The sequence below is a fragment of the Vitis riparia genome, chromosome 18, assembly GCF_004353265.1.
Source record: "Vitis riparia cultivar Riparia Gloire de Montpellier isolate 1030 chromosome 18, EGFV_Vit.rip_1.0, whole genome shotgun sequence".
In the NCBI taxonomy this organism is placed as follows: Eukaryota; Viridiplantae; Streptophyta; class Magnoliopsida; order Vitales; family Vitaceae; genus Vitis; species Vitis riparia.
Window position 1 is genome coordinate 151630 of NC_048448.1, and position 144179 is coordinate 295808.

Consider the following 144179-nt stretch of genomic DNA (forward strand, 5'->3'; position numbering starts at 1 on the left):
ATATTTTCCAAATTAAGCGTTAGAGTTGCAAGAATGGAGGGGCTTCTATGTAACCTACTTAGCTTAGCCATTAATCGCACTTGCCTTGCTTGGTCACCTAGTCTAGGCTTTTAGCTAGGAAACTTGATTTTGGGCCCAAAGTAACATATATTAACAAATAAATTTTTATAAGTTTTACATGTTAGGACTAGGAGGCAAACAAGTGTTGGCTAGTCTCAAATTCCTAATTGGGATATACTTTTTCTTGTAAAAGGAATATTGTATAGCATATTCTTAAGTTTATATGTGATTGTAATTAGATTCCTTATAAAATAAGGAAAACTATTGGAATATCTTTATAACTAGGTTATAATGGAAAAAAATTGTGGGAAAGAAAATGAGTTTGTGAGGACCATACATGGTGGATAGAGATACGAGGAAGAGTGAAAGATACTCGGTGAAGTAAAAATGGCTCACCAAGGTATAAATATAAGGAAGAGTGAAAGACACCCGGTGGAGTAAAAGGGCTCACTAAGGTATAAATATGAGGAAAAGTGAGAGACATTTGATGGAGCAAAATGGTTTATAGTTCATGGTGGAGATACAAAGAGTAGGGAAAGTTCTGATATTTTAAGATGCAATAGTTGAGTATAGTTATGTCCTTTGTAATATTCTCTATCTTATAATGAAATATTTTCTTTTATCCGTAGAGGTATGCATGATTGGTCGAGCTACGTTAAAACCTTATATACCTTTTTGTGTGATTGCTTTATTTTGTGTTTTTCTATTAATATGTTTAAATTGACATTTCCTCTAGCACAAGTGGTATCAAAGTCTTGGTTGAAGGTGTTTGGAAAAGTCTTGGTTGAAGATGTCTGAAGAGTTTTAGAAGAGCAAAGAAGAATCAAGCACAAAAGAGAACTATAAAAACTGATTTTTTTTTTTAGTTAAGATGGAGTCAATTTTTCTCTCATAAGTGATATAACAAGCAAGGGGATCATGGTGTATGACAAGACGGTGGTTCACAAAAGGGGACAATGATGCGCACAAGGAAATTGTAGATCATACAAAGACAAAATATTGACTTCATGGAATTTGATTCAAAGTGGAGATGTTCTGTGTCTCAAGTTCCTAAGTGGAATATGGTCCTTTTTGTAGATGGAATATTATACAACATATTCCTTAGTTTATATGTGATTATAATTAGATTCCTTATAGAATAAAAAAAAAAAAACTAGTAAAAATATCTTTATAAATATTCTACGTCATGAGAGGAAAAAGTCATGGGAGAGAGATAGGTTTGTGAGGGTCACACGTAGTGGATAGAAATGTGAGAAATGACAAAAGACACCTAATGGAGGAAAATGGTTCACCAGGTGTGGATGTGAGGAAGAGTAAGAAACACTTAGTGGATCAAAATGACTATCCAGGATGGAGATACAAATAATTGGGAAAAACGGAATGTTTTGGAACCTAATAGTTGTATCTATAATGAAATATATTCTTTCATTTATGAAAGTAGGTATAATTGGTTTAACTTTATATAATTGGTTTAACTTTATTAAAATTTTGTGTATCCTTTTATGTAATTGATATTTTTATGTTTTTTCATTAATATGTTTAAATTGACGCAACAATAAGATAATACCATATCTCTTTTGTATTTTTTGTAGTAAGATATCTAATAGGAATAATGTTTTTAATGAAAAATAAATGAAAATATTAATCAAATAATATTTTTAGGTTTTAAAAATATGGAGAAAACATCAGTTTTTTCGATTGTAGAAAAAGTTTATTAAGAAAGATATTTTTAAAAAGTTAGTTTAATAAAGACGACACTTTTAAACTTTTTTTTAAAAACATAATATTTTTAATTGAAAATAGAAAGAATTATCTTCATTAGTTTTTATACTGAGTTGCACCAGTTAAGTAAGCCTCTTATTTCCCACATGCCCACAAAAAAGAAAGAAAGAAAAAAAAAAGGTAGTTTTGAGTAAAAATAATATATTTTAAAAAAAAATCCATGTAATACATCTTCAACAAAAATAATTTTCAAATTAGTACATAATATGGACATCCGCATAACATAAGATGTTATTTTTTTTAATACTTTTTTTTTTTACCACAAAATCATTATTAAATAACTATAATTTTTAAATTATAGTTATTAACTATAATTTTATGACATAATATAATAAGTGGTTTGAGAATTATTTTGGAAAAAGATTTACTTAGTAGAATATTTTTTAACTAAATTCTCTGGCTAACACAAGGTACGCTTTAGCCGCCCTAACATGTGTCAAAAGCCTACAAGCTCCTGTGGCTTAAGTTAATAATAAATTTTTATTTAAATTTAATAACAATTAAAATTAATTTTTTAACATGTGAATCAAAATTTTCATTAGGTACATATATTGAATACTTAATTATGCACATAATATTTTAGAATACTTTGATTTAATATGCAATTTCATTAATTAAATCTATCTTTTAAATTTTAAATTATTTTTAAAAATCATTAAACTCATTAATAATTTAAATATAAAGTGTCACATGGTTTGAAGCTCATTTATTTAGTGAGAAAATTTATAAAAATATAATTATGCAATCAAAAGTAATAATAAAATGGTTATGGACAAATTTTTATCCATAAATTTTTTGTATAAATTGCTAAACTTGTAAATGAATTAAATGTATTAAGTTTTATTTAATTTAAAATTTATTTGTATGGTGAAAAAAATGGTTCTACATAGGAGAGATATAATAAAGTCATTTTAAATTTATGGTATTAATTGGATTACTATTTTAATTTTAAATTATTTTTAAAAATTATTAAACTCTTTAATGAATCAAATGCATCAAGTATTACTTGATTTGGAATTTATCTAAATATTAAAAAATTTATAAAAATATAATTATACTTAAAGAAAAAAACTAAGTCATCCAAAATGAATTTTAATCTATAATTTTCTAATATAATCGAATTTCATGGTATTTTTATTATTAATTAAATTAGTTTTGAAGTTTCAATTATTTTTGTAAATTAATAAATTATATATAAAGTATAATTTGATTTAAAATTTATTTATTTAATAATTTTTTTATATAAAAATTAAAGGTAATTCAAGAAAATATATGTAAAGAAGAAAAACCTATTTAAAAATTTTTATGAAAATAAAAAGAGGGATAATATCATATTAATTATATTTGCTTTTATATTTTCTTTTTATTCATAACAACCTATTAAAACATTGGTGAAAACAATTCTCCTTGATGCTGGTCTTCAAATTCATTCGAACAATAATAAGAATTTGGAAGGAAAAAAAAAGGAAAGAAAGAAAGAAAGAAAGAAAGAGAGTGAAATACGACTTGTTCATGTTGGTAGAATCCAAGGAGCATTGACGTCTGGCAAAGGAGAAGTATCCACAGGCGGCGTCCGGTGAATGATATTCCTTTGGCGGTGGTAGGCTGTCCGCTGTAAGTGTGAGATGGCGTTGGAGGCTGATGAAATGGATTCTCTGTTTGAGGGGATGATCCTGTTTAACCCTTCACAAACCCTTGCAGACCAAGACGGCGTCGATGGTAACTGTGATCCAATCCCTCCAACTGATGCGTCTGCATCATTATCATCGTCCTCATCTCAGCCCCTTGACGAAAACCTCTTCTCAGATCTCACGCTTATCACTCCCAATCAATTCCGAAATCCACTCTTGGATCCCTCTCCAACTCCTATCTCAACGTCAACAACCAGGGAAGAAACCCCCTCGGTCTCCCGACAGATTTCCAGAAAGAAAAAGAGAGCCAGTTTAAGGATCGGATACGGTAGAGACAGCCTCAACCAGCTCTCCCTTGTTGACGATGCAGAAGTACAATACTCTCCATCCGATGATTCTCATTCCCAAACCAAATCCTTTTCTTTGCTTCCCGATGAGACGCTGGATTCTCATCCATCACCACCAACAACATCTCAAGCTATCTTAGTTCGTGAGGATCATGATTTGGTCTTAGATGATGTGCAATTCAAGCCTTTCCCACAACAGAACGAACAGGAACAAATACAACTAGAGGAAGAAAAGACTACCTGTTCCACTTCCACTGAAGCCAACTTTGATCGAGTCAGGGCCATCATTTCTGAAAAGCTCCACCATGCTCGGCAATTGGCTGCTTCAATTTCTGCATCAAGGAAGGATTCCATAAGGAGGAGACGAAAAGCCGCTCAGAATCTAAATCTAGCATCCACAAAGTCCATGGAACTTGAGAAGGAGCTTGAGGAAGCATGCGAGGCTGAAGATTTTGAGATGGCAGAGAGGCTGAGCCAGAGCCTTGCTGGAGCAGAGAAGGACAAACAAGCTTTTATTGCCGCCCTGAGGGATGCAGAAGCCGAGTGTGATGCTATAGATTCAAAGATGCAGGAGGTTCTAGAGCGACAGATTACAGCTGAGGAAGAATGCGTTTCTTTGCTGGAACAATTCGCAACGGTGAGCGTGATGATTCATCCTTGTTTTGGTTGTATATGACTCGTCATTTAATTTAGCTAAATGCGGAACATCATTCTCAAATCTGAAAATTCCAAACTTTATACTGAACTTTGTCAAAAGAATCTCTATTAAAAAGCAGAAAAATAAAAGTTGCACTACTGAGAATTTTGATTGGAAAAAAAAAAAAAAAAAAAAGATAGGGAAAGAATAGGGATTGCAATTGGAAAGTTGGATGGTTTAATCCTAATCTGGATAAATTCATACCAATAAAAAATGGACTCTTTGAAATATGATGAACTTGGATTATTTTAGAACAGACAGTCAATTAGGTCCATAATTTGAAGGTAACTTATTTCAAAATGTGACCCAATAGTGTATTAACAACTAAGATGATAGCCGGCTCAGGAATAATGGATTTTTTTCAGATGCTTTCTTGCTTGTAAGATAGTTTCATATACAGTTGCGAGTCTCATTTAAGATGTTGATTTAATCAGAAGCAAATTTCCTGACATTCGAATTCCCTCTTCCCAGGATGCTGCTAACAATGCAAATGAAATCTCCAAGAGGGCACAATTCCTGTCTTCAAAAGAAATGGACCAATGGTTTTCATCAACTGAAGCCTTGGAAGTCAGGAAGTTGGAATTAGAAATTGAATCGCATTTAATAAGTGACACACGCTTGTTATTGAATGATTCCATTGAGCATGCAGCTGAAGATGAAAGGAGAGAGAGAGAATTTCTTTGCAAGAGAAAAGATACGCTGATGGATGAGCTGGAGAAATTGCTTGCTTTGGTGAGAGAGAAGGAAGATGAGATTGCAGAAAATGATGCTAACATCAAAGCTGTTGATAAAAGAATTGCTGATGTTGTCTCTGGCTTTCAAGAGATGCATTCAAGCATCAGTATGAAATATGATAATTTGCAATCAAGCCTATCTCAGACGGAATTGGAGAGTGAAGCTTTATCAATGAAGAAAAAGGAAATTGATGACTTGCTTTCTGAGGAAGAAGAAAGGGGAGCAAAACTTAGGGAACTTGCTAGGATTTCTGCAGATGAAGCAAAAGCATATGAAGAAGTTGTTGGTCTAAGAAAGAGTTTTGCATTGTCCATTGTGAAGTCCAGGGAAGATAAACTGAGGCTTGCGAAGACTGAAGAAAAACTCTCTGAGGAAGTGCAAATTCTCAGACAGGAGGTTTCTGCCGCTAGAGCTTCTCTTCAGGTTAGTATCTCTTCTCGATCCTGTTGTGTGGTTTCTTCCATTTGTTCCAACCACTTAGCTTTCAAAAATGTCTACTTGTTGCACAAGACTGGATATTGTTTAACCTATAAGAAACTTGTTTTCTTTTCTTGAAACCAAAAAAAGAGGGGGGGGGGGGGGGGGTTTGTTTGGGTGGGAGAGAGGGGGAGAGGGAAGTAGTTTTTTAATAGAAAAACCTTCAGAGTTTGGCCTTCTAGGTGTTTCCATTAAAAGATAAAATAATGTAGTTACCCATAGATGATGCAAAGACACAAAAATTATCATCATTTATTATATTATTTTTGTTTTATAATAATTAACCTTGTTCATTGGCTTTAGAGAATCTTAAATATCCAACAAGACCTTGCATTGATCTATTAGGATTCTTAAGTTCTTTCCTAAGAACTCCTAAACCTGTCAAAAAAAAAAAACAAAACAAAAAACAGAAAGAAAAAACTCCTAAACCTTTCAAATTGTAGAAGTGAAGTATAAATAAGACAATTTTCCACTAACAAGACTTGCCAAATTCTAAATAAGAATTTTAAAATTATAAATAAGATTAAAGTGTGTTATATCAACCAAATTTTAAATTAGACTTAATTAACCAACAACTACAAACCATGAATCAACTTAGGATTTGTTTTTTGGTTTTTTCATTTTCGTGACTAAACCTGAAGAGTCGCATCCTCATCAACTCATTCCAACTTGTCAAAAACTTGACCTCAAATTGAGACAACTTTCCAAGGTCTAGTGAAATTCTAAGTCATTTTTTTTTTTAAATTCATTACCCCATAAAAATGAATTTGTCATACTTAATATAGAACTCTTCATTAATTTTGTCTTGGAACAAACCTTTAAAAGAAAACGACATATTGCTTGCATGTAGCCTCAAGTTGTCTGGGAATGGCACTAGAGTCAACGACTCATGTGATACTTGGTTCTCTAGAGGTGAGAAAACCATGCTCTGGATCTCTAGAAAGAAGGAAGCAAATGGGCCAAACTTTAAAAGCAATGAAGGCTAGCCCAAAGTGCAAATTTGGCCCACTAAGAAATTTAGGCACCTATCTTTTAATGTCTTCCTTTTGCTGAGGAAATTTCAATCTGCTTCCCCATGGTGTTTTTGCCCATCTCATGACTTGAGCTTCCTTTAAGTAATTGGGCTTGCTTCCCACTTATCAAAAAAAAAAAAAATTGGGCTTGCTTCCCTCTTATTAAAATCTTCTTACCAACCCAACCCATTTGATTAAAAAGTTGTCTAACTTGCAAAGGACTCAATCCTTTTTACAAGTATTAACAAATCTGAAATTTGAAATTTGACTTGAGTGGCGTGGAGTGCAATTGTCCTCCACCTTCTCCCAACGTCACCCATGTGGCCTTAAGTATGGCAACCTTCCAGCCCTTCAATTTTCCCCAAGCCCCTCATCATTGACACAACCATCAGAGATGAGAATCCCACCTTGATTCATCTCATCGTTACCTGTTTAAGCATTGACAACTCCTCTAACAATCATTATCAATGCTGAAAAGGTCTCATCTCCATCTGAAACTAGGATGGGTCTACCATGGCAGGTGGTGACGTGAACACTGAAGAAAGGTTTTACAATGGAGGTTGGAAGGCCCATAAATAAGGGTTTGATCGGTCCTTTAGCTAAAGCAAGCCTAAAAAAGGATCAAGTTTCAATTGCCTTCAGGCAAAGGGTTTGCTTTCCCAACTCAGAAACAACTCAGGATAGCACTAGAGGGGTTGAGGAAGGAGGAAGGCTTTCTCTCTGTAGTTCTCCAATCCGTGTTTTTCTTCTATCCCTTGCTTGGCTAAATGATCTACTATGTGATTAGCAAAGTGTGAAGCCCAAGAAAAAGAATATCTTAAGTCACTAGTGACATCAATAACTCGGTGGATACACTTATTATACTTCCATGAGCCTCTTTCCTTTTGGATACCCGCAAAATGACAATGGATTTGGGTTAATAGCTACACCTTTGCTAGTAGGTTATGAAAAAGCTCTTAGCATGGTTCATGATGATTCCTAAACAATCTAATATTAAGTTGTTCTAGATTAAATTTATTGAGCCAATTGGAAGTGGAATCCACTTATGCTAAGTTTCCCGCCTAAATTATAATTCCAATCTAGCAGTGACAAGCTAATGGAGTACCAATAGAGATGTTGGTCATCAAGGCCCTTAAAAAAGAATAGAAATGAACCAAATCCCACAACCTCCATATAATTCATCTAGCTCCAAAGATCATTTCCTTCCTCTCTCATTAAAAAATCCAAATTAAAAACAAGGCTAGCCTCAAGCTAGAGGCCCCACCCTCAAGAGACATCCAAATCCCCTGAAGAAAATAATCATCTTTTTCTCACTTTTGGGTGGCGACCACTCAATTTCAATAAGTTAAGCAACCTATGGAAGAGTCCCAAAGTTAAATGTGCAATGCAAAAAAGATGGTTAGGTGTTTCAATATTTCCCAAGCACATAACACAATGTTCTGGACAGAGGGCTTTGGAGGCCTCTCCTTTTGAAGCATATAATTGGTTTTTACTTTCTTATTAACTACTAGCCATGTGGATTTACTTGGCATGAGCTTTTGATTTCCAATATAAAATTGGTTGGAAGGAATATATCATATTAGCAAAAGCATAAGAGTTCTAAAAATTGAACTAACTGAGAATGAACTTTGAGGAAATTAAAGAAAAAGTAGGTAAAAAATAAACATGAAGTAGAAAAGATGTGAGAGATGTGAATTCTGCAAATCATGGATCAGAAAAGTAACAGTGGAAATAGAAATATCTTTGTTAAGAGTATTTGATTGTGTTTTTATTTTTTCTTTTCTTTTCAAAGATGTTGGTTGATCATCTGCCTCTTGGATGTGGTGGAACTTGCTTAATTGGATGGAGAATTTTCATATGCCTCTTGTGCATAAGAGTTAGTATTTTTGTAACCATCATGTTAGACTTCTCAATAAAAAAAGTCACGGATATCCATGAATATGGCTAACTTTTATTGGCAAACTGCCAGTCTTGGGGTGGTTCCTCCATCTCTTGGGCTTAAGGGAGGTTCTAGTGGGAAGCTGCAGACGGAGGAGGGAAGTAAGACTATTCTCCCTGTGGATGAGTCTTATGCAGAAAAAACTCGGAAGGTTTTAAAGGAAGTGGGGGAGGCTATATGGGTACAGTTAGACAAAAAGGTGGTGCTCTCAAGGATCACGTCTTTAAAATGCTGTTTGGTAGGCAGATGGGGAGAACTTGGGGGGCCAAGTCCTGGATTTGATAGCACTAAAAAATTGGGCTGTCATGAGCTGGCAGTTGAGAGGAGTGTCTTTGTCTTCGCTTGGGGGTTGGTTCTCTTAGACTTTGAAGATCCCTCAGAGGCAGTTTCTGTGTTCAATAGAGGGTTGAGAAGATTTGGGAAAAAGTTGTTGTTTTTAAATTGGTGGGACCCGCATTTAGGATTCTTTAGAAGTGGGTTTCATGCCAAAGAAGTGTGGGTGAGATTGCTAGGACATCTATTGCATTTGTGGAGCTTGGAGCTGTTCAAAATGTTAGGAGATCGGTGCAGAGGTGGATGAAGATATTGCTCGGAATCACAATAGACCCAGGCCAGAGTTCTTGTAAAACCTGATGGAAGCAAGACTCCTAGCTCCCTGCAAGTGCTTGTGGGGTCTGAATGCTACACAGTGCAACTTTGGTGGGAAGTTCCACCATGGAAAACTTTATTCGTTTCAAAAGGAGGTGTACAGGAGGTTAGGGAAGAGGGTAGTGGTAGTCCACGAGCCATAAAGGTGGTGGAAAATCGTTCTCTTGATTGGAAGGACATGGCAGGAGTGAGGGAGAGGAAAGCGTATTCTCATGGCGTGCTTGAGGGTTATTAGATTTGAACAGGAAAGTTGAGGATGCTGGGTTTTTAAATTGCCCTCTCTTTTTTGGGTTGGGCCGGGAGAGTGTTAGTTTAGCACAAAAGAAGTAGAACAGGCCTTTAAAGGGGGGTTGGGGTGTTTATGGGTCTAAAAAGGACTTTATTGGGCCTCCAGTTCTTTGCTTAGCCCAACAATTGTGTTAGAGGCCCTGGTTTTGGGCTAGAGAATTTCCTCGGTCAAGGCATACCCTTTGAAAAGGAGCCCTTAGGCTTGTTTGGTAATTGTTTTCAAAAATAGTTCTAAAAAATAGTTTTTGAGAACAATTTTTGAAAACTGTTGTCTGATTTTTGTAAAATAAAAGTTTGTTTGGAAACCTAAAATTTTTTTAACCCATTTTTAATATTTTTATATATGTTTTAAAAATAATTTTTATATCTAATGTTTTATTTTTAATTATTCTACATGTTTGCATAATTATTTTTTAAAACAACTCTTAGAAAACAACTAAAAGGTGTTTTCTAAAAACATCCTATTTTTTGTTTTTAAGAATAGAAAATAGAAAATTGTTCTCAAAAATAGTTCTCAAATAGGCCCTTAAGTACTCTTTTGGTCTCTTGCGACCCTTGAAGCAAGAGATGAGGGACACCTAGAGAGTGCTAACTGGTATCCGTGGGTACCATCCAAAGTCAGCTTTTTTGCATGGGAAGCTAATTGGGGAAGAGTGCCAACTTTAGATAATCTCTAGAAGAGAGGGTGAATAGATGAGTTGAAGAATAGGGTTTCACGGGAATAAATTTTCTTTCATTGGGATTATTCTTTTATAGAGTTTACAGCATATACAAATCCTTCAAATTAGGAAACTAAATCACTGATTAAAAGGAAAGAATAACTCCTAATAATTACTTTCCTAAAAATACAAAGATTGACAACTAATAAATAATTTACAATTTTACAAAGTTATTTCTTTTCATATCAGTTTCGGTTTTCCAACACTCCCCCTCAAGCTGGCTTAAAGATATCTTCCATAGCTAGCTTGCCAACTAGAAAATCGAATTGCCTCCCTTTGGTGAAGACATCAGTCATTTGTTCCTCAGTAGGGATATAGGTCATACAGACCAATCCGTTGTCTATCTTCTCTTTAATGAAATGTTTGTCCACTTCCACATGTTTGGTGCGGTCATGGAGAACCGGATTGTGAGCTACTGAAATTGCTGCCTTGTTGTCACAATACAACTTCATAGGAGATGAACCTGTCATCTTTAACTCTTCTAGTAATCTTCTTATCCACATAATCTCACAAATCCCATGAGCTACAACTCTAAACTCAGCCTCAGCACTACTTCTAGCAACCATGTTCTGTTTTTTACGCCACGTAACCAAGTTGCCACCTACAAATGAACAGTACCCATAGGTGGACCTTCAATCCACTATGCTTCCAGCCCAGTCTGCATCGGTGTAGGTTTCAATTTGTAGGTGTCCTCGTGACTAAAACAGAAGACCTCTGCCTGGTGTTCCCTTTAGATACCTTAGAATCCTGTAAACAGCTTCAAAATGCTCTAGTCCAAGCCCATGCATAAACTAACTAACCATACTCACTGAGAATGCTATGTCAGGGCATGTATGGGATAGGTAAATCAATCTCCCAACAAGTCTCTGATAAAGATCCCAGTCCTTCACATTCTTGGCTTTTGTAGGCTGCAGTTTTACATTCGGCTCTATAGGTATTCAGCAGGCTTACATCCTAAGATACCTGTCTCATCAAGAAGATCAAGAATATACTTCCGTTGATTTACAAAGATACCTTCTTTGAACCTAGCAAACTCCATCCCAAGAAAGTATTTTAATGCCCCCAGGCCCTTAATCTCAAATTCCTCAGCAAGTTTCCCCTTCAGCTTCTCTAGTTCATTGCAATCATCCCCAGTTAACACAATATCGTCAACATACACAATTAAGATGGCTACTTTACCTTCATTTGAATGTTTGTAAAACATCGTGTGATCAGCTTGGCTTTGAGTATATCCATAATGCTTTATTACTTTGCCAAAGCGCTCAAACCAAGCTCTAGGCGACTGCTTAAGTCCGTATAAGGACTTCTTCAATTTGCACACTTTCCCAACTCCAAAACTTTCTTCAAAACCTGGTGGAGGACTCATGAACACTTCTTCCTCTAGGTCTCCATTAAGAAAGGCATTTTTAACATCCAATTGGTGTAAGGGCCAATTGGAATTTACTGCAAGGGACAACAAAACTCTAATCAAGTTTATTTTAGCTACGGGGGCGAAAGTCTCTTGGTAGTCTATCCCATAGGTTTGAGTAAAACCCTTTGCCACAAGTCTGACTTTGTATCTCTCAACACTTCCATCTGCTTTACTCTTTATTGTAAACACCCATTTGCACCCTACAACTTTTTTTTCCCTTGGTAAATCTACAACCTCCCAAGTGCCATTCTTTTTTAAGGCATTCATCTCCTCAAACACTGCCAATTTCCAACTCGATTCATCTAGTGCTTCTTGAATATTTCTAGGTACCACAAGTTTTGAAATATTTGTAGTGAATGCTTTATAGTTGTCAGAAAGGTTACTATAGGAGATATATTTGGTAATGGGATGTTTAGTGCAAGCTCGGGTTCCCTTTCTAAGAGCAATAGGGAGATCAAGGTCAAGGTCCTGTGCAGGAACAATTGGGGCTAATCCTTAACCGAGTTCGGGTGCAGATATTTCTGGACTTGGACCAAAGTGTGATGGTAAACTTAGATCAGTAACAGAAGAAAAAGAAGCATGTATATGAGTAGGAATAGAAGGAGGGTTACCTAAGACATTTAGAGAGTCATTGCCCAGGGCTTTTGGTTGACCATGTGCTGGGATGATCGGCTGGTCTTTACTTCTTCCAAGGACTTTTTTCCTTGAATAAACCACAGGCTCAAGATTGTTTCTATTTTTTTTCATTCGTAGTATTTCTTCTTCTGACAGACCAATTTCAGATTCGGATTCAGTAGGCTTAGTTTCCTTATTTTCTTTTTCAAGAGAGATATCAAGAATTACACTAGGCAAAGGTTCAACAATTTCCCAAAAATTTGGTTCCACTAATTTCTCCCCTTGAAGTAAATTTTTGGTAAAATATGGGACATTTTCTATAAAGGAAACATCCATAGTTGTGTAAAAACGTTTTGTAAGGGGATTAAAACATTTGTAACCCTTTTTATTAGGAGTATATCCTACAAAAACACATTTTTCTGCTCTTGGGTCTAACTTAGATCTTAATCTTTTTGGAATGTGTACATATGCAGTGCAACCAAATATTTTCAAGGGTAATTCAGAATTAATTCGAGATTCTGGAAATACATTTTTCAAGCACTCCAAAGGAGTGGTATACTGTAAAATTTTTGTAGGCATCCTGTTGATTAGATATGAAGCAATTAGTATGGCATCACCCCATAAGTATTTTGGAATATTCATGTAAAACATCATAACCCGTGTTACTTCTAACAGGTGTTTGTTTTTACGTTCAGCTATTCCATTCTGTTCAGGGGTATCAGAACACGAGGATTGATGTAAAATTCCTTTCTCGTTTGAAAAGGTTTCAAAACTTTATTAAAGTACTCAGTCCCATTATCAGATCTCAAAATACTAATTTTTGTTTGAAATTGGTTTTCAATCATTCCGTAAAATTCTTTAAAAATCCTTTCGACTTCAGATTTTTCCCTCATTAAATATACCCAACAAAGACGTGTATGGTCGTCTATAAAGGTCACAAACCTTTTTTTTCCTGAAATTGTGGTTACTTTTGAAAGTCCCCAAACATCACTGTGAAAAAGATAAAATGGTTTTGATGCATAGTAGGGTTTTGGAATGTAAGTTTTTCGTTGGCTCTTTGCCAATAAACAACTTTCACATTGAAATGATAAAGGATCAACCTTTTGAAATAACACTGGAAATAAATGTTTTAAATAAGAGAAACTAGGATGGCCTAATCTGGAATTGATCGGGAACAAAAAGAGAACTAATACTACTTAGTCCTTGAGCAATTTTATTACTAGGTAAATTATCCTCGAAATAATAGAGACCATCGATCATCCTAGCACTGCCAATCGTCTTCCCCGAGCTCTGGTCCAGAAAAATACAATGGGATTCATAGAAGATAACACAACAATTAGAATCTCTAGATAATTTGCTAACAGACAAGAGATTACAAGTAAGTTTAGGAGCATGGAGAACAGATTTAAGATCTATTCCCTCAGAGATTTTTATTAGACCTTTTCCTACAATAGGTGAGAAATTACCATCAGCTATCCGAACCTTTTTATTTCCAGGACACGGTGAATAGGATTCAAACATGTTTGAGGAATTGGTCATGTGGTCGGATGCTCCAGAATCGATTATCCATGGAGTAGATTTAAAACGACAAGATAGAGCATATAATTCATTACCTGTGTGTGCCAAAGAAACACTAGAAGTATCGGATGTCAAGTTGGATTTCAGCAGTGCAAGAAGATGTTCCATTTGCTCAATGGTGAAGGGGCTAGTCTCAGCCTCATTAGTCTGTGATTGATTCCCTAAATCAGAATACATTTGATTTACATTCTCCCAAAACTCTTATGTTGTTGGATAGCACATGTAATTAGAGCTAATGTCTTCTTCCATAGAATTCACAAGCCATGTCATCACCATGGAATTCTCAGCATCCCATATGGCATAGTTCGGATCATCCACTGCAGGAGCCTTCTTTTCACCTGTCAGGTAGCCCATCTTTCCACGTCCTCTGATGTACATCCGAACTGATTGAGACCATCTCAGAAAGTTGTCACCATTGAAGTGAATCGTGGTGATTTGGACAGAGTGAGATTCTGAGGTGGTAGGACTGATTTTTGAAGAATCGGTGATGATGGGATTGTTCAGAGAAGGTTGAGGAACAGTAGTGGACTAGTTTGAAATATCCAACATGGTTTCAGAGAACAGGGATTGAAAGAGAGGAAGAAGGAGGATTTCGGCAAGCAAATTGCTAGCTCTGATACCAAGTTGAAGAATAGGGATTCACGGGAATAAATTTTCTTTCATTGAGATTATTCTTTTATAGAGTTTACAGCATATACAAATCCTTCAAATTAGAAAACTAAATCACTGATTAAAAGGAAAGAATAACTCGTAATAATTACTTTACTAAAAATACAAAGATTGACAACTAATAAATAATTTACAACTTTACAAAGTTATTTCTTTCCATAGCAGTTTCGGTTTTCCAACAAGATGTTATATGTGTAGGCAAGAGGGGGAGTCTATTGATCATTTACTTCTTCATTGCTCTAAAGCAAGGCTTCTTTGGCACCTATTGTTTTCCTTATTTAAGGTGTCTTGGGTGATCCCTTCTTCAGTGAGGGTTTTGCTCTTAAGTTGGCAAGGCTCCTTTGTTGAGAATAAAAGAAAAAAGGTGTGGAACACTACTTCTCTTTGCATTTTTTGGATAATTTAAAGGGAACGAAATCAAAGAGCTTTTGAAGATAAGGAACAAAATGACCAATGGTTAAAAATTTTGTTTCTTTGTAATCTCTCTTCTTGGGTTAGCATATACATAAGGGAAGACTCAATGCCCTTGTTTGATTTCGTAGAGTGAGTGGGGTCTTGTTGAGGGCTTGAGTGTTTTTTGTGCTCTTTTTGGAGAGCTTGTTTTAGGTGCTCCTTGTATATGTCTTGTGCACATTGGTGTACTTGGCTTCCTTTTCTAATTTTAATATACATTCCTTTACCTATCAAAAAAAAAAGAGAGAGACTTACTAAAACATTTACCTATGTTCCTGAAAAAGGGGTTGGATGCTTCTCCATTTAGATTAGGCTTCTCAACAAACCTCTAACAGAGCTATATTCAAACTGTTGCCTCAATCAATAACCATAATGCATCATCCTTCTTGGCAGAAAGAAAAAAAACACAAGTTTGGAAGTTGGTACTATGTCAGCAATTCTCTTGATTTGCTTATGACATAGCTACTAGCAACAACGTTAAAAAATTATAGCCGTTAGTCATGGTTGCATAAATTGTTCCACTCCTAACGTACATTTTCAAGTCTAAAACTTTTTCTCTAAAAACAAAAAGTCAAGAATTTCTGATCTGATATCAAAATTGATTTAGGGTCATTCTAAGGTAACTACTGCAATCAAATTGCAATGGATTATGGTGATCCCATTTAAATTTGAAATCAAATATCATCATACAAGTACTATTCTAACTTTAGGTTGTATTGAGTATATTTTTTATATTAGAAACTAAATCACGTTAATGGATTTAATTATAAGGAGATTAAAACTTTTTATTATAAGTAATGTAAAATAAAAAAATAGGAAAAGAATATGAAAAAGAATAAGAGACAACCATTTTCCATCCAAGTAAAACCTCGATGCTATACAAGATTTTATGATATTCATTATTTAAAAACAGTTTTTACTTTTCTCACTCACATTTTCTAGAAAAGAAAAAATAAGAAACAAAAATTATTTTCAGAAAATAAAAATATAAAATGAAAACTAGAAAGCATTTTCCAAACTGAGCAAAACCTGATATTCTCTTTAATTTCTCTACATCTGCCTCAAGTTGTGGGACCATAATGATGCAAGCAAGAAAGGAGAAGGTGAAATAAGGAGCGGTAATAAACCCTCCTAATACTAATATCCATGAAAGACGAAGAAAGATAAGCAAAGGCTTCAAAAACAACATGGATCAAATAAAGATAAAACCTTCAATTTCCTCTACAGTGATTCTTCAAGTTATAGAGGAGAACACTAATCTAATCTAGGGGCAGAAGTGATACTACTGGTGCCCTCCACAAAATATGTAATGGCTGATCACATTGGCACCCCTTGTAGTGAAACTTTAAATCCTTGTGATTCCACTTGCCAAGTTAATTTAAATTATTTATAACTATTCTTACTCAATTTTGTTGAACTGTCAAATCAGTAGTGGCATTGTATTATAAATACCTGTACATTTTGTTAATAGTATGTTTATTGCTTCTCTCTCTTTTCCCCTTTTTTATGGGCTTATGCTTTGTTTTTTCCTTTTTCCTCTTCAAGAGGATATTGGTTCTTGCCAGGGAACTTGGCCATGAGGTTTTCTATTGCATATTTGTTGTCTATATATGTTTTCATTTGTCTCGTGTGACTACTACTACTGCACAAGGAACTGTACTTCTCATTTTCACTTGAAACAGCAAATTGATGAACCTAGGACGTCTAACTGCCACTTTTTTCCCTTCAAAAACTTTGCTATTATATGCAACCTATGGATTGAATCTTCCACTTATCTGTTGTCAGGAATTATCATCAACTAAGTCTAGCATTCAACAAGAAATAGCATCCTCCAAGCAAAGAATTTTCTTCATAGACAAAATAGTCCCTGAGCTGGAAGCAGAAAAGAAAGTTGCTGCAGCTGCAAGAAATTTCAAAGAAGCAGCAAGAGTAGCTGCTGAAGCAAAGAAATTAAGTGTTGAAAAAGAAGGTGAAGAGGTTAAAATGGATGGAGCCATGTTAGAGCTTGGGAAGCTTGAGGAAGAAATTAAAGACACTGTTAATTGGCTGGTGGAGGCTGATGAATTGATTTTGTTCAAGGAAAAAGAGGTGGCAATGGCTAGATTCCAGAGGTTGCTTTTAGTGGCTGGTGCTGCTAAAGCAGAAAGGTTGGCTGCTGTAGAGTTGGGGGACCTTGAAGAAGCTAATCTTCTACTTGCAGAGGCTGAAGCAGCAGAGGTCGAAGCAAAAAACCTTGAACAAAGTTACAATTTCAAGGAGGAAGAATTTGAAAATCTTCCTAAACACTTCATGTCCATGGAACTAGTATCAAACCTTGGTGGGAAACAGTTAGCGGAACTGGCAGCTTCAGTCCATCTTCCTGCACTGTAGTGATTTACCACCAGATTGAAGTCAACTTTGGAACTTTTGATGGAAGATTTATGAAGAAACAAGAACCTGTCTGCTTTTCGAGGGAGAAGCAGAAAAACTCTTATGGGAAATATTGAACATTCGTGAAACTACTCGAGAATTGCATCCCCTATCTAAGGCTCTTCCAGCCGTTAGGTTTCATTCTGCCCAGGGTTCTGTATACTTTTCTGGGTGCTTTCTGATTTGGCCTCGTTGCTGGAGCAGGAAAAAGGAGTGGTATCCCCAAAATAATTTGTCTTCGAATTATTCTGAGCTGTCCATATTTTCCGGAGTTATTTTATAGCACTGTGTTCTATTGGCAATGATGAGGTCTGGACTCTTTTTGCCCTTTTTCTCCTCGGCCGTATGCTTGTGGTATAGCTCCTGCCTATGTGGAAGGGTTTAGTCTAATCCACCTTCATGAATTTCCCGTCTGAGGTCCTAAAGGTGCTTGTTTTCAGTCTAGTGGCAGCATCCGATAGGCTTATTTTGGGTGATGTCCCAAAAGATTTGTACCCGTTATGAATCTTATGATTATTTTAAAGATTATTTTTATTCAAGTAAACCTGAAGCGGATAGGTTTTATTTGAATGGACAAAGGACATTTTTAAAAACTTTAATTTTCCTTTTTTAACTCTCTTACCATAAATGATCAAATAAAGAAAAGTTCATAAATCCTCTTTTTGCTTTTTCTCGTTTTATATGTTTTATTTTCTTTTCCTCAGACTCTTTGGAATAAAAAAATAGCAATAATGTTTAATATTTAGAGTTGCGTATCAAAATAATAATATTTTTTATAAAAAAAAAAAAAAACCTAGATAAACTTTTAATCTAGTTGGTTTGGTCCATGTAGACATCCATCGTCCAACTGGATAAATTTTGTTCTTTTGGGTGAAAATCCTGCAGCTTTAGCGATGTGTTTTTATTTGGAAGCTGACCATGATTACATTTTTCTAGCACGTTATTTATTTATTTTTTGAGTGTTTATATTTGCATTCACTAGATATCTCTATACATTCACTTAGATTATTATTTTTTAAAGATAAATATGATCCTTGAAATAAATAAAATACCCTTAAGATTAGTGAGCTTTGACCCAAAATACCACGTTTAAAAAAAAAAATCCATAAAGTATCCCCCTTTCTAAAATAATGTCCAATCTAATGTGTCTACGCCACATAGATTGCCACGTCATAAAACCGTAGTTGGTAACTACGGTTTTATTTTTTAAAAATAGTCACCAACTATGGTTTTAACTACGGCTTTAACTTTCCTTTACCTTTTCCCCCTTTCCCGATTAGTTTTATTCATTTAAACTAATTGGTTTTAGGTTTAAATTTAAACTAATTATATTTATAACTAATTAGTTACAACAACACTATATTGATATAGAAAAAAATAATATATTAAAAAAATTACAATCTAAACCTCCAATCAAAATAATTTTTCAAAAATTGAACATTCACATGATTTAAAATTTGAACTTAAAAAATTGGTTTTAGGTTTAAATTTAAAGTTATAATCACCAACTACTATTTTGACTATTTAAAATAAAAAATAAAAAATCATGATTACTAATTATAGTTTTGTAATGTGAATACTCACATAAATAAGACACACATCACATTAAAAATTATTTTGAAAATAAAATTATTTTATGAATTTTCTGTTTTAAAGAAATCATTTTTGCTCAAAACTCCCATTAGTACCCAATAAAAAACATTTTTCTTATTATCAATGAATTTACAAAAATATTTCAAAAGCATTTTCATCTATTTACTAAAACAATTAAACTAAATAATGAATTGATTGGAAAAACAAAGGTATTTTCTTTCTACAATTCTATATTTTAAGAAGTGGAAAAACAAATTCTTTTAGGTTAGCATTTTAAGTTTAACATTTTAAGCCTTTCCATTCCATTTTGATCCCATTTTGAAAGGAGAAAAATGGAAAAAAAAAATTATTTTTGTTGTATTTAAGTAATTTTCCAATTATTTACCCACTTGAAGTCATATTATATTTTGAACAAGTGTATAATTGCCTTTAATTTTTGCACAAAGTTACAAAATAATATAATATTCTTCATTATGAGGGTATAAAATAGTATATTTATAACTAATTATATTTATATTGAGTGTAATGCCAAATATTTTCATAAAATTATCAAAATATATTTTTATATCAAATTAAAGACATCAATTATTTAATTTTATATATTACTATTCTTTAAATAATGAGATTAATTAAAATTAAATATTTTTATTACACCACTTACATATTTTTAATCAATATAAAATCAAAATAATATAATATTTTATTTTAAAAAATTAAAGTTAAATATATATATATATATATATATATATATATATATATATATATATATATAAAATTAAAGCCGTAGTTGGTGACTACGATTTTGACTATTTTTAAAAAATAAAACCGTAGTTACCAACTACGGTTTTATGACGTGGCAATTTACGTGGCGCAGACACATTAAATTGGACATTATTTTAGATAGGGGGGTACTTTATGGATTTTTTTTTTAAAACTTAGTATTTTGGGTCAAAGCTCAAGATTAGCAGTGTTCAGAATTATACTTTTGGATATCTTTAAGGCATTTAGAACTATGCTTTTGGATACATTTAAGGGCGCCTAGAATTATACTTCTAGACATGCTTAAGAGCATCCAAAATGACACTTCCGAATATACTTTTGAAGCGTTTAGAACTATACTTCTAGACATGTTTAAGAGCGCCCAAAACTATACTTCTGAATTACTTTCAATGTCCGGCCTTATAGGTTCGAACACCATGAAATAGATTTTTTATTTTTATTTTTTCTCTTTCATCTTGAAATCTGAAACATTCATTAAAAAAAAAAAAAAAAGGTTCTTTTCGGCATTCTTGGACTTTTGTTGAAAGGAATGCGTAAAATTTGATCAATTGCAAAGATATTTGGAAACATTTTTTTTTTTATTTCACTTCCACTTTTTTCAAAATTTCTCACTTCTAAATTATTTTTAAAATAGATTCATGTAGTACAAATCTAATATCCACACATGGATTAAAAAAATGCATTAAAAAATTTTAAATTAGCTTTTGAACTTATCTAAAATGGTTTTGTACTAACAAACAAGTTTCGAAGAAAGGATTTTATGTGAAGATTTTGTTGTTTAGAAGAAAAAAAATTGAAATTAGAAGATAGGTGTCAAAGAAAATAATGATAATTGTATTTCAAGTATATTGAAAATAAAGAAACATTTTCTTTTTCCAATGAAGGGTGGGTTGAGAGAGGAACATAAGATAAAGAGAGATAGGTCATATAGGAGGTATTTTATTGGATAAAGTCATTAACAGTAAAACATAATATAACAAAATTAAACTTAAGTTTCTATTTTTCTATCTTTTAAATTCATTAAAAAAAAATTGAGCATTCTAATTTGTATTACTTACATTGTATATGACTTGAGTGTATTAGGAAATGCAATAAAAATCCAAGTCATAAGTTTCTTACAAGTTGATGAGTAGTTTACAACCGATTTAAGAACTTAGGCAATCCATTTGAGACTATAGTGTACTACCTCTTGATTAGAAGAATGATTTGTCTTAATCATTAATATGAGTTTCCTAAAGTGAATGTACTAGTGTGTATGATTACACATTGGATATGACTTATGATGAATCATGACATTGATTATCAAGTAATCATGATTTCACCAAGTTACTATGCTTTATGGGCTCTCAACCTTGAGAGAATATTAAGTCAATACTGAAATTTTTAATAGTTTCGACCTATAAGTAAAAAAACCCTAATGTGATTATATATTCCCTGTGGATTAAGTCACACTTGATTAAGATAGGTAACAGTAGGTATTTTTAAGAAAGATATCATGATATCTAATGAGTTTGAGATAGTACTACATCCACTTAGGTGATCTTTAGGACTTGTGATCATAAAATTTGTAGGTGTTAAGATAGAGCCCTTAAAAGTATGACATGATGTAACAAATTTGGAATTTGTTATTTATTTAATGATATTCTAGTTTCATTTTTATTTATCTTTATTTCATATATTATATTTTATGAGCATTGTCACCTAACATCTTTTGTATTGTATATGATTCGAGTGCATTAGAAGTTGTACGGAAGATCCAAGTCATAGGTTCCTTGCAATTAAATGACTTGTTCACATTTGGTTCATGGGTCTAGGCAACCCGTTAAAAGTTATAGTGCACTATCTCTTAATTGGAAGGATGATTGGTCTTAGCTATCGGAATGAGTTTCCCATGGTAAGTGCATTAGTACGTATGGTTACACATTTGTATTAACTTATAGCGATTGATGACTTAAGGCTATCAAGTAGTCATAATCTCATTAAGCTGCTTCATTTGTTCTCTCTCAACCTTGAGAGAATATTGAATTTGTGCTAAAGTTACTAGTGGTTTTGACTTATGGGTGAGATAATAAGTTTATCATATATTCCATATGGATTAGATCATTGTTGATGAAAATCAATAACAATAGGTATTCTCAATAAAGGTACCATGATATCTCATAGGATTAATACAGAGGTCCCCTTATGTGATCCTAAGGAGATGTGTTCATCGAAATTATAGTTATAGTAGTTCTTCAAGTGGAACTTAATATAAGCTCTTTGAGAGTTAAAAAATGTTAGTTCAACACACAATAGGAAGATCTGTAACTTAAAGATAATAAAAATAGTCATAAAAGACTGATAGTTTTCACTTTGTTAGACTATGAATACTAGTTCATGGGGAGACTAAATGCAATTGATAGCAAATCAAGGACTCAAGTATATAGCGTCTTGTTGTTATTTATATAAGATACTGGAGTTCAGTCGATTCTCTATAATGGGATGTTGAATCAACTTTAGAATTGGATTTTAAGAAAGTCAGTACTCCTATAAGTCCTAGTAGTCCCTGTTATTTATATAAGATAATGGAGTTCAGTTGATTATCTATAATAGGATGTTGAATCAACTTTAGAATTGGATTCTAAGAAAGCCAGTACTCCTATGGGTCCTAGTAGTCCCCGTTCTGAGCTCATATACCTTGTTGACAAGAGTTATAAGCGTCGAATTAGCTATGGTTCACTTTTGTGTATAAGGACGTTTTGGTAATTACGCAAGATTGCACAAAAGTAAGTAAATAAGGTCTTTAAATTAGGTTAATTGATTAATTAGTAGGTTATGTTGAGTTAATTAATAAATTAGGATCTAATTTGAGCTAGATTAAGTGACTCAAACTTATATGGCTCAAATCACTTAAGCCTAACTAGAAACCCTATAAATACCCCTTAAAGGTTAGGGTTTTCATCATTTTTTGTTTTCCATCATCCAAAGAGAAAGAGAGTCATAGTCTTCATCCTTCTTTCCTTCTCATCGAAAGTGTGCCAAGATTAAGGAGAGTCATCGAGTGAAAGATCATGGGTCTATGATACTTCCGACGACATTAATTTAATTCTTCAACACTTTGATTCAAGGTTAGTACTTAACCCTAAAAGATCAATTTTTGAAAATTTTGTTATTGCTTCTTTTGCTTAGATATAAGATGCCAATAATAGAACCGTAGTAATTCATTTAGTAGATTTTGACATATGCTCTTAATGAGTTAAAATATGTTAATTGATCATATAATAAGAGAATTTAAGACTGAAAGATTATGGAAGTAGTCTTAAAAGGTTGATGTAATCTACTTCATTAGATTATGAATATCGGTTCCAAAAGAGTCTACATGAAGTGAATAGTAGGTCAGAAACCAAAAGAATTGACTAAATGGGATTTAATTCATTCTAATTTCAATGTAATGACATAGAATATTGAGTGCAATTAATTCACTTTATTGGAATGGTAAGTCAACTTCAGAATTGAATTATGAAGGAGCTGATATTTTCTTATAGGTCCTAATGGTCTCTACTTGAACTCGCAATCTTTGTTATCATAAAGGTTTCAAGGAAATTAAAGATTTTCCTATATGACCCTATGAGTTTTAGGTTTAGATTATAAACTTCTAGACCATTAGTCTTCCAAATACCTAAGCTCCTTCTTTCTTTCCTTTCAAGGTGTGGCACCACTCTACATAAGTAGAGTGGAGTGATAGGTGAAAAATTATCAAGTTTGGAGATATCTCATGGTTAGGATTTGGGTTTGGGAGAAATCAAACCCCATGTATGATTTTTAATACTCCCTTCGGGGCAAAGTTTTAATTTTTATTGCTTCCATTATACCTAAGATACTATATGCATGTACCCTAAAGGGCAAACGGATATTAGATCACTTAACGATCTTATTGTAGATAAATATAGCTTTGCTTAACCAAGATGCAAGCAAAGGTGAGTTCCCCTCGGAAGTGGGTAGCCTAGCGGGTATGTAAGAAAAGGTTTCAACCTTTCCTGTTCATGGCAATCCCCAGGTGCATGAAAAGAATACTCACTTATAGGTAGATGCATTAATAGGATTAACGTTTTAAAGTAAATGCATAGATAAGGTGAATGCATCGAGTGATTTGGTGTATGCAAATATTGATAGAGATATACTATTAACCATGCATAAGCGTGAATTTAATAGTATGTTATTATGATGTCATTCTATAAACAATTATTTCTTTGTATTTAATTGGAGATTTGCATTAGATAAATTAATCTTTCGGCATAATTTAATAATAATTGTGTTAGTATATTTTATATATAACTAACTGGACCAAGTAGAGAATGGATGTTTTGTACTGACTGTTAAAACATATTCTCTAGGACATTAGAAATAAGATTTAAGTTTTTAATCATGATTTAATTAATATGAGCAAATATAAAATGTCTTGTGTTTTGATTCATTAAAGAGTAAGTTTCATTTATTGGAGCAATAAGACTCGATGAGTTGGACAAAGACGCTTTATGTTTGCGATGTATTAAATAATGATTGAATCCACGTCTCGATATAGAGATTGATGATGCACTTTAAGTAAGCTTATAAGGTTTCATAGTGTAAACCCTACAGGTGGATTTTTATCCGACACATGAATTAAGTTAAGCGACAATCTTGAAGATCTATTGTTACTCAAATAAATTGTCAGTAATTTGTTTGATGTAAATAGCATCTGTAATCTTAACGTGGGAAACATAAATTATTATGAAATGGAATTGTAAGATTAATAAGGAGTTCAATCATGAATTTTTAGTGGTATAATTTGTGATTAATTATAATGAGAATATACTGGTCTTGTATGAATTCTTATTATAATTAGTAGCCTTGTTAATTTTATTCCTGCGGTCCCTGCTGTGCCTTAATTGTTTGGACTATACATGAATTATGTGTTTTAAATAAATGATAGATTAGTTTTTAATTAAACTTTATTTAATTAAAAATAGATAATCTAATTTATTTAAAATGAGCATTTTAAGGGAAGGAGAGTCACGCTTATATCTGTTTCTTGAAGCAAATTATACGCTTAAGAGTTTCTAAGAAAACGGTCTTCTTCCCATCGAAGAGAGATATATTAGAAACAGAAAAGAGAGTGACACAACCCTATCTATTGTTTTTCTGCCCACTCAGAAATCATAGTCCGGAAATTGATAAGGTAAACAGCAGAAGATTGTAAGAGATTGTGGGCGTTTTCAGCAGAGAAAAAGGTCAGTCTTTTACATATGGTTTTGGCTTGCCTCCATACTTGTTTCATCATGATTTGTTTCCGCTGCGTAAATCATGGTTTCTATCAAATATAGCTTCTCATATGTGTTTTTTTTTTTTTTTTCTTAAGATTGAAGAGTTGTGGTTTTTTTTCTCAATACATTATAAGTGACATAAATGTTTAGATTTGATCCGGGCCGCTAATAAAAACAGTATAAGAACTGAGTGTTCTAACGAGTGTGATTTGATCACGTGAACATTTATGCTGAATGAAGCTATACTTTAAGCGGACCGGATTAAAAAACGATGTTGTAAGCTGCTCAAACCGGCCAGAGCCATCATCGGTGCACACCGCCCCAGCGCACAATGGAGCCAGCGGCCGCCAAATCACGTTTCAGGAAAAGTAAGAAAAGGCCCGACCAGGCTCGGAAGTGGGCTGAGAGGAGGGTGGTATAAGATTGAAGCTTGACATTTTGATATGATCGCAAAAAGAAGTAATCCAACCCACGGAATCGACTTTGTGAAGACCCAGGCAACTCAACAAAAGGAAATTTTGACATGTACTCTTTTTATAGATTGCGAGATGTCCTGGCATAGACATTCCCATTCTACTCGGTAGGCTTAATCTGAAAATTCTCCAAGAAAATCACAATCCCAAACACCAAGTGAAAAAGTTTCTTTATCCTGTCCGTTACAAAATGAAATGATGTAGATGTAGGTAGGTGCGTCTGGCAGCAATAGTAACATAAAGTGCAAACAAGAAGTCCCAAACAAATTTCTAATGTCACAGAATTTTGCCTTCGTAGATACATGTAACACGTAGCGGGACAAGGCAAAGCCCACTCTTTATTGTGAACAAAATAGAGAGAGAGACGAGTTGTAACAATAATTCACTGTGATACTGTGGTTCACCCTACCTCCTCTTCCCCGTATATATCAAACCAATAAAAAAATGAGCAGCAGCTTCTAACCATCACCCACTGCCACCGCCACCGCAACCGCCGCCAGCCAGCTCAAATCTTGAACCCCTTAGCATTTCCTCCAACCCCAACACATATTAAAAATCTACAGATGGTGGACCCCATCACACCAAAGATTTCTTTTGTATAATTTAAGATATCTGTCAAAAACCCCACTAACAAATTGCCCAACAGAATATGCACTACTAATTACAGTCCAATCCACATTCCTCCAGAACTGGGCCATCTGACTTGGCCAGAAAAGGATCAATCCGAACCCACAAAAGAGAGAAGATGGAGGCAAGCAAAATTGACCACACGATAATGATCGTGGGGGTTCTGTTCTGCCGACCCAGCAAACCCTTCAGGAAAGGATAGAGATGAACTATCACCCAGAATGCAAAGAAGAGTTTACCAAACAGAGGTCCCCATGACTCATACCCATTATTTATTGCATTTGAGATGCCAGCAACAACTCCAATCAGGTTTATTATCAGCAGTGTGGTGGGTGGGATGAGCAATGTGGTCCACTTGAAAGCATACAGCTCTGAGAACTCCACGTCATCCCCAGCTTTTGATGTCACAGTGAAGTTTGTGTCAACACCAGCTAACACCTTCAAAAGTCCCTGGAACACCGCGAACAGATGTGCTGAAACACCTCCAATAACCCAAAACTGTTCATTTCTCCACCATTCATCAATTCCAACTCCACTCCATCTCATTTCCAGGATACCAGTTGCAAAAATACAAATGAAAAGTGACAGAAACCACAAGCTAGCAACGTTGCTAAGCTCTGGAGTAATACATTACAAACAAAATAAATGATTTTAATCAAATATGCATCTAAAGGATACTTTCAGAAAAATTATAATAAGAAGCAACGCTGTTTCATACCTCTGGAGTAATAAATTTCCCAGTGAGCAAGCAGACAGCAGGTAAGGTACAATATGCTAGCAGGGGAATTGAAGTCCATGGATATACAGTAGCATTTATGTACGACAGACGCTCTAACCATTTCAGACCACCTCCATACCCATACCACAGGGGACAATGCCGGCTCAAGAAAATTTCAATTGAACCAAGAGCCCACCGAAGGACCTGGTGAAGACGATCAGAAAGATTGATGGGTGCAGACCCTTTAAATGCAGGTCTTGAAGGTATACAATATATGGATCGCCATCCATGGCAATGCATTTTAAAGCCCGTCAAGATATCCTCCGTAACCGAGCCATATATCCAGCCAACCTGGATGGGAAGAACAAGTTAGTCCCATCAAATTTGAAGAGAACTTTGCAACAATCATGTTAAGCTAAGGATTTGAACGGAAGGAACCAAACATTATATATACCTCCTTTCCCCACTCTGTTTTATCTTCATAGCCACAGCTAATCACATGAATGGCTTCCTTAAGCAAGGAAGCCGGGCTGGCACTTTTTAGTGTGCCACCATTCTCTAGCAGCGTAGAGGCAACAAATACAGGAGACTGTCCAAACTTCTTTTCCAGCTTCTGCTCAGACATGAGAGCCACATTTTCACTTTCAATACCTGCATGTTACTAAGTTAAATGGCAGAAGAAGAGACTGATGGGCAGTATTCAGTGTGATTGAATTATAAAGAAAACAGTTATCAGAAAGAAGCCTCCAAAAATAGTAAAATTGACAATGACTAGAAAATTTTCCTTTGGTTGCTTAACTAGAATTAGCATTTCCAGCAGAAGAATGAGAATTATTTCCTAAATTTATCAGCAAAGACTAGCCAACTTGGATAAATTTGGTGTGAGCTGGAGATGAGTAATATGTTTAAACTAAACCAACTAGCAAATGTCAGTGCTGCGTATGTTAGTGCTAAAACTACCAGCTGGATGGCTAAATTGTTGAACACCTCCCTTTTAGAAGCAAAATATTTACCTTCAATTCCCTCTTCAATACCCTCTAAAGCACACACAGGAACATGTCCTCCAGCATCTGCCTTCCTAGAATTTCTCTTCTTTAGTTCAGACTTAGGCTTGTTAGTCTTCTTCTTCTTCTTCCTTCCACCACAGCAGCACCATTTTGGCCAGCAGTTGCATGTCCTTGTCGGTGGCTTCTTTGTCTTTGGAGCATCATAACCATATAGCGCTTGCCTTCTGAACACACATCCAGTCCCAACATATATGGGTCCTTGAATGCCATCTAAACCTTTCATGTTAATCTGGAAAGTAGAGTTTGCAAATTAGTCTTGGCATACAAGATAATTGATGTTATGAGAACAGAGAAAAGAACAGCAGAAGAAATGAGGCAATATGAAAGAAGTGCATGCTCACATCAAAGAAAACAGTGTTTCGGTTGGCATATCGATCATTTTTGTCAATACCATCAAACCTCTGGGGGAACTGAACATAGCAGACTCTCTTTCCAAGCAATGGATCCATCATGAAACACATAGACTCCCTAAGAGCCTTACTGTTATTGATGTAGTGATCACAATCCAAGTTCAACAGATATGGTGCATTTGTGAGCACAGCAGAGACTCGGACCTATTTGATGGGCAAGCCAATGAAGATAAAGGTAAAAATTATAAGATTTTTGTAGACTGCATAAGAACATACGGAATTCAGTTGTCGCTTTACTAATATTTACCAAAGCATTCATTGCACCAGCCTTTTTGTGGTGATTAAACCCAGGTCGCTTTTCTCTAGAGACATATACCAATCGTGGCAATTCATTACCATCTGTGTCATGACCCCCGCTTTGACCAAGAAAAACCTATAGAAATCCAAGAACACATGTTAAGGCCCAACTGCAATGGGTCTCAACAAAAACTAAATATACTGAATTTCAAATTGTGTACCTGAATCATTCCAGGATGATCTCGGATGTTATTCCCAGGCCATGGAGTCCCATCCTGCATTGTCCACCCTTCTTCTGGGACCTTTTGTGCCTTGGCAACCAAAGCATTGATCCGAACTTTGAATTCCTCATATTCTCTCTGTAATCTCAATAAATAACAGAGTAAACACAAAATCCTCAAGACAAGCCAATGAAGGATGGAGATGAAGGACAGTAGAATCAACTCAACTCAGTGATTAACAACCCATTACCTTCATTGCTCTTCGTTCCTTCACAAATGAAGGTAGCACCTTGTCTTTGAGGTAATCTATCTTCTGAGCAAAATAAAACTCGGGTGCCCGTGGCTCAATGTTGAACTTCTTGCAGAAAGGGACCCACTTCCTTGCAAACTCTGATGTTTCTGACAAGGCTTCGAATGTCAGCATAGCAGCACCATCATCAGAAACATAACAAGAGACCTTGTCAACAGGGTAATCCACAGCAAGAATGGATAAAACCGTATTCGCAGTCACCAGAGGAGGCTCTTTTAGTGGATCAACTGTACTCACAAATATATCCACCGGAGATAGTTGAGAAGGTTGACCTTCCTTCTCATACCTCAAGGACAAAGAAACAGACAAACAAGAATAAGAAAGGATTCTAAATCAATCCAACAGCCTGACTATGAACTAGCATGAACATGTGAAGTTGGCAGAATACTCACCTCAAGGACAACCTGTCTAGATAAGTTTCCCTGTCAATTGGGAGCCACTTCGGGAACTGATCAAGAATCCATGAAAGAGCAAACCAGACCTCACAGATGACAGAGACTAGCCACAATGCATAAGCATCATTCACAGGATGCATTACTCGATAATGGAAGAAGAAACCAAGGACAACCAATCGTATTATGATGATCATTCGGTATGGGTTGATTTGGCTAGACGAAATAGGCAACTTTCTTGACAATGGCTGTCTTGCTTCATCCATCCTGATTGAAGAGCAGCGATTATAATTTGCATAATGGCAGTAAAATCTAAGATAGCAGATCCAAACAATTGAATTATAGAAAAAAAGAAATATCAAAAGATACAACTTAAAAGAAATCTTTTTGCCCTTGAAGTAGCGTGTGGAAAAGAGAATTGGTCGAGTGGAAGATGTTGTGGGTGATAATCATTCTTAGCAACTTCATTGTGAGAAGAGATTTTCTTACAGTGGCAGCTCTGGCCCATCTCCATCATTGTCCCAATCTTTGCCGCCATTTTCATTCTTCATCATCTGTAATTTTTCTTGTTTCTGTTTCCAATTCTCCATCCTTTCCTTCCAAGCTACACTTCCGTATCCATATGCAGCCAAGTCCCTGGAGGGATCCATGGATCTGGGTTGCACTGCAAAACAAAAGGGAAAAAAAAGAGGGAGAGAGAATGAAATGATCCAGATCTCGGCAAGTAATGGGCAAACAGGTGAAAGGAGGGAAGAGTAGGGAAGTAGAGAACTAATCCAGAAGAATTACCTGGAAGGTTAGGATCTGAGAAAGGAAGGGGGTGGATTCTTTTGCCTCCACCACCCATGAAAGAAGGGACCAAAGCATGTTGCTCAGGAGGAATATCATCAACCTGCAACAAGCAAGATGTCAGAGATAAAATTAACAAGAGGAAAAGAAAAAAAGGAAGAAAATTGAAGAGGAGAAGGATGTACCATTTGACCGTTGGTAAGGAGAGGAACTTGGGGCATGGTATGAAAGACATGAGGAAGGTCAGAATCATAGGCGCGGCCATAGGTCATGTGGCCCTGAAGCATTGCTTCAGCAAGAGCACCCTGCATATCCACTTTACCCCTCCCTTCAAAATTGAACTCGTTGTCCACATCGTCAATGTCGTCTTCTTCTTCATCACCCTCAACTCTAGCACAACCTGGCAGCGCCAGGTACCCACCGACAAAGAGGAAATTGAGAAGTGAGATAGAAAGAAAGAGAGCAGGAAAGAGCGGGGAAGAGGAGAGGGATTATGGATTATGAGTACCCTTGAGACGTTTAAACCTAGTCTTGCACTGGGGGCACACTTGGCTTCCTTCTCTGCGCTCGTACTCGTAGCAAGTTCTGCAAACCGGAAAGGCACATTCATTGCAGGCCACGAACAGCTCCCCATCCACATTTAGCCCAACATCATCTCCACATATCTGGCAGATTTGTCCACTCAGCTGCTGCAACGGCTTTGGCTGCAGCAAATCATAAGTTCATAACCATTACATTGTCTACACTTGGGAGTATTAATGTAATGAAAAATAAAAATAACGCAGGAAGAAAACACTTAAAACAGGAGCAGATTTGGCAGCAACTTACTCCAGATTCACCGTCGCGACGGATGACGACCAACTCATTGCGGTTATGAGAGCCAGCCACTAAACCGGCACTGGCCTCCATTGGCCTTTCACAGATCACTACAACTCAATTCTGCTCCCAGATCTGTCCCCAAAACCAAAGCCGATCTTCAAAAAACACAGCGTCTTCTCCTCCGTCTCCCTCTGCCTGGGGCAGACCAGAAGCTTCTCTTTCTTTCTGATTTACCAATTGAAAGCACCTCCCTTTTCCCTTTTATGCTTCCTTCTCTCTCTTATCATTCCTTGCTTCTCTACTCAATCAACAACCATTAAAAGCCTACCTCTCTTCACTAAAAAAGAAAAAAATAGATATAATATATATATATCAACAAGCAACTTCAAACTTCAACTTCAACTTCAACTTCAACTTCCACTTCAATAATTTCGTTTAATTTTCCCTTTTTTGATTTCCATAAAAACCAATCTAGCTTCAATAATGCCAAATGCTAAAAAGGCAAAAGAAAATATAAAGAAAAGAATAAACTAATAGGGAAAAGGGATGGAGAAGATGAGATCATGAGAGGGGGAGAGACAGTGGAGCAATAGTGAGGTCAGTTTCTCTGCTCATAAACTTTCTTTTTACCATTTTCCCCCATTTTCTTCCGCCGACACCCCCAGCCTACGTTTTCGTTTTTACAAGGGTTAAAACTTAAAACAAGGACAGCCAACGACTACGCTATGGCGAGTTCAAAGTTCAAACATTCATTATTTCTTTTAACATCGAGTCATTTTGACCTCAAGGCTCCAACAGGCCACATAATAATTAAATTAATGATCAACAACTGTCATTACAAAATCATAATAATAAACGAAAGTGATACAGGAGGATTCAATTAATAAATATAATTACAAGTTGAAGATGAGGGGAAACAGCGACCAAACAACAAACAAGAGGTAATTGGAGAATATTTAAGTGCAGAAAAATAAGGGGCGGCACATGTGGAATTAGGCAGTCACGTCGCCAAACGGTCTGCTAGCTGTTCCCCTCCACCACACCCGACCCCACTCCGCACATGACGCTCTTCAACTCTATCATCTCTCTTCTCTCCATCCTTCGCTCCAGCTACATAGGTTTGGTTGGGTTCTCCTTTGACTTCCTCTCTTTCCCCTCTTTCCTTGCAATGCCAATCAGATTCATCCCCATTCATATTAATCATGATTGCCATCTTTTGCCACACTCATATATACCCTCTTATCTGTATCCAGTTCGCCATTAAAATCCTAATTCAATATTCCACCAATTAAGGATTTATTAATCAACCTTCAGCAAATATCATTCTCATACAACCCAACCTTCTTTTCCTTACCCTTACTCAAACTAGTTAGAATTGAATGGTTGCAATGATTTAAACACTTTTATTCCTTGCATGCATCAAGTGATCATGAAATAAATTGAAAATCATTCCCATACCCCATTTTAATCAAATATTTCTAATATTTTCCCACAATCTCTTTCGCTCTATATTTGCTTGGTTATTTTATATTCAACTTTGTCATAAATAAAAGTAATCAGAATTCACCATCTGATTTATCCCAAGTAGTCATTTTTCTAGCTTCCTACATTCTTTTCAGAAATGCAGGAAAAAGTGTTAATAAATTAATGTCTAAAATGATACACCACTACTCGCACAAACTGTCTCATTTCCCTTTGAATTAGTGTAGGCATTTTAGTATAAAAATTCTATTAAAAAAAAAAAAAAAGAAAGAAAGAAAAAGAAAGGGTGGAGAAATGAAGAAGATTGAAAGGGGATGTGCATGAGAGATTAAAATTTTGGGGAGTCCAACTACCATTTGAGATAAATAAAAATAAAAAAAATAAAAAATAAAAAGGAAAGGTGAATGTGAATATAATGGAGGATTTTAGTATTTAAGAAATTGTGAATGCGTATAGGATGTTGATGGCATCACTAGCTATTCAGTCGGTGGAAAGAGGACAAGGGAACGGTTGGTGGCATGTCCTGGACTTTGGCCTTTGGTGGAATCATCTGCCCTCTCTCTAGTATATTCATTTAATCAAATTGGTTCTCCCATTAGGTGGAATGGAGGTGGTCTAGGACTCTAGTGTATTTGTCGAGTAATTGTGGAATAATCATAATATATTTATTAGAACTTGTATGAACTAAATGCATTTCAAATCTTCCCTCCTACTAGTAAACAAAATGGTAAAATAAAAGAAAAGAAAATTTGTGATATCAGCTACTTCTTTCACAGCATATTAAGTTTTCTTCTAAAAACAAAACAGGGACCTAGAAATCGGACGGCTGGAGTGGACAAGTGGTGAAAGCACCCCCTCACCTTCTTCTCATCTTGCCTTAGCATGTTGAAATAGTCAACTCCAGAATAGAAGAGTACAAAAGAGTGTGGGGAAGCGCAGTTAGAAATATGATGAAATCATTTCGTTTTTGGCCAAAATGGGAGTAAAATTGAATGATTCAACTAAACACCCCCCTCCCCCCTCTTTTTTTTTTTATGGGTGAAGCTCCAAAAGGACACTCGTGATTCATTGTATTCCTTTTTTCAAATATAATGCAATTGGCAACTGGAGAGAAAAGGCAAACAGAGGGGGTCCCGCCAGAGAAGAGTGAAGAGTGATACAGCTCACAGCTGGGGCATAGCCGCACAGGACGTCTGATGCGAGATTCCGTTGCATGCTTGACTCACATTGTGGACTATTTTTTGATGCCATTATGCTTTCTGCCGACACTTGCCCATGTCTTTCATGTCTCAAGCTCTCCTAAGTCCTAAGTCCTACCCTTCCCACCCTTTCCTTGCATACGAATGATACGATTCCTTTTCTTTTTTCTAACTCAAATTTATTAATTCATCTAATTTTCTTGATTCAACTTATCACCATCACCCCCTACGATCAGTCATCTATAATAAATTAATAATATCTTATGAAATTTGTATAAATGTGCATATATATATATTTACAGTCTGATCAATTAATGTGTGACAGGTTCTTTAATTATTTAACCATATATATATATATATATGACCTGATTTATATAACAAGGTCGACACTACACTATAATTTAAAATAGGAAAAATACTGTCACCAAGATGCGTCTGCATTTATTGTTAGCACTGTATAAGCATTTTCATCACACTGAATATTACAAAAGCCCATGGCTGCTGTAAAATTTGAATTTGAAGGACATTGTTATTTAAAATTAGCGTAAACTACAATCAAATTTTGTAATGATTGAAATTCATGCAAGAAAACTTACCAAATTGAAAATAAACAACAACAGTGAATGACAAGATTGACATAGGATATGTTAGGTTCCTAAAAAATACTAAGAAATTTTTTTTTCTTAGGTTTGGTTTATTTACAAAAAATGTAAAAAAAAATTAAATATAATTAAAATTATTAAAAATATTTGTATATTTTTAAATTATTTATTATAAAAGTTAAATACATGAAAAAAAACATTAAAAGTAATATATAAAAATAATTTATTGAATTTAAAAAAAAAATATATATATATATATATATATATATATATATTTTTTTTTTTTTTTTTCTTTTACTTTTTTTCTCTCTATTTTATTTCTATCACATTTTCCTTCCAAACATATAGATAAAGAAGAGGGAAAAAAAAAGGATATGATCCTTATGTCTCACAAAATTGCATATAAATAACCAAAACTTGGTATTTTACTTATGGTGTTTGGAGTAACTTTTCGGTATGCGGTAATAACTTCTCGGGTAATAATAGTGCGGGACTACTTTGTTTAAATTCTACATGTAGTAATTTAATGTAAAAATGCCCAAAGTTGGGAATTTTGGTTTTCTACGTTCTCAAAAATCCCCAGTATACAATTTGAATATTCGTTTTTCATTGAAAAATAAATGATGAAGTTTGTGGAGTGGAACCCACCTCGACCCATAATTCTATTAAATGATGAATAATCCCAAAATTAAAATTAAAAATCACTCTACTATTTTGACAAGGAGACAACCATAACAAGTGACTAGATATTTGGGAAACGCACAACAGAAGAGATAAAAAATTTGGGCCTGGGCCATCCATAAGGAGTTCCATATAATGATCGAAGTCTATCTAAAAGCAGGAAAGCGAAAGGTTGGGCCTGGGCCACCCATACGGATGGGCAAACACCAACACACGTTACTGGATTGGGTCTCTTCAGCGGCCATCATGATTCATGCCGGGTCTTGGGGACCCTTAACCCAACTCAACTCAACCTACCAAAATGTGGACTCCGGGGTGTATGGTTTCAAAGGTGTAAGTTGAATATTTTTCATTATCACATAATAAGGAAGGGGATAGAAAAGTGTTTGATTACAGCAGAGAAAACAAAATAGTATATGGCTTGGGGATGGAAATTGTAGCCATCAGTCACATTTTGATTTTGCAATAGGTACAACACTAGCTGCATTGGGTTTTGCCTGGGCCATCATGCTGAAAAAAGGTGGCACCTCCGCCGACATGAGCTTGGAAGCGTAGAATCCCCCAGCCCAACCCTGAAAACAACAGGTTGAATTGGGTTGAGGTGACATCCATACAGTAACATTATACATGTACATACACCGATATGTTTGCCATACACTGACAGCTTGATGAATTTCCAATGGGAGGCCCGGTCAAAAATAAGTCCATCCCCGAGGCAATACTACCCTACCTAAAAATAAAAGGCTTCCTTATCGACTAATTAGTTATTGACTTATTTCCCCTTCTAGCCCCGAATTGGATGCCTCGGGTTTAGGACCCTCCCCCGATTTCAAATGCATATTCCAATTGTTATTGGATACTTAAAATTTCCATAATCCAACGTGACGCTTGAATCTAATCAAATTGAAGTGTTTCTAGTAGAGGACGAAATTGAGATATCATTTTAGAAATAGAATGAGATGCAGAGATGGTATGGTAAAGAGATGAACAAGTAGAATAAGGCAGATGCCTCGAAAATTGGGGGAAAAAAAAAGAAAAGGAAAGAAAGAAATTGGTATATGGGTAAGGGAATAGAGGGATGGTGTAGTATGTATTATGTAACGTTATACTAAATGCGTGTGTACATAGAAATCAGTCAAATAACATAATAATGTAATCAGGGTGAAGGCAGCCCGCAGTAGTATCTGAGTTGGTGATGGCACGCGAGCACATAATTCTGAATTTCTGATTTCTGATTCGCACTTGTTCCGGAGCAGCAGCTCTGACTTTAATGGCTTCTCCAATCCCAACTGCATAACCTCTTCTTCCCCCTCCCCTCTTCTCAGTTCTCACTCCCTCCATTTCTACTAACCCTAGAATATTTTCCTTTTCTTTTTATTTTTTTATTTATTTTATTTCTAAAAGCACCCTCTCTCTTTTCTCTCACTTCAATCCTTTTCACTTTTGTCTTTCCTTGTCCTTGATTAACATCCTTTTTATTAATTTATTTTTTTAACCAATTAATTAATATTATTATAGATCTCTCTCTATCTATCTCTGTATGTATGTATCTATCTCTTTCTCTCAAAGGGAGAGGAAAATCTGTATGGTGTCAGCTTGTGATTAAGGTTCGGATGACATAGAGAGAGTTGGGGGTAGGAGGAAGAAATATAATGTGAATGGTGGAGTTGGAGAGCGAGCAGTAAGCAAGTGGAGTGGAGTGGAGTGGACTAGTATGGGGTCGGAGCAAAACAGATTCCCGCAGCAGGAACGGGAGCGCGAACGGGAACGGGTACGTGTTTCTGTCGCCCCGCATCTTTCTCAATTTCTAACTCCTATTTATGCTTTCCGATTTGCTTAGTTTTATGGTTGATTCGCGGGGTTTTGCATTTATGAAGTTGTGATCAGATCCGTGGGCGTCTTCACTGCTTGATCCTGGTTTTCCTTTTAGAGAATGCCAATGCTAATGCTTGTCTTCTTCTGTCTTCAGATCTGATCTTTCTATCCCGCCTCTCTGCCTGGGGGCTCCTAAGGAAAAATCCCTATTCTAAAACTTGTGATATTTCAGTCAACACTACTTGTTGTTTTGTGACCATTACTGTCTCTTAATGACTTCCCCTCATAGATATGCATCCGTTAGCAGAACAGGTCAGATCTGATGGAGAAATGAAGGAAAACATAGCTCTTTATTGTTATTATTATGATTATAAATTGGCAAAATCGGGTGACCCCAGTTCCTTGCCTTTTAAGGCTTTTGCTTAGTTGAGTTGTCAAAATCAAAATTAAACCTAATTAATTGGAGCTGGTCCAAATATTCAGTTCAATTGTCTGTCCTAACTATTTCCTTACAAATTTTTGTGTCATCTTTTGCCAAATCCCTAATTTTCTTTTCTTGATGATATAATTTTATTGTTAGGAATCGATGTTGAACATGGTTCAATTGTTTACCCTTCCACAAGAATGGTATCATTTTCGATTTTCTTAGGGACAACATGAATTAGGAGCTGTATCTCAGAAAAAAAAAAAGAAAAAAGAAAAAAAAAGGAAAAGTCAAAAATCTGAACCTCAAAATAGTTATTGCTATGGGAATATTGTAGGGTCTTCTGATTTAACACCAACACCAACAGCGACTTGTTGCTTTTGGAGCCATCTTATCCCAAATTGCATTACGAACCTTAGGATTTCCATTTCCTTGTTACATTTCTTCCTTTTCTTTTCCTATGGTGATGGGATTCTATTGCAACTCTTTGTTTGCAAAGAAACCCAATTATGAAAGAAAGTCTCTCAGTAGCAAGTCCCCACTATATGCATTCCTTTCTGCATCAGAAGTATTTGGGATCTTATTGTGTTTCAATTCCATGGATCTGCAATTCGCATTAGCAATTCCTTCTAGTAGTTTTGGTATTTTCTTTGTCATGTAGATACGGTCCTCATTTTCTACAACCTCTTCATGGCATTGCTGTTCTTTTCCATCCTGATAATGCTTATACTTTACTATACTTCCTCGGTTTGTCTTATGGAATGCATTATTGACTGCTTTAGACTCATTAAACCACAATCTTGGTCATGGCCCATGGACACCCAAGAGTCTTTTAGCTCTTGACTGGTAGCACTCTTTCCTGTACACCCTTTAGGAGTATAATGCTCATGTGTGCAAAATTTGATCATGGCCACTGAGAATTTCTTTAAACCGAACCTGTTAAGGGCATAGAAGTAACACTAGTTTCTCACCTCTGTGACTCTTCAAGTGTTGCAAAATCAGAGGAAAATGAGTTTGTCTAGTGAATATTAAACTGAAACAGTCATGTGTGGATGTCGTGGCATAATGCAATGGAAAGTCTGTATTTTCTTCAAGTCTTCCTTGAAGTGCTGATGATTGATAACTGTTGGCTACTTAGTGCTGCAGCATGTCATTTGCAGAGAAAATTGAAAACTGATTGGGCTGCATTCATTAGGTGATCTAGTATGACTATGGTTTTGAGTCACTCCCTTTCCTCCCTTGTTAGTCACAAAACCTTCCATAATTTCAAAATGCTCTTTAGCCCAGAGGTCATACCATGAGGTGTATGCCATTTTCCCAATAACTCAAGGCTTGTCTTTATTTTTATGTTTCCTTTGCACAGATGCCAAATATAATCCATATGAATTCACTGTTGAACATGGGATCCTTTTTGGCCTTTGTTTTGGAAGTTAACATTCATATTTTAATATATTTGTCACACTCAAATTTGTCTGTATAACTGTATTAGTTCAAACAGTAAAAATGGTTAAAAAATAATTTTTATACTCACACTCATCTTGAAGCTAAGTATGTCTAATAAGTTTCTTATGAGTTTTGCCTACTATTTCTGTGCATTTTTGTTATACTGGTGTATTTTCTATTTTATGTATAACAATAAAATTTTATACTTACACCTTGCGCTTTGGGCTTGTGCCTCATGGGACTACAAAATGCTTTGCATTTGTTTCTCACTTTTTAAAACTTTGCTTACCTTATTGGTAGAGTTTGCACCTCCTCTGATGAAAGAAGAAAAAAAGCTTTATTTTACCTCTTACCTTTTAAAACTTTTCTTACCTCATGGGTGAAGTTGATTTTTTAATGACTGTTGGATTCTGAATTTTGGCGATTGAAATGGTTTTCTGCAGTGTGCCTCCTAATAAGAATTGAATTACATTTACAATCAATGTCATTTATGCAATCAAGGAAATGAAGCACCAATGGTGCTAAGACAACAAAACAGGACATACAATAGAACACATGCCCAGCCTTCCTAAGAAAACATAAACTATTTCTCCTCCAAACACTTGTGAAGTGTAATGGGTGAGCACTCTACATCATTCATGGAGAAAGTAACATGAACTTAGCCTCGCGAGCACTGGCTGAAGTGATGTAATGTAAGGTTGGAAGCACCTAGCTGATCGAAGCTTTCATAATTTGTGACTTGACAATATCTATGAATACAACACTGCCTCATCTCAGTATGCATTTTTGTTTTATGACTGAAGGGCAATGATCTGAATGAATGGAATTATATATACTTTTGTATGGTTAGAATTCAAAACCATTTTAATACATGGTATAGGATTCATTTCTTATGTGTGCCATTGATCAGATGTCAAAAATTTTACATCCTCAAGAAAGTAATAGGCCTCATGAAATACTCAATACAAAAATGCATCATACAAAATGTGTCTGAAATTAACCTTTATTAGACGTAAGAATTTGCCTATTTTTATTATTATACTTTAAATTATTAACAGGCACTGTATGTAAAAGGGAATTTATATATTTGATTCTACTAGGCTCTGCACATATGTGGATATATTTGTAAAATACCATCGTTCCCAACCATGAGTGTAGTTTTGTTGTCTGGGAAATTGGACAGAATTAATAGCATAAAATTACTTGGTGTGCCCTTGTTGGGGGGGATACTTGGTCAGAAGGAGTTCCAACAAGCTGATGACTCTGTTCTTGTCCAAGGCATGTACTGATTCTGATCTAAGAGCATCAAAATACTTGGCAACAGCAAAAATTTAGAACTGTACTATTCTAGTGCATGCTTAGCCAATGGCCAACTTGAGGTAACTATTAAGAATTTGGGAATAGTGGTTTTCAATACCTATACTTGCTTATGCTTGGAACTTCATTCTATGTTAAATGGAGTTGTATTGGGAAGTTCTGTTGATGGATATAATGTATGTTCCCATTTGAAATACTTGAAGGCAATCAAGAAACTTGAGACTATTGATTGACTTGATTATTTATATTTTATTTGTCTCAGTGATAGTTGAAAATTTCGCAAAAAACATTCAAAATCATTGATTAGAGTGAGAAAAAGGGAAAAGAAAAGGTTGAGTGAAGCAGACCTTGCTTCCTGTCAGAATTCTGAAAACTTGGTAGATGTAAACTTTCGAAAGAAGGTTATGATAAAACATGGAGAAGCTGAAATTATGTTGGATATTAATTGGTTTCAAGATATCATGGTAGGTGCAATTTTGTGTTTCTCTTAAGACAATATAACTAGATAAATCCTGTCTTGTGGTTGATAACATTGCTTTAAATGATTGCCATTATATTGGTACCATAATGGCTGTTGCATCAATACCATTGGCTTTTGACACCATCAAGGACCAGTATATTAGTCCCATTAAAATCCACAGTTTTAGTGGCCTTGCTAGTACCATATTTGGTTATGCAGTGGCAGTTTTAATAGGGGTCACAAACCCCATTTTTCTCATTTTCTTTGGCTCTTTCTCCCTTTGAGAGGCCTAGAACCACATTTTGTGAATTAGATTTACAAATTTAGACATTAAAAAAAAGAAGGAGGATTGAGGTTAGAGTCAAAGATAAAAGTGTTTTAAGGTTCAGAACTGCACTTGTCTTTTGCCCAAGTTTCTTTGTTTTTTTTTTTTTTTTAAAAGAAGGATTTATTATTATTATTATTATTATTATTATTATTATTATTATTAAAGATATAGTAGTTTTGGATTTTTTTTTTGTTTGAGCTGCTATGAAATACAACTGCTTTCAGGCCTATGGATACATGCACACGCACACGCACACACATCTTAAATCCTTGACTTTTCAATTTCCATTGCATTTACGAAAAGCCAATAATAGATATCAGATCTTGCCAAATGCGACTTAAAACCTAATATAAAATTCAATCACTTAATAAATCTTGCAGTGGAATAAAACATTCGCTAATAATCATAATGGCTCCATGCCAGAGGTTATCCCTCAAACACTATGGAAAATGAAATGACATGGTCCAATTCTCATGGGATGTACATTCCCTCGCTATGCAACTTTAATAGCACTTGATTCCTTGGCATCCAGCAATTGCTTTGTGCCTCTCCCTCCCTCCAGTTTTTTGAGTCAACAAAATATTTTGGGTGGTTCCTTTTTCAGTAAACTCTAAATTTGATCCTTAGCTGCTTTCTGGATCTTATGCTGAATTCATTCCCCATCAGGGAAGTCCTTGCATTGGAAATGAAAACCGGTTTTAGGAATGCATCAATTTGATTTTATGCATTTATGATTCTTAAAATGGCTGTTGCTAGGTTAACACTTGATCTTTTTGACAGCAGAAGAGATGGGGAGGATGTTGGGGTGGATTGTCTTGTTTTGGTACACAAAAAGGTGGAAAGCGTATTGTACCTGCATCTCGTATTCCAGAGGGCAATGCATCGGCAACCCAGCCAAATGGACCTCAAGCAGTTGGGTTGACCAACCAGACCACGGCACTGGCACCATCTCTTCTAGCTCCTCCTTCTTCACCAGCATCCTTCACAAATTCTGCACTTCCTTCAACAGCACAGTCACCCAGTTGTTTTTTGTCAATGTCTGCCAATTCACCTGAAGGTCCTTCATCCACAATGTTTGCAACTGGACCGTATGCCCATGAGACACAGCTGGTTTCTCCTCCTGTTTTCTCAACCTTCACAACTGAGCCATCTACTGCCCCTCTCACTCCCCCACCAGAGTTGGCTCATCTAACCACCCCCTCTTCCCCAGATGTTCCTTTTGCCCAGTTCCTTTCATCTTCCATGGATCTTAAAAGTGCTGGCAAGACAAATTACATTGCTGCCAATGATCTTCAAGCAACATATTCACTTTATCCTGGAAGCCCTGCCAGTAGTCTCATATCACCTATTTCAAGGACCCCAGGTGACTGTTTATCATCGTCTTTCCCTGAACGTGAGTTTCCCCCACGATGGGATCCTTCAATTTCTCCCCAAAATGCTAAATATCCAAGGAATGGATCTGGCAGGCTATTTGGGCTGGATACAGCTAGTTCCTCCATCTCGCAAGATTCAAATTTCTTCTGCCCTGCCACATTTGCTCAATTTTATTTGGATCATACTCAGCAGTCATATCCTCCATTTCCTTCTGGTGGGAGGCTGAGTCTTTCCAGGGAATCAGATGTTTACTCTAGTGGTGGAAATGGGCATCAGAACAGGCACAACAAGAATTGTAAGCAAGATGTGGAGGAAATAGAAGCTTATAGAGCATCCTTTGGGTTCAGCGCAGATGAAATTATCACCACTACTCAATATGTAGAGATTTCTGATGTATTGGAGGACTCATTTACCATGACACCTTTTACCTCTAATAAACCAGACATGGAAGAAAATGTAGTACCTGCAGTGGTACATGAAGGACCTAAAGATCAAACAAACTTGCTGAATGAGGAAAGCCTTAAATCAGAATCAGGTCTGGTGGATGAGGGGGGATGCTGTGAAGGGCTTCCCTCATGCAAAACCTTTGAAGGTGAACCATTATTACTTGATCTAAAATACATTATTGCTCCGTTTGATTGTTGAAAATCATGGGAAAGGAAGAGGAAAATTTGGAATCTTACAATATCAACAACTTGAAATCCAGCCTTTAATATGGTTCCCAAGTGATTTATCTTCCTGTTGTTTCTCAGCAATCAAATGGGGCATATACTTCAATAGTGTCAGAATGGGCATTACGTATTCTCTGCTATTTATATGGTTTCTAATCTATTTTGTTCCTATCATATTAATAATTTCAATCTTACTTGAGAAATTCAAAACGTGAGGCACTTTAAGTCCTATTCTCAGGTTAAGTATTATGTTAAGACCCTGTCTATTCAATAACGATGTTTATGTGCTCCATCTCACTCAGCTCCTTTTATTCTTGCATCTTGTTTCCTTCAGATCATAAATCAGAGAGGCAATCTGGGAATGAGTCTGGATCAAGTACACCTGGTAAGCATATTCTGACTGATGAAGAGGAAATATTTCCCAAGGGGGCATCCAAAATTGGCAGGAAATATCATCTGGGTTTATCAAGCTCTGATGCAGAAATTGACTATAGGAGAGGGAGAAGCTTGAGAGAAGGCAAAGGAGATTTTGCGTGGCATGACTAGTCACCAAAGCATTGAAAAAGATGCTGTTTGTTTCCAATATGTATTAAATTGCAGGTTTCTTCTTTCATACATTTCTGTTTGGGGTTTTCTGTGGTAGGTGGAATGATCTAACGTATGGTCTAACCTGTGTCTCTTTCTCTCCCTCTGGCTCAGATGTGTGACCCGATCTCTTTCTGATTGATGAATGTATTGTCTCCATATTTCTAATTCTGCCTTCTTTCCAAATTTAATATGTGACGCATTTCATTATATATTTGGTAAATGAGGTATTATATGTAGAATTTGATGACTTCTGTTGAACGCATCAAGTTGGCCATAGTAATAATGCTTGTATACTCCCAACCACCCTTGCTCATTTTCTTCCTTTTCGCAATGGGTTGAGCCAGTAGTCCTTAAAGGGAGTGATGTCTTTGAGAGGGGAGAAAACATTTGTTTAATTCGTTTGCTTTTATTTAGTAGAAAGACAAGGAATCTTGGTGGGAGTAGCTGGTTGCAGTAGAAACTTCTTTTCAGTATGTTAGTCTGAAGACTTATAGATGTAATGTTTCCTTCTTGGTTTAGATGAACCTTGCAGCGCAATGAGAAAATCTAAAGTTGGGCTGAACCTTGCAGCACAAGAGATTCTTCTTTAGTTCTTTATTTTTATTACTTCCACTTGTGCTGTTTCACAATGATAAAAAATTATTCTTCTCAGTTGTTAAGCATGTATCATTGATATGTCACATTACATATTATCCTCTCGAAAATTCATATATTTCTCTAATCATTGGTGGTGATAATCTCTTTTATAGGTCATATCTTTCCAATTAGACTGATTTTTGTTTGTAAAAGTTTGTAGGTTATAAAAGTCGATAGAAAGCATCACATTTCATTAGAAAATTTGGTAGGGAGCATCTGGATTCTGGGTTTTATAAATAAAGCCTAGGTTTGGATCTTAGTGCCTGAATCTAAAGTCTTTGATGAGAATTAGTATGAAGCTTAAGACATACTAACATTTTTCTAACTTAAAAGACCAAGGTTGTTTTTTTTTGGAATAAATTTTAGTTACTTTTAGTTGTGTATAATGTTTTGAGTAATAATAAAATTATGAAGAATACTTTAAAAACTTTTAGACCATAAGATATTTTCATGAAAATATATGATATTTTAGAAATAGGTTAAAAATTTGTTTCACATTTCAGTGGTGAACAAAAAATTTTATTCCTAAAAACAATTAAAAGTGGTTTTCCAAAACCATTCTTTAAAAGCCATTTTTAATGACGTTCCAAACAACCCTTCTACTTCTTGCCTCTTATTAAGCTTATGTTCCGAGCATTTAATGTTATTTTTTCCATTTTTGTTATGAACAGAGAAGTAAACAGTTGAATGCCATTTTGGGCATATAACTAATAGAATGCTAAACATTGAAGGCTTATATGTTCATTAATTTGTCCAATTAACGGTCAGTTACTTTGTGGTCATACAGATCAACTTGTCTTTTATTGCCATGGCCTGGACATGTCATTAGATATTACAGGACTCTCCTTCGAATTACTTTGATATCAAACAACTACTTCTATAAGCGAAATAAATAGGACTGACATACAAATTTGGGCTTTCAACGGGTAAATGATAATTAAAGCTAACAAACACTTGCTGGTAAAAAACTTCAAGATACCAAGGTCCTGTGATCAAATTACACTTCAGGGTCAGCATTTATATGAAGGGGAAGACTGACCTCTCATTTATGGTACATTTGCCCTTCTCAATAATAATGTAACGTAAATTACAATAACAGTAAACAAGAGAAATGAAGCAAATCCAACCACTGTATATGGATACGTTAAAACAGGTTGGATAGTCACGGTCCGAGGAGAGCTGTGAGTAGAAGCTCCAAATGGTTATTCTCTGCTACAATTTCACGGTCATACACCTGTCTCATCAAGCCGTGCAAGAACAACTCCCCCGCCATTACCTTCCCACTATAGCCCATCTGCCAAATGTGCCAAGTTCAATCCTTAAGCTAGGCAGAGCATATAATAACAATACAAGCCAGAGCACAATTCCTAGTGTTTGCACAGCTAATGAAATGCCAAGGCTGTATGTAATGTTCATAATACAAGGGACCAGTGGTTTGGGTGAATTCATAAAACACATCTAAATTGAATTAATGAAACGAATTAAAAAGTCCAACATTGCAGTTCGGACTCCAAACCCTGCTCTATTTGCCCCTCATCTAACCATCTCTTTTTCCAGAATTAATGAAACAACCTTTCCTTTCTCATCATATCCCATCACCAGTCAGATTTTGTATAGTAAACCTTTCATCTTCACTTTAGGACAGATAAAACATAAAACAGAAGCCATAAGACTCTCCATAACTAGAAGTGAGAATCTGAGCACATAGTCAAGGGGTTTAAACGGAAGCTGCCTTGGCATCTAGTATTTGCTTCCAAGGCCCTTTCTCACAGCATTTTATTAGAAGGGCAAGTTTTTTTCATCATTGTTGATTTATAAGACTCAAGATTTGGAGAGAGAAAAAGGTCCAAATCAAATGAAACAGCGAGCGCTCTATTTTCTTTGCATTGACCCATGCCAACCACAAGCGTACCTCATAATACTGCTCGGTATCAGAACAATACAGCAATCATGTGATCCAGGAATGTCATGTTGTTGGCCGTGTCATCGTAGATAAACCACGCCCTGCAGGAATGACTCCCTGTAGGCCTTCATCTGACTCTTCCTCTTCTACTGTACAGAAAAAATCGATTTTGTGAGAGAAGGAATATAAGTATATTAACTGAAGAGAAAATGCTTAAAGAACCATAACTAGTAGAGAGTATTAATCCTAGAATGATGGCACATCAGAAAGAAAAATCTACAGGTAATGATCCTGAAAATAAATGACGGTTTAAACTTCAATAATTTCATATTTTATATCAGGTGCAAAAAGTGAGTAGGACCTAAGTTATTTTCATTAATACAAAGGAGTAGGAATAAGAAGCATCAAATAACAAACCAAAAATATCGCAACTAAAAAGCAGATTGTAGAGGCAAGTTTTTACCAGAAATTTCTTCAGCAGCCTGAGCCCCAGCAATACCAATACATGAATACAAGGAATTTTCATCTACCTTCAACTGTTCATATGCAAGGTATATGTCCTCAATAGTGGCAGCTTCATAAAGCGAAGTGAGATCTTTAATGCATGATATGTCCTGAACTCCCACAGAGGAACAAAGGGAATATATTTATTCAGAAATACCAAATATATATATATATATATATATATATACATGAAAAAGTGACAGAAATGACAAATTTTATATTCCAAAAAGATTGACCATCCACATATTGCAAAATGTTTGACAATCCATATCAAAGTCTAAGATCTGTTTCTTTCCAATTATGTGGAAAAAAACTCAAAAGAATGTGAGCTTGAGCTTCATGTATTTTCGCAATTTACCTTCCTTGGAACAGTAGAAGCTTGTAAATGAGCCAACAATCCCAGCCAATAGGCGTTTGCCTTGGTTTCAGCTTCATGTCTCATCAGCAGGGTCCGTTTTGCCTGTCATTACAGAACAAATGCATTGATAAACTTTACTACATCAAGACAACAATATAATAAGAAACATTAGAACAGACCCACAAAGAAGACAACAATTGCCCAGCAGACAGATTGACTTGGAAGCTGCTGAGCCATTTTTGATAAGCACATAAATTTAGAATTACAGAAAAGGTTATCTTCTCATAAAATGACTTTATTCATATTTTGCTTCAGTGGAACTCTATACCTTAAATATTGAATGCTACCAATTACAGTCCTTTAAAGCTGAAACTAACATTAAAAGTATTCTGATACTTGAAAAAAACTGACCCTGTCTAACTCCCTTTGGGCAATCTTGCTGCTATGCAAACCTCTAAGGACGTTCTTGCAAGCATCAACAGCTTTATATACCTGGTTGTATATTAGATTAAATCTGGTGAAGGGATCAGAAATGGAGAATAATAACTTTATGCATATACAAGGAAACTAGACCCTCACCTTGCCTGGAGTTGATGTTACGGATATCACATACCACCCAAGCTTAAGCCTATCAAAGAGACTTAACTCAAAAGATACATCATATGTCAATCCAAGAGAATCCCTGACTGTTGTAAATAGCCTGTACAGAGACCATGGAACATTACACATGTTAAGTATTACCAATTACATTCACTTTAGCTTGAAAGGCTTTTTAATAGAACTATCGTCGCAATATCAGAGGCAAATCTATAGAGTAATAATTATAGTCTTGTTTGGAATAGCATTTTAACTTTTGTATTTAATAGGATAAAAAACAGAAGTAAAAGTGATTGTTTACCCACTTCTTTAAAACACGGATAAATTATATTTGAAAGTATGGAGCCCATGGTTGAGAATTCTATCCACACACTCTTACAAGTTGTGTTTGACCTTCAAACGTTGGTTTTAACATTTGAGAAACTCTCCCAAACAGGGCTTATAATCTATATACTGGATCAACAGGCCATGTGTAAGTAATGATGATGTTACCGCTAGCATGCCCATGAAATAAATGAACTGCATTGATTAGTGAAATTGAAAAGGCTACAATATTTACGAGGAAAATGCACTCAACCAGATTTCAGAACTGGCTATTATTATCCATGAAGTAGTTATGGGCCACTCTAGTTGGGAATCAAGCTGTACAATATGACTTAGGTTCTAACAATATAGCATTCAGATTTTAATGAACATATTAACACATAAACATGTTTGCACATCAATACTATGTAACTAGATGCAGCTGAGCAGGTCGAGTTACCTAGAGTTTATGATCTCAGCCAACAGCCCCATTGTGATGCCAAAGAAAAGTGGATGATTGCGGAGTTTTCTTTGAAGATCCTTTCTGCAATCCTTCATCTCTGAGAGTGACTCAGATTGTGGCTCTTCATCTACAAAGTCACCACCAGCTTTAACACATCTGTGGTACTATTATTGAAATCTAATTCATGTTCCGTAAACCTATAACCTCTTAATTTACAGTTCACAGGTAACCACAGAAAAAAAGAAAAAAAGAAAAAAAGGAACACCAACATTCAAGAACCAACACCAAGTATTTGAACAGATGCAAACAGAGGAGCTAAATCATAGTTCGACAGAGAACATGGAATTAAAAATTTCTAAGAATGGAATTAAAACTACATGAAAACTTGAGAAAAAATCAATACGAATGCTAAAAATAATTGCACTGTAAACCAAAATGTGAACTTTTGAATAATTAGATAATTGTGCAAATTTAGATAGTTTTAAATGGATGGTTGAAACTATCGGACAATATGGTCCAAATATGAAACCTCCAAGTTATCATGAATTAAGAGTTCCAATCCTTCATAAAGAAGTGGAGTACACAAAAAATTTATTGAAAGATCATAATGTTGCATGGATGAAGTATGGAGTTTCTATTATGTCTGATGGGTGGACAGATAGAAGAAATCAAACTTTGATGAATTTTTTGGTAAATTGTCTAGTTGGAACAATGTTTATGGAGTCCATCGATGCCTAGTTCATTCATGAAAACTGGGGAGAAGACATTTGAATTATTAGACAAATTTGTGGAGCGCATTGGGGAGAAGAATGTTGTTCAAGTAATAACTGACAATGGATCTAACTATGTATTGGCAGGTAAGATTTTATTTGATGTTCTTTAGGATTTATTTGTGCCATTTGAATTGAAACATTATATTATGAATTTAAGATATTATTAATCATTTTTATTTATTATGGTTTTTATGATTTTGACTTTATATAGGAAAGTTCATTGAGGCAAAACGATCACATTTGTATTGGACACCTTGTGCAGCTCATTGCATAGACCTCATTTTAGAAGATATTGGAAAACTTCCTACAATTAAGAGGACTTTGACTAAAGCCATCGCATTGAATGGGTTCATCTACAATCATGTGGGAGTGCTAAATATGATGAGAGAGTTCACTAAGCAAAGAGAATTGGTTAGGCCAGGCATAACTCGATTTGCAACATGTTTTCTTACCCTACAAAGTATCAATATGCAAAAGTGTAATTTGATATTGATGTTCACTTTTGACAAGTGGTTAGCTAGTAAATGGACAAAGGAAGCAAAGGGAAAACAAGTCTCAAAAATAGTTTTGATGCCTTCATTTTGGAATCATGTTGTCTATATTCTTAAGGTGATGGGTCCTCTTGTTAAAGTTCTTCAACTTGTTGACAATGAAAGAAAACCAACTATGGGGTACATATATGAAGCTATGGATAGATGTAAAGAGACTATCAAAAAGTCATTTAACGACAATGAGGATAAGTACAAGGAGATCTTCTCTATCATTGATAAGAGATGGGAATGTCAACTCCATCGTCCCTTGCATGCAACAGGTCACTTCTTAACCCTGAATTTTTCTAGGACAACCCTCGTGTGGAGTCTGATGAAGAAGTGACATCAGGATTATATTCTTGTATAAATAGATTAGTTTCTGACATTTATGTGCAAGATAAGATCATTCGTGAGTTGTCGACTTCTAAGAACGTAAAAGGTCTCTTCGATATTCCAATAGCCATTAGATCAAAGAAGACGCTAGCTCCAGGTATAAACTATAAAGTAATTTAAGAAAGTTTATATTTCTAAATAAGATATTACATTACTTATTTTGTTAGCTGTTAGATAGTGTACAGTTATTTCAGTTATTTACTTTTCCTTGTTTTCCTTATTGTATTGTGAGTCCCACTAGCATGTATATATATACCCAAGTCCAATGTGTATTATTATCAGTTTTAATAACAAAAATTAGGGATTCTCCCTTTTCTCTCTTTTCACATGGTATCAGAGCCTAGGGAGGAAAAAAAAACACTCTAATTATTTCCGGTTTATCTGTGAATCAATTCTAGGAAACCTTTCAGTTACCGTGTTTCATTCCGGTCACCTTTCTCATCTCCTAAAGCTTTCTAGTCAACCGTATCACCGTCAGAAAACCCTCACTGTTGGCGACTCTTTCCGACGAAATCTTTTTCCAACACTGACCATACCATCAGATGTGCAAGGAGGAGATCTTCAAGTTTTGTCAAAGCACCGGAGGGAGATTCTCAGTCACGCACCGGCTCCGACGGCTTGAACCTCACGCGCCGGCGCGTGAGGGAGCGTGGAGCACTTTCCGGCAACGCGCTTCTACCTTCAGCCTCGCTTGACGCCGTCTAGCCACTCTCCATCTATGCTTGTGCCATCCAAGCCCTACAAGTGCATTTCTTTGGGTTTTTTTGTCTCCGTCGACCCTCTAAACAGCCTTTCCGACGACCTTCAGTGACTTCCTCTCCACCCCGAGCCCTGCACGTGTCTTAGGAAGTGTTCTTCTACCCTTCCAGTAGTGCCACATTTGTTTTTCTTTACTATTTGGTCTCTCACAGTCGCGGATCCTCGGTTTTTCTCCTTTCAACTGCGATCTGAAGTCGTATTAGGGCTCTCTTCAATCCAAACATATTTCGTTCTCCAGATAAGTAGATATAGCTACTAAAAATTCCATTTTTTCCTCTGTTATATCTGGATCTCCTATGATTATTTCGGAGAAATTGGTTGGCAGTGAAAATTATTTGTCCTGGTCTGCCTCTGTGGAGCTTTGGTTTATGGGTCAAGGTTATGAGGATCACCTCGTTACGCAGGAGGCAATATCCCTGAGGTTGACAGAGTACAATGAAGGAAGATAGATGCACAGTTATGTAGTGTGTTATGGCAATCAGTTGATCTTAAGATTCTGTTTCATCTTCGAGCCTACAAAACATGCTTTAAATTTTGGAATCAGGCGAAAGGGCTATACACGAATGATATCCAACGTCTTTATAAGGTGGCTTCTTCTATTGTCAATGTCAGACAAGAAGACATGGATTTATCTACTTATATTGGCCAGATTGCCTCTCTTAAGGAGGAATTCTTGACCGTGATGCCTTTTACTATTGATGTTGGGGATCGACGAACACAGATTGACAAGTTCTTCATGGTTCTTACGCTTATTGGCCTCCGACCAGATCTTGAGACCGTCCGCGATCAGATTCTTGGCAGTTCCTCCGTTCCATCCTTGGATGATGTGTGTGCTTGCCTCCTCCGTATCTCCTCCACTCAGACTTTGTCATCTGATAACACTTCAGATTCTTCTGTGTTAGTTTCTCAAACTAACTCTCGAGGAGGACGCAGTGGTAACCGAAATAGAGTCCAACGTCCTCATTGCACCTATTGCAATAAGCTTGGCCACACTCGTGATCGGTGTTATCAATTACATGGGCGGCCTCCCCACACTGCCCATGTGGCCCAGTCATCTGATCCTCAGCCGCCTCAGCCTCCGAGCTCCTCCACATCTTAGGGTATTTCCCTCACTGACAGTGAGTATGATGACTATCTCCGCTATCAGGCCACCAAGTCAGCTTCTGTTACTTCTGCTGCCCACACATCTTCTCTTGGACCTTGGATTCTAGATTCTGGCGCTTCTGATCACATATCTGGTAATAAGGATCTTTTCTCTTCTATTACTACTACCTCTGCCTTACCTACTGTTACCTTAACTAATGGTTCTCAAACTGTGCCTAAAGGCATTGGTTTGGCACATCCTCTTCCTTCTCTACCTCTCACTTCTGTCCTTTATACTCCTGAGTGTTCCTTTAATCTTATCTCCATTAGCAAAATCACTCGTACTCTTAGCTGCTCTATTACTTTTTCTGATAAATTTGTGACCTTGTAGGACCGGAGTACGGGGAAGACGATTGGCATAGGACGTGAGTCTCAAGGCCTTTATCACCTCACCTCGCCTTCAACTCTTGCAGTTTGCATTTCCACTGATGCTCCCCTCCTCATCCACAGTCGTCTGGGTCATCCTAGTCTATCTAAGTTCCAAAAAATGGTCCCTCATTTTTCATCTTTGTCGTCGCTTGCGTGTGAGTCCTGTCAACTTGGGAAACATACTCGTGTCTCGTTCCCAAAGCGTTTGAATAATCGGGCAAAGTCTTCTTTTGAACTTGTCCACACTGATGTTTGGGGTCCTTGTCGGACCACGTCTATTTTAGGATTTTAGTATTTTGTCACTTTCATTGATGATTATTCTCGATGTACTTGGTTATTTTTAATGAAAAATCGAGCTGAGTTGTTCTCCATTTTCTAGAAATTTTATGTTGAAATCCAAACCCTGTTCAATATTTCTATTTGTGTGTTACGCAGTGACAATGCCAGGGAATATTTTTCTGCACTATTTACTTCATTTATGTCCCAACATAGGATCTTTCATCAGTCTTCTTGTGCTCATACTCCTCAACAAAATGGGGTAGTTGAACGTAAGAATCAACATCTTGTTGAGACAGCCCGTACTCTCCTTCTCCATAGTAATGTTCCTTTTCGTTTTTGGGGGGACGCTATTCTTACAGCATGTTATTTGATTAATCGTACGCCCTCATCTGTATTACACGATCAGATTCCTTATTCCTTTCTTTTCCTTGACCAACCACTTTATTTCCTTCCTTCTCGTGTTTTTGGTTGTACTTGCTTTGTTCATATTCTCACTCTTGGACAGGACAAACTTTTTGCCAAAGCCACAAAATGCATCTTCTTGGGATACTCCAGACTTCAAAAGGGTTATCGTTGTTATTCCTCTGAGACTCATCGCTACTTTCTCTCCACTGATGTCACCTTCTTTGAGGACTCACCATTCTTCTCCACCTCTGAGTCTCTTCATGTTTCTGAAGTCTTACTCCTTCCCATTATCTCCCTACCTGATGCAGTGCCTTCCCGCCCACTTCAGGTTTATCATCGCCGTCATCATGTCGTTGTTCCTCCTTCTTTGGCCGAGGTACCTGCTGACTCACTTCTTATCCCTTCGGCTTCTCCTGCCCCGGCTCTGCCTCCTTCTGCTGACTTACCCATTGCCCTTCGGAAAGGTACTCGATCTACTCGTATCCCATTTACAATTTTTTGAGTTACCATCGATTATCTTCACCCTATTCTGCATTTGTTTCTGCCATATCTTCTGTTTCTCTTCCCAAGAGCACCCCTGAGGCTCTTTTTCATCCAGGTTGGCGACAGGCAATGGTAGATAAAATGACTGTTTTACACTCCAATGGCACTTGGGATCTTGTTGTTTTACCCTCTGGTAAATCTATAATTGGTTGTCGTTGGGTCTACACAGTTAAGATTGGCCCTGATGGTCAGGTTGATCGCCTTAAGGCCCGCTTAGTTGCTAAAGGCTATACTCAGGTTTATGGTTCTGATTATGGTGACACTTTCTCTCCTGTTGCCAAGATAGCTTATGTTCGTCTATTTGCTCTCCATGGTTGCTATGCGTTCTTGGCCTCTTTATCAGTTAGCTATTAAAAATGTTTTCCTTCATGGGGATCTTGCTGAGGAAGTTTATATGGAGCAACCACCTGGTTTTGTTGCTCAGGGGGAGTCTGGTTTAGTGTACAGGTTACACCATTCTCTATATGGCTTGAAACAATCTCCTCGAGCATGGTTTAGCTGTTTTAGTTCTGTTGTTCAAGAGTTTGGCATGTTTTGCAGTACAGCAGACCATTCCGTTTTCTATCATCATAACTCTTCAGGGCAGTGTATTTATCTGGTAGTTTATCTGGACGACATCGTCATTACAGGCAGTGATCAGAATGGTATTCAGAAACTAAAGCAACACCTTTTCACCCACTTTCAGACTAAAGACTTGGGGAAACTCAAGTATTTCTTAGGGATTGTGATAGCTCAATCCAGTTCCGGTGTGGTTCTTTCCCAAAGGAAGTATGCTTTAGACATCTTGGAAGAAACCGGTATGTTAGACTGTAAACCGGCAGACACTCCTATGGATCAAAATGTCAAACTTATACCAGGAGGAGCCTTTACTCGTCCAGACATTTCTTTTCCTGTAAGTGTTGTAGATAAACTGAACTACCTCACCATTACTCGTCCAGACATTTCTTTTCCTATAAGTGTTGTTAATCAATTCCTACAGTCACCATGTGATAGCCATTGGGATGCTGTAATCCGCATTCTTCAATATATCAAAAGCACACCAGGTCAAGGTGTGTTGTACGAGAACAGAGGTCATACCCAGGTTGTTGGTTACACAGCTGCATATTGGGCTGGCTCACCCATAGATAGACGTTCCACTTCCGGGTATTGCGTTTTTATTGGAGGTAACCTAATATCCTGGAAGAGTAAGAAACAAGATGTAGTGACCAGATCTAGTGTTGAAGCCGAGTATCGAGCTATGGCTCTGGCAACATGTGAACTCATATGGCTGATACATCTTCTTCGAGAGTTGAGATTTGGAAAGGATGAACAGATGAAGCTCATCTGTGACAACCAAGCCGCTTTGCATATTGCATCCAATCCAGTCTTCCATGAAAGGACCAAACACATTGAAGTTGACTGTCACTTCATTAGAGAAAAGATCGCATCAGGATGTGTGGCGACTAGTTTTGTCAATTCAAATGATCAACTAGCAGATATTTTTACTAAATCTCTCAAAGGTCCTAGAATTAAATACATTTGTAACAAGCTTGGTGCATATAACATATATGCTCCAGCTTGAAGGGGAGTGTTAGATAGTGTACAGTTATTTCAGTTATTTACTTTTCCTTGTTTTCCTTAATGTATTGTGGGTCCCACTAGCATGTATATATATACCCAAGTCCAATGTATATTATTATCCGTTTTAATAACAAAAATTAGGAATTCTCCCTTTTCTCTCTTTTCACATTAGCTATTAGATCAAATATTACTTGCTAGTCTACTAATTTTTGTTTACATTTGAAACATTATAGCTGAATGGTGGAAACTATATGGCAACACAACCCCAAATTTACAACAACTAGCCATAAAGATTCTTAGCTTGGCTTGTAGTGCATCGCGTTGTGAACGTAATTGAAGTGTGTTTGAGCAAGTTAAGTAACTTAAGTTGTTATAACTAATATGGCTTGTGGTAACATTTACTAATAAATGTTTATATATTCATACCAAGAAAAGGAACAAACTAGAGCAAAAATAGCTAAATTACTTTGTGTTTGTTAAATACAAACAAGATCTTAAAGCACGATATGATAGATACAACGTCATTGACCCCATCTCATTAGTAGATATTGATGAAAGTAACAAGTGGTTGATTGGACAAATAAGTGAAGAAGACACCACCATTCATGCAGAGGATGACTTGGTTTTTGAGGATGATAGCTTGACATGGTGTGTAGTGGCAAGTGTATCAAGTGTTAGAGATGCAAATATTTCCACTAGACTTCAACCAAGATCAAAGACAAATTTAAAGGGGGATTTAGTGGCTGCTACTTCACAACCTGATTTTGAAGAGAAAGAAAGCAATTTAGAGGACATTGAAGAGGATGATAATGAGATGGAGGGATACCAATCTAGTCTTGATGGAAGTGACGACAATTTTAATTTCAATGATGACTACAACAATGATGCTTAAAGCTTCTTTAAGACATTCATTATCTTATTTTGTTTCTTATTTTAATTTTTGGATGTTTGGAACATTAGAATATGCATATGGACATGATGAATTTATCTAAATAGTATGACTTTTCTTATGATTTAGGGTATTATATTTAACACTTTGAATGATTATTACTATTTTCTTAATTTTATAAGGCATTACAGGGGATGAAAATTTAGTAGCATTGAATATTGAAGAATATTTATATTGGTTGAGTATAGAATAGGTAAAATAGTAAACATATATACTATTTTATCGCCTTATTATAGTTAGGCGATTGCCTTAATTTTCGCCTTTTGCCTCAAGCTAAAAGGGATCCCTATCGTCTTGGCATCGCCTTTTGCCTTTGACAATACTGCTCAAAAGTCAAATTCCCTTCCCACTCACTAGCATCAATGTTTGTAAGAATGTTCTTCTTTTTCTCCTTTAAATCTCTGAAGGACGCCTTATTACATTCTTTTAGCTTTGACTTGACAAATTGTAGCTTCTACATGAAGTTATGACCTTCCTATCCATTACCCTCACACTCTCTCCACCCACAATTGAATCTTTTTCTGAAATTAGGGTGGACCAATCACATATTCTCAAATCTAAATGGAGTCGAATCCCACTTAAAAGGATTGGTGTCTAGGACGATCAAACAATCTCCCACTAATTTGTATATAAAAAATCTATCCAACCTCTCGCAAACAGGGATTCCTTGTATATTTAAACAAGTGAAAGATGCATTTCTAAGAGGAGGGTCAATTAATTCACTTTCCCTTATGAATCCATCAAAATCCCTCATGCTAAGAGTTACGGATACACACAATTTTTCAAAGATTCTTCTTATGACGTTAAATCCCGCTAACACACCATTTTAGAAAAGTTAGGTTAAAAAGGTCTTATATCTTCATCCAAAATTCCTTCCCTAGTTTGGAATTATTGGGGCCATAAACCGAAGTATAAGCCAAAATGTTCCCTCTTCATCTAAGTCAGCTGAATTGTTACTAAAAAGCATCCAAGTCCCACCTCTAAACAATTGAACTTGTTTGAGTCCCAAATAATCCCAACCCCTCCTGATGCCCCACACACCAAAAGGACAACTCACTCTTTATTCCTTTTTCTTTTATAGACAACAAAATCATCTATTGAGAAGTACCTAAAAAGAAGGGTGCGCCCTACGTATATATTCAATATACGCTCTTTATTTCTAGCTTACCATACACTACCCACAAATCTCCTATCCCATGACTCCCTCTTTGTTTCCTAAAGCATCCTGATGTTTTGATTTTCATGGCAAAGAAAATCCTTAACAATCCTTCCTTTCTTCTTAGAACCCAAACCTCTAATATTTCAGCTAATGATCTTCATACGATACTCTAAAGGGCCCAAAAACCTTAAAATCAGAACCTAGGAATAACTCAAAACTCCTTATACAGGTCTGAACTTCCTCATAATATAAACCTTACCCAAATAACATGCCCTGCTATTTGCCTTAGGAAGTTATTCTCACTACATTTGACCATCTGGATGTTCTTAATTGCCAAAACAGACTGAACTCTGGCCATATTATTAGGTGGAAGACCCTTTATGTGAAAGCCTTCTACTGAGGAAGGGAGTGGTTCTAAAGGTTGACCTCTAACTGGGGATTGAGTCTCAGTACAGCTATTAGGTGGTGACCTATGGAAAGATGCTCCCTTTAACTCTTGGCTAGGATAAGTAGGGAACTCCATACCTTTGAAATTGGGATTGCCAACATTAGAGACAGACTCTGAAACAAGGCCATTTGAGGTCACGAATGGGGAGAAAGGAGAGCTAGGAATGGAAACAGAAGGTAGAGATAAAAAAAGGTTGAGACTGCAGAACTGGTGACACTAAGAGAGGAGGCAAATCAAAAGCCCCATCTAAACTTTGAACCTTTGCATTGATTTGTGAATTAGAATGAAATATATGGATTGGAAGACCACAATGATCTGTTCAATTTTTTTTTTGATAGGTAAGTAAAGATTGGATTATAAACAAAAGAAAAGGCATGAAGGTATACATGATGTATACAAAGTAGCCAAAAGGCCAAAAAAAAAAAATTTGGCTTTTTGCCCAAAAACCAGCAACCACGCCCTATATAGAGCCTAACCAATCCACAAAGTTTATCAACGACAAGTAACGATCCCCAATAGACACTCTAACCTAATCCCAAAAGAGATGCAAGAAGGAATGTTTAATTGTTTGGTCTATGATTTTGTAACTATCCAAAGCTATCCTATTTCTCTCCCTCCAAATGATCCAAAACAAGCACAATAGAGCAGCCTTCCAAAACTTTTTTTCTCTTCTTTCTTACAAAAAAACCTATGTCATCTTAAAAGAACACCCTTAGCCGAAGAGTGCATCACCCACAGCTTACCAAAAAGATGATAAATCAACTGCTACAAAAGGCCTGCTTTCAAACAATGAAGAAGAATATGGTCATTCGTTTCTTCTTCTTTTTTGCATATATAGAATCTGTTAGAAATCTTCCAACCCTTTTGAGCTAATTTATGGTTAGAATCCTACCTTAAGTTGCTTCCTAAGCAAACAAGTTAATTTTCAATGGAATGCAGGAATTCCATACTAAGCCATAGGGAAGCAACCCCACCCTCTTATTTGACAAAGAGGAATAGAATGACTTTAACTAAAAAGCTACCATTCTTCGTAAACAACCAGACCAAATTATCTTCAGTGTTCATAACAATGGAATGCTCATGCAACCAAGAATCCTACCTTTCGAACTAATCTACAGTTAGAATTTTGCCCCAAGTTGCTTCCCAAGCAAACAAGCTAATTCTCAATGGCAATCAGGAATTCCATACCATGCCATAGGGAAATGACACCATCTCAAAAACTATTCTACCCTTGAAAGCATCCTAACCACCCCTGATCGCCTTCCACACTCCCACTCCATAACCCTCCCTTGCCTCTCTTGAACACCAAGCACCTTCTTCTTGCCTATACCTCCCTACAATTTCCCATTTCCAAAGAAGATTTCTTTCACTCACAAATCTACAACACCATTTTCCCCATAAGAGCCTTACTAAGGATGGATAAATTTATGATGCCCAAACCCCCCCTCTCCTCTTCCATGCAAGCAATAGACCAATTCACCATATGCGGCTTACGTTCCAAGGCTCCCCCTCCACAAAGAAAATCTCCTTGAATCTTTTCCAATCCATCTCTTCAATATTGAAAACCACTATTTTTATTGCTCTTATTATTTGTGATGATGGGTTGATCTCCATTTTAAGTTGACATGGCAAAATTTAATACAAAAACTAACTACAAAGGAACCACATTTAATAAAGATTATGGTCCTAATCTAGTTGCTTCAATTAAAAATTCTACCTTTTTCAACAATTTTCAACATAGTATTTTCTAATCATTCATTGAAACAATACTAGCTACAGGATTAGTATCCTTTTATTATTGTTGTCTAGGAAGTAGCAAATGTAGGAAGTTAGTCAGTCCTGTTTTTTGCCTAACATTCATCAAAACCTCTTGCTGAATAACACTGGGGAAGGATACTCTTGGGAAGATGAAGGTTGAAAAGTTTGAAGTGGAGAAAAAGTCTTTCCAGGTAAAGTTTGAAGGATCGAATGGGGGGACTTGGATATCAGTAACAGAAAGGAGCCGAGGTTTTGTTGTCTCAATAGGATTTGGAAAGGAGGAGTTGGATTGGTTGACGGAGCATTTGAACAAAGTTGTGGAGTTGGAGGCTTCCAGGGGATTTATACGAAAGATTAAGGGCAAGACTAGGACTCACTTGATGGAGATTTGTTCCAATAGTAGAGGGCGTTTCATGACAATTACAGAAATTGTTACAAAAAGGAAACCATTAATCCTTGTCGTTCTCGAGGGTGTTAAAGGCAATGGGTGGGAAGACCTTAGGAAGGCGATTTCTTCAGTGCAAGATTATTCTAATCAAGCTGGAGGAGCTTCGAATGAGACGTTTGGAGATGCTCAGGTGAGTAAGGGCATTTACAGAGGTTGTCGGTCATACGCAGAAGTGGTTGCAGAGGATGGACATAGAAATGGAGTTCTGTTGTCAGTTGGAAAATGGGCCAGAGCTGTTATTTGTGAATGCAAAGAAAAAGTTCAAGATTGGACTCACGAAGGAAAAGCTATTGCAAATATGATGGGTACGAAAGGAATGGTGTCTATAACTCTCATTTCCGCTTTCAAGGGTGTTTCTTTGTGGGTTCAGCAAGGAGAGTTGAATGGTTCCAAGAGCAGGGAAGATTATTAGTGAAAGAAAGGTCTATTCTCCTGAGGAAATGGTCGCCAAGTGAAAATATAGTTGTTTTCGGAAAATTTAGAAAGGAATGGCTAGAATTGAAAGGTCTTCCTTTTCACTTGTGGGATGAAGATCAGTTGAAATTCATTCTGAAGAAGTGGGGGAAGGTAACGAAGGTGGCAAGGGAATCATTGAAGCTTGCAGACTTGTCGAAGCTATGGGTGGAGATGCTTCCAAATGTCGTGCTACCAACGTTGCTAGAGATGGAAGATGAGGCCTGGACATTCATAGTCGCAGTTTCAGTCACCGGAGAAGTTGATGAAGACAACATTTCCATAGTAGGGACGAGTTGTTGAAAGCGGGAGGTTACGTCTCTCAGTGGTCAAAAAATGCAGAGGGGCTACGCGGTAGCATTAGGGATAATGAGTGCTACAGTAGGAGGCTTCTTCCCCGGTCACGTTATCGGTATTCAAGTACAAAATTGGCGGCCAAAATAGAGAATGGCTGGGAAGGGAGTCTTATGGGCCCAGCGGAAGTAATCTTCAATGGGCCCACTGCGCCTGAGCCCTTGTTTAAAGCCCAACCTGTTAGGGCCCAGAGTGGGACGAAAAATCGTGGGCTTCATGCTGGCCCAGTTGTTTCTCAAGTCCACGAGACTGTAGCGCTATCGTTTTCAACACTCCAACAAGATGGTTCTTCTGCAAAGGCGGTCCCGCTGTTTGCACGCTCTCAAGGTCCAGTCGAAGTGAGGGCCGGCGTCGAGGCTTTCTCTGGAGAGGATGGTCGGGCCTTTGAGATAAAGGCCCAGTCTCTTCCCAACCCTAGCCCACCTTCAAATGCTATCATGGGTTGTAACTTAAAAGGCCCGTCGGGGTTGGGCCAAAGTTTAGGAGGAACGATGTCCTCTGGTAAGAAAGGTCGGTCTCGAAGGGAAGAAAATGTTGCAGTGAGAAAGGGGAAAGCTCCCATGGTTCAGACGAGAGGCTTTGTGCAGAAGAAGAGATGGTAGTTTCAAAGAAGATGTGGACCACCCTCTTCCCTCCAAGTTTTGATCGCCGACAAGGACTTTGGAGTCACAGCGAGCCTCTTTTCCTCGGGAAATCTTTGTCGTTTAGCGAAGTTCGCAATTTGGAAGAGGATTTCGGGACGAGATCTCAGATAGAACGAGGATTCAGAGCGAGTCCTCTCTTTCGCTGTCATTTGTCAAGGAATCGAAAGTGGTGTTCGGAGGAAGGGACCTCGTCGTCAAGAGGTGAAGCAGATCCGCGCAATCCCCATTTCGAAGAAGACAAAGAAGGTTTTTTGGGCCGAGTGGGGTTCGATCTTCGTGGTTCATCAGTCACGGATTTACCTTCTAGTCCAGAAATCAAAGGTAAAGGGCTCATCTTTGAGGGGATTTGCGAAATTCCCGGAGTGGAAAACATGGAGGTATGTCTGTCTCCTCCTTCTCAGTCACCCGAGTCTTCTTCTATCCCTTCTTGTAGTCTGGCACTTCCTTTGCCGAGTCCCTCTGGTCCAGATCCCCCTAGTTCAGTCTCTCTTTCTCAGTCTCCTACGGAAAATCAAGTAATTCCTGAAATTTTTTCTAAAAAAGACGTTGTTGGCTCTTTTTATCAAAATTATGTTGGCATTCCTGTCTGTGATGAGGAGGAGAACCAGTTTGCTTTATCAAACCAGTTGTCCAAGTGTTTTACCCCCAGTAAGTCTAAACCCAACTCGCCTAAGAAGGTTTCCAACATGGTTACAGGAAGCCAGATGATACTGTGGCATCCCCATCGGGCGAGTTCCTTATAGATGGCCTGTCTCCCAGGAAAATGGCTAAAGTGCGAGAGGTTTTATGCTCTCTGGATATTAAGGTTTATTCCAGGAGGAAGAATAGTTGCTCCACAGGTAATTGAGACCTGATGGATTTGGTTTGGCGGGTTAGGGTCTATGAGTTTCTCCATGAAAATTATCAGTTGGAACACCAGGGGTTTGGATTCAAGGAATAAGAGAAGGGTGGTTAAAGATTTTCTAAGGTCAGAGAATTCGGATGTTGTGATGATTCAGGAAACAAAAAAGGAAAAGTGTGACAGAAGGTTTGTGGGAAGTGTTTGAACGGTCAGAAATAAGGAATGGGCGGCTCCTCTGGCGGGCGAGGCTTCAGGTGGGATTTTGATCATTTGGGACTCAAAAAAACTGTGTAGTGAGGAGGTGGTGATAGGATCCTTCTCGGTCTCAGTTAAGTTTGCTTTGGACGGTTGCAGGCCTCTTTGGATATCTGCAGTTTATGGCCCAAACAGCCCCTCACTTAGGAAGGATTTTTGGGTGGAACTTTTTGACATTTATGGTCTATCTTTTCCGTTATGGTGTGTGGGCGGTGATTTTAATGTCATAAAGAGAAGTTCAGAAAAATTGGGGGGTTCTAGCCTAACTTCAAGCATGAAGGACTTTGATAGTTTTATAAGAGAATGTGAATTGCTTGATCCACCTGTACGAAACGCATCATTCAGTTGGTCAAATTTGCAAGAGTCTCCCGTGTGTAAGAGATTGGACCGTTTTCTTTACTCAAATGAGTGGGGGCAGCTCTTTCCCCAAGGCCTTCAAGAAGCCCTTCTTAGAAGGACCTCGGATCATTGGCCAATTGTTTTGGATACCAACCCGTTCAAGTGGGGCCCAACAACTTTTAGGTTTGAGAATATGTGGTTGCAACATCCTGGTTTCAAGGAGAACTTTAGAAATTGGTGGAAAGGTTTTCAAGGAAATGGATGGGAAGGTCATAAGTTCATGAGAAGATTACAATTTGTTAAAGCCAAATTGAAGGAGTGGAATAAGGTTTCTTTTGGAGAGCTTAATGAAAAGAAAAAAAGCATCCTCAATGATTTAGCTAACTTTGATGCCATTGAGCAAGTAGGGGGTCTCACTTCCGATCTGTTAGTTCAAAGAGCCTTAAGAAAAGGGGAGCTAGAAGAATTAATTTTGAGGGAAGAAATCCATTGGAGACAAAAAGTTAGGGTGAAATGGGTTAAGGAAGGAGATTGTAACTAAGTTTTTTCATAAAGTGGCTAATGGCAGGCGAAATAGGAAATATAGCAAGGTGTTGGAGAATGAAAGGGGCTTAGTGTTGAATAATGCCGAGAGTATCACAGAGGAGATCTTGCTTTACTTTGAAAAGCTCTACGCGAGTCCTACAAGAGAGTCTTGGAGCGTTGAAGGATTAGATTGGTCCCCTATTTCGGAAAAAAGCGCGTTAAGGTTGGATTCCTCTTTCACTGAAAAAGAGATTTCTAAGGCCATTTTCAGTTGGATAGGGATAAGGCGCCGGGGCCTGATGGCTTTACCATTGCAGTATTTCAAGATTGTTGGGACATGATCAAGGAGGATTTAGTGAGAGTGTTTGCAGAGTTTCAGAGGAGCGGAATTATCAATCAAAGCACTAATGCCTCCTTCATAGTTCTGTTACCCAAAAAGAGTTTGACAAAGAAAATCTCAGATTTTAGACCCATTAGCTTGATCACTAGCCTCTACAAGATAATAGCCGAAGTGCTTTCAGGGCGTTTAAGAGGGGTTCTACATCAAAACCATCCACTCTACTCAAGGCGCTTTTGTTCAAGGGAGACAAATTTTGGATGCGGTTCTCATAACTAATGAGATAGTGGATGAGAGAAGACGATCAAGGGAGGAAGGTGTTGTCTTCAAAATTGACTTTGAAAAGGTTTATGATCACGTGAGTTGGGATTTTTTGGATCAAATGTTGGAGAAGAAGGGGTTCAATCCTAGATGGAGGAAATGGATGAGTGGTTGTTTGTCATCGGTATCTTATGCAGTCTTGGTGAATGGAAACGCTAAAGGGTGGGTTAAGGCATCTCAAGGCTTAAGACAAGGTGACCCTTTATCCCCTTTTTTGTTTACTTTAGTCGCAGATGTACTCAGCAGGATGCTTTTGAGAGCAGAGAAAAGAAATTTGTTGGAGGGTTTCAGGGTGGGTAAAAACAGAACTAGGGTGACCCATTTGCAATTTGCAGATGATACCATTTTCTTTTCTAACACTAGAGAGGAAGAACTGCAGACTCTCAAGAGTCTTCTGCTAGTGTTTGGGCACATCTTTGTGCTCAAGGTCAACCTTGACAAGAGTAATATTTATGGCATCAATCTTGATCAGAATCATCTTTCAAGATTGGCTGAGATGCTTGATTGCAAGGCTTCTGGTTGGCCTATATTCTATCCGGGTCTTCCTTTGGGAGGGAACCCCAAGGCGTGTGGCTTTTGGGATCCAGTGATTAAGAGAATCTCAAGAAGATTAGATGGGTGGCAAAAGGCTTACTTATCTTTCGGTGGAAGGATAACTCTTATCCAATCTTGCCTCACCCATATGCACTGTTACTTCCTTTCCTTATTTAAGTTACCCGCTTCAATGGCTGCAAAAATCGAGAGGTTGCAAAGGGATTTTTTATGATCAGGAATTGGGAAAGGCAAAAGAGATCATTTAGTTAGTTGGGATGTTGTGTGTAAACCAAAAGCAATAAGGGGATTGGGTTTTTGGAAGATTTCTCTAAGGAATCTCGCTCTTTTAGGGAAATGGTTGTGGAGGTACCCTAGAGAGGGTTCAGTTCTATGGCATCAGGTCATTTTAAGCATTTATGAATCACACTCTAATGGTTGGGATGCTAACACTTTAGTCAGATGGTCACATCGTTGTCCTTGGAAGGCTATTGCACAAATCTTTCAGGAGTTTTCCTTGTTTACTCGGTTTGTGGTAGGAAATGGGGAAAGAATTCGTTTCTGGAAAGATTTGTGGTGGGGGGACCAACCTTTGGGAACCCAATTTCCAAGACTATTTAGAATAGTCTTGGATAAAAATATTCCTATTTCTTCAGTTATCGGTTCTACTCGTCTTTCTCTTGGAACTTTAATTTCCGTCGTAACCTTTCAAATTCTGAGATAGAGGACTTAGAAGGCCTCATGCGGTCACTTGATGGTTTGCATCTATCTCCTTCGGTTTCAGATGCTAGATTTTGGCCTTTATCTTCTTCAGGCCTTTTTTCAGTCAAATCTTTCTTTCTAGCCTTATCCCAATTTTCTGGCTCTCCTCAAGTTTTTCCTTCTAAGTTCATTTGGAAATCTCAAGTCCCTTTCAAAGTGAAATCCTTTGTTTGGTTAGTAGCACACAAGAAAGTAAATACTAATGACATGTTACAATTGAGAAGACCCTACAAAGCCCTTAGTCCTGATATTTGTATTTTGTGCACGAAGCATGGGGAATCAGCAGATCACCTTTTCCTATATTGCTCCTTGACGATTGGATTGTGGCACAGATTATTTCAGTTAGCCAAAATGGATTGGGTCCCCCCGAGGAGCATTTTTTACATGATGTCCATCAAATTTAATGGTTTTGGTTCATCTAAGAGGTGGATAGTTTTGTGGCAAGCTGCGAACATCACTTTAATTCGGGTTGTGTGGTGGGAAAGAAACACGAGGATTTTTTAGGATAAAGTAAGAAATTCAGAGTATCTTTGGGACTCTATTGTTTTCCTTGCTTCTCTTTGGGCTTTCTGTTCCAAGGTTTTTTAGGGGACTCCCCTTAATGTGTTACAACTTGACTGGTTAGCGGTATGTACTCTATAAGGAATGGTCCAATCTAGAGAGTTCGCTTGTTTTACTGTGTACTTTCTTATAGTTTAGTTTTCTTTGGTGGGAGGATTTATCATCCTTCTTTTGTACTTCTTTTTTCTATCAATATATATCTGTGTCGTTTCCAATCAAAAAAAAAAAAATACTAGCTACAGGATTGGAGTGGAAAAACTTCTTCCTACTATGCATACAGATTCCTATATATACATATATCAAACAACCTTAGTCTCATCTCATCACTTGAAAGAATTTCTACCAGAGATTCCGGAATATTTAGAGGATTATGGTCCCCCCTCCCCTCCCGATCCCCACTTCAGCAAAATTTAATCTATGATGAAAATTCAATACATACTCCAGTTATGATAAAAACTCACCATCATCAACTGAGATATTATTGATAGACTCAAAAAGGTCTTTTCCTTCAATGGTGAAACCCCAACGGTTGGGTGCAGGGCCAGCAATATATGCACATGCTCTCTCATCAGTATCCTTCAAGAAGACCTGCCAAAAAGAAAAATAGTGATACAGTATAAGTTAGCAAGGCAGGGAGGCCAGCTAATGTTGGAGATGCTAAAGCAGGAACCAACTAGGGTAGGTAAATAAACCCTATACTTCAAATGTATTCCAGAGAATTCTAATTTCTGAGACATCAATCAATTCTAAGAGTTAGCTTTGCTTCTCACTTGTTGAAACTGCAAATCAGAGGGATATGACCGAAACATGATTGAGCTAGACTGTTGCTCTATCTCAGAATCTCTTGATGCTCTAACTGTCCCCATGTAATCAAGAATACAAGATTCGATATCCTCCTCTGAGAAGTCCCCAACCACACTTACCTGAAAAATGAATAAAGCAGCCATAAGATGATAAGAAATGTTATTTTCACATGTAATTCTCACCCAAAATGAAAAATGTAAAAGCAAAAATTAAGCACCTCCATGTTATCACCAACAAACTGATTCATCACTGCATCCTTTACTGACTGCAATGTCAGATTCTGTAATGATTTTGGACTAGGTTCAACAAATCGCTCATCTCCATTCAACATTGCCAACATGAGCTTGTGAGCCGTGGATCGTTCTAAGCTTTTGGGAATGGACCGGTAATATGACAAATATAATTGCCTTGCTCTATCAAATGCATCATCCAGCCATACACTATGCTGCACACCAACAAGCATAATCATGGAACAAAAAAGTAGCAGCATATTTTTAGCAAAAGAAGGGCATATGTAAGATGGCCCATTGCAATTACATTTGCTAACCATGTTGATCAATTATAAAAGGAAAATTCCAAACCCCATTTAGAGATTGACCAATATCAAACCATTAAGGATCAAATTACCTCAAGCACCATATGGAGTAGCTGGAAAGCTGCACGCATCCCGTTGTCTCTTAGAGTAAAACGGAATTCCATACAAATAAATTCTTCAGTGGACTCCAAAGAGCAATTTATCAGGTGATTCACACAGAAAAGTTCAACCTGGAGGAGCATACTGACATAAGTGAGACAATCACTTTTTCTTTTTTTATTATCTTTCTTTTTTTCTTTGTGTGTGTGTGTGTGTGTGTGGTTGGCAGAGGGGGGAGGAAAGGGTGGCGGTGTTGTGTGTTGGGGGGTGGTGTGCTTTTTGGCATGGCAGAGGGCTAATATGAAGAGTTCCCATGAAGGGAAGAATAAGGTTATTTTTGTTATCAGAAATAGGCAAGGAAAAAGTAATGTAAATAGCACAACTTTAGGTGACCTATAGAAGAAGATGAAAGGGTTTCAACATGTTAGTTCACAATACATTTATAGCATTTTAGAGATTACTAACCAGACAAAATGCAGCAACATCCAGGATCTTCCCTAGATAATGAAAAATCTCAAAAAAAAAAATGGTGCAGCGGAAGGTTTGTTTCAAAACGAAACAAAAGAAATACTCAATAACAAACACAAGATCACAATACGATCTGAAAATTGGGGAATAATTCTGAAATTTATATTGAACTCTTCTCTAACAATTACAATGAGCCTTTAAATAATGTTTGTAATGCAAAAATAAAGTAAATAACTGAAATAGGAAACTAGAAATAGGAAACCAAGGCAATTGGAAACTAGGGAAACTAGGAAAACTAGGAAAGAAATAGGAAACTAATGATGAACCTACAATAGAAACTAAAAATGTAGAAAATAGAAACTAACCTAAAATAGAAACTAATGATGTAGGAAATAAAAACTAATCTAAAATAGAAACTAATGATGTAGGAAACTAAAAATAGAAATTAATGGAAATAGAAACTAATCTAAAATATAAACCAACGATGTCGGAAGCTAAAAATAGAAACTAATGATGATTGTGTGCTGCATCAAAAAAAAAAACCAAAACCAAAAAAAAAATTTCTAGTCTCGCATGCTAAAGGGCTGTATTTAAGTTTTAAAAAAGAAGTATCAAAGAAAACTTTATATAGTAATAGAAAAAATAATAATCAAATAACAGTAGATCAACAAAAGAGTACAAAATTATGGTACCTGCTCTCTGGAAAAGTTGCCAACACGACCGCCCTCACTAAGGGTCCGAACACCTACAACAACAGCCCCCCTTGACTCAAAGCTTTCTGCCGCTCGGCCACCACCAACTATAAGCCGCATTACACCCCCTCGAGCTTCATTTCTTGATATCTTTTAATATTTCATTAATAAAGATAAAAGTTAAGTCTATGGGCATGGTTAAAGACACTAGTTATCATCCATGCACATGTTCCCATCAACATATGCACATAATAGAGAAGAAAGTATATGATCTAAACCAATCATATTCTTTTATAGTGAATTTGATCAATACAAACACTGATGAAATGATTCCAAAATAAGTCATATTATGTCTCATGAATCATCAATGGAAATCATAAATATATCCTTAAATTGATTTGAAATTTAAAAAGTAATGAAGGTACAAATGCATTAGGTTATCTGGAAAACCACACCTCTGAATCAACTGTGATTTTTCTCTCCTCTTCTAAAAATGATACGAAAATGAAAATTTTATCATGAAAAAATAGGTAAAAATGGGATAACATATCTAGCAAAAAAAAATGTTCAAAAAGACAATAATTAAAGTCCTATGCAATGTTTTCAGAACCGGACCGGTGATCGAACCGGAAAAGTTACTGGTTCACGGTTCATTGGTCGAACCGCTATCGAACCAGTGACGTCATAAATATATAATTTATATATTATTAAAATTAAAAATAATTATAAAAATTTTAAAATATATATGAATAAATTAAACATCAATAATATTATTTTATATCTTTGATATTATCAAATTAAATCATATTAATATTTTAAATTTTATTAAATGAAATATGTATAATATTTAAATGTGAATATATAAAAAAATGAAAATTTCAACTAATTTCATAATTTTTAAAAATATTATATTATTTTTATTTAATATTATAAAAAAATTTAAAATCTAATATATATTGTTTTGTTTGGCATATTAGATAACAAAATGCATGTAGTCGAGTGGTGTCCTAGGTAGACTACAGTACAGGGTGGTCCAAGGTTCAAACCCTCTTGGTGGTGATTTTTTATGTTTTTTTTCGTTGATATTTAGCAATCCCACATCGGAAAATGAGAGGAATAAGGAGTCAAATGACTCCTATAAAAGCCATCCTCAGCAAAGGCATTACATAGTCTTGTGGGCTCAAGACTCAGCCCACAGTAATTGGAGTGGGTATGTGGGTTGTGTCATAAGACAGGCCCAACATGTGCTTTAGTAAAAACCATTTAAATTCTATGGAATCCTTCCTTCCATGCTTACAATGAGAGGGTAATATTTTCATTTTGTAAGACTCCAAAACGGCGTCATGTTTTAAAAAAAAAAAATTTAAATCATTTGAACTGGCCGGTTCGTCCGATTTATGGGTTGGACCGCCGGTTCAAACGGTTCAACCCCGGTTCGATCCTAATCCGGTCCAAATGACCGGATCGAACCGGAACGGTGACCAATCGACCGTTGGACCGGTCAGACAGTCCGGTCCGGTTTTTAAAACATTGGTCCTATGTAAAGGTGTCATTTATACAAAATGTTTGGAAAACATCTGTGTATCAGCATACATATAAAAAAATGAATCATTTTTTTTTTTTTTGATAAATGAGCACAAAATATATTAAAGGGCAAAAAACCACAAAGCATACAAGTATACATATAAAAATAAATAAAAAATGAATCATATATCTTATAATTACTAAAAGTAGAAGATTAATTTCCCTATAATTCCCCTGAAGCAATTTTAATACCAGGCATACCTTGTAGTTTACAGGAATTCCATTTGAAAGACGGAGCTGAGTGATTCCTGTTTCCTTGTCATACACTTTTGTGACATTTACTTCTGGAGATAGAGGAATAAAAGACGGACTTCGCTCTACCCTTAATTTCTGTAGCTGTGATGAAGATATCAGTTCTTTTGGCACCTCAAGCTGCAAAATTAAACAAAACAAATGATGCAGTAAGGAAAAGAGTCTTCACTTGTTGTTTTCCCCAGAATGTCATGGCAATGGAAGGTCAAAGTGGTAAGCAAGCTCAGTTTCTACAGAAAGATACCTCTGGCTCAGCCTCAATGGGTTCCTCCAAACCTGCTTTTATGGCATCTGTGATCTCAATTGGAGATATCTTGAACTCGATTTCACCAATACCCTCAACATGCACTTTTGTTGGAACACAGGCGACAATAGCAGCAGGAAGAGGTGCAGTAGGTTTTCCAAAATCAGAGATGAATTCTAGCACCTTAGCACCAGTAGAATTGACCTAAACCCAAGACATAACAAATATTACACTATAAATGTTAAAAGGCAAGATTTACATGCAGATTAACAGCCAAGAAACTGAATAAACCGAATCTGGCATGATCCTTGGTACTAGTAATAATACATTATTAGTCACCAGAATGAAAACTACAATTCAAAACTTCCCAAAGATTTTTTCTTTCTTACATTATCCGCAGATAAGTAAGAAGATGTCAAGGATTGGGTAGTGATAAATTTTGCGAATTGTGGATCTTGCATTTTTGCCTTTTTTGAATTTGACCACCCGATTAAGCATCTATATTAGAGTGTAACAAGGACACCAGCCCACAAGCATTCATGTCTGAGACACAAAGTTCCCAGCATGATGATCTCAAGAACACTATAAATCCCAAATTTAAGTAATCATAGCAGCATGGCAGTGCCAATAGGGAGAGGGAGTTCTTTTTGTGTCTCTCTCTGTTTTGTTTGGTGTTTTGATGCCTTTGTATATGCCATATATCCTTTTGTGTGCCCTTTTGTTAGGTGCTTTTAATATATTTGTTGTTTGCCTATCAAAAAAGACAAAATTTTAATATACGATCTTTATGAGTGAAATTACTTCTTTGGAGATTCAATCAAGCTTTTGCTAGGAAAATGACTTTAGAGATTTCCCCTAGAAAGGGAGATTTTTGGAGGAAAGTCATTGTTGGAAAATTTGGAGAGGTGGAAGGGGGCTGGACCACTAGAGAGGTGAGGGATTCTTATGGGATGGGCCTTTGGAAAGACATTAGAAAAGGATGGGAGGATTTCCTTCTTAGAACTAGTATCCGTATTGGAAACGGTAGACACACAAGATTTTGGTGGGACATTTGGGTTGGGGATTCTAAGCTGAAGGATCTTTTTCCTACGCTGTTCATAATTGCAGCCCACTACTTCAGTGGCTGACCTTTGGGGAAGGCAAGAAGGTGGAAGCAGATGTTGGGAGGTGCACTTTAGAAGATCCTTCCAAGCTTGGGAACTAGAGGAGGTGACTCATTTTTTGGAACATTTTTCTGCGGTAAAGGTTCGAGAAGGAGAGGATGCCTTAGTATGGAAGAACAATGGGAGGGGAAAGTTTAATGTCAAATCATATTATAGGTCTCTAAGGGCTGAGAATAGCTTTTTATTCCCATCCAAAGAGATTTGGGGTTCGTATGCCCCTCTTAGAACTCGTTTTTTTGCTTAGGAAGCAGTTTGGGAAAAATTTTAACAATTAACATGTTAATGAAGAGGGGTTGTTCCATGGTCAATAGGTGCAGCCTTTGTAAAGACAGCAAAGAATCGGAGGACCACAACCTGATTCATTGTGGTAAGACAAGGGAGCTTTGGACTTTGCTGCAATCATCTTCTGGACTGGCGCGGGTGTTCTCGGCTTCAGTGAGAAATCTTCTTCAGGAATGGAAAGTTAAGGGGCTAGGGAAAAAAAGCAGAGCAGTTTGGAGATTGGCGCCTATTTGTCCTTTTTGGTGTATTAGGGGAGAGCGAAATCAAAAAACATTCCAAGATGAAGAGTTGTCAGACCAAAGTTTGAGGACCTCTTTTTCCATTCACTTCTAGAGTGATCTCAACAATTTTTGGATTAGACTTTCCCACTTTTCTGAATTTTTTGGGTGATTGGCATGGTGGCTAGCCATATATCTCTCTAGGTTTTTACTTTCTTTTGCAACCTTGTTTTGGCTCTTTTTGTATATTGTTGTATACGTAGGGTGCACCCCCTGTTTTGGTGTTTTTTAATTTGCTTTGTCTTTGTCTATCAAAAAAAAAAAAGAGTGAAATTACTTCTTCAAGGGTAACTGTTCCAGCAACAGCAACCAAACTCTCATGTCCCTGTCTCTGATCCATCACCATGTGGCCCAGTGCATCACTCTCCATAATAAAGTCCAAATTATCCACTGATGACACATTATCAATCATGGCCGCCAACTGTTCACTATCTTTTAGTAGAGCGTCCAAATAGCGAGCTAATTCACCTTTTGTGACACCAAACTCTTTAAGCCTTCGAACCTGCAAAAGACAAAACATATTAGATACTAGAAACAGAAAGATGCCGACAAACCAGATCATCCTCATTTGCACAGAACTGAGACCTCAATACATCCTTTTTGACAGTCAAATTGCTTTACAGTGCTTTTGGTTATATGCTAAAACAAAACAAAGGAGAGGAGGTTTGCAGTACAGAAGTTCTTTTGGACAAAGTTGAGGTAACGGTGATATTTTGAAGAGTCCACAACATTGTACTTCCTTTGTAAGGAGGCTGAGGAGTCAACAAATCATATATAATTCATTGTACAAAGGCTTGCGTTTTGTGGGGAAAACAGATGAAATTTTGGAAGTTGTCTCCTCTTTGCTTGTTGTGGTCTCTATTGAAAGAACAGAACATAAGATGTTTTGAGGGTGTGGAGAGTTTGACATTACGAATGAGAAATTCCTATTCTTAAAAACAGAAAACGTGATGTTTTCAGATAACATCTTTAAGTTATTTTCAATTGTTTTCACTTATTTTCTTAGGATTGTTTCAAAAAATAATTATACGACTTTGGAAAATGATTAAAAATAAATCACAACATATAAAAGTTAATTTTTAAAACATATTTAAAAACATAGAACACAAATTAAAAACATTTCAAGTTTCCAAACAGACATTTATTGTACAAAACATTATAAAACTGTTCTCAAAAACTATTTTTTAGAACTATTTTTAAAATCAATTACCAAACAATGCCTTAATTGTTTTTACTTGTTTTCTTAGAGTTGTTTTAAAAAATAATTACACAAATATGAAGAATAATTAAAATAAAACATTATATATAAAAGTTATTTTTAAAACTTATTTAAAAACATAGAAAACAAGTTAAAAACATTTCAAGTTTCCAAACAGACATTTGTTCTAAAAACCATCAAAGAACGATTTTTAAAAACAATTTTCAAAAACTGTTTTTTAGAACTGTTTTTGAAAAAAAGATACCAAACAGCGCCTGATTTTCTGCAATTTGAATAGTATATTAGCAACGCATCACCTACACAGCTTCTCAAAGAAACACCTACTTGAAGCAACTAGTATCCTAGATGGGGACCTATTCAATAGTAACAATGCAAAGTCAGATGGTCAAAGTGATAATAGAGAAATGAAGGGATTACAAACAAATAATCTGATTGAAGAAGCAAGCAACTATAGTGTTAACAAAGAGTGGGAACAGACAAAAGTACAAACCTCTTGAACAGCAACTTTAATTGCACTTTGCCAGTTCTTGGGTTCTGCAGTTACTGTAAGAGTAGTGACAGTGCATCCTTCCCTTCCAGAATCACTATGATCCAACTCAATTGAGGTGAATGGAGGATTGGAACTCTGAAATTTTTTAATCAGTAAGCTAACAGTTTTTTAGGAGAATATAATAATATTATATCATGATCATCATACAATAAACAAAAGACCATAGATGACATTGAGGGAAATCCAATATTTGTGGTAGATGCCACCAGTGGGATGATAAGTATCCAGAAAATATTATAAATGTTATAAATGGCATTACGAAGATCAGGAATCTGTTTGGTGATATTATTGGTCACCATATCTATATGGAAGCTAGTAGTGCCAATGACAAATCAGCTAATCATATGGAACAGAGATAATGGGAAATAAAAAGCAAAGCTCATAGAGAGAAATGGTTATCAATTATTAAATATGGTTAAATTCATAAACAAGTGGGCAAATCATAAATGACAGTAAATTCATATAAAGAAGGCAAAATAATGAAACCATTGAGCAAGCCAAGAAGCAATCAATGGAAACACAAACTCAAATTTCACATAAGTGCAAGCCAGCATACAATTATAGTTTTAATCATTAAATTATATGCTAAGAGCCAGGAACAATCTCAGACAATTTGAAGGAGATGGAGTTAAACCAAGTCACAAAAAGAGGAAGCACCTTGTATCTTGTATTAATCCGGAAATGCAAAGCGGAAAGGAATATTCTCTTCATCAGAACATTTCGCAAGTCACCATATGTCTGAACCTTGTTGACAGGAATCTGCAGCAATAATCCCAATTAATCTAATCCACTTCCATAGGTCTATATATATAAAAGACAGATCACCAAGAAATAAAGAAACAAGTACACATGCATACAGAAGATCTGTTCATACACATGCATAAATATACCCATATACATATATCTGTGTGCATGTGAGTTCATTTCTTGTCCATTTTTAATGATCTACAAAAATTATTAGTACTGTAAAAAAAATATGAAAAGCATTAGGATTTTGTTAGTCCAAAATTAGTAATTGATGGCAATTCTGTTCAAATGAAATAGCTGTAACTCCTGAGCAGTATATCTTCACCATTCAATGCAGACTGATCACCAGAAAGAGTTGCATAAAGTTCCAGCACGCAAATTCAAGTAATTTTATTCCAGACACCACATAGAATGATAAGTTTGCTTTAGAGACTATTCTTGACATATGGAAAAACGAGTATTATCTATATTTCAGCTTCCATTGAGACATCAATTGGAATAGGCCAGTGTTATGAGGATTCAGTGTAAAGGGTGGATTCGTGAAAAAAAAGCCCATGAACGTGGATTAGATGAGAGTTCACTAATCCTGTAAAACTACCTTCTTATATCTAGTGGATTTGAGTCTTACTACAGAGAAATCCTCTAATTCCCCTCCAAGATACAGATTATTTGGGGTTTCCATGTATGTCACATGTATGATCTCTTATTTACTTAGCATTTCTGTTGTTACTTTCACTGGGATTGAACTTGAATAGGAAGATATAGCTAGGGTTTGAATCTGGTCTAAACAATTTTAGAGAACCCAACAAGTTTTTAAAAAAAAATTAAAAACTATACACCCAAGTACACAAGTCACATACAAAGAATATCAAAAGGAATAGCCTAGAGGAAGAAAAAACACAAAAAACTACTCCCTCTCTCATCTAGATCCCACCCTATCTACAAAATCACCTAGAAGTTAAAAAACCTAGTCGCCTCTCCCCATCCTTTCTAGATTAATCTAGGTGAAGATAGTTGTTTGCAAGCTAGATTAGCTAGTTTAGATTGACAATTTTGTTCCAAACATAACTAGATTCCCTATACGTACTTCCTTGGGATTACACTTGCCATTGAAGACTCAAAGTAATAAATTCAGACAGGTGATCATTCAGGTAAGTATGATTTAGTGAGGTTGGTATGAAAAATGGCAAGAAAATAGGTATGATTTGATTTTTTACAGAAGCAATCTGGAAAAGGGCCACAAAGTGAAAATACCAAAGGAGTGCTCAAGCACCCCTTGCAAGCTCTTAAGTGATCAGGGTGATTTTTTGGGTTTTTATTTTTAATTTTGGAATTTCGTGAATAAGAAATCCCACTATCGAACCTGACCCATTAGGGTTTTCACTATATAAATACGTCTTACAAAGTTGAAAAATACACATGCCTTGAATTGATATTGCCATTATTCTTCCATACATTCTCAAATCTATGAAGAGTTAAACTCGTTATTCAAGGTAGAGTCATGGTGGTTGATTGCATCCCCCTCAAAAAGAAAAAGAACTTTCAAGAAGCATTCTCAAAAACCATAAAAAATAGAGCCTTAATTAAGCAATATAAATTAAAAATAAATAAATAAATAAGGCACCTCCAAGACATCAACAAAGCAAATTGAAGGGGTAGAAAACTTTTAATTTAGCAAAGATAAAGACTATTAAGGGTTCAGAAGAGGAAGTGGCTATTAGGGTGTGTTACAAACTGAAAAAAGGAAGAAAACAAGGAGGACTTCTCATGACTGCTATATTCCTCCTCTTTCTTCCTTTTTCTTAGCCCTGGCATCATGTTGCCCTTGAAGAGAGGGCTTTGTTTGCTAAAAATGTTTGGTCCTCTCCAAAAAAGCTAGTTTTATCATTTCACCTTCGACGTGAAAGCAGCTGGTATTCAGTGTTCCACAAAACAGATTATTTTCTTGCCTTTACACGCAGCCATGTACTTCCAAATATCCAGGAATTATTTAGAAATGCAACAAAACAAGGCAGGTCACTATAGATGCACTGAAAAATACAAGATGACAAACAAATAAACCAAACAGCACAATAGGCCCTATTCTTACCTTGCAGAACATATTAATTGAGAAATTCTGAAGCAACTCATGCTGAAATATCTGCGGAGACTTCATATCCTCATTGCTTCCAGGAAGAGACCAATTGTGCTTGACAGGAGGACGAACCGCATGTCTTTCCTTTTTAATAAATTTAGATTGATCTACGGGAATCGGTGACCTATCATGAGACAAACTTCCAGCCAGTCCAACTGAGAGTTTGGGAACAAGAAAACTAGCCATTGCACCGAATGCACTGGGAGTAGGCGCTGCAGCTGTTTCATTTTCCATTCCAGTTTGTCCAAAGATGGCCTGCATGAAACTTACAGTGCACATTACTCATGAAAGCACCTCATGATAGAAAAACTAATCCTACAACTACAAGGAAGTTATGAAGTTCCTAATGCATACAAATAATAGAAATTAATTTGGTGCACTTATTTTGGCACTTATTATAAATTTCTTTTCATTTGCCTATCAAAAAGAAACTTGAGAAATTAAGCAGATTTCTAACATACTTCAATCTGGTAAACTGTCTTTGAAATGTTATCAATATCCCCCACAATGTATAAGGTTGCATTTGCAGGGAAGTACCAACGCTCATGGAATTTCCTGATTTTATCTGCATCCCACTTCTTAATCTGCTCTTCTAGTCCAATTGGAAACCTTTTACTGAGCTTGTTTTCAGAATGCAAATGTTGTAATAACTGTGCTCAGAAGAGAACCAAACAAAATATAATATGATATTAGCCAACAATAAGAAAATATTGACATGATATAAATCCATTAACATATCTAGTACCTGGCAGTCAACTCGGTATTCTATTGTGTTCATCATCTGTAGTTCTGAAAGTATTGCCCGCCTTTCTTTTTCCACTCGAGAAGCAAGGAATTTTGGGTGGAAAGCAATCTGAATTTATGAAAGGGAGCATTATTGGCTAGCCATACCAGACAATTATAGTTAAGCTAAGAAATGTTCTTTTATATAAAAAATAAAAAATTAAATTAAATTAAATAAAGAAAGTGAATAAAATCCACATTAACATAGCACGAGAACCAAGTTATAGATGATATGCATATTGAAGTTGTTCTAGGAATTGAAAATTTCTCCTTAAATCAGTGCATGTCACATAAAAGGAATACAAAAATTCCATTATCCATACCTCATTCAAAGCATCGAGTACAAATGGTAGTAAATCTCCATCAGAGTCCTAAGAAAGTCATTCCACACACTGTCAAAACATGTATAATGTATTGGTAGCATGCATAAAGGTAATAGTTAAATCATAACCATATACATCCATTTGAAGCACATAAATGTACATCCATATTCACACCCATAACTCAAACTTAAAATGCACACAGCCGGTCTCCTATGGAGAACAGGAGAATTTCAAATTTTAATTGTATTCTGTTACACCTAAAAAATGTTTTAAATGGATGCAAGTAGTAATTGTAAATAATTTTTTTCTCTTTTTTTCCTTCTTGGCTCTATCAAGGATTAAAAAAAGAATATCAATTATCAAGACCAAAAATAATAAAAGAAAATTATACTGCAGCACAAAGGGAAAATAGGTTGCCTCAATTGTTCACTGTCTAAACAAGGAGCCATAAGACAAATATTGAACAGACCTTGGTACTAGTTGGTGAATGGATGTGAAACACTGTATGATGGAAATCTGTATAAGCATTAGACCGGGCCCCTGTCCCAAGAAGTTTCTCACGCTTCTTACTTCCAAGAAATGCAACATGTTCAATCATATGTGCAATGCCTTGCTCATCATCTTCCTCATCAATTGACCCCACATGAACTTCCATGTGTGCTTCAAACCTAAAATTCAAGACGTATATTTATATATTAGAAAACATGATTTAATCCTAAAAATATTAAGTTGATGCAAATGTGATCCCACATTCCCAAACTTTATGCTGAAGTAGAAGCTATGGTTGATATTCCTTTCATTTTTATTTTTCTTTTGTTTTAATTTATTTATTTATTTATTCATATCTTTTGGGGGGAAGGCAGCTGATTGGGGCTGGGTGCTGTTTGTATTTTGAGTACATATGAGCACAATCAATTAATTGAAATGGTTTCTCCAAATGTTGGATTAGATTTGAAATGTAGCCTAGTTGCCTAGATCTAGATTTTACATTTTCCAATTTTTGTCCATCTGATTCACATGAATAAAAATTTGAGAACCAAAAAAAAACTAAAAAAGAAAAGAAAAAGAAAAAGCTCTCCTATATTGAACTAGTGATCTTCTAAGGTTTTACTGCTTGATATCATAAGAAAGTGGTGTTGAGTCATGTGTTTGATTTATAATACATCATGGAATACATATTTTATGTACTTCTACTTGTAGTACAATTTTCCATCTTTAGTCAACATAATCATAGATTTCTCCTTAGGATAGCTCATTCTTGTACTGTTTTTATAGATCACTTTTTTTTGGGTCCCTATTGGGACTTGAACCTGGAACCCCCTATATCCTCACCCCAACCCTTTATTACTTAATCGAGGCCTTAGTCGCCAAGTTTTTATTCGTTTTCTATGAACCAAAATGTTGTTTCTGATTGAAATATATATATATATATAAAATACAAATAAATTAATAAAAAAGATTATTTGATATCAGACCACGCATATGATTGTCCCAAAAGACACTATTGGCAGACATGGTAGTTAGCTTATTTTTGTCTCCAATTCATTAAATTTATAAAATAATTGAAATCCAAAGGCTAATTAAACATATCTTAGAGGTGTGTTGTCAACTAGTTTTTGAACTATGAACACGTGTAGGAGAGAGGGCGAGCATATCTTTTCCAAACCTTAGACACGTGTTCTCAATTAGATTGCACTAGTAGAAGAGAGATCAAGAATCTTTGGTCAAGTGTATATGAGGTGAACAGATCCCTTGTAAGGTAGGACTGTTTGAATACTGGACAAACTTTAATTGTTTAGCTTCAACCACATGCATCTGAATGCAAAACACGTGCACAATGTAGAATGAACAATGTTCATTTGAAGAAGAGGCACCTAGAATCATTTATATTCCTGTGCACCAGTTTCATGAGCTTTTTCGAAATGGGGTTCCAAAGGTAATTTTAACCATGCTAACAATAATATTTAAAGATTTGTAACTATGTACAAATTTTAAAACCTAATAGACACTTCAAAATAAAAATCTCTCTCTCACACAAGATTAAACTCTTATGAAAGCTTCTACATTCATAAAATCAAGGAAGACAAGATCCCATATATATTTATTTTTAAAGGGATCTGCATATTGTAAGCTTGCTTTTTTGAACATGAAGTCTACCCTATGATTTGGAGAGCAAAATGTGCACATGAATATAAATGCAAGGATGATTAATTCAATGCAAAAATGCCACATTTCACAAACTAGCTCCATCCTTGAAAACAACAGAAAAAAAGAAAGCTATGGATGAAAATACCTGTTTGGTGGAACTTTATTAGGTAAAATAAGGTACCGCAATCCATTTTTCAATTGTCCTCGATAAAGTTTTGGGTGAGATGGAAGTTCAGAACATAAAAATCCCTCTAATTCTGCTCTTCCTATTTCAGGATCCACTAAATCCAGACCTTGCTTTTCTAGAATGCCATCTGGCCAGGCTGTACTCGCTGCATGTGGCTCATCTGGACCCACAGTCGCATTCAGAACACGAACTCTTTTCACCTAAAAAGAAGTGCAGGTAATAGTCAATCAAAGAGAATTTGTCCAACAAGTGTGAGGAGAGGAAAATAGGTTCCATTGCAAGTTTTCTTATAAGCATCCCTCAGAATGACTACAAAACCCAGATGATTACAATCTGCATTGTTGCAGATGCTAACAAAAAAAAAAGTATCCAGCATATTAATTGAAGGCCTCACATAAGATAAATCATATCAAACAGGCACTAAATTTGCGCTTTATATGGAAGAGAGAGAGAGAGAGAGAGAGAGAGAGAGAAGGCCTCACATAAGATAAATCATATCAAACAGGCACTAATTTTGTGCTTTATATGGAAGAGAGAGAGAGAGACTATAATGAAAAAGTGGTCCGAAACCATTTATATCTGGTTGAAGATAAAGCAATTTCTGTTTTCTGGAGGAAATCTTTCACCTTCTACTGCATCCACCCCAAAGACCAGCAACAATATCATTACAGAAACACCCACATTCCCAGGTGTCTACCATGTACATGTGTGTATGCATATAAGTTCATTTGTCTGATGGTACTTGCAGTAGGCATTGGCTTTGTACCTAGGAGGAAGAGGATCTGGTGGCGGAGTAGGTATGGCCGTGGATGATGGTCAAGCGAGTGGGACCAAATAATTCGATCGGGGTAGTTGCTGAACCATACCACATGGTTCCAGCAATAACTTTGTACAAGATGAACCCAGTTTTGGGTTTTCTCAGTGTGCCTTAAATAGTTTGCCTGACAGCACAACAGGAAGCTACAAAGGACTAACCTTAGTGCTGATATGTCTGTTTATGGAATGATGCAAAAATAGCATGAGTATTAGCAGACAATGGCCACTATAGTCATCCATTTCCATTTTTTGTCAGAATAAATCTAATTTTTTTATAGGCAAATAAGAATAATATTAATAGTGCCTGGCACACCAATGTCCATAGAGGCTATACAAAGGTGCCAAAACAGAAAAGAATAGAAGAGAGAAATAAAAAAGCACCTTGCTCCCATCAAAAAGTGTCCAACCAATCAACAAATTCTAATATAGACATAGAGCTCCATCTAAAAACTTCCTAGCCCAAAGCAAAAGAGAGCACAAGAATGAGTTTTGAAATCTTGATCCATTTATTCCACATTGACAATGTTCAACAATTCCTCCCCTTCTAAATGGTCCAAAAAAAGCACAGAGTAGCAACCCTCCATACCTTGTCACCTTCCTACATTTCTCTGCCACAAAGGTCCCATGACAACTTGATAAAGTCTCTCCCACGATAGAAGGAAACACCCACTTGACATCCAAAAAAAAAAGAAGAACCAGAAGTGCCACAATATCCTCGTTTTAGCATAATGAAGGAGAAGGACAAGATCAGTTGATTCCTCCTCAACTATTTTTTTTGATACATAAAAGGAGATTGTATTAAAAATAGAAAGTATACACGATGTATACAAAGCAACCATAAGCTAGAAGGGGGCAAATGCACAAAAACAAGCAACTACACCCTATGGGGAACCTAACTAATCCACAAAATCTAACAACATAGAACCTCCTCAACTTTACAAAGATAACATCCATACACCAAAATCCATCCCCTTCTTTTTAACTGATCCAAAGTCAAAGCTCTCCCCCAAATTGCTTCCTAAGCAATCCTACTTTTGTCAGCATCCATGAGTTCCAAAAAGAAGTTTACGTATCAGGCCTAAATGATATGAGGTCAATGTGGAAGACATGCAACATACGAAGATTCACAATACAAATATCAGTGACATAACATATGATTCCAATATCAATGAGATAACATATGATTATATGAGTAAAAATTGGGCGAAGATTTCAAGATTCCATAGAAGGGGCTTACTTACAGAGACATTGTCAAGGGTGTGCTTCAACAAAGGAAATGTAGATTTATCAGAGAAGACTCTTGGCACAAATCTTTTAATACTGGAACAACTTCGGGGATGGTTAAGGAAGCAGGAGATGCACTTATGTTGTTTTGATAAAGGTGCTTCAACCACGTGCTCATTGGAAGTATAATGATTCCAATAACTACTCTTTTTCTTCAAAGATCTTGATCCTCCATTTCCAACTTCACGTAGCCACCTTTAATGCAGAAGAATCCAAAAAGAAAAAGAAAAACAAAGTAAAAAAGAGGTTCCAATGACTCCGAACCTTGCACCGCAAACATAAATTAGCAAAAAAAAAACTACCCTAGAAATGCTTAGCATTCCAAAGACCATAATGAGGTAGCAGGAAAACTCATGAATAAAATAAAACAACACTTGTGATATTTTGCCTATAAAAGGATTAATTCAGATGTTGTCCATAGGTTGAAACTTGTAATATGTCATTGATACAAAGAAATAGCTTTCGATTAGACAACACTTGAAATAGGGTTTCCCTATATGAAAGGATTAATTCAGAGGTTTTCCATAGGCTGAAACTTGTAAGATGTCATTGATACAAGGAAGAAAAGACATCAGGAAATGGCTCAAATAGAAACTGGAAATCAGAACACTGGACTGCTAAAAAATTCAAAGTCCTGATGAGAGTTCAAATGGAGAAAAAAAAAAGTGGGATAATGGACCAAATTGTGAGAATTTTTTTTTACTTCCCAGAGTTGAGAGAATGAAGCACATCCATCCACAAATGCATTTGCCTAAATGTTAAAACAATTATATACATAAATAAACACATGTGTTCAGAATCGATCACTGCGAACACGGCTGCAGATATACCCCCAGCAGTTAGTTACATCGGATGATTGATCATCACTTGGGAATTATATGACAGTTTGAAGGGACAAGTCCATGATTTTCAAACCGACGCCATTAAAGAAAATTGAAGCAATCAGACTCTGAAGCACCAGCCTAAATTGTTTAATACTTCCTAAATGGGATGGGAATGCAATAACCAATACTTGTATGTATAATTGCAAAATTCAAAAGGAAGAAGTCTCCTGTTAGTTACTGACAGGGCTTCCAATGCAAAAGGGAATCGGATTAAAGCGATAATAATTTGATTAAAAATATATATATAGCAAAGAAAAAGAAACCCTAAAACAAGAAAAAGAAGAAGAAATTACGGAGGTCGGGAAGAAATGACGGATTGAAAAGTAGTGGAAGTAGGGCAAGCGAGTGAACATGAAGAAGGAGAAGGGCGAAGGATGATGAGATTTGAGCGACGAGAGGCTGGAGTCCTCCGACGAGAGTCCTCTCTGAAGCTGGACCATCGGGGTTGAGGAGGACCCACTACCACGCAACCCATCACAGACGCCGAGCCCGCCATTCAAATGCCTCTCTCCTCCCCACTCCTCTCCTCTCTGCCTTCACCCTTTTCAATCTCTTCTACTTCTTGATTCTTGATTTTTGATTTTATGCTTTATTTTTATTTTACTTTTCTAATAAGAAAACTCCCCGTTTATACTACTTTGCCTTTTAACAAATGAATAGGCTCTCCCAACGATAACTGAGTGGCGTCAGATCGAACCACGTTGCCACGTCACGACAGAGCATCCTCAGATCTTTCCATTTTGATACATATCTTCGATTTCGGTTTCTATTTATCATTCAATATTTTTTTTTTTTTTTTTCTCATGTATATACATAGACTAAGTTTTGACGGTTTAGTAAGGAAGTGTTTTTCAAAACTTTTAACTTTAAGGTTTTAATAGGGGTTAAATATATTTTACAATCTCAATCTTTAATTTGTTTTATACTTTTGTACACTCACATTCAAAACTCAACTATTTACCTCTCAAATTTGTTAAAGTGTAACATTTAACGCTTGATTTAAAAACTTTCATTAAATTATAAAAAAATTATTCTTTTTCACACTTTGATTTAAATGCTAATATAATTGATTGAAGTAATTCTTTTCAAATGTCTTTCAAATATGACAACAAGCAATTTTAAATTTTTATTTTAAAGATATATTTATTTATATTCATGATTTTTGCATCATCGTGAAACATTATAACTTTAAACTTAAATAATAAGCGTTTTTCTTTATATTTCAACCAAATTTTTTAACTTAACATGATATTATCATTTTTAGTAAGTTTGTGGGGAGAGGGGGTTTAAATGTGGTTTTTTAACAGATTTGGAGGACAAAGTGTTGAGTTTTAAATATGAATAAGTAAAGTGTAAAAAATATAAAAGGTTGAACCCTACTATTTTGTATTTTATTTTTATCAAATTTTACGTAAAACACAAGCCCTGAAATATACTCTTATGATGCATCACAATATTAGTGTCTATATTCAAATATATACATAAAAAATATATCGGAATTCGTTTTGAGCTTATCTTTAATACTTTTTTTAACAAACAAACTCTAAAAAAAAGGATTTTGCACAAAGGTATGAGAAAAAAAAAATGGGAGAAGATAGAAGTAAATGGTAAGTGTGAAATCAAATAATGAAAATAATATTTTAAATATATTAAACATTTTTTAGAATGATGGATCTATAAAATTAATGTTTTAAAGTGAACGTATGAATAGAATTGATGTGTAGAATGATCATGTGGGTGTAATTATAAATTCTTATATTATATAAAATTTCTTTTAATTATTTAATACAATTTATAAAATATAACGTGAAAAATCATTAATTAGATCAAGGAAATCACCCCCAAAGAGGACAAATTTGGTGATTCAAAGTTTTTCAAAACAGTAAACTAAAATGCAAAAGTAATAAGAGATAAGAAACAAATTAATGATGATAAAGAGATATTGAGAGGAAAAAAAATGCAAACTATTTAATAGAGGTGTGATAAGCCACTTAAATCCACTTTTCTTCGGCTCTTAATTGAATCAAAGTTCTACTATTTTCAAAACCTTTATACCTTATACCTTCAAATTTTCTATACTTGGATTTCAAAGTTCCAATGGATTTTCATAATTTTTTAAAGTGTTTAACCTACCTGAATAAATTCTCCCATAAGTAGATAACGAATGATTTAAAGATTCTAAACCTAGTACCAAGTTTAACTCACAAAACAATAAAAAGATTAGGATAGATGCACTAAGTGATTTGCAAGTTAATAAATTGATGCACTACAAAAGGAGCTATGGATATGAAAAATAATGTTTTTCAATTGAATGCAATTGTTTTATGTTTAGTAAATATTATAAAACACTTCAATCTATAGGTTTCTAGTTATGAGATTCCAAAAGCCACGTAAAAGTTTCAATCGTTTGAACAACTGGTTTAATCAATTCACTATCTATTGAACATTTAATACTTGTTAGATGACCACTAGAACTCGAAGCCTTAATCATTTAAGCAAATGATTTGACCGTCTTTTGATTAGTCATGGCTATACCATAGCTACTAAATGTCAAAGGTGCACAAAGTGTCTCTCAACTAGTTGAATCTAATCGTCTTAATTGGTTTTTTGATGCCTTAATTGGTTGTATTGAAAAGTGTTTAAAAAAATTTGATTTTGGGTCTAAAACTTCCGACAACTTAGCCAAACATACGTAAAAACATTTTTCAAGTTAGTTTAAAAATAAATTAACTAAAGGTTTTAATCGAAAACAATAATTCATCAAATTCTTTTATTAAAATGATTGTTTTAAGCTAAATAAAAATATGAAAATAAACCTTGGAACGCATGCAAAATGATGTAAACTCAAGTGCACCAACAAATATCATATTGCAATTTATTTTAGAACACTCAAAGTCTTTATGAGTCCAAAGCCTTTATGGTATTCACTTTTTTCCATAATTATTTGAACTTTCTTTGAATTTTCACAAATAAACCTAAAAACACTTGATTTAATCAATTAAATATCTTCAATCTTGTTTTGTAATAATCAAAACCTAGTTATGAGAACCATTTGATTAATGAATAATTTATGAAATAAAAATAATATAACCTATAATTAAGGGTCTATTTCAAATAAGTATCCGTTATAATTAGGTGTCCATCTTGATACATGTTCTATTTTATGTTTTCAATATGAGGAAATATGAGTATTTTTTGTATAACCTATAAGGATTTTTAGAGGCTTATCTAAAAAAAAATGAAGTACTACCTTAAATTTTAAAATGTCTTAAAAGTAATATTTAAGCATATAAGTAAATTTATGTTTTGTTATACTAGTTATTTTATTTTTATATATAAGGTTTTTATTAAAAAAAAAAAACAAAAAAAAAACATCCAAACAACACACAGGTGATAAGATTATCAATTTGTAACTATTTCAAAATGGAAGATTATAACAATCATCTTGAAAATATATTTATAGACCTTGGCCCACACTTTTTATTTTTTAGGACTTATTTGGTTAGTGTTTTTGGGTTTTTTTATTTTGATATTTGACCCAATTTTCAGGCTCATTTTTATACCCATTCGATTATCACATCTAGACCCTTCATCCCCTCTCACGCTGCCACACCCCTCGTCTGTGTCGCCACCCATCGCAATATCTTCGCCTTGCGGCCATACCTACGACAACCGCAACCACGCGTCACCATCCTCCATGCGTCGGTTACCCCTCTGCCTCCAACCGAGCCACTCATGGCCACCACACTCCTTCAAGCCATTACCACCCCTTCTACCATCATCTTTTTCCATCCATGGGTTTCATGCTAAGGAGGTCTCCATCTTGATTTACATGATAACTGTTTTTGGGTTTGCGTTATTGTCATAAATTACGGATATGAGCTTGAATTTGGGTTTAGGCTTTGTTTCAATATCATATTTGGATTGTTGATGAATTTAAGCCTAACTGAATTAATCTAAACTGTAATTTTGGGCTTGGACATATGGATATTTTGTTTGGGCTTTGCATGTTAGAGCATTTTGGATTTGGGCTTCCACTCTCTATTTGATTTGGTCTGTGATACTTTGGATGAACTTGGGGTTACATTGGCACTGCACCCTAAGGGGTTCATTTAATGAAATTATTTGGATAAATATTTTTCCAAATGTATTTTTAAAATAATAAAGTTGAAATCCAAACAATTTGCAAAGTCATATTAATGAAATCGAAAAACCGTTCCACAAGCCAAACAAAGATATAATATTTTTTTAATAAATCAGTGGAAAGTTGAAAAGGAGGTTGAGTGTAGGTATTGTTAACAACTTAACACTTAATATCATCCAATGAATTCGATCCTATTCAATACTAAAATTATCATTAAAGCTAATTATATTTGATTAAAGTAACTGTTAAGAGATTTTTTTGTTTAAACAAGGAGGATTGGATTGGACGGTTGTAAAGGATTTAAGAATTTGTTTTGGCACCGCACAATCGCTTTATTATGATTTTTATTTTTTTGGGCAGTCAAAGCAATTCGAATATTTCAGTGATAAGGCCTAGGGTGAGGATGAATTGGGATGAGCCCAGTTTCCCTAAGCTCCACGTCACTGATTATATAAAGACAAATAAATAATGACTTGAGAAGGAAGAGTTGAAAAGAGGTACGAAAGTAAAAGCAAAACGCGTTTTGTATGGTACGGTAGTTTTGATTGAATTTCATTTGGACGTGTTCCATCTTAAAATAGTTGGTTTCAAAATGATTCATATCCTTTAATGTTTCAAATTATGGTTTTATTGCATTTTTATAATCAATATTTTAAATTAAATTAAAAAGTAAGCAAGCAACATCTTATCGATGGTCGGCGGCACCACCAATCCATGACGGTGACTGATTAGTCTGACGGTATTTTAATCTGCTCTGCTCTAGAAGTTTCAGGATATCCCTGGAAGCCTAGAATGAGAAACTCGTTTTTTGTCGTTTAGTGTTCGAACCATGGAAGAAGTTTCCCCGACGCGCTGCCGCCACCGAGTTTTTTCAACAGATTTAAATCAGCCAACCGCCTACTGAATTCCAATCCATCCGACATCACACATATCTATCCCTTCCCCCCTCTCTCTATATATATCCTATCCATCTACAGGGTCTCATTAGGAAAATTTTCACTCTCAATTCATCTTATTCTTGCTTGGAGCGTGTAGGCAGAAAAGAGCTTAATTAGTTCGGTGCAATCACTTGAATCTGTCGGCGAAGGTTTCATTTACAAGCAAATAACGATGAGAAGAGAAGATGCGGCTGCTTCTCCCGCTTGCAATTCGTCTCCAAAGTCTGGTTCTGGAAAATTATCCAGGAGAAAGGGAGCGGCATGCAGCCAGCTGCAACGGGTGTTCCGCTACTTTGACAAGAACGGGGACGGAAAAATATCTCCGGAGGAGTTGCAGAGTTGTGTAAGAGCAGTGGGAGGGGAGCTGTCAGCAAAGGAGGCAGAAGCGGCAGTGAAGTCATCGGACATGGACGGAGATGGGAAGCTGGGAATGGAGGATTTTGAGATGTTGATGGAGGCAAACGGAGAGGAGGAGGAGAAGACAAAGGACTTAAAGGAGGCATTTGGGATGTATGAGATGGAGGGGTCAGGATGCATCACGCCTAAGAGTTTGAAGAGAGTGCTGAGTCGACTGGGTGAGTCCAAGACCATTGAGGACTGCAAAGTCATGATTCATATGTTTGATATCAACGGAGATGGCGTCCTCAGCTTTGAGGAGTTCTCCGCTATGATGCGCTAGTCTTCTTCTTCACTCAATCCTTCTTCATCACCCACAGCCATGAGCCATCCACCATCTCGTAAATTCATTTGTATATATTTTCTAAACTTTAATATCTTTTCATTTTTTGGAAATGAATAAATCATGGGAACATGACTGTTGATCTTGTTGCCCTCCAATGCTTATAAACATCGACAATTCATGTCATTGTGTGGATGCTGCATCAATATTTCACAAAGTTTCTTCATCAGCTTCGCATTAAAGTTTCCATTGTACACTCTAAATTAGAAATGACCAGCATCTTCATGCTCAAAATTAGATTCTCTTTGTTATCTGACCCACTTTCCTGTAAAAGGTATTAAAATTATTCATGTCCAAAATCTTCAAAGAAAAATCCACCCTTTGAGAACAGTAGTAATGGGCATGGTACAGAAGCAGTCCAAGAAGAACACAGCACTAACATCTTAACAAGTGAAAAGGGCGGTTTATGACCGCAACACCTCATTTACATATATAAAAGAAAAACACAACTAATTTTATCACCTTATACTCCATTAAGGGTGACCACGACTTTGCGTGCAGTAGCACGGTCACGGTGCTCACACAGCCATATCCCCTGAAGCAGAAAAGGAGGAAAAACTTCAGCACTTCCTGATATAGACTAAGATCGTGGGAAAATTCAACACAACAAGAATCATTGTCGAAAAATCAAATCATAATATAATCAAATGAAAAAAGAAAAAATAAAAGAAAATGAGGAAACGACAGAAACAGGATTCACAATTCTGCAACTTCATGCTTTAATATCAGGGTATTACCGCATTTCACACAATATTCTCATTCTACAACCCATCACTTCGATGAAACAGTAATTGCCTAGGGATATGCCATTCGTTGAATGGCTATATTGACATGCCAAACCACCCAGTATGATGCTGAAACATGGACAAGCTGTAATAATATTTTAAAATGGTTAATGAAGTCAAACATCCAAATATGGGATTTCGCTGCTGGAGGAGATGGTGCATTCGTACTAGTTGGCCACCTATTTAGTATAACCTCAAAAGGATGCAAAAACCTTCCAGTCCAATACAGAAGACACAGTAGCAGAGAGGAAGACGTTAACATACAGTACAATGTACAAAATTACTACTGTGACTTTGAGATTCCTTCTGAATGATGGAAAGTTTCCCGACCAATTCCCAGCATTAACTGCTCATAAGACTACAAAAACCTTAAAATTAAGCTATTTCAATTGTAAAATAGGCTAATAGAATCCATTCTTCACCCAAGATCCTTCCATGAAAATCTACAATGTTGAAGCACACATTTATAGATATTTATATCATATATTATAAGTTAAGCCATGCTCCTGAGGCTTATGACATCTGCCTCACATCTTTGGCACCACACAAAATAATCCAGCGGAGTGTATACCTTTCCTTGGACATACAGCTAAAACACAAATCCAGGTAACAAAATTCAAAGAATAGTAACTTTCTTAGAAGATGTGTCCATGTTCCAAGTTGTTTTTGACTTCTTGAGTTTACCAGTACAGGAGTATCTAAAGCAATAGGGTTTAAGACGCTATGCAAAGGCTCAATTTAAGCATGTTCTCCATTGGGAATTTTCATTGTAGCTCTTTTGGCTACATAATAGTTTCTACCAGCCTACACAGAATGAAACCACTTCTGTAACTTTGATGGATTAACATACTTGGGCTTCTATATTTTCTTAAAACATAAATTTCTTAAATACCTGCCAAGTTCCCATGTTTAGCTGTCCATCAGTAATTGGAATCCTGCACAAGAATAAAAACCAAGTAAATGGTAATTTGGTAATAAATTTTATAGACAAAAAAAAAAAAAAAAAAAAAAAAAAAAACCAAAGAAAATGAAATCATTACGTGAGACTGCAACCAAACATTGAAGATTTGATGTGTGCTGGCATGTCATCCGGACCTGAAAAGGTTGCAGGGTTAGAATCAATTTTGTGGCAAACTTCTTATGAACAATTTCTCTTATTTGCTTTCCTTTTTTATCATTTATCTAATATTTGTCATTCCTTTCTTGAGTTTCACCCATGGCAAGTAAAATGCTTCCACCAAAATCCATGTTCACTGACTTTAAAAAATAAGAAGTTTAAAGCTTTGTACTGGTTGATAAGATTGATGAGATTTGGAAAGAAGTTCACAACACAGTCCTTGCAATACCTTCTATTGAGGAAAAAAATTCCCTCAAAAATGGGTATGGAATGTTTAGATTGCCTCCCAAACACAAGTAGAAAGAGGGGCTTGATACAGGAAGTTTAAAAAAAATGTAAACTGCTATTTTATGCATCCAAAAGCACCAGTGCAACATTCTGTGGTAAGGAGGACATGCAAAGAGGAAATAAACAAAGCATCGGGAAGTAAATACATTTCAAGTTTCACTTAGTATTGGATAGAGCATGAAAAAGGGCTCAATTTTTATCTCTCTTTCTGCTGCGATGGAGTAGCTTTGTTATTGTTGTTCTAGATTCTCTTTTCGGAACATGGTTTTACTATATCCTGATATTTAAAAAAAAAATTATACATAATATAGATTTACAATTTGCTCTTGCAATTGCATGAAAACTTGGTAACATGTAAATTTAAATTTGTTTGGGTGAATTTTAAGAAATGGGTTGATCTAGTGAAAATTACATATATATATATATATATATATATTTTTTTTTTTTGTTTGATAACCGTGGGTGTCCGGGCCAGATTAAGCGCACCTCGACTAATCCCGCAGGGCCCTGAAGTTAAAGGCCGGACCAACTGAGCTACCCCTCGGGGTTGTGAAAATTACATATACATGTCTAAGCAAATTATGAACAAGAATACATAGCTTAGAATAATATAATATATCTAGATAGGTAAAAAAGTAATGAAACCAAAATATCTTATGCTGTGAGAGAAATGATATTCCCTTAAAAGAAAATGATATTTCCAAATCCGAAATTGCTTCTAAATGCAAAATGAGAAATCAGAGATAACATCCAAGTGATTCAGGAAGGACTAGATGTATTTTCTAATGCTTAGAAGCATTTTTCATACAAAAATTAAGCATTTGGTATAGTTTTAAAATTACTTTTAAAAATCTATAAAATCATTTAGACTGGCACTTGGTAGGTACTTTTTTTTTTTCCAAAATCACTCATTTGTCATGTGCTGCATTGCCAAAAACACTATAAAAAAACACCATTTATTTTTGTTTATATCTAGAACACTAACTGATTCTCCATTGAAGTGTTTCTAATAGAAGTGCTACTAACAGAAGTCCTAGAAGCTAAAAGTGCTTTTACTCGAATAACTCCCTAAATGGGCCCCAAGAAACAAAATTCTTTCTCCAATTTAAGAAATGAAAATCAACTGAAGAATCAGATCAAGAAATCTCTTTCTCTAATTTGGAGAAATGAATCCCATACAAACCTTCCAGTGTATGCTTCCAAGGTGCAGATCTTCCCTGAAATTATAAAATCAAACACCATATAAAAATCACTTTTCAAATAAACTACTCTGCCAAAGCAAGCAAGGGAAAAATTAACCTCTGGAACTATTTTGCTGAGGAATGTTTCAGTGTCATCTCGAACGTCCGAGTCGTAATTTTCATTTATAGTCAGAGAAGCACTTGTGTGCTGAACTGGAAAAGCTCAACCCAATAAGGTAAAATCATCAGATGTTGAACGTGAAAGGGGATTTTTCATATGCCGTCTGAAAAGGAATTGGATCACTCACTGAATAGATGAGCAAGGCCACATTTGAATCCTGACAAGTCTTGCCCAATTTCCTTCAATATCTAATGAAGAAAATCTTAAATTAACACGAGTATAAACAGATAAAATCTACTGGATACAATTGGTGCTCAGGACGATTATCACCTGTCTCAAACATGCAAAAACACTTATCCTCTCTCACCGTTTCTAAACAAGACAAGTAAGCAGTGAAGAAACGCATTTTTATTTTTTGAAAAAAGAAAAATAGCACAAATTAATTATGAGATTAGTAACAAGTAGAAGCAGACCCAAGGCAAAATTTAGGGAATTCGGTAGCGATGAAGTTAGGGAATTGAATTGAATGGATTAAAATGAGAATTCGGAAGTCTAGGGAGGTGGAATTTCAGATGGACTGAAGAAGAGGTTTTTCAATCCAGAGGAGGAACAAAGAAAGAAAAGAAAAGGTTGGGAGGATGATACCTTAGGGGTGATGTGGTGACAGCCTCGCCTCTGAGGAGGAAGAGTGATGGTCTTCTGGGCCCACTTGGGAGCAGGAATAGCAGCCATGGAGGTAGAATCTGTAGGATCGTTGAAGGAGGTGGGAGTGTAGAGCGATTTCACACGGATCTGATGCGATGTTAGTGGTGGTTTTGCACCCAAGCTCAGCAGTGAGGCTTGCATGGGTACTTCCTCCTTGAACTTATACGTTATAATTAGCCCCAATTTCCAAGCGCTGGGTCGAATTAGGGCTACCACTGCAAGGACGCTCCCGCACTTTTAATGGGGCGTGCAACACATCTTCCTTTCATTCATTTGGGCCCTTTTCGGCCTATGGGTGGTGTGTGTGTGACCGCTTCAGTTGTTGCTTGCGCACCAACAAGTGGCCTATAAAATTTGACACGCTTTGGCAGGGGTTTCTACAAAACTACATGATTTTTTTAAAAATATTTATTAAAATGCCGTTGTACTCAAAATATTTCTAAAGCTACAACAATTTGACCTGAGTTGAAAAGACGAGTTCTTATTTTACACTAAACTTGTCTTTTCAACAGACAAGTTCAGTGCAAAATTCAAAACTCATTTGTTGAAAAAACGGGTTCAATGTAAACTTAGGACTCGTCTTTTCAATAGACGAGTTACTGAAAAGACGAGTTCAACATAAAATTCAAAACTCGTTTGTTGAAAAGATGAGTTCAGCATAAAATTTGAACTCGTCTTTTCAATAGACGAGTTCAGTGTAAAATTTAGAACTCGTCTTTTCAATAAATGAGTTTACATATTAGCTTTTATTTGCATACCTCTATTAAGTAACTGAGATATTTGATTCAAATCAGTAAGTGTCACACTCAAATGGATAAAAAAATTTCATAGAGATATACACTCAACCATTACAGGTTAATATTATCCATCTATGAATTTTAAACCAATAACAAAACTTATCCTAAAATTTTTTCCACAAGTTATTACCAATAAACTAGATAGTGTTGAAGCCTCACGTCACCGGGGTCCTCGCGATCTCCAGATGGACGCTCCTTTTCAACTGAAGATGATTCCTGCCTCAATCAACCTGTAAAAGACGTCCGGACAGGTTGTCCGAACACACCATCCGATGGTTTTGTTAGCCTTCTCTTTGGTAATCAATCTTCCCTTTTTACTGAGTAAGAAAGCTTACCCCATCTCTTCGCATGAGACCCCCTTTTATAGTGTCAGAAGCTCTATCCTCTTTAATGGTGGGAAGACTTATTGGCTTGTCATGATGACGCTGAGGTAGTGGTAGAGCCATCATTGCTCTGCAGGCGACTGTCAGAAATCGTGGGGGAAGACTTGCCGTCATTCCTGTTATTTCGCTCTGCAGGCGGCGAAATGCGGGCTGTGACAGGTTGTCTGAAGTGACTCAGTATGGTCCCATCGAGAGTGCTTCTGGCAGTGTAGACCAGATGGCCCGGGCTTCACGGCCAAGGCTTCTGGCTAAGTTGCTAGCGCTGGGTCCGGACAACACATCTGGACCAGAGAGAGGATCGTCCGGATAGTGGGTTTGAGAGTGCCGTATGCCCCCCTGAGGGGATCCGGATAGAGAGTTATGTGCCATGTGTCCCATGGAGGGGTACTGTGCGGGGTTGCCACGTGGGCGTTTGGGGGTGGTCCCTACAGATAGGATCCATGAAAATGTCCATTACTAGTAAAATATCACATTCTTGTAAAATGTTTAGTGTAACAATCTCAGATGGAATATTAAACTCCAATTTTCCCCTACCATAACTAACCATCATTTTGGCATCATCTTGAAGCAAACCGTAACACACACTCTGGCCCCTTTATGGTATAATTGTCTTGGTCAGGAAACTTAGTTGCATCACATTTTAGACGAAATAGGTAATAAACGACTACCCCAATTTAATATGCATTCTTGGCATTTACCAAAGATTTTTCTATCCTTACCCACAAAACTTATTAAAACCAAATGAGAAATGTTCAGTTGCTAAAATTCACTTCAATACCCATCATTCAGTACTAATCCTATCCTCATTCAAATCACTATAATTTGTATGTTAAATAGAAATCATGTTTAATTTCAATACATTAAAGAACCGATGAGATTTAGGTTGATGTAGAATTCCACTCTGCTTCATCTAAATAACCAGAACGATTTGGGACCATTAACTTTGCTTACTTTGCAAACTCCACTGTCTGAATATTAATTTAGTTACATTTTGTCATCATCTTGCAAGGCAATGCCTCATCACACCCCACTCTACATCCAACTTAAAGCAGGCTCCAGATAACTGAGTGCTTGAAAAAAATGGTTTAAGATCATAGATTTCATAAGCCTGTGCCTGCTGAAAATGAAACCAGTTCCAAAAGTTAAGATAGTTGTACTACCATTCAGTTGAATTATATGATGATGATAATGAAAAAGAGTTCTAATTTCATTACCTTGCTTTACAACTCCTCCATATTCACATCAATATTGATAATTCTTGAACTTGACCCAAATAGATTTCTTCAAGGGTAGTGCAGACAAGCCTTATTGGGAGATACAAGAGTTGTTCACTGTAATCCTTTTTGAAGGTTATGTACTTTTTGAAGCTTTGCAATAAATTCCAAATACTTTTAAACCAATTACTTGGGAAATGAACTATTGGCATACTTGACAATTTTATGTAACAAACTGCAATTGATTATTGGAAAGGAAAAATTTCTCATGTTTAAACAAGTCAAGTCATCTATATGAATTCCCCAAGTATGGCCATTGTTAACTTCTCTTACTTAGCATCTATAGAAATCCCAAATTCATGACAAATCAATAAACCAGAAAATTCTACCATCCAAACCTCATTTTCAGAAGTTTCTAATGTTATTGACAGAACCCGAACCTGACCAACCAAATCGACTATAGCTATTTGGAACTAGCACTGGTTTAGAATAGAGTAGGGTAGACTTGAGGAACAACTCACCTATCTTATATAAACAAGCTAAAAACAAGTCATATTTTGAAACCCAACAGCTTTACGACACTTGCTCTTACATTATGTTTTCCTAATTCATCACAACAATGAGAAATGAAAGCAATAGAAAATGATGTTACTTATGTTTGTAAGCAAATCTTTGATGTGCCCAAAAAATCAGTGCTAATTAGCCAGGCTGAAAACCTAACTAGCATTGGTGAGATGCATAAGCCACACATAATCCAAAACATCAGTGAGTGCTGAGTAATAAAAAATGGACTACAAACTTCCAAGGGATGAAACTCATAATTCAATACATTGTGCCCAAGGCATTTTCCAGAAGTGAAAAAACCTCCCAACACATAATAATTAAAGAATTATTATTCAAATCACTAGATGCTAAACATGATTAGAGTAAAAAAAAGAATAAGAGGTAGGAATTGAAGTAGTTATACAGAGTTGAGCAGAAGTTAATTGACCTGGGAATAAAATTAAATTTTATGTTCTCAATTTCAACCCAATACTCCTCAATTTGATTTAAATTAGTTGAAATTTTTCCTTACATCACATCGAGAATAAAATTAAAATCCTTGAACATTTATGTATAATCTTCACCTTAACACTAAATGTCAAAATCAAAATGTATTCACCGACATCCACATAAGAATAATATGTGCTTATAGAATTCAAACTAAAAAATTTACAACAATATTTTGAGATAAGTGCATGCAAAATTTATTGGGTTGAAAAAAAATGGATCAAGATACTAAACTTGATTGTTTGTAGCATCCATAGCCTGATGGACTTAAGGAAGACCCTCATTAGCAACACATTGCACCATGGAAATTCTCAAAAGTTTCAGCAAGTGAAAATGATCATATAGCAGATGCACTTTTTGAAGAATAAACCAACTCACTTATATAAATATGCTAAAAACAGGTTCCAAGCATTGATGTATTTTATAATAGAGTCTATATATTCTAGAGAGATCATCCACCAAATACAAAAATAAATGGACAATTTATATATGATTTGTTTGAAAATTGTCAGAGCACAAATTTTTTTAAAGAAATCAACTGACAGGATTTTGCAAAATACATTGTCATCTTTGAGCAAGGCATGGCAACCAGATTGCTGTTTTTCAAGCAGCTGGTTTGCATATACCACTAACAACTCAATTGGCACCTTCTACAGAAAAAGAAAAGAAACAAATAGCATTAATGAAATTGAAAACAAACAAAAACTTATTGAAACCTAAAATATCAAGCATTTAGAACATTCATTAATCAGATTTACAAATTACTCCATGAACATCCATTTATTTATTTTTAATGAGCATAGTTTTATAGCATGCTTTACCTTAAGGGTCTCCAAAAAGCCCACGGCCCGTGGCCCGCTTTAGGCCCGGCCCGGCCCAAGCCCGCTGGGCCCGAGCCCGTTTTTGGGTTGGCCGGGCCGCGGGCCTAAGTTTAGGCCCGGCTCGGCCCTTTAAAAAAAAATTACAAAAATAAAAATTATTAAAAAAAAATATTCATTTCAAAATTTTATTCATTGAATATATAATTACATTTGAAAATGTGGGAAAAGTTTACATCACTACAAAATAAATACATCCCAACTAGGTTGGCACCTATTTATTTGTCAATCATCTGTATTTTTCAACCACAAAAAATAAAAATAAAAATATAATATACATTTAGTCATTATTTTCTGGCGGTGATGACGAACTATCATGCATCCATGAAGATCTTGATAATTTTAAAGATTCCATATCGGCAAGCATCTCTGTTTCTCGAATGGAATCATACATCCTTTTATCTGCTATTTCTCAATCTTTCACACATATCCCTGCTTCAATAACATCTGGCGCTAAGTTGCATCGTTTTTTACTAACTACTCTTCCACCTGCACTAAAAGCAGCTTCTGATGCAACTGTACTCATAGGAATTGTTAGTACATCACGAGCAATTATAGAAAGCACAAGATATTTGTGTTGATGTGATTTCCACCATATTAAAATATCAAAATCTTCTTGATCTTCAAATAAAATTGTATCAGTATTAAGATATTTATCTAAATCAGATGTATTATTTGGAGAACTATTTGTTGTCTTTTTTCGACTTTTCAACATTTCTAGAGCTCCTTTATAAAAAGATGAGGAGTTTGTAGATGTAGGTGGTAATTTAATAGTATTAATATCATTACCATATTTTTCTTTATAATAGTTATATAAATTATATAATAATGAATTTATTTCATTTTAATTTCTTCAATTTTTATTTGGTCATTAAAATAAATAACTTTTAACCATTCATCCAAAGCTTCAAATTTCAATCTAGGGTCCACAATTAAAGCAATATAAAAAATTAAAGGTATTTCTCCCCAATATTTTCTAAATTTTTCTATCATTGCAAATATTGTATCATTAAATATTTCAAAACTTAAATATTTTTGAAATACAAGAAAAATATTAGTTATTTGCGTAATAACTCGATTTGAAGTTGGATAATATACACCACAAAAAATGTTTGTTGAAGTATCAAAAACTTCAAAAAGATCTCTTAAAAGATCCGCAATATGCCAATCATAATCATTTAATGCATAAATATCTGCTTCACAATCATTATTAATTAATTGTATTTCATATAATTCGACTACTTTTCTATATTTTGTAATATTTTGTAAAAGTTTATATGTGGAATTCCATCTAATGGCCATATCCAAATTTATATTTTTCTTTTCATATTTAACATTTTGCAACAATGAAAAAATAATTCATGTTTTGCTTGAGAACTATTAATACTATATGCAATGCCTTTAATTTTTTCCAATGTACTATCAACATTTTTTAATCCATCCTTTACAATTAAATTTAAAATATGTGTACAACAACGCACATGAAATATTTTAGCATGATCTTCTTTTACTTGCCAATATAGTTTTAGTCTATGTATTGCTGCATCATTATTAGCAGCATTATCTAATGTTATTGTCAATATTTTATCACGAATGCCTAAATCTATAATTTCATCATTTATTAAAATGCTATATTTTTACCACTATGTGGAGCATTTATTAATTTAAATGAAATTATTCTTTTATTTAATTTCCATTCATTATCAATGTAGTGAGCAGTTATACATAAAAAACCAGTGTGAGTTAAAGATGTCCAAATATCAGATGTTAAACAAATATTTCCTTCAAAATTTGCAAAATTTTTTTTAAAATTTCTTTTTGTGTATAAATTTTTTTCATAATATCTCTTTTAACTGTATTTCCAGACCAACCTTTAAATTGAGGATTAATACCTCGTTGAATTGTTCCTACAAAATCATGAGTTTCCATCATGTTGAAAGGTTGTTCTGCTCTTATTATATAATCAATCATTTCTTCACGACAGTTAGATTCATCATAAGAAAATGTTTTTAAATTTCCACTTTCATTTTTACCTAATTGCATATAATTTCTAATATCTACATTATTTTTAGTTTTACAATTTTCATGATGTCTTTTTAAATGACTTGTGCCTACATTTGAGCCACTAGTAAGAAATTTATTACAAATTTTACATTTTGCTTTTATTTCTTTTTTATTATTTTCTAAAATTATTTATATTTTATCAAAAAAATTCCATATATTTGAAGTAAATTTTTTATTTGATGATATTTCATCACATGGACTAGATGAAGAAGCACTTGTCATATTATAATTATTGATAAAATATTATGCCAAAAATAATAAAGTAATAAATATAAAAAAAAATGTAACAAAAAAATAAAGTAGTAGGGGTGAAGCATGTTACTCAATTAGAGAACCGATGCAGAAATTCCTAGCAAATTTGAACTCTTGGAGCCACCAATGCTTGTTTTGCACCACCAACAATATTGTATAATTTGATGGAAAAATAAAGAATTTGAAATATTGTAGAATGTGAGAGAAATAGAGAGAGAAATAGAGAGAATTTGATGAAAAAATGAAAAGGAAGAAGATGTATTTATAGGAAGATTTAAAAAAAAAAAAAAATTGACATGTGACCGTTGGAGCCTCCAACGGTCATATGGGAATAATGGGATGGAACTAAAGGCTCCAACGGTCATGTGATCGTTGGAGCCTTTAATTTTTTTTTAAAAAATAATATACTGTATTTTTATATACATATAACTAAGTCCATTAATAAACATAAAAAGTTTGTAGCTTAGTTGGTTAAAGCCTCAAATTTTAACCATGAGGGGAGGGGTTCGAATCCCCCCCTCTCCCTTCCCTTGTTTCATTTTGGCTTTAATAAAAAAGCCCGCCGGCCCGGTCCGGCCTGCCCACCAGCCCGCCAACCCGCGGGCTCATAGGCCGGGCCGCGGGCCTACCATTCTTGCATGGCCCGGCTCGAGCTGGGCCGCGGGCCTCTTATTTTAGGCCCGGCCCGCCCGTTGGAGACCCCTACTTTACCTTAATTTGAAATCAAATAATGGAAAATGAAATAAAGTTGGAAAGCAATATTTTGGAAACAAAAAACTAACCTTCATTGAGTCTTTACCAAACAATGGATGAGCTAGTTTGTGCCATTCCACCCTCATTTGCACATATTCAAGACCCTCCACTTGCATAATAAGAAACCCTAAATTCCAAAATTTTCTAAAATAAATACAGACCTAATTAGAAAAAGATGAGGAAAAATTCAAAAAGATAATTTTCAATCTTATCTTGCTAACAATCAAAAATGGTGAAAAATCTTGTGGTTAATGAAGGCTAAAACCAAAAGTCTTGTGATGTTCCAACAACTCCTGCATGAAATGGAGTGAAATGGAGGTAGGTTTGGGATGGAGGAGTATCGAAAGGTGGAAAGTGCTGGTTTGCCGTAGAATCTAAGACGTTCGAAATCTCCATTGAAGTGGTTCGAGGTAAACGGAGAGGAACTATTTTGGAAAGGAGCAAAGACTTTTCCTCTTAGATAAGATTTGGTGAAAAAAGCTTAAGTTTACTGTTGGAAGGTATGGAAGCCTGGTGTAGAGGTGAGTCAAGTTTGAGGCGTTCAAAAGTTTGGGAAGAAGAAGGAAGAAAGTTTAGACTGGACTGCCGTTCTAATGAGGCTGGTAGGTTCTTACTCTACTCGGTTAGAGATGTGGAGGCTAAAAAGTTCTGTCTTGTTTTTCCAGAAGGAAATGGTTTAGTAAGGGGTTGGTTTATGTTTGCTAAGAAGTTAAGGGCTCTTGGGGTCTCCACTCCAACTGTGTGGAATAGCTTTTCGGTTGTTCCAACCACTGCGAAGGTGGGGAGTAGTGTCAGAGAATGAGCCAGGTTCGTTTTCAGTAGTGAAAAGGAATATAGGAGAGTCAGGGGATTCTTTAAGGGTGCACCTAGGGGACCGGGATCTGTTGTGTAGGGAGGAGCAGCTTGGGTGTTGTCTAGTGGGCTGTTTTGGTGGTAGTTTGGAGTTCATTCCTCTACTGCCTTCCTTGAAGAGGTGGGCATTTGAAAGTTGGTTGCTTAAGGGGGATTTGAGAATTTCCAAGCTGGGCGGGGCCCTTGTGTTATTTGAGTTTCAAAATAAATGGGAAGCTGATATGGTGCTTTTAAGAGGGAGTAGACGATTCAAGAATAAAGAATTTCTCTTGCAAATGTGGGGACCGGAAGTGGGATGCACTTGGAAAGAGAGCCACGCTAAGGAAGTTTGGGTGAGGGTTGTAGGACTTCCTCTTCATCTTTGGAGTAGAGAGGTTTTTAAGAGAATTGGAGAGTGTTGTGGGGGGTTGTAGCTGTGGATGAGGAACCACTTTCTTCTCTCAGCTATAGTGGGCTAGGATTTTGGTTAAAGCTTCGGGGAAGAAATGGCTAGGATTTCTGCAGGTGGAGGTTGGAAACTCATGTTGGGAGCTTAGCCGGTGGTGGGAAGCTTCATCGCGGGTGTTGCAGATTGAGTCGGGTTCCTGGTTGGAGATGAAAAAATGGTGTGAGGTTAGGGATGAAGATGGGGGCGTTACACGCGTTTGAGCTAAAGTACGGGAGCCTCATTTTGAGTTTCAAAATATGGGGTTAGATGTGCAGGTGGCATGTGGCAGTGGTCAAAGACATGTAGACAGTGATAGGGGTAGGCCGGCTATAGCTCTTGCTGAGGGCTCTTCTGCGAGTGGGCCTGGGCCCAAGTTCGTTGGCTGGGTATCTTTTAAAGGCACAAGTGGGCTGATTTTAAAATGAGTAAGGGGCTGGGTCAAGGGTCTTCTTTCCCAAAGTTCAGTGGGTTCGGGTTGGGAAAATGTGTCAAAGGAGCATTTTGGGTATTTGATTCCTAAGGCTCATCTGGGTCCTTTTGGGGAGCCCGTCTCTTCTAGGACTTTCTTTGTGAATGTCGGGGATAACGTGGGGATGAAGTAGGAGCTCCTGGTAGTGGGAGAAACTGGTGTCGAGGATGCGTTTCTTGACCATCTAAAGCTCACCGACGAAGCGCTTTTGGATGAAGCTTCCAGGTACCCCTTTCACCACAAACTCTCTCTCCTCTCTTTGGGGCTTGGGGTTTCTTCTCCTTCTTCTCATTTCTTGGGGCCCGTTGGTGTTGTGATGGGGATGAAGGGAAATTCCAGTGGGTTGTTTAGGGCAATGGAAGGTACAAGGAGTAGGATTCCATTGCGTGAAGAAATGTCGGAAGTCTTTTTAGGCCGCGAATGGTGGAATTTGGCTCCGTGGGCTACGGGAGGCGATGCAAGTGGGTTCGAGCTAGCTATAGTCCTTTTTGGATTGGGTTTGGAGAGTCCTTTAGCGGAGATGATGACCCTTCATCTGAAAGAAGGGAAGAGAGAGGAAGGTTGGAGTTCCAGTTGCCTTGCGAAGTTCAGTCGTTGTCTGGGTATGCCGACAGAAGGCTTTGAGGAGGAAATATTGTACCTTTTGAGGAGAATTGAACAAAAGAGCAAGGAAGGTGTGTATAGAAAGACGAAGTCTTCGACTTCAAAAGCCAATAGGGAATTAAAGAAGTTAGAGTGGAGAGTAAGCTACAAAAGAGCTAGAGTGGCTACCTTTGTAGGCATGTCTAGAGGGGCTTCTAGATCGAGGTGCAAATGAAGATAAGGATTTTATCATGGAATGTAAGAGGGGCAAACGATAGTGATAAGAGAAAAGTCATTAAGTCCATTATAAAATCCAATAAAGTGGATATGGTGTGTCTATAGGAAACTAAAATCAAAGAAAAGAGTATGGAGCTTGTCCGTAGTCTTGAGGTGGGAAGTTTTTTTAGACTGGATGGCAATTAACTCTAGGGGGGCAATTGGAGGTGTTCTGGGACAACAGATTGGTTGAATTGTTGGAGGTGGAAGAAGGGATGTTTACAGTTTCATGTCGGTTTAAGAATTGTGTGGATGAGCTGAGGTGAGTGTTCATTGGAGTATATGGGCCGGTGTACAGTAGGGATAGAGAGGTTTTCTGGGAGGAGCTCGAGTCAATAAAAGGGTTATGGAGAGACCCTTGGTGTATGAGGGGAGATTTCAATATGGTCAGATATCTAGAGGAGTATAGTAGGAGGGGTGGGCTTTCTACTTCAATGAGGAGATTTACAGAAGTGGTGGAGGATCTGGAGCTAAGGGACTACCCTTTACAGGGGGGTCTGTTTACCTGGCGAGGCGGGTTAAATGACCAGTCACAGTCTAGGCTGGACAGGTTCTTAGTGACAGAGGATTGGGACAGTATATTCAATGGGGCCGTGCAGGGGATCCTTGCTAGACTAGTCTTTGATCATTTTCCCATCCTCCTTGAAGGTGGAGGTTTGAAGAGGGGTCCTTCACCGTTTAGATTTGAGAACATGTGGTTGGAAGAAAAAGGGTTCATGGATCAGATGAAGAGGTGGTGGGAGAGTTTATTTTTTACTAGGTCTTCAACTTTGTTTTGGAGACAAAACTAAGAGCCTTAAAAGATATCTTAAAGATCTGGAACAAAGAAGTTTTCGGTTTGATTGACACTAAGAAGAGTGAAACTCTTAGATAGGTAGAGTACTAGGATGAATTGGAGAAACATTCAACTCTGAGTTTGGAGGATTGTGAAGCAAGGAAGGTGGCTAAGGAGGCTTATAAGACTTGGGTGTTGAGAGAAGAAATTTCTTGGAGACAAAAGTCTAGGGAATTGTGGTTGAAGGAGGGGGACAATAACACAAGATTCTTTCACAGGATGACGAATGTCCACAGCAGAAGAAATTGGTTGTCTAAGTTGAAAGTGAATGGTTGTTGGTATACGGAGGAGAATGATTTAAAAATAGTGTGGTGGGGGTGTTTAAGAAGCTATATACTGATGAAGGGGGATGACATCCTTGTGTTGAGGGGTTGTCTTTCTTGAGGTTAGCTAACAATGAAGCTAAAGGGCTAGAGATTCATTTTTCGGAAGGAGAGGTGTTTGCAGCGCTGTCAGATTTGGGCAAGAATAAAGCCCCCGGTCCGGATGGCTTTACCATGACTTTTTGGTTGTTTTGTTGGGACATAGTAAAGATAGAGATCATGGGTCTTTTCAGGGAATTCCATGAAAGGGGTAGATTTGTTAAATCTTTGAATGCAACCTTCTTGGTCTTAGTTCCAAAGAAGAGATGTGTAGAAGATCTGAAGGATTTCAGACCAATCAGCCTTGTAGGCAGCCTCTACAAGTTGTTGGCCAATAGAATTAAAAATGTGATGGGGAAAGTGATTTCGGAGTCCCAAAAGGCCTTTTTGGAAGGTAGACAAATTTTGGATGCAATTTTGATTGCAAATGAGGCTGTGGACTCAAGGTTGAAAGACAATGTTGGAGGGGTGTTATGCAAGTTAGATATAAAGAAGGCTTATGATCATGTTAGTTGGAGCTTTTTGTTGGCAGTTCTTAAAAATATGGGTTTTGGGGAGAGATGGATAAAGTCGATAGATTGGTGCATCTCCACTGTGAAATTCTTCGTTTTAATTAATGGTTCTCCATCCGATTTTTTTCAAAGCACGAAGAAGTTGAGACAAGGAGATCCTCTCTCCCCTTACTTGTTTGTGATAGCCATGGAAGTATTTAGTAGTATGTTGAGAAGGGCGATTAGTGGGGGCTTCTTATCTGGGTGGAGGGTGAGAGGTAGAAGTGGTGAGGGGTTTCAAATCTCGCATTTGTTATTCGCAGATGACACGTTGGTTTTTTGTGGGGAGTCGTAAAATCAGATGACTTATCTAAGTTGGCTTCTCATGTGGTTTGAGGTGTATTCAAGGTTGAAGATCAACTTAGAGAAAAGTGACCTGATCCCGGTGGGAAGGGTGCATGATATAGAGGGATTGGCCTTGGAGTTGGGTTGTAAAGTGGGTGAGCTTCCTTCTTGTTATTTGGGATTGCCTTTAGGGACACCTTTCAATTCATTAGCTGTGTGAGATGAGGTTGAAGAGTGTTTTCGCAAAAGGCTTGCTATGTGGAAGAGACAACATATATCTAAAGGGGGAGAGACTCACCTTAATCAGAAGCACTCTTTCCTATTTACCTTATGTCTCTCTTTTACTTGCCAAGAAAAGTGAGGTTGAGATTGGAGAAGATTCAGAGGGATTTTATATGGGGTGGGGGAGCTCTCATCCAAAAACCTCACCTTGTCAGATAGAACTTGGTTTGCTTGGAAAAAAAGAAAGGTGGGCTAGGTGTGAGAAATTTAGCTTTGATGAATATTGCTCTTTTGTGCAAGTGGAATTTGAGGTATGCTAATGAGAGAGAAACGTTGTGGAGGCATGTAATTAGCCTTAAGTATGGCAAAGAGGAGTGAGGATGGCGTACTCGGGATGTAATTGGAAGAAACGGTGTTGGGCTTTGGAAAGCAATCAGGAAGAAGTGGTGGCTGTTAGATGGTAGGTTAGCTTACCATGTGGGTAAGGGGCAAAGAGTGAGATTCTGGAAAGAGAAGTGGTGCGGAGATGGGCTACTTTGTGAGTCATTCGCCTCTCATTTCTCCATTTCTATGTCTAAGAATGCTTGGGTTTCGGAGGTTTGGAACCCTATTGGAGATAGAATGGCTGGACTCCTCTTTTTGCAAGGGGGTTTAATGATTAGGAGATCGATTTGGTGGAGCGTTTGTTGCAGAAGATCCATGCCTTCAGGGTTCAAAGGGAGGAGGAAGATAGAGTGATCTGGACAGTTTCAAATGATGGTGCTTTCTCAGTTAAGTCTCTTTATTCTATGTTGGAGTGGAGAGGTTCTTCTCTATTCCATAGCGAAAGAATTTGGAGGGTAAGAGTGCCTCTAAAGGTAGCTTTCTTTGTTTGGGATGCTTCATGGGGTAAAGTCTTAACTTTGGAGCAACTTCAAAGGAGGGGGTTCTCTGTGGCAAACATGTGCTTTCTTTGTCTATTCGAAGTAGAAACGGTGGATCATCTCTTACTTTATTGTGTTAAGATGTGGGTCCTGTGGAACCTTCTTTTCTCCATTTTTTTTGTGTATCATGGACTCTTTCGTGTACAATGAATGCAACCCTTCTTGGATGGACTGGAGTGTTTGTGGGGAAAATGCGCAACAGGGCTTGACAAATGGCTTCTTTATGTATATTTTGGTCAGTTTGGAAGGAGAGAAATAAACTAGCTTTTGGGAATGAGGAACTCCCACTTCAAAGGTTGAAATATTCTTTTGTATGTAATCTTTGGTCTTGGGTCAAGGTTTCCTTAGTAGAAAACCCTTATTCTCTTGTAAGTTTTTTAGATTGGATAGACTCCTAGTAAGAGAAGACGATGTGTATACTCACTGTATACTTCGAGGGCACTGATTTTTGGTGTTTCCTCTTTTTGATTAATATACTTACTTTTTACTTATAAAAAAAAATAAAAATATGAAAACGTAGAAAAAAGATTAGGGTTTTTAGAAAAATGGAGAAATGAAACACTTAACAGATGAAGTTATTAGAAAAAGAATGTGATAGAAAGCAAAAATAAAGAGAAAATCCATGGTCTACAGTAACAAGATCCCAAGAATGAAGAGTAAGATGAGTAGATAATCTAATCAAATGAGGAAAAAGAAACGATAGCTTGACAACTCCTCCTCAGCAGCCCACAATCATAGAAATTGGGTGAATCGAGTCAAGGAGATTAGGGTAAAGAAAAAGGAATACGGTTATCAGAAAATAAGAAAAATGAAGAAGAGAATGGATAGATGAAGAAAGGGTTTTCATAAATGGGGAACATGGCTTTTCTTAATTCCTGATGATGCTTATATTGCACCCATGTGGCAAAATGTGTCGTATTTCTATCAATATTTTTCAATGTGCATTTTTTTAAATATTATATTTTAATAAAAAATCCCTTTGGCAGGCTCCTTAATAAGTTTCCTCCTCCGCCAATACGACGGGTGGTCAATGAAATCTCCTTTTCATTTTTTCAAGAAAAACATATGTTGAACTAGATGCCCTCATATTGTCATCGCTTTCATATTAGCTACAAATCAAACCTCATTCTTGATTTGCACTTTCTAGTGTGGGGACTCCCCTCTACGTGTCACTCTCCTCAGTACTACCCGGATAACTGCTACAGTGTCCGGAGCCTTTCACTCGGACCACACAGGCATGCGACAAATGGCACCAGACTCCCTAATCGGGCAACATTTTCCAGCCAGCCTTCAAGGCCCTTTTGCTACATGTAATCATTTACATCTGACATGGAAGTGGCTGATGGGATATCTCCTGATCATCACGTCCATGTCAATTGATTATCACACATCGCCCCATACCTTTAGCAAGTTGAAATGACAGGTAGCTACATCATGACATTACTTCTGACGGCACCTGCCAGCCACCCAAAACTGTAATAATTGCCCTACCACCTACAGGGCAACCATCATTACAGAGAAGGTCAAAGTGTCTAATCAACACTATAGTGGCCTTCTCTTGAGCACTATAAAAAGCCCTCCTAAAGCATAAACCAGGTGCGCGCGCTTAAGTTGACCTATTCATTATCTCATTGAAAGGGTCTGACCTACTTGTGTCTAACTTAAGTTTCGAAGGGGCGTGCTCAAACCACATGTTCAGACATCCTTTGTGCAGGGAAGAAGCTCACCTAGTTCTCCATTGCTGGGTAGAAGCTCTGAGAGGCACAACATAAGGAGGATCTGACCTCAATTGACCTCACATCAACATCTAGGACATTGTTTTGCATGGAGTGATTCTCTTTAACTTGTAGCTCAAAAACAAGGAATGTCATAGTCGTTCACCAACTCAATCAGGTTTTCAAAATTAATGGGGCTTGAGGTTTACCTTTGTATGTAGCGGTCTTATGTGATTATGTGAATATAAGGTCCACCAACTCATCAGGTTTTCAAAATTAATGGGGCTTGAGGTTTACCTCTGTATGCAGTGGGCTTATGTGATTATGTTTATATAAGCCCAATCTAACTTAATCTAACCTCTAACCTCCACTAATTGTAATAGACATGACATTGAATCCCAGTAATTGAGGCAATCGTCTAGGACTTCTTAGATTATTGATTCTACACCACCAATTTGATTCATTGTCCACAATTTCTCTAATATGAAGCAAATTTCATCCCTCTAGATTTTTACATTAGCAAATATGTAACAATATTTTCCTCTCTCATCTCAGTATCCTCTAGATTTTAACCAGCAAATATGTCACAAGTAATCCTCTTTATCTCATGATGTCACATTTTCTTCTTGAATGGGTTCTCCTAAAAATATTATTTAACATCTTATTAATTGTTTTTATACTCTTCTTCTCAAATGAGACTCTTTTATAAAACATTCTCCTTTGCTTTGTAACCATGCTCAATCTACTACTAATCTTATTACCAACATATGCCCCAATTTCATTTTACAAAATTGTTGTTTGCTTTTATAAAGCCCATAAAGTATATTCATTCTTAGTGATGGGCTTTATACAGTGTTTTCTTGCCATGTGTGCCATAGATAAATTCACGCAAAAGGGGAAAATTACTTCAACCTTCACAAATGTATCTAACCATAATTAACATTGCTCTTCCACATAAAATAGAGTTTTTGTCCTATTGTTTTCTTGATATGGTCGTTGGAGGATTGAAAATGGACTTAAATTTGGCGAACAAGATAAATGAAATTTAATAATTTGCTCACTAGGTTAGTGATGGCTTCAAGAGCTTTAATACAACATTCATAAATAAAATATGATTTAAGTGATATTTTATTGTAACTTCTTTAATCTAGTGCAAGAATAGGACAAAAAGGAATAAGGAAAGAAAAACAAAAAGAGAAGGAGAATGAACATAAGAATGAAAATGTTAATTCACCTTGATTGAGCCTCAATCACCCTTTTATATGTTGCATATGAGCATGGTTAAATAATTTGATATTTGATTAAATGCTTGAGATCATTGTTTAATATTTAAGTTATTACAGGACAATGAGAGTTGTTATTAAGTGGTTAACACTCGAACCGAGAGAGCCCATTGCAATCGAGTGGTTATAACCATATTGGTTGGCCCTACAATTATAGGAGGATGATTGAATGTTTGTTTTGCTAAAGTGGGCCTAAGATTGTTTAATAAAATAAACTTAATATCATCATTGAGTCCTAAAAGGAGAATTGTGCCATATGAGTTACTCTTATAGGTAAACTGTTTTAAAGGGGAAAACATACTTTAGGAGTGGTTTAATAAGACTTGGGCTTGCTTTGACCAATCCTATAAAGTTGATGAGTCTATCTAAATTATTGGTTTAAATTAATTGAAATGTTTATGGCAAGATTGCTCGACCTTGATTAGGTGAGCCAATTGTTTTGAAATGGGCCAAACCTTGGCAAAGGGTATGTTAAGTGAATTGGACAATTGCTCCACAATAAAACCTATACTTTTGAAATATCTTCCACTAAAAGTGTTTCCAATTTCCAATATCCATAAGATCTACCTTAAAAATTCCAATTTTGTCCCGTTATTCTTCAGGACATCATTCAAATTGGCATGGCATCAACTGGTAAGCCGACCTCTTGAACGCCCAAATTATGGCTCAAAACACATATCATGTGCATTTCGAATTATATTATAGTAATCATTCAAACGTGAATTTGGACAAACAGTTAAACATGGGCCAACAAGAAAGCGGTTGAAGTTTAATGAATCGGGTCGAAGCACCGCATTTTTGGTTATGGGAACTTTTGGGGGGCACAAAGTCGATAAAAGTATTTTGGAGGGAAGCGATGCCCTGGTGGGTCGGTCAGTCGGTGGATGCCGAAGCTTGGTCCTCAGTGAGGCGTGCTCGGTACGTGTTTTAATGTGCAATGTGACTCGGACAAGTTAAAAAAAAAAAGCCAAAAATGGAAAATAGAAATGGGCGATTCACTCGTAGCTCTCATAAGGAAAAAAAGAATAACGAAGAAAGGAAAAAGAGTCGTTGATGGATTCCTTCTTTTGTGTAACTTTAAGAATGGAAGGAATAACAACGAGGGTGAAGGGTGAAGGGTGAAGGGTGAAGGAGCTTTTTCTCGTTCACTGCAACTGCCACAGATTGTGGATGCCAAATTGCCAATACAATTGGCCTTCGGGCACGGCTTTGTTGTGTGTTTGCAGGTTCTTTGGCTTGTTCATAATTGGAAATAGCTGAAAATGGGAAGGTCGGTGTTGGAACTGTGGTTGCTGTGGTCGGTGGTGATGCGAGTCATGATCGCCCTACCAATTGCGTACAGCGCTTCCTCTACTTCTTCTCAAGAGGCTCTTCTTGTTTCTCGAATTGCCTTTGGATCATGCGCCAACCAAAGCGCTCCTCAGGTTTAGGGCTTGTTCTTTTCTTTCGACACATCTCTTTGATTTGTTGTTTTTTTTTTTCACTTTCTCTTCTTGTCTCTCTTCTTCTTCTTCTTCTTCTTCTCCTCTTTTTTAAAATGATTTTTATTACTATTTTCACATGTTCTTGGTGCTTATTCCTTTTCTTTTGGCATTCTCTATTGCATTCATAGGTAATGATTCATCAACGATGAGGTGGGGATAGTGGTTTAAATCATTTGTTATTTTTATTGACCGGACTAAGCAATATAATACTATTGAAGTTGGTAATTCATACAATTAGAAACATTAACATCTATTTGCCACAAACAACAACAGATTTAGATAAAGAACAAAAAAAAAAAAAAAAAAAAAAGGAAAAGAAAAGTAAGAAAGATTTATTATCATCCTATTTGTAAGGGGAAATCTCATGTATAAATTATATCTGCGATGTATCCCATCCATTTTTGTTTCAGCAGAAGCTTTCTTCCAACCTTTTGGGATTGGCTACAGAAGTCATGTTCTTCCAAACCCTTGTAGCTTTCGTTATTGAATTTAATTTTCTAATTTGGTTGCTGGGAATCAAATTTGGAGTCTAACTACAAGCCATCAACTTACTTGGTTTTTCCTTTCCATTACATTTTCATCAAACATCAATTTCCAGCAAATATTGAGCATTTAGATGGTAACTTCCATCCATAAATTCTTGAATCTCTATATTTTTATATTCATGTAAACATGTGAACTGCTTGTGTCTCTTTATACATTGAAGCATCATTCAGTTCCTATTCTGCATAAAAAACAGAGTGTGCTCCGCTCCCACCAATTAGTTAATTAAAATATAACTTCACTCCGATGATATTACTACCCTCTGATCTTGTAATGGTACACTGAATTCTAAGATATTGTGGCATCCATTTCACTCAATTCTGAAGTCAAATGAGCACTATTTTAACTTGCATTTTCAACAATTTGGATTGAGGTGGCTTCATTTTATTATCTTTCATTTATTTACATCTCTCAGATCATGGCTACCTTTTACGGATGAATCAATGTTTTAGATCCATTCATGAAAGGATTTTTTTGCAATCTTTGAAGATATTCTATGCAGAATTTTTTTTGATTGGATGGTCATTGGCTGATGTTAAAACTTTTCTTGTTTGCAGCCCATATGGAATGCAATAATTGATTTTGATCCTCAAATTTTTATTTGGTTGGGTGACAACATCTATGGGGATGTTAGGCGCCCTTTCAAATTATTTGGAAAAGAAAGGACTATTGGGCCATGGAAGAATGTTCCCAGGTTTATTCCTTCCTCAGAGCGGGAAATGCAATCCAGATATAAGAAAACTAAGACAAATCCTGGTTATTCTCGTCTTCTAGAGAATACTAAGGTGTGCCATGCAAAAATTTTAAATTAAACCTAGTGGGAGGCAAATGCTCATTTATTGAATGATCAAATTATTTATGTCTGACCTTCTCTTATTGTCTAACCAACTTATACATGAGTATTTTAGGTGATTGGTACATGGGATGACCATGACTATGGGTTAAATGATGCTGGAAAAGAATTTAATGGGAAGATCACTAGCCAAAGGCTTCTCCTGGATTTCTTAGATGAACCTCAAGATAGTCCACGGTAAGCTATCCTCCTTTCACAAGATAATTATTCTTGATTATGTACCTTTCTTCTATAAGTTGGTTAAGATATTGCTACACTCCCACACAATGTGTCAACCTATGAGAAATAGATGAAAATTGATGGCACTGTAAGGATTCATATGATAAGGGTAATTTACTTTTGTATTTAATGACAAATTTATTGCTTCTCTTGGAGAAGTTGTGCTGTTTTATCACTTGCTATGGGTTCAATATTGTAGGCGCAAGCAGGCTGGTGTTTATACATCATACACATTTGGTCCTGTTGGTAGGCAGATTAAGGTATCAAAGCTAATGAATTTAGATACTCTGCTCATACTTTATTCCTTTCATATAGGAGTTTGTAAACAGACCTTCAGTGGTTAGGTTCTGTGTGTGTGTGTTTGTACTTTGGTATCTGCAAGCTGCTTTTGGTGATTCTTATTTGTATTCCATGTAAACGTCAATCAGCAAACTACTGACTGCACATTTAGACAGAGACCTACATGGACCTCTTGTTCTGATTGAGTATGATGAACTTCTTCAGGTTATTCTTTTAGATACTAGATACCATAGAGATCCACTGTTCAGTGACGGAAGCATATTGGGGAGCTCACAATGGACATGGTTAGAAAGCGAGTTGAAGGGCTCTGCATCAGCCCTTACCATAATCGGATCTTCTATTCAGGTATTGCATGAATTTCCTGTATTGCATAAATTTATTGTCTAATTGTAATGGCTACAGTGCATGCAGTTATCATTGTTTACATGACAAAGCACATGCATATTTTTGTTTTTAAGGCTGGTTACGGTTAGGAAACATCATAAGGAGTTAAATACATCATTGAGCAATTGTGCGTCTACCCCTTCCAATTTATCTTCTTTGAGATTTTTTACATTGCCAATTTTGTAGCCGATTTTAGATTGCGTTTTGGACGAACATCCTAGTTGGAATTCAGAATGAAGTTTTCTAAGTATTTGATTCTCTCTGCCTTCCTCTCTCCTGCTTAAATAAAACTGAAACTTGCTTGGCTAGATCACCCGAGGTAGACTGGATTCATTTGGCTTACTTAATAGACCTGAATTCTGGTAATAAGAATGTGGACCATCTGGATATGGTTTCTGTCCCATATGGAAAATTCTGGTCATAGCATTCTGGAATGCCGTGAAATTGATAGCAATAATTCACCGTAGATTTACTCTGCTGAGTTGAAGGTAATTGATTACATAGAAATAAAAACCATTTCTTTGATGGTGTTTAAGGTCCTACTCCTATAAGCATTTCTTTGAGTGTTTTGGGAGTCACTCAGATATAAGCAACATTGTTGTCATGTAAAGACCTGTAAGCATGGTTTTTTGTTTCAGCTTGTAGTTTGTTATTGATGTTTTGCAATCACAAGCTGTCATTTACAAACTCTTCCTAGATGGATTGTCATTTATAATATCTTCCTGGATGGATTGCTTCTTAGATTGTTTGGAAATGTTAAGCTAGATTTTTATTAGGAGGTTTTTTACTGTGCAATTTGGCATGATCAGTCCGCCTTTCTTATTTTTCTACACTTCAGGTTATTTCAAATCTTTCAGCAATAACCGGTCCAATATTTTATTTAGAGTGTTGGGGACGGTTTCCAAAGGAGAGAGAACGCCTTTTTAAATTGATAGCAGATAGCAAGGTGATAAATCTTTTATTTGAACTCCAAATTCAATTTCATGTTGCATATTTCCAATTTTGTGCCGCAATTTTCAATTATGATCTCATATTTTGTGGCACAAGAAACTCGTGTGTGGCAGTTTTCCCCCCCTTATTCTGGGAGTGGAGAACATTTAACCATATAATGCTAGACATCTAAAACTGTTATTCCTTTTTCTTTTTAAACTTTCCATGTTACAATTCCTCTTTTCTTGTTTAGAGAGATGGGGTCTTCTTCATAAGTGGAGATGTTCATTTTGGAGAAATTACCAGGTATGACTGTGCCACTGGATATCCATTATTTGACATAACAGCTAGTGGGATTACCCAAGCTGTTGAGAAGGCAGTCCCACCACCATTAAATTTCATAGTCAGATTTGTGGCATGGTTAGCACCAACTACAATGAGAGTTATGGGCCAACACTGCAGACGCAAATCATGCACATATGGTATACTTTTTAACATTGGGATTATTATTGTTTATGCACCTTCTGGCAAGGATATGTCATGAGGTTTTCAGCTTATTGATCTTAAAAGGGGATTGGACTTTCTCTAGGCCAGCCAAATTTTGGAGCAATCGAGATAGATTGGGATGCAACTCCAGTCACAGTGAAAATGGAAGTAAGAGATGTGAATGGATTTCCAGTGCTAAGTGTAAATACCTCATTATTGGAACTGCAAGCCCAAAGCGTAGGAGCTTTGTACAGAATTAAACCTGGAGAATATAGGAAGCACTGCTCTCTTGAAGTCACTCTACCATGGATTGTTAGACACCGCCTGGCTATTCTATTCTTCTGTGCTTTAGCTAGTAAGTTGTCTTAGATACTTGCAACATCTTTTTTAAATGCTTCTTCACCTAATTTGTTCTCTTGCTTCAGCACATGAAATTTTCAGTGCTTCATACAATCTGAGGAGCAAAGATTTGTCAGATTGTAAAAGGAAAAAAATGATGACGGACCTGGCATTTTCTTTATACTCTGGTTTCTATATTAGAACTTTTCTTTTTGGTCTGATACTCTTTTTCCACTTGTGGAAATTTACTTTTCACAAACAATGCATTTCTAATACCATTTGTATTTCCTCATGAATCCAATGGAAATCAGTAGAACAGGCAGTTCCATGCATCTTTTTTAATTTTTTGTAGTCTGTTTTGAAATATGAATATAATTTTATATTTTGTTTGCTGTCAAATCTTATGGTTGTATGCACTAACATATAGTTTGGAAGCATCACTTGCATATCAGATCATTGCTCTTTTTTTTTTTGTGTTTATTTGTCTTTCCCTATGTTTTAATTTTCTTTGTTGTTTGGTCCTACATTATGAATTTTTTTGCATCTATGGCCTTCTTATCAAAACAACTTATGTTTGCCTACTGTTCTTATACTTATTTTTTATCCTAGTTTTTGTGTTCTTATACTTTTTATATCAAATTTTTACTAGTGAAATTGAATAATGTTTGTAGAAAAATGCAGTGTTTAATTGTGTTTTTGTATTCCATTTTAAATTCCAAATATATTTTTGTTTCTTTTATCCTGCAGTCAAATCTTGTGGTTCTATATTGCGCATTATTGCCCATCTTTTTATGCTTTTGCATGTATTCCTTGTTAATTTTCTTCATTCTTCAGCTGACATCAAGAACATCTTTGCAACCCATTTTTTGATCGGCAAATAAGATTATTCATGGATTTATATGTAAGAAAAGTGCAATCTTTTGCAACCCATGTCTGCCATTCTTTCTTGGACTTATTTTTATCCTAGTTTTTAAAATTCTTTTCGAACATTACTATACTCATTTTTTGCTAATCTTTTTTTTTTTTGTGGAAAATGCTTTTATTGTTTGAACTTCATTGATTGATCACATTAATTAAAAATTGTCATTTTTTAAATATCATCTGCACTTCATTTTAACTTCTGACTACATTTTTTTTTCTTTTTATGTATTCCAAACCCTACTTTTTATTTTTGAAATGCCCTACACATTAAGACAGATAATGCTGTTCTTCAACTTTTCCTCATAAATGTTATCTCTTGTAAAGAAAAGTTTAAAAGAACAGCCCTACCATCTGACAAGGAACCAAGTTTTTTCTACTCCTGTGTCCCTAGTCTCTTTTCAACCCACCACCAGGTGGTGTTTCCACATTGGATGATGGTCAAGTAATCCTGTAATTGTATCAGTGTTTTTATACTGCATAATCTCCTTGTTGCATTTGCTATGCTCCTATTCCTCCGAGATTGATTTGTGCTGTTTCCAATTCCATGTTGCAGTGTTGCTTCTCACCTTGGCTGGGCTTACTTTCGCTGCTATATCAGTTATTAGACGATGCCTCTGCAAAGACAAGCTTGATTAACAAAGTGAGTGATGATAAAATTATAATTCAGCATAGATTTTCTGCTGCTGAACCAGTTCTTGAATTACTAATTTTAAAAATGTATTAGCATCAAAGATTCCTTGAGGTCTTTTATATGCACTGTCTGACTTATCATTATCAGTGTCCAAATGAATGTATGATGCAAGTGCCATGGGAAAAGTTTTGTTAGATAAAAAGTGTTTCCCTGCCTGGGGTTATGGCTCTGTCCTAGTAGGAGATTCACAGTGCTTCTTGTAAAAATAAGAAGATTATTTGAATACTTATTCTTTATATTATTGAAATTGACGGATATGATTGCATGTTGGGTAGGCTTCTGTTCTGGTTTTGATCTAGTTTCCGGTTTAGGTGAAATATTGTGGGATATCAGGTTTGGATATCCACTGTAAAACACCAGGAAACCAACTGGGTGAGGTGGAGCAATATATATCCACGTGAATAACCAAACATTTGGGCTATGTTTAATTCCTAGAAAAGTTGAGATAAAATGTAAGGGAAAGGAAATAAAAAAGAAAAAAAAAAAAACGAAAGGAAGGAAAAAATGAAAGAAACTTTCCACGCTTGGCTTTTCTAGGCAGGCTTACCCGGTCGTACCCTTCGTAAATTCCTTTGGTTTGGAGCTATTATAATTTATTTTGCTTCCATTGAATTGAAGAACTGCCTTTCCTGTTGATGCTTGGTGCCTGTCTTGTTCAGGCCGATTAAGAGAATGGCTTTCCCAAGAGAATATGAAAGATCTCTTTTCTGTAGTTAGAGGTGAGGCTTCAGTGATACAGCAGGTAGAGTCATATGAGGCTAATGGGTTGAAGCCTAAAGGTGGGTTAAAACTTAAACTTGCAACTTCAAAGGCCTCAGGAAGGAGTTTTGGGCAAAATAGCCATTTCATATAAAGAAATATAAGCTTTCCATCTATTTCAAAATTCATGTTCAAACTTCAAACTAGTCTATTTATTACAACACAGGACATAGGACACAGGAGCCATGTCATAATTTTTTTTTTTTTAAATTTAAGTTAATGATTCAATTAATTGTCAAGACTTCATTTTTAATTAAAAATATAATAAATTAAATATCTTAAATTAATAAATTATATAATTTTATATTTTATTTATATATTATATAATTTTATTATTTTAAGATTATTAATTTATTAATAAATAAAATATTTATTTATTATTATATTTATTAATTTATTTTTATTGAAGTAATATTAGATCTTCAAGTTTAAACATATAAATTTTTAGTATTAAAGTATATATTTTTAATTTTAATAATAATTTATAATTTAATATTTTTAATTAAATTTTAAAGTAAAAAATTACACTGAAACCTTAATTGATAATTAAGGTTTTAATTCAAAAATAAAGTCTCATTAATGATTGATATTTTAGTTGAAAAATGAAATTTTAATTAACAATTGAGACTTCAGTTTAAAATAAAGTTCCAAAGGTTTTAACTTAAATTAATATATATATATATATATATATATATATATATATATATTTTTTATGATATGACTCTACATGTTGATAAAAAGAAAAATTTGAAAATAAGTTTTGGAAAATGGAAAGATGTTATATTTATTTTTATAAATCATAAAACTTCAGTTCAAAGTTATTTAACTTAAATTAAAAAATATGAATATATATATAAAATTTGAAAATAAAATTTGAAAAATGGAAAGATATTATATTTGTTTCTATAAATCATAAAACTCGTTACAGTCCAATCGGATTGGCGTCGGTCAAGCTGTCGTGCGTGTCCCACACGGAGTGGCAACGACTATAAGGAGTCGAGGGCAGGCGTTGAATTCACTAGTTTAGTATAATATGCCTTATGGATGGTGAGAGGAGTGGGTGAAGATTGGTTATGGCTGGTTAAAAAAGTTTTCTTCCCCATCTCTCTGCCACAGAGTATGCATCTGCATATGGAAATGGAGAAGAATATGAACAGTCGTGTTTACATTAAATTTGGGGGGTGGTGGTGGAGGATGAGGATGGTACTCCTCCTCTTGGTCTGGATGTCAGTAGCTCAGGCCCAACAATCCTATGTCAACAACCACCAGCTTGACTGTGACAACAACTTCAATGAGACGAATGGATTCCAGTGCAACGGGCCTAGATCATGCCATTCCTACCTGACCTTCCGATCTGCCCCTCCTTCGTACGACAGCCCACCCTCCATAGCCTACCTCTTGAATTCCGAACCAGCTCAGATCGCCACCATTAACGAAGTTTCCGATGTTGACACAATCTCCAAGGACACCGTCCTGATTGTCCCAGTCAACTGTTCCTGTTCAGGTGATTTCTATCAACACAACACCACCTACACCTTGAAATCTGCTTCCGAGACTTACTTCTCCCTCGCCAACAACACCTACCAAGGCCTCACCACTTGCCAGGCCCTCAAGGCTCAGAACCCTTATGACTATCGGAACCTCTCGGTGGGGTTGCATCTGCAGGTTCCGCTCATGTGCGCCTGCCCCACTGCGAATCAGACCGCCGCCGGATTTAACTACTTGCTTTCTTATCTCGTCACCTGGGACGATACTATCGCTTCAATCGCTAACATCTTTGGTGTGGATGATGTGCAGTCCATATATGATGCCAATCGCCTCTCTTCTACTAGCGTTATTTACCCCTTCACCCCCATTCTCGTCCCGCTTAAGAATCCTCCCTCCAAGATCCAAACTACCGTCTCTTCGCCTCCGGCACCGTCTCCAGAAACCCCCATGGTCCCCTCTGGTGGAGGCAGTAATTCTTCCAAGAAATGGGTTTTCATTGGGGCTGGTATTGGAGCCGCTTTACTCGTTCTTTTAGTCTCCTCTGGAATGATGTTTTGCTTCTTTCGCCGTCGCCGCCAATCTGGACAAGACAAGCCAGTTTTGGACTTGGGAGAAGCTACCAAGCTTTCAAAATCCCTGGAAAACAAAACATCTATGTCTATTTCTCTAGAAGGGATTCGTATGGAAATGGAGTCCCTGACCGTGTACAAGTATGAAGAGTTGCAGAAGGCTGCTGGGTATTTTAGTGAAGCTAACAGAATCAAGGGTTCTGTCTATAGGGCCTCGTTTAAGGGCGATGATGCGGCCATAAAGATGATGAAAGGAGATGTGTCTGAAGAGATCAACATTCTAAAGCAGATCAACCACAGCAAGGTGATCAGGCTTTCAGGTTTCTGCATACATGCAGGGAACACCTACCTTGTTTATGAGTATGCAGAGAATGGGGCTCTGAGCGACTGGCTCCATGGTGATGGTGGAACTTGTTCTACTCTGGGATGGAAACAGAGGGTTCAAATAGCCTATGATGCAGCGGATGCCCTGAATTACCTCCACAACTTCATCAGTCCCCCATGTATACACAAGAACTTGAAGATCAGCAACATCCTCTTGGATGGTAACATGAGAGGCAAGGTCACCAATTTTGGACTGGCAAGGCGATTGGGGAATGAAGAGGGAGATGGAGGGGGGCTGCAACTGACGAGACATGTGGTGGGGACTCAGGGTTACATGGCCCCCGAGTACGTAGAGAATGGTGTGGTTACCCCAAAACTAGATATTTTTGCTTTCGGTGTTGTGATATTAGAGCTGTTAACTGGCAAGGAAGCTGCGCCTTCTCAAAAGAAAGAAGGAGGGGAGTTGTTATCCGTGTCAATAAATGAGGTGCTTCAAGGGGATAATGTGAGAGACAAACTGAGAGGCTTCATTGATCCTTGCCTTGCGCATGAGTACCCCTTTGATTTGGCTTTCTCCATGGCCCAACTCGCCAAGTCATGTGTTGCCCATGACCTTAATGCTCGCCCAACCATGTCTGACATTTTCGTTATCCTCTCCAAGATTCTCTCGTCCTCTTTGGACTGGGATCCATCTGATGATTTTCAAGCCTCTGGCTCTCTAAGCCATGGTAGATAGGCAACCGTTGCATCCATATATCCTATATGGAAGTTTACAATGAGACGAATCCACTCACAATAGTGGTGATTTTGTGAGCTTCTGCTTGATACAAGTCACACCTCGCACTTATTGTTTTTTCCCCTCTAGAAACTAGAAATGGAATGTAAAAGTAGGCATGAAGGAGCTGCCCTGCCAGATGAAATTACATTGATTGCAATGAAATTAAAAGTATTTTCCGTGTTCCCCTGCTGGGGTTTAAAACAACTCACTCTGGAAATTCAAACTGTCCTCTGTTTTAATAAAGAGCATATGAATACTTCTGCATGCAATTAGTAAAATTGACAGATATGCTTCCATCTCAAGCAAACTTACATGTTATTTTTCACTTTGCATGGTTCCTCTTTCATCTAGTTTTAAGATTTGGATGAAATGCTGTGAAATCATGTAGGGTGTCAAGTTTGGTTGGGCACTGTAAACCACCGGGCAATCAGCTTTGAGAGGATTCATTCAGTATAGTGAGATTGTCAATTGACAGGCTAGTTGGAGGGAATCGTTTGTAGCTGAGGTCTGAGATCATGCATGAAGTTGCTGGGTTATCTGATTGATCTTGTTGTAGAAAATGACATGAGGAGGGCATACTTATCTTAATCTTGTGTTACCTTCTTAATCTTGATTCCAAGATGGATGGCGTTTCTTTTCTATTTCAGCAACTCCCCTTAATCTTGTCATCTTGGTTCTAGCAGGTGAAGATGCCACTGCTTTTTCCTGTGTGTCCCAGTCAGGGTTTTTTTTTTTTTCTGACATGTTGTAACATCAGCATTCTCTGACCATTTGGAGTTTTAATCCTCTAGTGTTTCAAACTTTCCCTCCAATTTGAAGACTGTGAATACATGCTGTAGCTTCACAACCAGGCGGTAGATGTTGGCTGTGATATTTTGGGCCTACCATCATTTGCAGACATATCACAGACAGGAGAATTCAAGATGAATTATTCCTCAATCTCAAGATTATGTTCTTGCTCAGGCCTTGTCAGGTGTGACCTTATATTATTCTAATTTCTACATGCAGGGCAGATGCTTAGTATAAACCCTGCCTGCTTCTCCTTCATCCGCATCCATGTGTTCCTTGCCTCGCTCCACATTTCCAATATTTCCAATATTAAGGAGTGCTCTGCATACAAAGAACCTTAGAATGAAACAAACATCTCATAAAAGTAGAAATACAGGTTTTTCTTGGTAAGAGAAAAAGGAAGAAAAATTATTTAGAGAAAGAATGCTTTAAAATGTATTATTGCAAGTCATGGGGGAATCCAAGTCATTTTTATGGTTTCCAAAGAACGGTAGAGAACGGATTGAAATTTGGGGAGGTCAGCCCGGGGCTATTCCTCTTGTTCTTCTTCTGGAAAGAGGAATGTTCGTAATATACATCAATCAATGTTATGTGAAAACAAGAAGAAAATACGTTAATGGGAAATATGAAAACAAGTAAATGCCGAGTTGGAGGATGAAGAAAAACGAAATTGGAGGCGAGGCCTTTACAGTTGCGTGAGGGCATGGGGAGGAAGAGGCCAATAGATGGAGCAGTCAGCCGTCAAGGTCAAGGTGGGGGCAAAGCACTTAGGACTTTGGTGTCAAGTCAGTCAAATAAGCACTTAGGACTTTGGAGTCAAGTCAGTCAAATAACGAGGCTCTGAATTGGAATTCCACAGCACGGCAAGAGTTGCAGATTAGAGACTCTTCTCTCCTGATCTATAACTATTTAAGTATGCTGTCTTGGATGCACATGCCCATGTACACTCTGGAGAATATGCATAATAATAGTCCATCTCATGTAAAATGTTGGTGGTGGAGGGTGGTTCTCATCCACTGGTTCTTGGTATCAGGACTGCAGGCCCAACAAGCCTACCTCAACAACGATCAGCTTGACTGCGACAACAACTCTAATAATACCAAGGGATTCGTCTGCAACGGCCCTCGCAAATCATGTCTTTCCTACCTCACCTTTCGATCCGCTCCACCATCCTACGACTCCCCACCTTCCATAGCCTATCTCCTCAACTCCAACCCCTCTGATATCGCCACCATTAACCAAATCTCGGATGTTAACAAGATCCCCAAGGACACTGTCCTCATTGTGCCGGTCAATTGTTCTTGTTCAGGCCATTTCTACCAGTACAACGCCTCCTACACCTTGAAGTATGATTTCGAGAATTACTTCACCCTCGCCAACAACACCTACCAAGGCCTCACCACTTGCCAGGCACTCAAGGCTCACAACCCATATTACTATCGAAACCTTTCCGTGGGTATGGACCTGCTGGTTCCTCTCATGTGCGCCTGCCCCACCGCCAACCAGACCGCCGCCGGCTTCAACTACTTGCTCACTTATCTCGTTACTTGGGGCGATTACATCTCTTCAATTGCAGATACCTTCGGTGTCGATGACATACAGTCCATATTTGATGCCAATAGCCTCTCTTCCGACCTTATTTTCCCCTTCACCCCAATTCTTGTCCCGCTAAAGAATCCTCCCACCAGGATCCAAACTACCCTCTCTCCACCGCCTCCAAAATCGCCCGTAGTCCCCAACGGTGGAGGGGCTGATTCTTCCAAGAAATGGGTTTATGTTGGGGTTGGGATTGGAGCCGCTTTACTCGTTCTTTTAATGCCCTCCGGAATTATATTATGTCTACTTCGCCGCCGTCTCCAATCTCGACAAGACAAGCCGGTCCCGGGAGCTGGAGGAGGCACGAAGAAGCCTTCGTACTCCATGGAAAACAACATATCATTATCTGTTTCTTCAGGAGGCATTCGTCACGCAGTAGAGTCCTTGACGGTGTACAAGTATGAGGAGTTGCAAAAGGCAGCTGGATTTTTCGGAGAAGCTAACAGAATTAAGGGTTGTGTATACAGGGGTTTGATTAAGGGTGATGATGCGGCCATAAAGATGATGAAAGGAGACGTGTCTGAGGAGATCAATATACTGAAACTGATCAATCATAGCAACGTGATCAGGCTTTCAGGTTTCTGCGTACACAAGGGGAACACCTACCTAGTTTATGAGTATGCGGAGAATGGGTCTCTCAGCGACTGGCTTCATGGTGATGGTCGAATTCGTTCTACTCTGGGATGGAAGCAGAGGGTTCAAATAGCCTGTGATGTGGCGAATGCCCTGAATTACCTCCACAACTTCACCAATCCCCCATGTATACACAAGAACTTGAAGAGCAGCAACATCCTCTTGGATGGTAATATGAGAGGCAAGGTCGCCAATTTTGGGCTGGCAAGAAGACTGGAGAATGAAGTGGGGGGAGGTGGACGGCTGCAACTGACGAGACATGTGGTGGGGACTCAGGGCTACATGGCCCCTGAGTACATGGAGAATGGCTTGATTACCCCAGAACTGGATGCTTTTGCTTTTGGTGTGGTGATATTGGAGCTGTTAACAGGCAAGGAAGCCGCACCTTCTCAAAACAAGGAGGGGAGGGGGTTGTGTGTGTCAGTAAACGAGGTGCTTGAGGGGGATGATGTGAGACACAAACTGAGAGGCTTCATTGATCCTTGCCTCACCCATGACTACCCCTTTGATTTGGCTTTCACAATGGCCCAGCTGGCTAAATCTTGCATTGCCCATGATCTTAATGCTCGCCCAACCATGTCTGACATTTTGATTGTCCTCTCCAAGATTCTCTCCTCCTCCTTGGACTGGGATTCATTTGATGATTTTCAATCCACTGGCTTTCTAAGCCATGGGTGATAGGTGCCTGGTTTCTTACCTCCAGCAATAATTCTGGTGATTTCACTCACAAGCCACTACTCCTGCTACCTCTCTCTCTCTCTCTCTCTCTCTATGTTAGAAATAGAATGTAGAAGTAATGGGACACAGCTTCTATTTCAGATTTAAGGAGAATTTTGCATGCAATTCAACTTTTCTGCTACTAAGAAGCTTCCCTTTTTAACCCCTTCCCAAGTTCAAAAAGCTTCAATTTCAGAGGATATGCTTCCAGCATATAGTATTTACTTGAATGCTGGCCCCGCACATGCAAACACACCACTTTTTCAGCAACTCCTCATGACATGTAAAATGGCGCACAATGCAGCACAGCTGTTACCAAAAAGGAGCTGCCTGTTAACCCATGAGGATATGAATTAACTCACTTCCTACATTAGATAAATGCCATCTTTGCCTAAACATCATGAAAAATACAAGAATAAGGTGCAGCATCCAAAAAAGGGTATTAACACCACATCTTTGCCTAAAGGAAATCCTTATGCTTTTTATTAAATGTTGAAAAATATATCAATTCTACTAAACAATTAAAACCTACTTTTCAGCTCAACATGAACTACAATATGTAGAGTCCATGCTCTAAGCTACAGACATTTGGAACAACATGATGACATAATTTACAGATATGATTAGACAATGGCCAGCACATCTGTTCATGAGGATTTGAAATTTGATTAGTTTTTTAGTAACTACTTGAGTTGATCTCAGAAGCACACTGATGGGATTTTGAGCGTTTAGCCTTCCTCGACACCCAGTCCATGAAATGGTGGTGAGTGCAAATCACTGCATTAACTTCTGCAAAACCTTCCAATATCTCAAACAAGAAGGGTTCAAATGGATTGCCCGGAGAACCCACCTCTGTTGGCTCTGATAGGGCTCCACACAGGAGGATGACTCAGACCCGGATTTGGAGTGTCTTGCAAGCAAATGCATTTGAAGAAAGAGTTCAGCAGGCCTCACCTCTGTAAGAAATATAAAGCAAGTATTAAGATATACTCAATGCAGCCATAGCATTGCACTTTAGCCAACAATTGTTTATAAACCAGAATCTAGAATCTCCATTAGATTTATATTCCCATTTGTCATGCGTCCAGCCTACAGTCCATTTTGTTAACCAGATGGTATATACAGGAAACAGAAGGTTCCAGTTCTAGGAAAATTTTCATTATGAAAGGCATGCATTTAATATCATTAACATTGTTGATATACTGGATGTTAGAATAGATAATTGTCCATATGCCAGATGATTCCTATAAGAATTTGTCATCAGTGGACAAATGGGATACCATATAATTAATGATATTCTAATTATTGAGTTTTTCCATATGCCACATTGAAGCAAACTTTTTGCCCTTTAGTATATCAGACACTTGTTACAATGCATTTTATCTACACCGACCCTAAATATTTCCTTTAACATTCCCTAAAGTTCTATTTAACATTTCACCTTTTATTTGGTAAGAAACATTTTCTTGGTGGTCTATATTGCACTGACCAAGAAGCCTTCACTCCCAATCCCTTGTCACCTAAGCCAAACTTTAGGGAAACAAATTTCACGAGTTTGTATAAACATTCACATTTTTGGAAATATTTTCAACAACGTAAATGCATCTTTATTGATATTTGTACATATTTTATGGAATACATTGTTGGTATGCTACTATAGCTGGATTAGGTTGACAATTTTGTTCCAAAAGCATTGGTCTAATTCTACTTCCAATAAGACTTATCGTATTTAGAGCAAGGTTGAAGACTCAAAGTTAGTACAACTTGGTAAGGTATGTAGTTTGGATCCTGGTTCAAGTAATGACGAAAAAAATGCAATTTGAATCTTTAAAGAAATCAAAGAATGTTTAAGGAGCGCTTGAGTCAACTTAAAGCATGAAAAATGAGAAAGGGGGAAGGAATGTTTGGATGCCCAATAGGGCTGCTTAAACGCATTAAAGCACAAAAGCAGCCTTGGGGATTGCACAACTGCCTCTTGGGAAACATGAAAAATTATATATATTTCAAAATTAAAAAATTTTACTTTTCTTATGAGCTCTCGTTTTCCAAATTTTTGAAAGACTCGATAAAATCCAATTAGGGTTTTCCACCTATAGTTTAGGGGGATAAACCCAAAGGGTCGGATGGTTTTTTTGTGGCCTTTTGGCAATTTAGTTGGGACTTTGTGAAAAGTGAAGTGATTAGTTTTTTTAGGAAGTTCTATGAGTTAGCTCTTCTAAAAGAAGTTTAAATGCCACTTTTATAATGTTATTCTAGTAAAAAAGAGGTACTGAAGAGTTAAAATATTTTAGACTAATAAGCTTGGGAAGATTTATACAAGCTTCTAGCAAAAGTCCTAGCAAACAAACTAAAAAGCATGGTGGAAGAAATGGTCTTGACTTACCAGCATGTGTTTGTGGAGGGTAAGCAAATTTTGACACGATTCTCATAGCAAACGAAGCCATTGACTTTAGGATGAAAAGTGTCGACAAAGGGGTTATATGTAAGTTGGATATCAAGAAGACTTTTGATCATGTCAACCAAGACTTATTAGAAGTTTTAAAAAAAAAGGGCTTTGGTCCCAAGTGGATAAGTGGTGTATCTTTACATCTTAGTTCTTTGTTTTGGTTAATGAAACCCCAAGAGGCTTCTTTAAGAGTTTTAGAGGCTTAAGATAGAGTCATCCTCTATTCCCATATCTCTTCATCTTTGCCATGGAGGCACTCTCCACTATCCTAAACCAAGTAAAAGAAGAGGGTTTCGTCACGGGTTTCTCAATTGATAGAAGAAGAGCGGAAATGGAGTCATCTCACTTGTTATTTGCTAATGATACTCTTATCTTGGGTGATGCCATAGAGGAGCAAGAAGAATACTTAAGTTAGACATTCATATGGTTTGAGACTATCTCAAGCCTAAGGATCGATTTGGAGAAAAGCAAGTTGATTCCTGTTGAAGGGTTGCGAATGAGGAAGATCTAACTAGGGTTTTGGGATTAGCATGGAACTCTCTCACAAAATATCTAGGTCTTCCATTGGGAGCTCCTTTCAAATCAACTCAAGTTTGGGATGTGGTAGAGGAGAGATATAATAAATGGCTTGCTATGTGGAAAAAAAGTACCCATCAAAAGAAGGAAGACCGACTTTGATAAAAAGTATTATTTCTACCTAGCTAATTTATCACGTCTCTTTTTGTTATATCAAGAAAGGTTAATTTGAGACTAAAAAAGATTTGACGGGATTTTCTTTGGGGGCAAGGGCCCTTGAGAGCAAGTCCCATTTTCTAAATTGGCCATTAATTTGTATGGACAAGAGAAGTGGGGGCTTAGATATGAGAAAATTGTCCAATGTCAACAAGGATCTACTTAGCAAGTGGTGTTGGAGATTTGCTTGTGAGAGTGACTTCCATTGGAAGCGAATAATTTCAAGAAAGTATGAGAAGGAAGAAAGGGGATGGTGCTTTAGAAGAGCGAGGGAAGGATGTAGGGTGGGAGTGTGAAAGACTATCAGAAGTGGGTATAAAGGCTTTAAATGTATAACCATTTTCAAAATGCAAAATGGGCTGAGAGTGAAGTTTTGGTTAGATAGACTTTTCCCACATTATTCTTAATAGCCACCACCAAAGTTGTGTGAATAGCCAAGGTGTGGGAGCAAGAAAGGAAGGAACCCTAGGTTACAAGATAGATCCGCGACTAAGAGCTAGATGGGGTGGAGGCTAGGGACAATTGATTTATAGCGATGTTGAGGATAAGATGATTTGACCAAATTCAAAATATGGTAATTTTCTCAATTAAATCTTTCTTGTCTTCCTTATCTATTGAAAGATCAAAGGTGTTCCCTACAAGTACGACTTGGAATCCTCGAGTACTAGTGAGGAAAGGTTTTTTTCGCTTGGGAAGCTACATAAGGGAGGATATTGATGTTAGACCAACATAAAAGGAGGGGACAGATAATTCTGAATGTATGCTATTTATGCAAAGGAGAAGAAGAAATAATTAATCACATCCTCCTTCATTGTTCAAGAGTAGTCATGCTATGATAACTAATTTATACTTTATTTAGGATAGAATGGGTGTTGGACTCCATAGTAAGACACCCTTTTAAGCTGACACAAATATTTTATTAGGAAAAAGAGGAAAAAAAGTTTTGGAAAGCTGCTCCTTTGTGCTTCTTTTGGATCATTTGAAAAGGAAAAAATTGGAGAGTCTTTAATAATATTGAAAAAAGTGGATCAACTATTAAATAATTCTTTATGTATAATTTTTTACGAGATAACACTTTTTCATGTTGGACTTTGTTGATTGGCTAAGCTCTAAGTAAGACATGGGAGCTGTTTTTTGGTTATCTTTTAGCTTTAGTTGGCCTTTTGGTTCTATTGTATACACCATGTATACTTTTGTGCATCCTTTTGTTAGCCACTATTAGTAAATTTAGTTTTTTCCCATAAAAAAAAAAAAGGTTTTTATACCTATAAAAAGTTAGAAGAATTTTCATTAACACACGAGCGAAAAAGACATCTGTCATTGTCCTACCCTAGATCCTAAACTCCCAAAAACTTTTCAAGTAGCATCTTGAAAGTCCTTTTACTAGGTGGCAAAGATGGTTGGATAGTGTGCCTTAAGAGAAGTTGATATAAATTCATTGAAGAACATGAAGGTGCAATGCTAAGGTTAGGAAGAAGAGCATAAATACAGGTCGAAGTAAGTCTTTTAGGAGAAGGATTTTAGGGGGTGTTTTATATGTTGCTTGTCTTGTTCGTTATTTATCACAATTACTTTCATGATCATATGTGGATGAATCTAATTAATAATTGAACAAGTCGGTAAAAATTTAAAAATTGCCATAACTTATTGGACTACCTATTCAACTCTCCTTCTAGGTAATTTTATTTATTAAAAATTAAGAATATACTTTCGATTGATATCAAAGCAAGTTAAATTAAAATTAATTTTTTTGAGTCCTACTTTAAATCTTAAGACATGGAAGCCAAATGATGGATCTTCTATTAACCGCCCTCCATTTTTTTATACTTAATTTCAAAATCTTCTATACTTTAAAAGCAATGAAATGAAGGGAGGAGGCAGATGTTGGTTTGCAGTGGATTCAAAATCTTTTGAAATCTCTGTAGAGGTGAGTGGGGAGAGATGTAGGGGAATCATTGTGGAAAGGAGTAGAGGCTTTACTTCGTGGGTCAGGTTTGGAAGTCTCAGCTTGTGCTGCTTGCTGGAAGGGGTGGAGGCTTGCTGTAGGGGTGTTGTTGTGCAGGGTCTGGTCAAAAGGTGGGAAGATGGAGGAAGGAGGTTTAAGTTGGAAAGTAGAGCTAATGAGGCAGGTAGGTTTTTATTGTGTTCCGTGGTAGACCTGGAATCAAAGAGATATTGCTTAGTGTTTCCAGAAGGGAAAGGAATTCTGGGAGGATGGGTTCTGTTGGCTGAAAAGCTTCGCTCCCTGGGGGTTATGTCTCGGGTTGAGTCTAGGGGAAATGCTGGTTCCTATGGGACAGGGAATACAGTAGGGGAATCTGAAGATAAAGCCCCAAAATCCTATGTCGATGTGGTGAATTCAAGAGAGAAAAAGGTAGGGGAAACACTATGGTTACAGTTGGGAGAGAAAGACATCTCAAGTGAGAGGAAGTTAATGGACCGATGTCTGGTCGGCAGATGGGGACTTACTCCACTGTTGGATTCAGATATGTATGCTCTTGAAAGTTGGGGGAGAACCTGTTGGAATATTAAAGGAGGACTGAAGTTTGCAAGGATAGGGGGCCCTCTCTTGCTGATCGAGTTTGAGAATAAAGATGAGGCAGACAAGGTGCTTTTAAGAGGGAACAGATGGTTCAAGGAATCGACTCTGCATTTAGACAGGTGGGACCCAAAAGTGGGGTGTTCTCAAAATGGCGAAAGAGCCGAGAATGCTTGGGTAAGAGTCATGGGATTGCCGTTGCATCTTTGGAGTCGGGAAGCCCTTAGAAAGATAGGGGACTGTTGCGGGGGGTTCGTTGAAGTGGATGTAAACACTGCAAATCGTAAGGAACTAAGGTGGGCCAGAATTTTAGTGAGATATGCAGGTGTAGATTGGCCGAGTACCATGCAAGTAGTAGTGGGATCTTTTTGTTACGCTCTCCAGCTATGGTGGGAGGTGAAACCAGGCTTGTCGGAAGTGATCCCGGCCATTAGAAAAGAAAAGGGCAAGGAGCGGGAGGTTAGGGATGACGGAGAAGGAGAGACACGCGCTGGATTCAAAAGGGTGGGAGAAAAGGCGTATGGGGAACCTGCAAAAGTGGCTGAGCAGTACAAAACAGACGAAGGAAGCTGCAGCACGAAAGTTCAGTCTTCTGGTACTGTGCCGAGAGCAGTATCAGAGGCTGACGGGTCAATAAGAGACCGATTTTCAGCTGGGGAGAGGAGTTTGTCTTCTGGGCCTGGAGAATATATGCCAGTGGGCCGGCAAGGTGAATCGGGCTGGGTAAGTGAGCCCGCTGAGGAGGGCCAAGGGATTAAAAAATCAGAGATAATGGGCCGGCCCAATTTGAAGCTTTTTAAAGGCCACGTGGGGGAGGTAAGACCCTTTTTGGAGATTGCAAAAGGGGTTAGGGTTCCCGATGGGCGTCGCAGTGGTGGCGGAGAGCAGGAGGGGGATTTGTTTGGGTTTAAGCTAGGATCGTCTCATTCGGCCGCCAATTCCTCAGAAATCACTGACGAGGCGTTATTGGAGGAGGCCTCCAGGTATTCCGTTCAAACATTTTCTCCTCTCTCATCTCTGGGGAAACGGGATATCTCTCTCTCTTCTACTCCTTCTGGGTGGGACGGGAAAGGTGTAGTCATGGCTAGGAATTCCGTCCGGGGAATAGCTTCAGATGATGAAGGGGGAGTAGTTATGGACCCGCTACGGATGATTTTGGCGGACGGAAGGGAGGCTGAGGTTTCGGAAATGGTGGGCAGAGAGGCTGGGAATACTGAGGAGTCATCAGTAGGGGCTTTGGGAAGAGTCTCCCATGAGGACAAGGAGGAGAGGGGTAAAGAGGGGGTGTGGTGTTGGCAGTCTAGTAGTCTGGCTAATTTTAGCCGCTATCTAGGAATGCCGACGGAGGGATTTGAAGGGGAAATATTGTTCTTGCTCAAGAGAATGAAAGAGAGGAAGATTCAAAAAGGTAAGTTGGATGGCACAAAGAGGAGAAAATTAGAGACATCAAAATTCGAAAGAGAATTGAGAAAATTGGAGTGGACTGTGAACTATATTGGAGGTGGAGGAGGAGGTGAAGGAGGGGGAAGCACAAGTAGGTCTAAATGAAGCTCAGAATGCTCACCTGGAATGTAAGAGGGGCTAATAATTGTGACAAAAGGAAGGTGATCAAAGCCTTGATTAGGAAAAATAGGGTGGACTTGGTCTGCCTACAGGAAACCAAGATTCAGGAAATGTCCACGGGCATTGTTCGGAGCTTAGGAGTGGGTAGGTTCATTGAATGGGGAGCTATAGATTCAAGGGGTGCAGCCGGAGGAATAGTGGTGATATGGGACAACAGGTTGCTGGAATTGACTGACATGCAAAAAGGATTGTTCTCCATTTCGTGCACTTTTAAGAGTTGTGAGGATGGTTTTATATGGATGTTTACAGGGGTTTATGGGCCAACTTTAAGGAGGGAGAGGGAGAGTTTTTGGGAAGAGCTGGGGGCCATTAAGGGGCTCTGGAATGGACCGTGGTGCATTGCCGGGGACTTTAATGCCATACTGAGACCGGAAGAGAGCAACAGAGGAGGGAGATTGAACTCAATTATGAGAAGGTTCGCAGAAGTGAAAGAAGAGCTGGAGTTAAAGGACCTGCCCATGGTGGGGGGCCCTTTTACATGGACTGGAGGAGCGGGCAATCAGTCTTGTTCAAGGTTGGACCGATTTCTGGTTAATGAGGAGTGGGATAGCCATTTTGGAGATGCGAGGCAGTTTCTTCTTCCAAGACCCGTGTCAGATCACTTCCCGATTCTTATGGATGGTGGGGGTATGAGAAGAGGCCCTATACCGTTTAGATTCGAGAATATGTGGTTGAAAGCAGAAGGTGTAAAGGATCTATTGAAGCAATGGTGGGAGGAAGGCAGATTCAGTGGATCTGCAAGTTTCATCTTGGCTGAAAAATTAAAATTTATGAAGGCTAAGCTGAAGGAATGGAACAGAAACAGTTTTGGAAGGGTTGAATATAGAAAGAATACGGCATTGGAGCAGATGGAGTATTGGGATGAAAAGGAGAAAACCAGCAGGCTGTCTTTGGAAGAGCTGGAAGCCAGAAACGAAGCAAAAGAAGAGTATAAAAAATGGGTATTACTTGAAGAAATCACGTGGAGGCAAAAATCCAGGGAAGTGTGGCTGAAAGAGGGAGATAGAAATACCGGTTTTTTCCACAAAATGGCAAACGCACATAGGAGGAGGAATAATGTGGACAGAATTAAGATCAACGGAGTGTGGCTCACGGAGGAAAATGATATTAGGGAAGGGGTCGCCAATGCTTTTAAGATGTTGTTGTCTAACCCGGGGGATTGGAGACCTTCTGTTTCTGGGCTGCAGTTTGAGATGTTAGAGCCTTTGGACGTCAGTGCATTGGAGTCTCCTTTTATGGAAGAGGAGGTGTTTGACGCCCTAGTGGGATGTGATGGGGATAAAGCCCCGGGGCCAGATGGATTCTCTATGGCATTTTGGCTTTTTGCGTGGGATTTCGTGAAGGCTGATGTGATGAGCTTCTTTAAGGAGTTTCACGAAAATGGCAAGTTCGTTAAAAGCCTCAATGCGACATTTATGGTCTTAATCCCTAAAAAGCAGGGGCTGAAGATTTAGGGGATTATAGGCCTATAAGTCTGGTGGGAAGCTTGTATAAGTGGCTGGCCAAGGTATTAGCCAATAGGCTAAAAAAAGTGGTTGGAAAGGTGGTCTCCAAAGCTCAAGGGGCGTTTGTGGAAGGTAGACAAATCCTAGATGCAGTGTTGATAGCCAATGAAGCCATTGATTCGACCCTGAAGAATAATGAGAGCGGCATCTTGTGCAAATTGGACATAGAGAAGGCGTATGATAAAGTGGACTGGAATTTTATTCTCACAATCATGAAGAAAATGGGTTTTGGGGAGAAATGGATTAGGTGGATTCGGTGGTGCATTTCCACTGCAAGTTTCTCAGTGATGATCAATGGTACCCCTTCGGGCTATTTTCAAAGCTCCAGGGGTTTGAGGCAGGGCGATCCACTTTCCCCTACCTCTTTGTCATTGCTATGGAGGTCTTCAGTATTTTCATTAAAAGGGCAGTAGAGGGAGATTTTTTATCTGGTTGTAGGGTAAAAGGTCGGAGCGAAGAAGGGGTCCTAATCTCCCACTTGTTGTTTGCTGATGATACACTGGTGTTCTGTAAACCTTCACAAGATCAGTTGACTTACCTCAGTTGGCTTCTCATGTGGTTTGAGGCTGTTTCAGGATTGAGGATAAATTTGGAAAAAAGTGAATTAATTCCAGTAGGGAGGGTGGAGTGTATGGATGATCTTACTGAGGAGTTTGGATGTAGTATGGGTAGTCTTCCAACCACCTATTTGGGGATGCCCCTGGGTGCTCCTTTTAAGTCAGTCACAGTTTGGGATGGAGTGGAAGAGCGCTTCCGAAGAAGGTTAACTATGTGGAAGAGACAATACTTGTCCAAGGGAGGAAGGGCGACTCTCATTCGTAGTACTTTATCGAACTTACCCATCTATCTAATGTCATTGTTGTGCTTACCAAGCTCAGTTAGACGAAGATTAGAGAAAATCCAAAGGGATTTCCTATGGGGTGGGGGCAACCTGGAACATAAGCCTCATTTAGTAAGATGGGAGCTGGTGTGTTTAAGCAAGGCGAAAGGAGGATTGGGGGTCAAAGGCCTATCCCTCCTTAACAAGACTCTTCTTGCTAAGTGGAATTGGCGTTTCGCAAATGAGAGAGAGGCTTTGTGGAATCAAGTGATTAGAGGGAAGTATGGAGAAGCTAGAGGGGGATGGTGCTCGCGGGAAGTGAGAGAGGCTCATGGTTTGGGTTTGTGGAAAGGAATTAGGGCGGATTGGAAGTTGGTGAGTGATAGGATGGCTTTCACAGTTGGTAATGGAAAAAGGGTGAGCTTCTGGAGGGATAGATGGTGTGGGGAGTCTCCTCTATGTATGACCTTCCCTTCTCTTTTTGCTTTGACGGTTGAGAAGGAAGCGTGGGTGGCAGACATTTGGGATCCCTTGGCTGAGGGGGGTTGGGGGGGTTGGAACCCCTGTTTTTTAAGAGCGTTCAATGACTGGGAGGTTGAGGAGGCAGAAAGATTTATGGAGAGGATTCAGAGTAAAAGAGTTATTGAGGATGTGGAGGATATGGTATCTTGGACTGAAACAAAGAGCGGTAAATTCTCGGTCAAGTCACTTTATATAGCTCTTGAAGCGGGTGGTTCGTCTTTATTTCCTTCAAGCTTTATTTGGAATGCGAATGTGCAGCCAAGATTGGTTTCTTCGCATGGGAGGCCACGTGGGGCAAAGCTTTAACATTGGATCTAGTCCAGAAAAGAGGATGGGCCTTGGCGAATAGATGTTTTATGTGTCTTGAGAATGAGGAGACCATAAACCATCTCCTTCTTCATTGTCCAGGACGAGGGTATTATGGGATCTTCTCTTTGCCTTATTTGGGGTGTCTTGGGTTTTGCCCTTTTCAGTTAAAGAGACACTTCTGAGTTGGAATGGCTTTTTCATGGGCAAAAATCGCAAGAAGGTGTGGAAAGCTGCTCCTCTTCATATTTTTTGGACGGTTTGGAAGGAGAGGAATCGATTGGCTTTCAAGGATGAGTCGGTGTCAATTCAGAGATTGAAACAATCTTTTATTCTTACGTTATGGGCTGAGGCTAAATTGTTCATAGACGACTGCCCTCTAACTATAGCTAACTTTATTGATTGGTTGGGCTCTAAGTAGGCTTGTGGCATTAGGTGTTTTGTCTTTTGGCCTTTGATGGCGGGTGTATAGGTTTTGTATACTGAGAGTCGCTATTTTAGCGTCTCTTTCTCCCTTTTTTCTTTATTGAAATTCATTTTCTTATCAAAAAATATATTTTAAATATAAAAAATTTAGCTTCCAAATTCTTAAAAGACTTGGTATCTTGTCCAACTAGTTGAAGATTGTTCACAAAAACACACACATAGAAAAAAGATATATGTCGTGATTTTGCCTTAAATCCCAAACTCTCAAAAACCTTTTAACTCAAATTTTGAAAGTTCTTTCAATAGAATAGCAAGGGTGACGAGACTCTTGGATAGCAAATTTGTGGGAGCAAGATAGGAAGGGGGCTAATGGAGCCCTCATTTCAATTGACAACTCTATAACTAAGAATCGGAAAAAGCAGAAGTCTTACTTCAAAAATTGCATCCTTTCTCAATTAAAAGGGATGAGGAAGATGGTTTGAGTAGGAAGGAAACAAAGATTAATAAGTTTTCCGTCAAATCTTTTGATGCACCCTTAGCCTAGGATGGTGAAGATGGCTATGACTGACACAACTCACAGAAAGCAATTTGATGCCTCATTTGGGACTTCACAACTACAAGTTCTAGCAACAAATCCAAGTGGTACAGAGAATCCAACCCTGCAAATTATGATCCATAAATTAAATGGACATAATTTTCTTCAATGATCACAATCGATGAAGTTGTTCATTAGAGGTAAAGGAAAGTCTGGCTATCTCACAGGTGCCAACAAAGCACCTAAGCCAGAAGATCTTACGTACTAAACTTGGGATTCTGAGAACTCCATGGTAATGGTCTGGTTAATCAACTCCATGGAGGCAGCTATTAGGCAAACCTACCTCTTTCTTCTTAGTTCCTACTGCCAAGGACCTTTGGGATGCAATCCAAGAGACTTATTCAGATCTAGGTAATGCTGCTCAAATGTTTGAAATTAAGACTAAGTTGAAAGATATCAAACAAGGTAGTTATAGTGTTACACAATACTAAAATATCCTTCAAAATGCATGACAAGAACTTGATTTATTCTCTAATATGGAATGGAAATGTGCTGAAGATAGTGCCCATTATTGCAAGATTCTCGACAAAGGGCATTTGATTTTTTGGCAGGACTCAACAAGGAACTCGATGAGGTTTGAGACCGAATCTTAGGAAAAGAGCCAATGCCATCTATAAGGGAGATCTTCACTGAGGTGCGACGGAAAAAGAGTAGGCGAAAAGTGATGTTGGGAGAACAACAATCCGACCAATTTGAGACTTTTGCCTTCGCTATTCATGGTGGGGAGACTTTTCAACTAAGCGACCAACAACCAGGAAAAAGGGGTTATTGTCCTTGGCGTGACCACTGTCGGAAATGAGGCCACACAAGAGGATAGGTGTTGGAAGATCCAAGGGAAGCCACTTGCTAGGAGAAACCCTAGACCTGACTGCAATTCCAAAGCCTACCACAGTGAATCCAAGAACCCTGACAACCAAACAGCTACTTCACCATTCACCAAGGAGTAGTTAGAGGTCTTACAACATCTCATTTATCCACAAATCGCATCCACTTTTGTCTCAAATTCGCCCAACGTCAATTCCTCACCATTTTGCTCTCTAGCACAATCAAGTAGAACTCAATACCCATCTAGTGACTTAGCCAATTCTTATAAACCTTGGACCACCAATTATGGAGCTACAAATCACATAATAGAGTCATCCACATCATTTACAAGATATGTACCATGGGCTGGTAATATGAAAGTCCGAATTCCAGATGGGTCATATACCCTAGTCGCTGGAAAAGGAACCATCTCCTTAACAAAAGCTCTTCTCTTGAATCAGTCTTACATGTCTCAATTGTCATGTAATTTATTGTCCATTAGTAAACTCACTAGAGATCTCAATTGTGTAGCTAAATTTTCTTCTACTGGTGTTGTTTTTCAGGACTTAGCTTCGAGGAGGACAATTGGCAATGCATGTAAGTGTGAAGGTCTATACCGTTTTGTTGACCATGAAGTTGTGTAAGACAAGCCGTTGTTGCTTGTAGCAATGTTTTATGTTTTCTTTTTTATCATGAAATAATGTTATGACACTATAGATTAGGTTACCCTAACTTTTTGTATATTAGGTTCTTGTTTCCAAAACTTTTCAAAAATAAAAGGCTATCCAATGTTCAATGTGAAGTGTGTCAAATGGCACACCAAATTAGTATTTCCTGCTAAACCTTATAGGTCCTCTAAACCTTTTACTCTCACATGCAATGATCTTTGGGGACCATCTCGGGTAACAAATCCAACTGGTACAAAATGGTTCATTACCTTCATCCATGATTATTCAAGAATTTGATGGGTTTACCTCCTTAAAGAAAAATCCGAAGTCTTTCAAACCTTTAAAATTTTCTATTCAATGATGAAAAACAAGTTTCAAACATCCATTAAAATTCTTAGAACTGACAATGGTAGTGAATATATAAATGTTGGCCTTGGAGAATTTTTATCAACTAATGGGATTATTCATCTAAATTCATGTGTAGATACTCCACAAAAAAATAGAGTTGCCGAAAGAAAGAATAAACACTTCTTAGAAGTTGCTCGGTCCTTATTATTTTCAATGAATGCTAGAAAAATACATTGGGGGATGCCATTCTTACAACAACATATTGATCAATAGGATGCCCTCAAAAGTTCTTATTGCTGTTTTTCTTGCTTCATTCCTAGATTCCCGAATTTGCCAAGATTTACCAGTTAAAATTTTCAGGTGCACTGCTTTTGTACATATTCATTCACATAATCGTGGCAAATTTGATCATAAGGCTATAAAATGCTTATTTTTAGGATATGCATCAACTAAAAGAGGATATAGATGTTTTGATCCTGTTAATTGGAAATTGTACATCTCTAAAGATGTAACCTTCTTTGAACAACAGTCCTATTACACTTCACTTAAGGGGGAGAATTCTAGGGAAGCTTCGTCATTGGAAATTCCACAATCTCTCATTTTCTAGTTCCAACACTCTTAGCAATCAATCCGGTATCTTCTCAAATCTCACCATCCATCCCTTCCATTTAGTCGAACCCAACAATAGTTCCAGTACATGACAGATTGTTAAATGCAGGGGAAGATAAAGCATTGCCACCAATAGCCTAGTCTACACCACAGTTCAAAGTCTACTCAAGGGAGCGTATGGTACCTAATACACTCATGCCTTGCCATGAAGCCACGCTAGAGATAATGCCTAAATCAAGTTTAGATAATTCTTTATCCCCCTCACTTCTTGTAGACCTAGTGCCTAGTGACTTAGATCTCCCAATAGCATTTAGGAAAGGTGTTAGATCTTGTACAATTCATCCCATATCTAATTTTGTCTCTTATCATATATTATCCTTATCTTTTTTTGCTTTTACCTCTCACCTTTCTTCCATTTTTTTTTTTTTTTTTTTGATAGGTAAAAGAGATTCTATTAAAGAAAGAGACAACAAGAAGGCGGCTCAAGATATACAAACCTATACACCCTCCTTCAAGAAAATGCTAAAAAGAACAAAAAGCGCCAAAATACAACCCTAATTAGAGCCCATCCAATCTATGAAATTAGCTATAGATAGAGGGCAATCAACTATGAACAATTTTGTTTCAGCCCAAAGAGAAAGAATAAAAGAGTATTTCAATCTTTGAATGGACAACATATCATCCTTGAAAGCCAAACAATTCCTCGCCTTCCAAACCGTCCAAAAAATGTGCAGACGAGCCGCTCTCCACACCTTCTTACGCTTTTTGCCCACAAAAGAACCATGCCAGCTTAGAAGTGTTTCTTTAACAGAAGAAGGCAACACCCAAGATACCCCAAAAACAGTAAAAAGAAGATCCCATAAAACCTTTGTTCTTGAGCAATGAAGAAGGAGATGGTCTATGGTCTCCTCATTCTCAAGACACAAAAAACATCTATTTGCCAAAGCCCATCCTCTTTTCTGCACCTTGTCCAAGGTTAGTGCTTTGCCCCACGTAGCCTCCCATGCAAAAAAACTAATCTTGGGCTGCACATTCTCATTCCAAATAAGGCTTCAAGGGCCAAGTATAGAGAATTAACCGAGAATTTACCACTCTTAGTTTCAGTCCAGGATACCCTGTCCTCCACATCCTCAATAACTCTGTTACGATGTAACCGCTCCATAAAACTTGACGCTTCCTCTACCTCCCAATCATTGAAAGCTCTTAAAAAGCATGGATTCCAACCCCCCCTGCCCCCCTCCGCCAAGGAATCCCAAACATCTGCCACATTTTCTTCCTTATCAACAATCAAAGCAAATAGAGACGGGAAGGACGAACACAAAGGAGAATCCCCACACCACTTATCCCTCCAAAACCTCACCCTCCTTCCATTACCAACAATGAAGACCAACCTATTGCTCACTAATTCCCAATCCATCCTAATCCCTTTCCACAACCCCAAGCCATGAGCCTCTCTCACTTCCCGAGAGGACCAACCCCCTCTCTCTTCTCCATATTTCCCTCTAATCACTTGATTCCATAAAGCTTCTCTCTCATTAGCAAACCGTCAATTCCATTTAGCAAGAAGAGCCTTGTTGAGAATAGATAGGTTTTTTACCCCTAAGCCCCCTTTCTTCTTACTCAAGCACACCACCTCCCATCTCACTAGATGAGGCTTTCGCTCCAAAGTACCCCCACCCCAAAGGAAGTCCCTTTGAATCTTTTCTAGTCTCCGTCTGACTACACTTGGTAAGCACAACAAAGACATAAGATAGATTGGTAAGTTCGATAACGTGCTTCGAATTAAAGTCGTCCTCTCTCCCTTGGATAAATATTGTCTCTTCCACATTCCTAGCCTTTTACAGAAGCGATCTTCCACTCCATCCCAAACTGATGTTGATTTGAAAGAAGCCCCCAAGGGCATCCCCAAATATGTGGACGACAAGCTACCCACTTTGCACCCAAACTCCCAAGCAAGGTCATCCATATTCTCTACCCTTCCTACAGGAATGAGTTCACTTTTTTCCAAATTTATTCTCAATCCCGAAGCGGCCTCGAACCACATAAGCAACCAACTAAGATAAGTCAAGTGGTCTTGAGACGGCTTACAAAACACCAGAGTATCATCGGCGAACAACAAATGGGATATAAGGACCCCTTCTTCACTCCTCCCCTTGACCCTACACCCCAATAAATAGCCTCCCTCTACAGCCCTTTTGAGAAAAGCGCTAAAAACCTCCATTGCTATAACAAAGAGATAAGGGGAAAGGGGATCACCCTGCCTCAATCCCTTTGAGCTTTGGAAAAAACCTGTAGGGGTTCCATTGACCAACACAGAAAAACTTGCAGTGGAAATGCACCATTTAATCCACCTGATCCATTTCTCCCCAAAACCCATTTTCTGCATAACTGTGAGAATAAAAGTCCAGTCCACATTATCATAGGCCTTCTCTATGTCCAATTTGCACAAGATGGCACTCTCATTATTTTTCAAAGTCGAATCAATGGCTTCATTGGCTATCAATACTGCGTCTAGGATTTGTCTTCCTTTCACAAACGCCCCTTGGGCCTTGGAGATCACCTTTCCAACCACATTTTTTAGCCTATTGGCTAAGACCTTGGCCAACCACTTATACAAGCTTCCCACCAAGCTTATAGGCCTAAAATCCCCCAAATCTTCAGCTCCCACTTTTTTTGGAATTAAGACCAAAAAAGTTGCATTTAGGCTTTTAACAAATTTTCCATTTTCATAGAATTCCTTGAAAAAACACAACACATCCGCCTTCACAAAATCCCAAGCAAATTGCCAGAAAGCCATAGAGAGTCCATCTGGCCCTGAAGCTTTATCCCCGTTGCAACTCAACAAGGCATTGAACACCTCCTCTTCCGTGAACGGGCTCTCCAAAGTACTAGCATCCAACTGATCCAGAGTCTCTAACTGCAGCCCAGATATAGAAGGACGCCAATCCCCCGAACTGGACAGCAATAACGTAAAAGCATTGAGGATCCCTTCCCTAATTCCATTCTCCTCTATGCACCAAGCTCCATTAATCTTGATTCTGTCCACATTATTCCTCCTCCTATGAGCGTTAGCCATCTTGTGGAAATAACCCGTATTTCTGTCCCCCTCTTTCAGCCACACTTCCCTAGATTTTTGCCTCCAACTGATTTCTTCAATTAAAACCCATTTTTTATAATCTTCCCTCGCTTCTTTCCTAGCTTCCAGCTCTTCCAAATTCAGTCTGCTAATTTTCTCCTTTGCATCCCAAAACTGCACCTGCTCCAACGCCGCATTTTTTCTGAGCTCAATCCTGCCAAATGAGTCTCTATTCCACTCCTTCAGCTTAGCCTTCAAAACTTTTATTTTTTCAGCCAAAATAAAACTTGTTGATCCATTGAATCTAACCCCTTCCCACCAAGACTTCATAAGCTCCTTAACACCTTCCACTTTCAACCACATGTTTTCAAATCTAAAAGGGGAAGGGCCTCTTCTCACACCCCCTACATCCAGCAGAATCGGGAAGTGATCGGAGATTGGTCTTGGAAGGACACACTGCCTCACGTCTCCAAAGTGGATGTCCCAACCCTCATTAATCAAGAACCTATCCAGCCTTGAGAAGGTCTGATTATTCACCCCTCCGTTCCAAGTAAAAGGGCCCCCGACTAAAGGCACATCCTTTAACTCTAAGTCTTCTATGATTTCTAAGAACCTTCTCATGTTCGAATTCAGGCTCCCCCCTCTGTTGCGCTCTTCAGGACTTAGGATGGCATTAAAATCCCCTGCAGCACACCATGGCCCATTCCAGAGCCCCTTAATAGCCCCCACAACTCCTCCCAAAAACTCTCCCTTTCTCTCCTCAATATTGGGCCATATACCCCTATAAACATCCACATGAAGCCGTCCTCGTTGTTCTTAAAAATACAAGAAATGGAAAACAATCCTTTTTGAATATCAACCAAGTCCAATACTCTGTTGTCCCAAAACACCACTATACCACCAACTGCCCCTCTTGAGTCCACTGCCCCCCAATCAAGATATCTTCCCACCCCTAGGCTGCGAATAATACCCTTTGACATGTCTTGGATCTTAGTTTCCTGAAGGCAAACCAGATCCACCTTATGCTTCTTTATCAAAGCTTTTATAACCTTCCTCTTGTCACAATTGTTGGCCCCTCTTACATTCCAAGTGAGCATACGGAATTTCATTTAGACCTGCACGTGCTTACCCCTTCTTCTCCTCCTCCTTCTCCAATATAGTTCACTGTCCATTCCAATTTCCTCAATTCTCTTTCAAATTTTGACGACTTCAATTTTTTCCGTTTTCTGCCGTCCAATTGTCCTTTCTGAATCTTCCTTTCTTTCATTCTTTTTAGTAATAACAAAATTTCCCCTTCGAATCCCTCCGTCGGCATTCCAATATAGCGGCTAAACTTAGCCAAACTACTAGATTGCCAACAAGGTTCCTCCTCTTCTTCCCTCTCCTCCATAACCTCATGGAGGATCCTATCCGTAACCCCCTCTGATTTCTCTCCGAAAACCCCTGCTTCCCTACCAGTAATTTCCAATACCTCGGTCTCCCTCCCATCCGCCCATATCATCCTTAAGGGACCCATAACTGCTCCCCCAACTTCATCCGAGCTACTGCTCTAAATGAAGACCCCAGCCATGGCTACACTTTCCCCATCTCGACTAGAAGGAGTAGAAGAAAGAGATATTTCCCGCTTCCTCAAAAAAGACAGAGACGGCCGGTGAACGCGACCCCATCTGAGAGCCTATCATCTCCCCCTCAAGCTCTCCGCTGACGCCCAGTCCCCTGTCGGGAGCCCTAGCCTCAATGGATCGATCCATCACCACCTCAGGGCCTTTATAGGGTGAAGACTTGGGCCGGCCCAATTCCATAAATTCATTGTGGTCTTCAGTCACTTGGCCTTTCTCCGCGGGCCTTCGCCCCAAGTCCACCACCATTTGCCGGCACAACGAAAAGAATTTCCCAGGCCCGCAACTAGTTTTCTTCCCCCACGTTATTTGCTGGTTAACTGTGGACCCGTCACCATCTGCTACTTTTTCCGACATCGCTTCAGAGAACGCAGCTGCCTTTCTGCATCCCCCTGCACCATTTCCACACGGCACGTCCACTTTTGCAGGTTCTCCATGCGTCCATACATTCGCCATTTTGAAACCAGCGCGTGAGTCTCCTTCTCCTTCATCCCTAACCTCACGCTCATTGCCCATCTCGTTTCTGGTCACCGGAACCACTGCCGTCAGCCCTGGTTTCACCTCCCACCATAGCTGTATTGAATAACAGACAGACCCGACTACCACTTGCAGTGAGCTCGGCCACTCTAAGCCTTCCGATCTCACTAATAGTCTGACCCATTTTAATTCCTTAAAATTTGCAGTGTCTTCATCCACTGCGAGGAACCCCCCGCAACAATCACCGATTTTTCTGAGTATCTCCTGGTTCCAAAAATGCAACGACATTCCCACAACTCTCACCCAGACACTCTTATCCCTCTCGCCATTATTAGAACACCCCACCTTTGGGTCCCACCTTTCCAAGTTCAGGAATGATTCCTTAAACCACCGGTGTCCTCTTAACAACACCTTTTCTGCCTCTTCTTTAGTCTCAAATTCGATTAACAACAGAGGGCCTCCCAACCTCGAAAACTTCACCCCTCCTTTAGTATTCCACACAGATCTCCCCCAACTTTCAAAAGCTTGCATATCTGGGTCCAACATTGAGGATTGTCCCCATCTTCCCACCAGACACCGTCCTAGGAATTTCCTTTCATTTGACACTTCTTCCTCCCCTAGTTGTAGCCACACTGCCTCCCCTAAATTTTTCCCTCTTGTCTTCACCGCTTCAACATAGGATTTTTTGGCTTTCCTCACAGATTCCCCATCTGAACACCCTGTCCCATAAAATGCAGCAGTTCCCTTGGACTCCTCCCAAGACATAACTCCAAGAAAGCGAAGTTTTTCGGCCAACAAGACCCACCCTCCCAAAACAC

The 144179-nt window shown here is 37.3% G+C and overlaps 10 protein-coding genes across 13 annotated transcripts in view; 6 read left to right on the forward strand and 4 right to left on the reverse strand.

The window, feature by feature from the left end:
* The first annotated feature begins 3296 nt into the window (after positions 1-3296).
* On the forward strand, positions 3297-18015 carry LOC117906677 (myosin heavy chain, fast skeletal muscle). Its single transcript, XM_034819816.1, has 3 exons — positions 3297-4457; positions 4989-5675; positions 16848-18015. Exons 1-3 carry the CDS (start codon positions 3468-3470, stop codon positions 17430-17432), a joined length of 2262 nt encoding a protein of 753 aa, XP_034675707.1. The 5' UTR covers positions 3297-3467; the 3' UTR covers positions 17433-18015.
* A 7722-nt stretch (positions 18016-25737) lies between these two features.
* On the reverse strand, positions 25738-31716 carry LOC117906406 (probable cellulose synthase A catalytic subunit 5 [UDP-forming]). Its single transcript, XM_034819414.1, has 14 exons — positions 31199-31716; positions 30879-31074; positions 30556-30770; positions 30371-30473; positions 30071-30245; positions 29582-29848; positions 29130-29475; positions 28880-29017; positions 28669-28794; positions 28353-28565; positions 27958-28240; positions 27399-27595; positions 26945-27295; positions 25738-26841 (listed from the first exon to the last, which is right to left on the reverse strand). Exons 1-14 carry the CDS (start codon positions 31277-31279, stop codon positions 26257-26259), a joined length of 3276 nt encoding a protein of 1091 aa, XP_034675305.1. The 5' UTR covers positions 31280-31716; the 3' UTR covers positions 25738-26256.
* Positions 31717-36353: 4637 nt separating this feature from the next.
* LOC117906726 (uncharacterized protein At1g76660) lies at positions 36354-43820 on the forward strand. 2 transcript variants are annotated; one of them, XM_034819891.1, is made up of 3 exons: positions 36354-36924; positions 41721-42906; positions 43320-43820. In XM_034819891.1, exons 1-3 carry the CDS (start codon positions 36868-36870, stop codon positions 43529-43531), a joined length of 1455 nt encoding a protein of 484 aa, XP_034675782.1. In that variant the 5' UTR covers positions 36354-36867; the 3' UTR covers positions 43532-43820. The 2 variants fall into 2 exon arrangements, with proteins under 2 accessions (XP_034675782.1, XP_034675783.1); XM_034819892.1 differs by having other exon boundaries at positions 41724-42906.
* A 1250-nt stretch (positions 43821-45070) lies between these two features.
* On the reverse strand, positions 45071-83827 carry LOC117907499 (stromal processing peptidase, chloroplastic). 2 transcript variants are annotated; one of them, XM_034821048.1, is made up of 25 exons: positions 83546-83827; positions 82326-82563; positions 80227-80468; positions 78403-78601; positions 77934-77981; positions 77573-77680; positions 77289-77477; positions 76783-77082; positions 74604-74705; positions 73887-74021; positions 72455-72679; positions 70455-70658; positions 70160-70330; positions 68375-68524; positions 67208-67345; positions 66798-67025; positions 66547-66699; positions 66238-66364; positions 48335-48464; positions 47554-47674; positions 47386-47466; positions 46975-47076; positions 46576-46726; positions 46122-46258; positions 45071-45503 (listed from the first exon to the last, which is right to left on the reverse strand). In XM_034821048.1, exons 1-24 carry the CDS (start codon positions 83746-83748, stop codon positions 46176-46178), a joined length of 3828 nt encoding a protein of 1275 aa, XP_034676939.1. In that variant the 5' UTR covers positions 83749-83827; the 3' UTR covers positions 45071-45503; positions 46122-46175. The 2 variants fall into 2 exon arrangements, with proteins under 2 accessions (XP_034676939.1, XP_034676938.1); XM_034821047.1 differs by having other exon boundaries at positions 46122-46261; positions 83546-83826.
* A 4443-nt stretch (positions 83828-88270) lies between these two features.
* LOC117906924 (putative calcium-binding protein CML19) lies at positions 88271-89199 on the forward strand. Its single transcript, XM_034820205.1, has one exon. It carries the CDS (start codon positions 88507-88509, stop codon positions 89011-89013), a length of 507 nt encoding a protein of 168 aa, XP_034676096.1. The 5' UTR covers positions 88271-88506; the 3' UTR covers positions 89014-89199.
* A 135-nt stretch (positions 89200-89334) lies between these two features.
* On the reverse strand, positions 89335-93523 carry LOC117906923 (UPF0047 protein YjbQ). The gene is made up of 7 exons (XM_034820203.1): positions 93211-93523; positions 92753-92813; positions 92563-92657; positions 92447-92480; positions 90899-90953; positions 90751-90793; positions 89335-89608 (listed from the first exon to the last, which is right to left on the reverse strand). Exons 1-7 carry the CDS (start codon positions 93409-93411, stop codon positions 89537-89539), a joined length of 561 nt encoding a protein of 186 aa, XP_034676094.1. The 5' UTR covers positions 93412-93523; the 3' UTR covers positions 89335-89536.
* A 16852-nt stretch (positions 93524-110375) lies between these two features.
* On the forward strand, positions 110376-121395 carry LOC117907563. Of its 2 annotated transcripts, none has more exons than XM_034821145.1 (10): positions 110376-110867; positions 112028-112255; positions 112379-112500; positions 112742-112802; positions 113047-113187; positions 114065-114172; positions 114410-114638; positions 114746-114997; positions 116449-116542; positions 120900-121395. In XM_034821145.1, exons 1-9 carry the CDS (start codon positions 110706-110708, stop codon positions 116505-116507), a joined length of 1362 nt encoding a protein of 453 aa, XP_034677036.1. In that variant the 5' UTR covers positions 110376-110705; the 3' UTR covers positions 116508-116542; positions 120900-121395. The 2 variants fall into 2 exon arrangements, with proteins under 2 accessions (XP_034677036.1, XP_034677035.1); XM_034821144.1 differs by having other exon boundaries at positions 110384-110867; positions 116456-116542.
* Positions 118369-120719, forward strand: LOC117907561 (protein LYK5). Its single transcript, XM_034821142.1, has one exon. It carries the CDS (start codon positions 118397-118399, stop codon positions 120467-120469), a length of 2073 nt encoding a protein of 690 aa, XP_034677033.1. The 5' UTR covers positions 118369-118396; the 3' UTR covers positions 120470-120719.
* A 161-nt stretch (positions 121396-121556) lies between the features above and the next one.
* On the forward strand, positions 121557-124392 carry LOC117907562 (protein LYK5-like). Its single transcript, XM_034821143.1, has one exon. It carries the CDS (start codon positions 122216-122218, stop codon positions 124205-124207), a length of 1992 nt encoding a protein of 663 aa, XP_034677034.1. The 5' UTR covers positions 121557-122215; the 3' UTR covers positions 124208-124392.
* A 309-nt stretch (positions 124393-124701) lies between these two features.
* The window catches only part of LOC117907560 (tetratricopeptide repeat protein SKI3), a 45747-nt gene continuing 26269 nt past the window's right edge, over positions 124702-144179 (reverse strand). The window contains exon 22 of the mRNA XM_034821140.1: positions 124702-125202. Coding sequence (XP_034677031.1) covers positions 125021-125202 — 182 coding nt within the window. The 3' untranslated portion in view covers positions 124702-125020. The remainder of the gene's footprint in view (positions 125203-144179) is intronic.

Coding starts and splice junctions, on each gene's coding strand:
- LOC117906677 (XM_034819816.1), top strand. CDS start 3,468: ATGGCGTTGGAGGCTGATGAAATGGATTCTCTGTTTGAGGGGATGATC. Junction 4,458..4,988: donor TGCTGGAACAATTCGCAACG/GTGAGCGTGATG, acceptor CCCTCTTCCCAG/GATGCTGCTAACAATGCAAA. Junction 5,676..16,847: donor CCGCTAGAGCTTCTCTTCAG/GTTAGTATCTCT, acceptor ATCTGTTGTCAG/GAATTATCATCAACTAAGTC.
- LOC117906406 (XM_034819414.1), bottom strand. CDS start 31,279: ATGGAGGCCAGTGCCGGTTTAGTGGCTGGCTCTCATAACCGCAATGAG. Junction 30,771..30,878: donor TAGGTTTAAACGTCTCAAGG/GTACTCATAATC, acceptor TGGCGCTGCCAG/GTTGTGCTAGAGTTGAGGGT. Junction 29,849..30,070: donor GATGGGCCAGAGCTGCCACT/GTAAGAAAATCT, acceptor CTCTTCAATCAG/GATGGATGAAGCAAGACAGC.
- LOC117906726 (XM_034819891.1), top strand. CDS start 36,868: ATGGGGTCGGAGCAAAACAGATTCCCGCAGCAGGAACGGGAGCGCGAA. Junction 36,925..41,720: donor GGGAGCGCGAACGGGAACGG/GTACGTGTTTCT, acceptor TCTTTTTGACAG/CAGAAGAGATGGGGAGGATG. Junction 42,907..43,319: donor CTCATGCAAAACCTTTGAAG/GTGAACCATTAT, acceptor TGTTTCCTTCAG/ATCATAAATCAGAGAGGCAA.
- LOC117907499 (XM_034821047.1), bottom strand. CDS start 83,748: ATGGCGGGCTCGGCGTCTGTGATGGGTTGCGTGGTAGTGGGTCCTCCT. Junction 70,659..72,454: donor GAACAGTTACCCTTGAAGAA/GTAATTTCACTC, acceptor TCTTGGGTTTAG/GTCAATTCTACTGGTGCTAA. Junction 48,465..66,237: donor TAATATCTCAGTTGATGATG/GTGAGTTTTTAT, acceptor GTGACTTTGTAG/ATGAAGAGCCACAATCTGAG.
- LOC117906924 (XM_034820205.1), top strand. CDS start 88,507: ATGAGAAGAGAAGATGCGGCTGCTTCTCCCGCTTGCAATTCGTCTCCA.
- LOC117906923 (XM_034820203.1), bottom strand. CDS start 93,411: ATGCAAGCCTCACTGCTGAGCTTGGGTGCAAAACCACCACTAACATCG. Junction 92,814..93,210: donor GTCACCACATCACCCCTAAG/GTATCATCCTCC, acceptor TTTCTTCATTAG/ATATTGAAGGAAATTGGGCA. Junction 89,609..90,750: donor TAAACATGGGAACTTGGCAG/GTATTTAAGAAA, acceptor TTTCTGCTTCAG/GGGATATGGCTGTGTGAGCA.
- LOC117907563 (XM_034821144.1), top strand. CDS start 110,706: ATGGGAAGGTCGGTGTTGGAACTGTGGTTGCTGTGGTCGGTGGTGATG. Junction 112,803..113,046: donor CTGTTGGTAGGCAGATTAAG/GTATCAAAGCTA, acceptor GAACTTCTTCAG/GTTATTCTTTTAGATACTAG. Junction 113,188..114,064: donor TAATCGGATCTTCTATTCAG/GTATTGCATGAA, acceptor TCTACACTTCAG/GTTATTTCAAATCTTTCAGC.
- LOC117907561 (XM_034821142.1), top strand. CDS start 118,397: ATGGTGAGAGGAGTGGGTGAAGATTGGTTATGGCTGGTTAAAAAAGTT.
- LOC117907562 (XM_034821143.1), top strand. CDS start 122,216: ATGCTGTCTTGGATGCACATGCCCATGTACACTCTGGAGAATATGCAT.